Source organism: Lactuca sativa, chromosome 3 (genome assembly GCF_002870075.4).
Source record: "Lactuca sativa cultivar Salinas chromosome 3, Lsat_Salinas_v11, whole genome shotgun sequence".
NCBI lineage: Eukaryota > Viridiplantae > Streptophyta > Magnoliopsida > Asterales > Asteraceae > Lactuca > Lactuca sativa.
This window is the reverse complement of record NC_056625.2, coordinates 320847536-320991714: the sequence shown is the minus strand read 5'-3', so window position 1 is coordinate 320991714 and position 144179 is coordinate 320847536.

The window sequence follows — 144179 nt, the reverse complement described above, 5'->3', positions numbered from 1 at the left end:
AAAATCTTGAATATGCACCCACGGATCACCTCCGTGGCATATATCACCCTCTCGTCAGCTATGGAAACTCTTAGAGACTGACTCAACGCCTCACGACAAATGCTGATATGCTGACTAAAAGCCAAAGATACAAAAGACCAACTCGCACCCGAGTCAAATAACACCAAGGCAGGTACAGAATTCACAAGAAAACTACCTACGCATAACATAATATAAGCATAATATATCAACATCAAAATAAATACATGAAAGAATACATACCAACCACGACATCGGGCGCTGCGCAGACCTTCTCCGCGGTCAATTGAAAGACTCTCCCTTGTGCCCTCGGCACCTCGGCCTTCACTGGCCGACTCTTGGTAGCTCTGATGGCGGAAGGGGTAGATCCCTGAGGTGCTCCCTGAGTTGATCCCTGCAATTGCGGACACTCTACCTTCCGGTGTCCGGTCTGGTTGCAGTGAAAACATACTACAAACTCCTTGGGGCAGTCCTTGGCCATATGCCCCTCCTTGCCACACTTGTAGCAAGATCCTGCTCTACAAAGTCCATCATGACCCTTGCCGCACTTTCCACAAGTGCGGCCCTTCTGGCTCCCTGATTTGGGATCAGCGAGCTTCGCCCGCTTGGCTGCCGGCTGGGATTGTGCCGGTCGCCGATCCCTCCCCTGAGACTCCGCCTCCTCCTTAGCCTGAGTCTCTAGCTCGATCTCCCTCTTCCAGGCATTTGCCTGAAGCTCGGCAAATGTCCGGTACGAGGAGTTCGCCACGAACTCCCGAATATCTCTCCTCAAAATACTCAAATATCGGCTCATACGTGCCTGCTCAATAGACACGTGCTCAGGGCAGAACATTGCCCTCTCATGAAACATCCTGGTAATCACCGTAACAGACTCAGTACCCTGCTTGAGGGTCAGAAACTCCTGGGACAAACACTCCCTCTCCACCTGGGGAACGTACCCATCTCGGAACATGGTAGTGAACCTCTCCCAGGTCACTGCCGCAAGCTCAGTAGGCATATAGTGCGTCGTCACAAACTTCCACCAGTCCTTCGCTCCCAAGCGAAGCTGGTTCAGCACGAACCGGACTCTCAAATGCTCAGGAGATGAGAAAGTAAAGAAACACCCCTCTATGTCTAAAATCCATCTCATAGCCACAAACGGGTCCTGGGTCCCGTCAAACTCCGGCGGTTTTGTGTTGCTAAACTTTCGAAACAACAACGCATCACCACCTTGTGGCCTCGCAGCAGCAACAGCTGCGGTAGCCGCTGCAACAGCAGCCTCAGAAAGAGCAGCATAACGCTCGTCAACGGTCTCAATCAACGTGGTCTTAATAGACCCGAACATCTCTGGTATCTCTGCCCTGATGGCCGCAGCCACCTCCTCATGGATGATCCGGCGGATCTCCTCATCACTAGCCCCACTGCTCTCTGGCATTAGACGTGTCCTCACCATAATCTACCTCTGAAATACAACATACGATAAATTAGAACCCATTCGAGCATACTCACACTCGACAACTCATCCCTCCTTGATCCTTGGCATCCCGAAGATTCTTACTTGGACTGTACACTGCCCCGGTGCTTTTAGTAGTACGAGCCCAATACTACTGTCTGCACCGTATCAGTATACACCCCAAGTCGTCCTCTTCAGATCCCAAGTTCCAAGTACTCTATTATGCATAATCCACTCTCTAATAGATCTGTCATAAGCTCCTCGTTGCTACCTACTCACTCTCAAGCATCTCATAGCAGCTCACCCCTCCCTAGGCTAAGGCATCACAAATCCGGCCACTTTAGTCCTAATAGGAGTACCTAGCCCACTCTAGCATAAGAATACATCATATCAATATCATAACATATAATATAAAGGTATCTTGGGAAATCACCGTTCGGGCGCTGACTGATCGTACACACGACTCTGCTCTGCGTTTCCAAAAATCTTTTACACTTTTTGAAAATATTTCTCAAATCCTCAGTTTGAGTTCAAATACGCCCGAAGATGTACTCGAATCCCTCAAACCAAGGCTCTGATACCAACTTGTAACACCATAAGTTTCAAAACAATTTTTCGCATTTTATACAAAACACAATTCATTCAATATCCATAAAAACATCATTGTTTGAATCTAAAATTAGTAGCATATAAAAATCCCAAGATCTCATAACATAAAAATCCCGTGTGTGTACTGATCAGGCCAGCGCCTTCCCGCGATCCTCACTAGTACCTGAAATAAATAACACCAAACACTGTAAGCACAAAGCTTAGTGAGTTCCCCAAAATACCACACATAGCACATATTAGGCACTCGAGGCTATAACTTTGTGGACCCTACTCTGTGAACCCTCTGGTTCTACCTCTATGAACCTTCCAGTTCCAACTCTATAAACATGCACAACATAAATCACAAAGAAATAATGCAGTACAACACATAACATACATATAGCATACAAATACTCTGTCACATAACTCTGATTACCTACTCAAGGTAAAGTATAGTGAGAAGACTCACCTCGCGTATCTCGGTAACTCGTAAATCCCTGAAATCACTAGTGCTCGATCTCCCAAGATATAGTCCCCCTATAACACAATACATCTCTAATTAACACTTTCCTAACTAAGGTTGAGTAACCCTATCAAGTCAACATCGGTCAACTCTGGTCAACGGTCAACGGTCAACTCAACTCGCCGAGTCTGGCGTGGACTTGCCGAGTCTCTACGGGGACCCGATTCCTCTGAGTCCCTTCCGACTCACCGAGTCACTCACCCGACTTGGTTACTCAACCCCTGGTTCGAAATCACTGAACAACCCGCACCAACTCATCGAGTCTGGCAATGGACTCGGCGAGTGCATTCCATGCACAACCCCAAACGACCTTTTGAGGTCAGATCTGTTCCACTAACTCATAGATCCAGTCCATCCAAGCTTATTTATCACTTAAAGTTCATGTCTTGGCGCTCAAAACACACCTAATGACTCATAAATGGTGTTTTGACCTCAAGCACAAAGATCCCAAACCAAAACCTCCATGGATTCATAAAAAGCTTGGACAAAGGGACACTCTGGACCTCTAAGGGTCCAGATCCAGAACCTAACTCGCTTAAAGGACCAAGGGAGCACTAGATGTAGCTACAAAAGGGCTCAATAAGCCCTAAATCAACATGAACATCACCTTAACAGAAAATGGATCGAAAATAGTACCTCAAACGTGATGTTTAGGACCTCAGATCTTCAGGAAGTTGATCCTCTTGCTTCCTCTTGGCTAAAGCTTCCTTTCCCTTGCTAGACAACACCTCCAAGGTCAACAATGGCTCCTTCTCTCACTCCAAACGCTCAAGCTCACTAGGGTTTTGCTCTGGGGACTGGTGAGCACAAATGACGGCCATAAGGCCTTTTAAATAGGCCCCAAACCCGAGAAATTAGGGTTTCATTAAACAGCGCAGACTCGTCGAGTCCGTCATTAATCCGGGTGAGAAATCCTGTCTCTACTCGGCGAGTCTATGCACCAACTCGCCGAGTTCTTCCACAAAACTCAAAATAAAAGAATAAATATAATACCTGAAATTCCGGATGTTACACAATGTAAAAGATCTATATTTTTAGGCAATTTATCTATAATAATCCGAAAACGACCCAAAACCAAACTAACCGATAAAATCAAACCATAATAGCTTAATCGATTTTAAAACCAATGGTTTGGTTTCAATTTTTTTTTAACCTATTGAAAGTGGTTCGGTTTCGAGTTGATGGGTAACTAACTCAATAACAAAATTTTTATTTTTAAATGACAACATTCCATTAGAACATTCATTTATTCATAACAAAAATCACTGTCTTGTGATAAAAAATCAACTATTCAAATCATAGTATAAATGGTAGTGGTGGAATTGGTATAGTATCGATACTTTTTTTTCTAAACCATGTATTGTACCAACTATACTTTATATAAAACATTTGCTATCAGTATTGTACCAAGTATACTTAACACCAATATATTTAACTACTAACAATTTTGGTTGGTACAAATTGGTAATGGTATATACTAACTTATTTTAATTTTCTATTATAAGATTTAAAAATAAGCAAACACATTCGGTAATTTTGACATTTAATAAAGAAATTAGATACATAATTCTTTTAATTTACAAACGAGTTCTATTAAAGTAACGCTAAAGTAAAGTTTTAATTTTTTTTTCTTTAACGAGGTAATAACTATTGACTAATACGACCAAATGAGTTACATCATATTTTTAAAAGTATAAACACTAAACACAATTAACAATTGAAATATATGATTTTGTTTATATATATATATGTATGTATATATATATATATATATATATATATATATATATATATATATATATATATATATAAAACTGTAAAAAGTAAACACAATTGACAATTGAAATAGACGATTTCATTTATATATATATATATATATATATATATATATATATATATATATATAATGAACTGGTTAGTGCAGTATTACAATGGAATTTAAACTTTTTTTGCCAATATCGTAGCAAGATTGCTCAATTGGTATGGTACTACCAACCAAACATGTTGGCTACAAAATATATTGGCTACTAATTTTCTTTGTTTGGTTGGCAACATGTTGGATGTTGGTTGGTTTTTCGTGGTACAATATTGACAACCTTAATAAATAGAAGATGCGAAAAACTATAACATGATGCCAATGCGTATGTAAAATCCAACCTTGCCCTTCTCCTGATCTAAAGAAGTGCATGAAATCATTTGTAATCAATTGGCTAAGCATGAAGGTTAGTGAGTTCTCCAAAATATCATATACCACAACACATATACATGCATACAAATAATGATTACGACCTCACGGCCTGTCGTCGTTCCGTCGTCAACATGAGTCTATAAACTAACAACTATTCGTATAATAGGGTGTGCATCTTAACTCCTGACATGTTATCGTTCTATCGTCAACATGAGTGTAGAGGCTCATGACATGTCGTCATTCTGCCTTCAAGTTGTCATACATACATATGAATGAATCATATAACCAAATAACTGATCATACATAGAAGAACAACGATGCTCAACAAAGAAGAACAATGAGGTTCCATTTTTTAAAACAAATTGGTGATAGAAGGGATTACCCTTTGCCTTGTTTGCATCCCAACAATCCACCCCTCAAACCCAATTTCCGCCCTTAGCCTCCCATTCAACGACTGTTCATCAGATTCAATCCTTTTTCATACAACTAATACTCTCAGGACACGATCACCTATCCTAGGGCCATCAGGAGGACTCTCGATACAAGGCTTCAGGATCAACTTCGTTGGACTGGGAATTATTGGGGATTGCGCCACTTGCGCCAACCATATTATTTAGGCTACGACCATAGCTTTGATTCCATTTATTAGGGCTACTACTAGGCCAACCATGCTCAACATAGAAGAACAATAAGGTTCCATTTTTTAAAACCATTTGGTAATATAAGGGATTACCAAGCTAGTATATAGTTTCTTTTTTTTACCGATATGGGATTGGGTTTGTATCCTAAGAATATCCTATCATACATTGATAATAATTGTGCTACATAGTATAGTGACATAACTCACATGGATAATTACTCAATTGACTATCATATATCTAACTAGCAAACATACATGTTAAACACATAATAACTTATAATATTATAACTGGTCAATATCTAAGGAAATTAGATGAAAAAATATAGATCCTTCATCAATTCCAAATAATACTGAATTCTATCAAATAGGTAATGATCAGTTAAGAACATATTAGAGGTAGGATATGTTTGCTAGAAATATGTACCGTTTGGAAAATCCACTTTAAACACCTCACAAATCTAGCGTAAACATCGCCCCTATAATTAGATCGATCAATGTTTCGACTACAATTACTCATAAATCTTATTTATAGTTTCAAAATAACGATTATTAATTTAAATATAAGTTATAATTAAAGTGTAGTAAGTATAACTCAAGTTATAGGTTTTTTAGCGAAAAACCAAAAATTAATTTGGCAAAACCTCGATACCGAAAACTCTATTCCACCAAGCCTTCCATTGATCTCGAGCTTCAATACTAACACTTTAGAACTCCTAAAGTCGGGCCTCGGGTTGTAGGAAGAGTTTTGGCAGAGTTAGGATAGAAATTGTGGAGAAATGAACAAGAAAAACGAAGTATATATAGCCAAATCTAAAGGGCGCACCTAGTGACATGGCAGCCCCATGTTACACCATGTGTCACTTGTGTAGGGAGGAAGGCTGGAGTTCTACTTGTGCCACATGTCGCCTTATGGGTAGGTAGAGTTTCGCTTTCCTCAAAAAATCATGACTTTCGTATATACGCTCAACTTTCCCTTAGACTTCATTAGTTGATTCACATTCTATTTTCATTTTACAGTCTGTAAGGATTACATTGTAAAAGACTTTGTGACATTCATAACTTCTTTATACCAACTTTGTTTTCGACGCTCTTTATATCGACATATTCGTATTTACCAGGACATTAATTTTTTCTTAGATTGTTTAGGCTAATAAACAACCTATTTTCATTTTATATTTTATGACACACATCGGTGTATTGTATCGAATGTGAAACTTCGAAAAATCATAACTTCCTCATATGAAGTCGGATTGTAATATCCGAAAAATACTAAGTAAAACTTTTTGTTTTAAATCAACCAAAACCATCAAAGTTTTCCTTTCAATCCATCAAAGTATGTCAATGTAAAATAGTTATCATGCTATATTCCAAAATAATAAAATATAGAACACGGGTGGATGTTATGACATCATGTCAAGAACATCCCCTTCGAACCAAAAGTACCTGAAAACATTTCAAACATAAATGGTAAGCACAAAGTTTAGGAGTTCCCCAAAATACCACATACCATACATACAATAGGCCCCGCCCGGTACAGATCTATCATTAACAATGGATGGGCCCCGCACAAAACATTTATCAGACCCTACCTAGCATTGGGCCTGCCCAGTATACATGCAAACACATACAATACATGCAAGAGCCACACAGATAATTAGCATCCTATAAACATACATCAATAGGGTGGCATTGGTGCCTTCGACCCGCAAATACTGTAAGGAGACTCACCTCCATCTGAAGATAACTAAAATCTCACACATGAAACTGCTACAAAGCACCTAACACTAAACACATCCAAGCCAACCCTAATTAATAATTAGGGTAATAACCAATAACTAAAGGTCCAAATCGTATTCTCTCTTACTAAGCGTAAAAGACCATTTTACATTTCACATACTAGACCCAAATAATCATTGCCTAAAACCAAAAATGGCCCAAGCTGGGAGTATGCCATGTGTACTCCCTCATTACGCCCTGCGTACTTGGTGCCCACCAAAAAGTGTTGGAATAGTGTCTAAGGCTGCAAATATATTAGGCAAATATTTGATCCGGTTGTGCATGATCCTTTTGTGTTGCCTTCACCATAGCAACTTAAAGGGATGATTTATAATGAGAGAAGAAATATTATTAATATATTATGAGAATAATATAAGGAATAATAATATTATTATTTGATTAATATAAGTCATAAATTAATTAGGAATTAATTTGGTGACTTAAAGAGATTAATTGAATAAAGGGGCATAAACTGTCAATTGTATGATAGTTGTACTTTGGGCTATAATCCTTTATGGATAAGGGGTGGACGGTTTTGGGACTTAAGATAGGCCTAGAATTCGTCCAAGGCTTATCATTAGGGTATTGGATTGCTTAGGGCCTAAGTTATCCAATTAGGGTTTAAGGGTGAAACCCAAGGAGCCTCACTAGTATAAATAGACCCTAGGGGTCAAGGAAAATCGGCACCTATGCTTGAGAAGAAACCCTGGCCGATTTCCTCCTCCATCTCCTGTCTCTATAATCATCCTCTTGCTAGTTGGTGTTTGTAAGCCATTAGAGGAGTGACACTTGTGACTCTAAAGCTCCAAGGACAAGAAGATTCAAGCAAGTGATTAAAAGTAATCTTCTAAATCTGATTTCTTATTGTTTTATACTAGAATTACCATTAGAAGTCTTGGATACAATGCATGTTCAATTAGAGAAACCTAGATACAAGCGTTAGGGTTTGTATGTGCACATAGGAATGTTCTTATGGCTCAAACCCATCAGTGGTATCAGAGCCTTGATTGGTTTCTATTGAATTGATGCATTAGTTGCTTGATTGTTATTTTAAAAATTCGATTTTTATAGTTCTGCCTGATGAACTCGGCGAGTCCCATGGTGGTACTCGGCGAGTAGGCCTCAACTCGGCGATTCCATTGTGGTACTCGGCGAGTTCGAGCGTCAGAAGGAGCTAAATTCGGGATTTCTTGTTGTTTATCTTATGGAAACTTACCTTTATCTTTATGGGTCAATATAAATCTGAATTTTATATATATATGAGCATATCCTTGACCTAATTAAAGATATTTACCAATAAATTGAATTATAATTTCCTTATGTGATAATTGATTAATTATTTTAATTAAATTGGTAAATTGTTGTGCAAGAAATAATTAAATAAATCAAATATGGATAATTTTGTGATTAAATGTTAATTTGGATTATTTGTTATTTGATCCCTTATATTTTAAAAATTTAAAACTTGTCCTCAAGTTTTGAAATTTATGTTTTGTGATTAAAAGTTTAATTTAGACAATTTAAATTTCAAACCCTAGAGTTTTACAAGTTTAAAATTCAACCCTATACTAATATAATATTACAAGATTAATATATATATATATATATATATATATATATATATATATATATATATATATATGTGTATGTATAATTAAAATGCTAGTCTTACTGTTAGTAGGCCTCATTCACGAAGCCGGTCTATAAGGTGGGTATAAGGTTGTTGCCTATAAAATGGCGCTTAATGGGTGTACACTCTCACCCACCGCTTGCTTGATCGGTGGAGGGTCGTTAGCCGAACGGGTAGGATAGGGCAACTCTCTGTCCTCATTAATAAGTATAATGAACCTATAAAGTAACTACATGTTTTTCAAATTTCCCAATCCTAGTTACTTTAGGAAAACTGAATTGATGCAATCCCATGAAATTACACTTTGTGCCCTTGCTAAGAAGTTAGTGGAGCGTGTGTGGTTTACCGAAACACTAATTGGTTCTAAGCATAGGTGGCAAAGGGTGATTCATTATTTATCATAGTTCGATGGAGCGTGTGTGGTTTACCGACACATCGAATAGGTGATTGTTACAATGAAGGCACCACGTAGATTTGCATGGTTATTCACACCAACTTTGTGATCCTCGGTATCCCAGTCACAAACGAGAGGGGCATATTGAGATTTAAACATGCCATTGAAAAGTTCAATGAATCTCATCGAAAAAGCTAGGAATTCTCAATACATTTAGAACTTAAAGTTAGGTTGTCATGGTGGAGAATTAGTGAATCGTCATTCACTTACCTTCAAATTGTTTGCATGTTGGATTACGACATCCCTTTTCTAATATGTAAATAATGTTGTTGGATCCTAGCCCTAATTTTTCTTATTGGGTGATTATTAAGGTTTCAATTCTAATCAATCTTTGTCCTTTCTATTTGTAGATGCCAAACGCGAACAACGCTGCTGCTAGTTTATTCACATTGATGAGCCTTTGCCAAAAGGTGACTTTTGATGGGACAAACTTTAGCGAATGGATAAGATACATTTGCACGATTGCTCGCTACGAGGACAAGGAGTATGTCCTCGACGAAAAACTCGAGAAGATCAATCTAGAAATCACTACTCTGGCTGAAATGGCTGCTTTTGAAACTCATGAGCGTGATGCAACGAAGGTTCATTGCATCATGATAGCCACGATGAAAGCCGAATTCCGAAAGTCCTATGAGGACATGTACCCGTACGAGATGCATCAAGACTTATTGGAGAGATACCATCAAAACGCGAGGCAGGAGCGTTACGAGATTTTCACTAACATGATCTCTGCTAAAATAAGACATGGAGAATCTCTAACCGTACACTTGCAAAAGATGCAAAGGTATGTCGATCGTCTTTGCAAGTTGAATGTTGACTATGGGGAAGACTTGGCTATCGACATGGTCCTTCACTCCTTGCCTCCGTGTTATAACCAATTTAGGATGACCTACCACATGAACAAGGAAGGGGTCACCCTAAGTAAGCTCCAAGGTCTCCTTAGGGTTGCTGAGAGTAACCTCAAGGACAAGTCTGTTGCACCAACTCCCAATCCACCAGCTGCTCCTGTTTTGGCTATTGGGCAGGGAAGGGGCAAGAAGAGGAAGGCTCTGTCTAAGAGCCACCGCAAGGGAAAATCCCGAGATGGTTTCTCTTCTAGTGGGACCAAAGTAGATCCTGCTAAGCCCAACCCAAACCCAAAGGAGGCAGAGTGCCACCATTGCCACAAAATAGGGCATTGGAAGAGAAGCTGCCCAGAGTACCTGCAAGCTATCAGGGAAGGAAAGATCAAGCCATCTTTCACAAGTATTTATACAATTAAATCTAATGATTCATCTCATGCTATTTCTTGGGTCCTCGATACCGGTTGTGGTTACAACATTTCTTCTGAATTGCAGGGACTAAGAAGAAACATGGATGTGGAGCATGGAAGAATAAATCTAATCATGCGGAACAGAAGATCGTCGCTTGTGACCAAGATTGGAGTGTATTCTCTGGTGCTTAGGAATGGTTTATGTTTAGATTTGAACAATTGTTGCTATTCGCCAGAAATGGCAAGAAACATCATTGCATTTCATGGTTTGTTTAGACAAGGATTTAGATTTTCTTTTAATAATGAGAATGGTTCTGTTTATGCTTATCTAAAGGGTGTCTTATATTTTGAAGCAATACCATGTAATGGAATCTATGAAACTGTTATGATTGTAGATAACCTAGGAAATGATGCTTTATGCATGGATTCTTCCAATAGTATGGATAAAGCAACCTTGTGGCATTGTCGTCTTGGACATGTCAACAAGAAGCGCATAGCCCAACTCCAAAAGGATGGAGTATTGGAGCCATTCGACCTTAGGGAAGATGACACATGCGAATCTTGTTTACTTGGAAAGATGACCAAGTCACCCTTCACTAGCACATGTGAAAGGGGTGAGGGTTTATTGGACCTAATACATACCGATGTATGTGGACCCTTTAGATCTACCACAAAGGATGGGAACCGCTTCTATGTGACTTTTACCGATGACTATAGTAGATATGGGTATATCTACTTAATCAAGCAAAAGTCAGAAACGTTTGAAAAGTTCAAAGAGTTCAAGAATGAAGTGGAGAATCAATTGGGCATGAAAATCAAGATGCTTGGATCCGATCGAGGAGGAGAGTACCTAAGTCTTGAATTCCACGACTATCTAAAGGAGTGTGGAATAGTTTCACAATTGCCGCCACCTAGGACACCGCAGTTGAATGGTGTGGCAGAAAGGCGTAATCGAACCTTGTTAGACATGGTCCGCTCTATGATGATTCTTGCTTCACTATCTATCTCATTCTGGGGGTATGCCTTAGAGACTGCCGCCCATATCCTTAACCGATTCCCTACTAAGAAGGTTGCCAAAACACCTCACGAGATGTGGACAGGGAAAGCTCCCTTGTTAGCACATATCAAGGTTTGGGGTTGCGATGTATTTTCATCGGCTACCCACAGAAATCCTTTGGATATCTCTTCTATAGACCGAAGGAAAATGTTGTCTTCGTTGCGAGGAGAGGAGTTTTCCGAGAGCGATAACTCATAAGCCAAGGAGACAGTGGGAGGCAAATCGAGCTTGAAGAGATTCAAGAGTCGTTAGATGAAGGAACCTCTACCGCTGGCGCTCAACCCGAGGAGGAAACTCCGGTTGAACCTATTGACCAGTGCTTACCTCTTAGACGTTCCGAAAGAGTTAGAGTTCAACCCCAGTTTTATGGTTTTCATATTACTACCAAAGGGGACACGTATATTAGTGATGGTACACTAATAAATCTAGATGAACCTAATAGCTTTAAGGAAGCCATGGCAGGCCCGGAGTCTTCAAAATGGAAAGAGGCAATGGACAACGAGATCCAGTCCATGTATGAAAACCAAGTTTGGAATTTGATTGATAATGTGCCCGGACGTAAGACCATTGGGTGCAAATTGATCTTCAAGTAGAAGACCAACGTGGATGGAAATGTACACACATATAAGGCGCGATTGGTTGCGAAGGGCTTTACTCAAATTCCCGGAGTTGACTATGATGAGACCTTCTCACCAGTCGCAAAGCTAAAATCTATTAGAGTGATGCTAGCTATTGCCACATTTCATGATTATGAGATTTGGCAAATGGATGTCAAGACTTCTTTCCTTAACAGGAAATTGGCTGAGGATGTTTACATGGCTTAGCCAGAGGGTTTTGTTGATCCAAAGCATCCAAATAGAGTGTGTAAGCTTGAGAAGTCCATTTATGGACTTAAGCAAGCGTCTCGCAGATGGAATCTTTGCTTCGATGAGAAAGTCAAAGAGTTTGGATTTGTACGAAGCGAAGATGAATCATGTGTATATGTCAAAGCCAGTGGGAGCATAGTTAGCTTTCTCGTTTTGTATGTCGATGACATATTGCTCATAGGAAACGACATCCCTGATGGGTTTTAGCCATAAGAACTTTCCTATGTGCGCATGCAAAACCCTAATGCTTGGATCTAGGCTTTCTAATTAAACATGCTTTGAATCCAAGACTTCTAATAACTAATTAGGAATAAGAACAATACTAAATCAGATCTAGAATCATAACTTTGAATCTCTTGTTTGACCTTGTTGTCTTGGAGCTCTAGAGTCACAATTATCACTCCTCTAATGGCTTACAAACACCAAATAGCAAGGAGGATGATTTGGGAGAGAGGATAGGGGAGGAAATCGGCTAGGGTTTTCTTACTTTTGATCAAGTGTTGATGTCCCTTTGCCATAGGGTCTATTTATACTTGTAGACTCCTTAAGGGTTACAGCTTAAACCCTAATTGGATAATCTTGTCTTAAAGCAATCCAAATCCATTCCTTAGATAGCCTTGGAAGATTTTAAGCTGTCCTTTAGCTTCTAGAATCCGTCCACTCCTATCCAATATGGATTTACAGTCTAAAGTTTAACTAGCAAACAATTGACAGTTTATACCCTCTTATTTAATTAATCTCTTTAAGTCACCAAATTAATTCTAATTAATTCTATGACTTATATTAATCAAATAACAATATTATTACTCTTTATATTATTCCCATAATATATTAATAATATTTATTCTCTCTTAATAAATCATCCTATCAAGTTGCTATAGTGAAGGCAACCCAAAAGGACTATGCACAACCGGGTCAAATACTTGCCTAATATAGTTGCAGCCTTAGACACTATTCCAACAATCCCAACTCTGCAGGAGGTTAAGTCCTGGCTCGGGAAGTGCTTCGCTATGAAGGACCTCGGAGAAGCTTCCTATATCTTGGGAATAAGGATAGTGAGAGAACGAAGTAAGAGACTAATAGGACTTTTTCAGAACACTTACTTAGATAAAGTACTAAAACGTTTTAGTATGGAAAATTCAAAGAAGGGAGAATTACCGATACAAAGTAATGCCAAGTTGAGTAAGACTCAAAGTCCGAGTACCGAAGTCGAGATAGCAGAAATGAGCCGAGTACCATACGCTTCTGAAGTTGGCTCAATCATGTATGCTATGACTTGTACTCCCCCTGATGTAGCCTTTTCTTTGAACTTGGTTAGTAGATATCAAGGGAACCCTGGCAGAGCCCGTTGGATTGAGGTTAAGAATATCCTTAAGTACCTTCGGAGGACCTAGGAGTGGTTTTTAGTCCTCGGATGGAGTGATGACTTGAAGGTGTGAGGGTACAGTGACACCAGTTTTAAAAACCGACAGGGACAACTACCGTTCGCATTCAGGTTGGGTCTTTACCCTTAATGGAGGAGCGGTAACTTGGAAGAGTTCCAAGCAGGAAACCGTAGCTGATTCAACGTGCGAATCAGAGTACATTGCTGCAAGCGAAGCGTCGAAGGAGGCAATATGGTTGAAGAACTTCATTGGTGATCTTGGTGTTGTACCTGCCATAAAGGAGTCGATGGAGATTTTCTGTGATAATGAAGGAGCGGTTGCCTTGACCAAGGAACCGAGGGATCATGGTAGATCTCGTCATATCGACAGAAAATATCATTTCATTAGACATCGAGTAGAAGAAGGACAAATCGTGGTGAAGAGGATATCATCAGAAGATAACCCAGCAGATCCGCTTACGAAGGGACTGAGTAGGGTTAAGCATTTGCAGCATGCTAGGAATATTGGGCTGAGAGATGATATTAGATTCGATTAGATGGTTTTAGAAACTTATAATAGATAATTGTAATTTAACATTTGATGAATAAATAAAGGAGTATTATTTATAAGTAAAGTTACTGTATTGTGTTAAATATTTAACTATTGTTTCACATTGCATGTTTTGACTTCCCAAATAATTGAATTTATTTAGAATAAACGAATTATTCAAACAATTCACAATCGTTCATATTTTGGAAGTAGGTATGAATGAAGATTGTCATGAATTGGTATGTAGATTGTCTAAATGGTATTAGCCATAGCAAAAGTTTGCTGCAACGTTCATGAGTGCTTATGAACTAGTTTTGAGCATTGGAATAAACCTGCGCTTGCTGGAATCACTTTATGGAATGAGACACAAGTGATCGCAAGACGATAATATCATATGGTCTTAAAACCAAGATATATGGTTTATTGTTTATTAATTGGTTGTGCATTGATAATGCGAATCTGCATCAGTAAATTGATGTTATAAAACGCATTGTTGTGCATAATTGATTGATGAATAAGTAAATGCATATAAGTCGAAGTTTATCTGTTACAAACTCACAGAAGGGTAAAACAACATTTTACCCCTCAATGGCCTTAATAGTCCACAAATTGACCAAACCCTAAAAGTCGACCAAAAGTCAATGCCAGCGAGTACGTTGTGCGTACAAGATCTCTATGTTGGGCGTACTCCGATGCCACACATGCGTCGGGGATTCTGAAACCTACACTGCATCTACTGGGATTACGCTCGGCATACACCCCAGTTTTGCGCTTTCTACTCTTTTGTTCTGAATCAGTTATGATCTTGGCTCATATCATAGATCTGGACTCCCTAAAGGCTCTTACTCCATAAAGTCAGTGACTTTAAGCCTTTGCATGGCTGATAAAGTCACAAATACCCAAAACTCTCATTCTCTTACCTCAAAATGCTCATATCTCATGCATGGGTTGATTTAAACGTCCAAGTCTCGATTTTTTTGACATTATACCCCTAAAGACACTCAAAGGAGCTGCTCATAATCTCTGGAACTCATTTTCTCAAAATGCATGTAACTTTGGGACGAAAACCCTAAAATGGTCTAACATGATGCACAAAACAGGAGAGTGAGAAAGCTTTGAGCTTTATACCTCCAAATGAAGCTCCCAACACAGATATGCTCAGATCTGTAGCTTGGACTCCCACTCCTTCTTCTTCAAAGCTCCTTCTTCACTTCATGAACACACAAAATCACTTAAATGCTCACAAATGGACACACACAAGCTCAAGAACGAGGATTAGGGTTTGAGAGGGTTGCTTGTCTGAGAATGGTGGCCGGGAATGAGGCCATCGTATCCTTTATATAGGGACATATCCCAAATTAGGGTTTCCACTCTGGGCCTAGTATGCCCAGCATACTAGGTGGCTTCTGCGTCACAAACATGCATATAAGTATGTTGAGTGTACACTCGTGTATGCCCCGCATACTCATTAACCACCTTTGATCAATAAGGGCTAAACTTAACAATTTACCAAAAGAACAAGGGCATATAAGGTATACCTGGACTTGGGATGTTACAATTCTCCCCCACTAGAATCAGACTTCGCCCTCAAAGTCACGCTCCAAAAATAATTCTGGATACTGCTCATGCATCTCGGACTCCGGCTCCCAAGTGCACTCGGACCCCTCCTTGTTTGTCAAAACCTTCACCGTTCGATCCAAAATCGTAACTGGTCTCTCAATATAATTCAGTCTCGCATCAACCTTAATGTCCTCTAATCTACCGCTGTCATCTCATCGGCTTCACATTTCCTCAGCTGGGACACGTGGAAGGTGTTATGAATCTGGCTCAACTCTACTGGTAGCTCTAATAGGTAGGCCACCTTACCTACTCTATTGATCACTCTAAAAGGACCAATGTATCGAGGCCCCAGCTTGCCCCGTTTCCTAAATCTGATCACCACTTTCCATGGGGATACCTTAAGGAGGAAAAAATCTCCAACTTGGACCTCTAGGTTGGATTGTCGTTGATCTGTGTAACTCTTTTGGCGGCTCTGGGCCATCAGTAACCTTTTCCTGACCTGCTTAATCTGCTCATTCGTCTTCAACACTATCTCAGTGCTACCCATCACTCGCTTCCCTACCTCTCCCCAACAAATGAGATTTTGACACCTCCTCCCATATAGAAGCTCAAAGGGAGGCATACCAATACTTGAATGATGGCTGTTGTTGTAAGAAAACTCAGCCAAGGGCAAATAAGTGTCCTAACTTCCTCCGAAGTCCATAACACATGCGTGCAGCATGTCCTCAAGCTTCTGAATCGTATGCTCGCCATGTCCGTCTGTCTGCAGATGGTATGCGGTACTGAACTGTAACTGTGTACCTAACTCCTCATGAAATTTCTTCCAGAACCTGGAAGTAAAACTCACATCTCGATCTAACACTATCGAGGTCGACACTCCATGCCGATGTACTACCTCTCTCACATGAATCTCGACCAGTCTCTCTGCAGAAGAGCTCTTACTGATAGTGGGGAAGTGACCACTCTTCGTCAGCCGGTCCACAATCACCCATATCGCGTCGACCCCATGCGCAGTTCTCGGTAACTTGGTGATAAAGTCCATAGCAATCTGTTCCCACTTCCACTGGGGAATCTCTAAAGGTTGCAAAGGACCATGCAGATGCTGGTGCTCCGCCTTAAGCCGGCGACAAGTCCAGCATCTCTCTACCACCCATGCCATGTCCCTCTTCATATAGAGCCACCAATAGTCTCTCTTTAGATCCAAATACATCTTAGTGGCCCCTGGGTGGATCAAGAATCTCGATCTATGTGCCTCCTCCAACAATACACGACGAGCTCCACCAGTATAGGGCACCCAAATCCACCCATGGAATGTCATAAGCCCACAACTGTCTGGCACAAACTTGGAAACCTGCTCAATCACACGCTCTCTCTTGTGGTTCTTCGGTCTCACAACCTCCACCTGAGCATCTCGGATGGTATCTAAGACTGTAGTCATCACCATTATCCTCAGACACACATCCCGGGTCGGAGCGCTCTCGACTCTACGAATCAAGGCATCGGCTACCACATTAGCCTTGCATGGGTGATATAAGATCTCACAGTCGTAGTCCTTCATTACATCCAACCATCTCATCTGTCTCATATTCATGTTGGGCTGATCCATTAGGTACTTCAGGATCTTATGCTTCGTGTATATGGTACACCAGACACCATAAAGATAGCGGCACCAAATTTTGAGGGCGAACACCACTGCCCCTAACTCCAAATCATGGGTGGGATACCTCATCTCATGAGGCTTCAGCTGCCTCGACGCATATGCTATCACGTGAACCCTTTGCATCAACACTGCACCCATTCCTGACATAGACACATCACAATAGACTACGAAGTCCTGCACCCCCTCCAGAAGGGCCAACACCGGAGCTTCGCACAATCTCTGGTAAAGAGTCTCGAATAATGCCTGCTGCTCAGGGCCCCACATAAAAGTAATGCCTTTTCGGGTCAATCTGGTGAGAGGAACCGCAATCTTAGAGAAATCCTTGATAAATCTCCGATAGTAGCTGGCCAATCCCAGAAAACTCCTGATCTCAGATGGGGATCTCTGCACCTCCCATCGCATAACTGCCTCAATCTTGGCCGGATCGACCAATATCCCATTCTGATTAACAAGATGCCCTAGGAACTGGACCTCTCATAAACAAAAATCTCACTTAGAGAATTTGGCATACAACCTCTCTGACCTCAATACCCCAAGAACCTCTCGCAGATGCTCCTCATGCTGCTCTATGGAACTCGAATACACCAAGATGTCATCGATGAACACGATCACCGGTCGGTCCGACATAGGCTTGCACAGCCGATTCATGAGATCCATGAACGTTGTTGGTGCGTTGGTGAACCCGAAAGGCATCACCACAAACTTGTAACGCCCATAACGAGTTCTAAAGGCCATCTTCTGAATATCCTCCTTGCATACTCTCACCTGGTGATATCCATATCTCAAATCAATATTAGAAAACTAAGATGCCCCCTACAAATGATCGAATAAATCGTCGATCCACAGAAGTGGATAACGGTTCTTGACCGTCAGCTTGATCAACTCCCGATAATCAATAGACATCCGGTGTGAACCATCCTCTTTCTTGATAAAAAGGATCGGTGCTCCCTATGACAAGCTACTCGGTCTGATAAAACCCTTCCCCAACAGCTCCTGGAGTTGTGAGGATAAATGCTGCATCTCTGGTGGCGCAACGCGATAAGGTGCCTTGGCAATAAGCGTTGCGCCCGTAACTAAATAAATCCAGAACTCCACCTACCTCTCAGGAGGCACACCCAGCAACTCCTCGGGAAAAACATCAGGAAACTCACACACTATCGGAACCTCGGCGATAGAAATCGGCCTCTCCGTGGCAACCCTCGTATCCATCACATACGCCAAAAATCCCATACAAACCTACTGTAGACTCTGCCTCGCCCTGGCAGCAGAGCAGAAGCTGACCCGGATCTGGTACCCTCGCCATACATTGTAAGCACTCCCCCACTAGGGTCTTGTATAGTCACCAACTGACGATCGCAGTTGATCACTGCTCCAAAGCGGCTCAACCAATCCATGGCCATGATGACACAGACATCACCTATCGCTATCGGCTCTAAATCTATCGGGAACTCGACACCAAAAATCTCCAGAACACATCCTCAGAATACATCATTAGCAAAAATAGGAGGCTCGTCAGCTATGGAAACCCTCAGAGGTTGACTCAACTCCTCACGTCGGATACTGATGTGATGACTAAAAGCTAAAGACACGAACGATCGACACACACCCGAGTCACATAACACCAAAGTAGGTACATAACTCACAAGAAATATACCTAAATACAGCACAGAATAAGAACAATAAATCTCAAAATAAATAAATAAGGAAATGCGTACTAGCCATGACATCTGGTGCTATGCGAACCTCCTCCGTTGTCAGCTGAAAAGCTCTCCTACGAGCCCTCAGAGCCTCGGCCTTCAACGGCATACTATCAATAGCATGCAAAGCAGCATGATTGGATCCCTGGGTTGATCTTTGAACAAGTGGAGGGCACTCGGCCATTCGATGGCCGGTCTGATTGCAATGAAAGTAGACTACAAATCCCTTGGGGAAATCCTTCGCCATATGCCCCTCTTTGCCACATTTGTAGAAAATCACCGGCCAGCAAATGTGGCCGTTTTGGCCTCCTGATCTCGAATCAGCGGGCTTAGCCCGCTTCACTGTCGGCCTACGATCTCTCCCCTAAGACTCTGCCTCCTCCCTGGCCTGAGTCTCCAGCTCGATCTCCCTCCTCTTGGAATTTGCCTGATGCTCAATAAATGTTTGATAAGACGAGTTCGCCACGAACTCTCAAATATCCCTCCTTAAAATGCTCAAATATCAGCTCATGTGTTCCAGCTCAGTCGACACATGCTCAGGGCAGAACAACGCCCTCTCGTGAAACATCCATGTAATCTTAGTCACCGACTCTATTTTCTTCTTGATAGACAGAAACTCCTGGGCCAACCGTTCCCTCTCCACCAGGGGAACATACTCATCTCGGAAGATCAATGTAAACCTCTCCGAAGTCACTGCAATATGCTCTACAAGAGTAAAACTGGCTGTCACAAACTTCCACCAGTCCTTCGCTCCCAAGTGAAGCTGGTTCAACGCGAACGGAACCCTCAAATGCTCTGGCCAAGAACATGTGTAAAAACATCCCTTAATATCAGAGATCCACCTCATAGAAGCAATCGAATCCTGTGTCCCATCAAACTCAGGTGGCTTCATGTTTCTGAACTCCAGAAACAGCAACTAGTCACCTCCCTGTGGCCTGGCAGCAGCGACAACTACGGTGACTGCAACAATAGATGCCTTAGTAACAGCAGCATATCGCTAATCAAATGTCTCGATCAGGGTGGTCTTAATTGATCCAAACATCTCAGGAATTGCCTCTCGAATGGTTGTGGCCACCTCATCATGAATCATCGTGCGAATCTCATCATCGCTAGCCCCACTGCTCTCGGGGTTATGGCGTGTACCTACCATGATGTCTCTGAAACACAACACAAAAATCATCATAGAGTCGCTCGAGCATACATACACTCGACCACTTATCCATACTTATTCCTTAGCATCCTAAGGATGCTTACTTGGATTGCATGAAGATCTTGTGCTTTTAGTAGTACGGGCCCAATACTACCTTCCACACCTAACCTGTAGTCACCCCAAGTCCTCTTCCTTGGATTCTAATTCACAAGTACTCTACCTCTCACAAATATTAGACTACTCTCTCAGTAGGCTACTCGCATGATGTCACACCCCAAAACCAAGAATGGCGGAAACGTTCTGGGGCGGAGGACGTCATGTATAGTATCACAACACAGTAAATGTAAATAAGCAAACAACATCATCCATTGCATTAAATATATAATTTTAATACAAGTGTGTTCTGTACAGTTATAGACACTAAAAATAATGTAACACAAAATAATAGGAGATGAGTCTTGAACGCACTCCATCTTCTCAAAAGTTGACCTCGGTACCTGTCTACTGATGACCTGAGAATACAAGTTATTTTGAAAGAGTTTATCAGCATTAAGCTGGTGAGTTCATAAGTATTTTAGTGTCAATGTTTCTTGTAAAAACGTTTAAACCTGTCTCAATGTATAAGTTTGTAAAAATGTAAGTAAATGTTTGAATCTCTCAGAAAATCCTATATTTTCTATAAAAGTAACCTTCTACCAAGGCTATACTGTTTTGTACACTTGTCTGTTGTATAAGTGTGTAATTTCCCAAGTAGAACTATCATTTGTTAAAATATAGTTTGTACATTAATGCTTAAGTGATGTTATCACTAAAATATGTAATGGGTAAATCATTGTAGTACTGTAGCTTTGTATATTAAGACTACTGCTGTACTAATTATTACTACCTTAAACCGGATTTATATTAAGGTATATTGTGATAAATTGCACCATGCTATCGACTGGTAACAACGACATAATGAATGGTCGTAATAAAGTAATGACGTTTGGCACCCGCAGACCTGCAGGTCCGGCTGTATCTAGCAGCAAGGTGTAGGATAGTCAATCCAGTATAGATCTATACGCAAACTCACGCCCTCCCTCCAAGAGAATCTGGCTACAACTCGGGACATGACATTTAAGGCATGCACCGATACAGTGGATCACAATTATTTCGTATTTATGTATATGTATTGTTTCTCATTCTAGTATGACTGTATATGTACTTGTTTCTAGTATAGCTGTATATGTACTTGTTTCTAGTATAGCTATATATGTACTTGTTTCTAGTATAGCTGTATATGTACTTGTTTCTAGTATATCTGTATATGTATTGTTTCTAGTATATCTGTATATGTATTGTTTCTAGTATATCTGTATATGTATTGTTTCTAGTATATCCGTATATGTATTGTTTCTAGTATATCCGTATATGTATTGTTTCTAGTATATCCGTATATGTATTGTCCTGTGTTACCCCGATGGTAACTAACTAATGATGTACTGATAAGTATGAATATGGAAGTACTTTTATGTCTATACATGTATATATGATATATAAGTAATATGGAAACGACCTTTGGATGGTCACCCGAAATCCCACCAGACCACATCCAAATCGAGAAAAAGGAAATAGGGCGGACGGCCTTCCTAAGCCCTTTAAACATTATTTATATATCTATACATATATGGGCATGCAATTGAATATATAAAAGCATAAATAAGTTTTCATAAAACATTTGAAGCATAAATATAATTTCAGGAGGAGTTCGACTTGATGTCGATCTATAAAACAATTTGAAGGTATAAGTCGATAAAACAGTTTAAGTATAAGAAGCATTTGTTTGAATCACAGTCTATAAGTAAATTTGGATAGTAAAACAGTTGTAAAACATTTCAAAGTAAGGCAGTTTGATAAACAGTTTGAACAGTGGTAAAAATCGTTGTTTTCCTAGTTATTAATCACACGTGATTAAATGCAATCACATGTGATTGAAACAATAACTATAAGTATTTGACTTGGATCCCCCCCCCCCCCCATAAAGTGTTTAAAACATTTAAAATCATTTCAAAGGTTGATTCAAGGGGAAGTTTTAGGGCACTTAAGCCCTTGAAAAGGGGTTTACGGCCCAAGGAAGTTCCTTGGCCGTAAACTCCTAGAACTTGTGTTTCTTGGAAGCTTTTTGGCCTATAAAGATCATACTCTAACTCCTAAACAATTTGTCTAACATGGGGATGGGTCTAGAAAGCATTAAAGTTCCATTTTGGAGTTTACTCCCCAAGAACGTTCTTGGGCGGTAAACTCCCGGATCTTGGAATCTAAACATGTAATTTGTGTTAATAAGCATCTAACAAGTATTGAAACACATTTAGAAAAGTAGACTCACAATATGGGATGAAAACCCGAAGATCCGTCAGAGAGAATATGGCTTTTCTCTATTTGGATTTGTAAATAATGAATTTATTTCATTCAGAAACTATTTATAGTCTTGGAATATTTTGGCAGAAAATATTTTTATTCTTGATGTTGGGCTGTAACATTGTGAAACTTGAAATGCCCAAATTTCACAAAACCAGGAGCATCCACTCTCTTGATATCACCTAAAACATAGACCCTAATGAACACAAACTTGTTCGGAAAAACTTGAAAATCACTGAAACTGAACTAGCTTCTATTGAATAGATGATGTTCGTAGATCACCCTCAACTTAGAACTCAGCACATACGTAGGGAAAATAACATATAGCATTGATCAATAGCATCTCCTAGGCTAAGGCATCACAAATCAGGCAACTCTAGCCCTAGAATATGAAATACCTAGCCTATTCTCTACAATGCATTTTCTAATATCTCATAAATATCTCATAACACAAATAAGTGAGGGTGTTTAGGAAATCACTGTTCGGGCTCTGGCTAATTGTACACACTGCTCCAACTCGTTTTCTCATAAAACTCATTCTCGTTTTAGAAAAATCACTTCTTTTGAAATTTTTTCTCAAATTCTCAGTTTAAGTCCAAACACACCCGGGGGTGCATCTGAATCCCTCAAACCAAGGCTCTGATACCAACTGGTAACACCGTAAATTTTCAAACAAAAATTTTCATTTAAAAACCCAATTATCTCATTTCAAAATCACAAAATTCCACAAACATGAAGTTATCAAAACACATGTCCCAAAACTATTTATAACAGAAATCCAGGATCCTCTAAAAACATATCTCCAACTCGGGTGTGTGTACAATCATGCCGGTGCCTTCCCGTGATCCTGAGAGGTACCTGAAACACATAACACATAACACATAACACGGTAAGAACGAAGCTTAGCGAGTTCCCCAAAATACCACACACATCACATTGGCCACTCGAGGCCAACTCAATACGACCCTCCGATCAATGTGTCTTAGTGGAGACCCTCCGGTCCCACAACTCGGGTGGACCCTCCGGTCCTAACTCAATAAGCTCATAATAATAATACTCAGCATAAATCACAAAGACTTAATGCAGAATATCACAATACATAGGTAAGCACATAAGACAACTCGGTCACACAAAGATACCACTCATGATAAGTATAGTGAGAAGACTCACATCACAAGAAATTGGATAATCTCAAACTCAACTCACCGGTCTAGCCTACGCCTAACACATACGCCAATTATCCTTAATTAATCGCTGCTCTCAAGAAGCTAAACTAACCCTTCTACAAACTCACAGAAGGGTAAAAGACCATTTTACCCCTCAATGGTCTTAATAGTCCACAAATTGACCAAACCCTAAAAGTCAACGCCAGCGAATATGCTATACGTACAAGATCTCTACGTTGAGCGTACTCCGATGCCACACATGCATCGGGAATTCTCAACCCTACGTTGCGCATACTGGGATTACGCTCGGTGTACGCCCCAATTTTGCTCTTTCTACTCTTTTGGTCTTAATCAGTTAAGACCCTGACTCATATCATAGATCTGGACTCCCTAAAGGCTCTTACTCCATAAAGTCAGTGACTTTAAGCCTTTGCATGGCTGATAAATTCACAAACACCCAAAACTCGCATTCTCTTACCTCAAAATGCTCATATCTCATGCATGGGTTTATTCAAACGTCCAAGTCTCGATTTTTATGACACTATAGCCCTAAAGACACTCAAAGGTGATGCTCATAATCTCTCGAGCTCATTTTCTCATAAAGCATGCAACTTTGGGACAAAAAGCCTAAAATGGTCTAACATGATGCACAAAACAATAGATTGAGAAAGCTTTGAGCTTTATACCTCCAAATGAAGCTCCCAACACAGATATGCTCATGTCTATAGCCTGGATTCCTTCTCCTTCTTCTTCAAAGCTCCATCTTTACTTCAAGAGCACATAAAATCACTTAAATGCTCTCAAATGGACACACACAAGCTCAAGAACAAGGATTAGGGTTTGCAAGGGTTGCTTGTCTGAGAATGGTGGCCGGGAATGAGGCCATCATATCCTTTATATAAGGATACACCCCAAATTAGGGTTTCCACTATGGGCCTAGTACGCACAACGTACTAGGTGGCTACCGCGTCACTAACACGCATATGAGTACACTGAGCGTACACTCGCGTACATCCAGCGTACTCATTTACCACCTTTTCTCAATAAGGGATAAAATTGACAAACTACCAAAAGAACAAGGGCTTATAAGGTATACCTGGACTTGGGATGTTACACTCCAACCCGAAAAATCCTTAATGGTGAACTTCTTCTTCTTCCACAATGCACCAAGAACACTCTAATGCTCCAAAACAAGCTTTCACTGGTTAGGGTTTCGAAATGATAGAATGATGGAGTAGAGGCTGATGATCGGGGATGCATTAAGGGTTATAAGTCTTTTAAATATGGTCTTAACCCTAAAAATTTAGGGTTTAAGCTGAGCGGCTCTATGCCTAACGTACAAAAGGTACGTCCTGCATACTACATGGAATGCCCACGTTCTAATTTCTTAGCTACACCTTGCATAGCTGAAATCTACGCCCTATGTGAGGACCGAATTCGAAATTTTTTAACACAACAAGCCATAAATGGAAATACCTAGGAACACGGGTGTTACAGTCCTCCCCTATTTGAATCATACTTCATTCTAAAAGTCTGCTAATGCAAACAATACTAGATAATGCTCCCTCCTTTCATGCTCAGGCTCCTACATCCACTTAGAGCCCTTCCAAGGATGCCATTACACCTTCAACAGGTTCACCACCTTGTTCCTTAGGGTGTTGGTCATCCTATCGAAAATCACAACTAGTCTCTTTATGTAGCTCAAACACTTGTCCACTTGAATATCCTAAAATGGCACCACTGCGTAATCATCGAGCAAACACTTCTACAGCTAAGGGACGTGAAAAGTGTTGTGAATCTGACTGAGCTCCTCGAGTAGCTCCAAATGGTTTGCAACCCGGCCCACCTAGGCAATAACCCTGAAAGGACCAATATAATTGCGACCCAAATTGCACCGTTACCTGAATCAGATGATACCTTTCTGAGGTGACACCTTCAGAAGCACCATATCCCCAACCTGGAACTTCAAATATGATCGACGTCTATTGGCATAACTCTTCTATCGACTTTGCGCGGTCTGTAATCTCCTACGTACATACTGAATCAATTCACTAGTTCGGATCACCGCCTTCATGCTACCCATGACTAGCTGACCGAACTCGACCCAACAAATCAGGGTCCGACACTTCCTCCTGTAGAGCGTCTAGAAAGGAGGTCGATCTATACTAGCGTGGTAGCTGTTTTTGTAAGAAAACTCAACCAACGCGAGGTACGTATCCCAACTACCACCAAAATCCATTTCACATTCCCAAATCATATCCTAAGACGTCTAAATAATCCGCTCACTTAGCCCATCAGTTTATGGATGAAAATTTGTGCTAAAAGGCAGTCTAGTACCCAACTCCTTATGAAATCTCTTCCAAAACCTGGAAGTGAACTGAACATCCCGATCAGAAACCACTAAGATTAGTACCCTGTGACGTGCCACAACCTCCCACATATAAACATATGCCAACTTCTCTGTAGAGTTTCTCTCCTGAATAGGAATGAAATGCGCACTCTTGGTCAACCGATCCACAATGACCCAAATAGAATCCGTTCCCTGCGCTGTCTGTGGTATCCTCATGATAAAATCCATTGTGATCTCTTCTGATTTCCAGACGGGAACCCCCAACAACTCCATCTTTTCATGAGGTCGCTGATGCTTGACCTTGACTTTCCTACAAGTCAAGCACCTCTCTACATAACACGCCACATCCTGCTTTATACAAGGCCACCAATAATCAAGTCGGAGGTCTCTATACATCTTAGTCGCCCCCAGATGGATAGAAAATTTCAAATTATGTACTTCCTCTATAAAAATATGTCGTGTACTCCAAAAATATGGAACCCAAACTCTCTGATGAAGGGTCAACAATCCCTAACTATCATAATCAAAAGACGACACCTAACCAAATATATGCTCACTCTTCTATTTCTCCTCTTTCATAGTCTTAACTTAAGCCCCACAAATATGATCCAAGAGTGGGGTAATCATTATCGTCCTCAAACATACATCACTGATAGGAATACCAGCCGCCTTACGGCTAAGAGCATTGGTCACCGCATTGTCGTTTCCAATTTGATAAAGGATCTTACAATCATAATCATTCACCACGTCGAGCCAACTGTGTTTCCTCGTATTCAGAATTGGCTGATCCATCAAGTACCTCAAGATCTTATGGTCCGTGTAAATGATACAGCGAACCCCATACAAGTAATGACGCCAAACTATTAAGGATAAAAGCCACAACCCCTATCTCCAAATCATGAGTGGGATAATTCACCTCATGAGGCTTCAGCTACCTTGAAGCATAAACTACCACATGACCCCTTTACATCAATACTGCACCTAATACCGAAATCGACTCATCGCAATACACCACGAAATCATCTACACCCTCTAGTAGTGTCAAAATCAGAGCCTCACATAACCTTTGTCTCAAAGTCTCAAAGGCCGCCTGTTGCGCAAGCCGCCAACGGAAAGTAACTGACTTCTTCATCAACCTAGTCAATAGAATTGTGATCCTTGAGAAATTCTCAATAAACCTCTGATAATACACGGCTAAACCAAGTAAAGTTCGAATCTCAGATGTAGACGTCAGAACCTCCCACTGCATCATGGCCTCGATCTTGGCTGGATCAACCAATACACCCATCTGATTGACAAGGTGCCCCAAGAACTACAACACACACAACCATAACTCACACTTGGAGAATTTGGCATACAACATAACCTTTCTCAGAGTCTCCATAACCTCTCGCAGATGATCCACATGTTATTCTTTGATATTAGAATAGATAAAGATATCCCCAATGAAAATAATCACTGACCGATCCAACATTGGCCTGCAAACCATGTTCATGATATCCATGACGAGTCCTAAAAGAGGTCTTCTTAACATCCTCATCTAGAACCCTTATCTGATGGTAGCCTAAACGTAGATCAATCTTGGAGAATCAATGTGCACTCTGTAACCAGTCGAACAAATCATCAATCCTTAGAACTGGATAATGGTTGTTCACAGTTAACTTTTTTAGCTTCAAAAACAGTATCAGAGCTCCCTAGAGTGAACTACTCATTCTGATAAACCCCTTGTCTAACAGCTCCTGCAACTGTGTAGACAACTCCTGCATCTCCGGTGGTGCTAACTGATGGGTTTTAGCCATAAGAACTTTCCTTTGTGCGCACGCAAAACCCTAATGCTTGGATCTAGGCTTTCTAATTAAACATGCTTTGAATCCAAGACTTCTAATGACTATTTAGGTGTAATAACAATATTGAAACAGATCTAGAATCATACCTTTGAATTCGTTGTTGATCTTGTTCTCTTGGAGCTTCTAGAGTCACAATTGTCACTCCTCTAATGGCTTACAAACACCAAATATCAAGGAGGATGATTTGAGAGAGAGGAGAGGGGAGGAAATCAGCCAGGGTTTCTATACTTTAGATGAAGTGCTGATTTCCTTATGCCATAGGGTCTATTTATACTTGTAGACTCCTTAAGGGTTACAACCTAAACCCTAATTGGATAATCTTCTCTTAAGGCTATCCAAATCCATTCCTTAGATAACTCTTGGACGATTTGAAGCAATCCTTAGCTTCTAGAATCCGTCCAATACATATCTATATGTATTTACAGTCTAACGTTTAACTATCAAACAATTGACAGTTTATACCCTCTTATTTAATTAATCTCTTTAAGTCACCAAATTAATTCCAATTAATTCTATGACTTATATTAATCAAATAACCATATTATTATTCTTTATATTATTCCCATAATATATTAATAATATTTATTCTCTCTTAATAAATCATCATATCAAGTTGCTATGGTGAAGGCAACCCAAAAGGACCATGCACAACCGGGTCAAATACTTGCCTAATATAGTTGCAGCCTTAGACACTATTCCGACAGTCTCCCACTTGGATAAGTCTAGTAACTATATGCACAAGTACAACTCGATTTGCAATCGTAGCTCTCAAAGACGCTGTCAAACTCTGATCTAATCAATCTTGTCCTTTAGATAAGGGATCGTACAGTCCTCTATTAGATATCATGCTGGCAATCCTATGGAATGGTTAGTCAAGCATTTAGGTTTCTCGATCTCTGATTTATTCGACATAGAACTTAATCGAACACATCAATTCAGTTCTGACCGGGCCCGACACATAAGTCAAATCAAATCATCGAGCGGCCGAGATATCTCTTCTACCCTCTTAGGATAAAATTTACAGATAAACTTCGACTTATATGCATTTACTTATTCATTAACCAACTATACACAACAATGCGTTTTATAACACCGAGTTACTGATGCGTTTTGACATTATCAATGTACAATCAATTAACAAATAATAAACCATATATCTAGGTTTTAAGACTATATGATATTATCGTCTTGAGATCACCTCTTATATATCATATTCTATACGGTGATTCCAGCAAGCGCGGGTTTATTCCAATGCTCAAAACTAGTTCATAAGCACTCATGAACGTCGCAGCAACCCTTTGCTATGTCTAATACCATTTAGACAATCTACGCACCAATTCATGACAATCTTCATTCATATCTACTTCCAACACATGAACGATTGTGGACAATTTGAATAATTTGATTATTCATAATAAGCTCAATTATTCTGGAGGTCAAAACATGCAAAGTGAAACAATAGTTAAATAATTAACATAAGATAGTAACATTACTCATAAATAAAACTCCTTTATTTAATCATCAAATGTTAATTACATTTATCTATTACACATTTCTAATACTATCTAATCTATGCTAATATCATCCTTCAGCCCAATACTCCTAGCATGCTGCAAGTGCTTAACCCTACTCAGTCCCTTCGTAAGCGGATCTGCTGTGTTATCTTCCGATGTTATCCTCTTCACTACGAGTTGTCCTTCTTTTACACGATGTCTAATAAAGTGATATTTTCTGTCGATATGTCTAGATCTACCATGATCCCTCGGTTCCTTGGTCAAGGCAACCGCTCCTTCGTTATCATAGAAAATCTCCATGGGCTCCTTTATGGCAGGTACAACTCCAAGATCACCGATGAAGTTCTTTAGCCATATTGCCTCCTTCGATGCTTCGCTCGCTGCAATGTACTCTGATTCGCACGTTGAATCAGCTACGGTTTCCTGCTTGGAACTTTTCCATGTCACTGCTCCTCCATTCAGGGTAAATACCCAGCCCGACTGCGAACGGTAGTTGTCCCTGTCGATCTGAAAGCTGGCGTCACTATACCCTCACACATTCAAGTCATCACTCCCTCCGAGGACTAAGAACCATTCCTTCGTCCTCCGAAGGTACTTAAGGATATTCTTCACCACAATCCAATGTGCTCTGCCAGGATTCCCTTGATATCTGCTAACCATGCTCAAAGCGAAGGCTACATCAGGGTGAGTACAAGTCATAACGTACATGATTGAGCCAACTGCGGAAGCGTATGGTACTCGGCTCATTTCTGCTATTTCAGCTTCGATACTCGGACTTTGAGTCTTACTCAACTTGGCATTACTTTGTATCGGTAATTCTCCCTTCTTTGAGTTTTCCATACTAAAACGTTATAGTACCTTCTCTAAGTAAGTGTTCTGACTAAGTCCAATTAGTCTCTTACTTCTTTCTCTTACTATCCTTATTCCCAAAATGTAAGAAGCCTCTCCGAGGTCCTTCATAGCGAAGCACTTCCCGAGCCAGGACTTAACCTCCTGCAGAGTCGGGATGTCGTTTCTTATGAGTAATATGTCATCGACATATAGAACGAGGAAGCTTACTGTACTCCCACTGGCTTTGACATATACACATGATTCATCTGCGCTTCGTACAAATCCAAACTCTTTGACTTTCTCATCGAAGCAAAGATTCCATCTGTGATACGCTTGCTTAAGTCCATAAACGGACTTCTCAAGCTTACACACTCTATTCGGATGCTTCGGATCCACAAACCCCTCTGGCTGAGCCATGTAAACATCCTCAGCCAACTTTCCTTTAAGGAAAGAGGTCTTGACATCCATTTGCCAAATCTCATAATCATGAAATGAGGCAATCGCAAGCATCACTCTAATAGATTTTATCTTCGCAACTGGTGAGAAGGTCTCATCATAGTCAACTCCGGGAGTTTGAGTAAAGCCCTTCGCAACCAATCGCGCTTTATATGTGTGTACGTTCCCATCCACGTCGGTCTTCTTCTTGAAGATCCATTTGCACCCAACAGTCTTAAGTCCGGGCACATTATCAACCAAATTCCAAACTTGGTTATCATAGATGGATTGGATCTCGCTATCCATTGCTTCTTTCCATTTCGCAGACTCCGGGCCTGCCATGGCTTCCTTATAGCTATTAGGTTCATCTAGATTTATTAGTGTACCATCACTAATATACGTGTCCCCTTCGGTAGTGATATTAAAACCATAAAACTGGGGTAGAACTCTAACTCTATCGGAACCTCTAAGAGGTAAGGATTCGTCAATCGGTTCAACCAGAGTTTCCTCCTCGGGTTGAGTGCCAGCGGTAGAGGTTCCTTCATCTATCGACTCTTGAATCTCTTCAAGCTCGATTTGCCTCCCACTATCTCCTTGGCCTATGAGTTCTCGCTCTCGGAAAACTCCTCTCATCGCAATGAAGACAACAATGTCCTTCGGTCTATAGAAGAGATATCCAAAGGATGTCTGCGGGTAGCCGATGAAAATACATCGCTCACTTCGAGGTTCGAGCTTGTTGTGAGTATCTTGTCTTACGAAAGCCTCGCAACCCTAAACCTTGATATGTGCCAACGAGGGAGCTTTCCCTGTCCACATTTCGTGAGGTGTTTTAGCAACCTTCTTAGTAGGGACTCGGTTAAGGATATGGGCGGCAGTGTCTAAGGCATACCCCCAAAAAGAGATAGGTAGTGAAGCACGACTCATCATAGAGCGAACCATATCCAATAAGGTTCAATTACGCCTTTCTGCCACACCATTCAACTGCGGTGTCCTAGGTGGCGTCAATTGTGAAACTACTCTACACTCCTTTAGATAGTCGTGGAATTCAAGACTTAGGTACTCTCCTCCTCGATCGGATCGAGGCATCTTGATTCTCTTGCCCAATTGATTCTCCACTTTATTCTTGAACTCTTTGAACTTTTCAAAAGTTTCTGACTTTTGCTTGATTAAATAGATATACCCATATCTACTATAATCATCGGTAAAAGTCACGTAGAGCGGTTCCCATCCTTCGTGGTTGATCTAAACGGTCCACATACATCGGTATGTATTAAGTCCAATAGACCCTCACCCCTTCCACACGTACTCGTGAAGGGTGACTTAGTCATCTTTCCTAGTAAACAAGACTCGCACGTGTCATCTTCCCTAAGGTCGAATGACTCCAACACTCCATCCTTTTAGAGTTGGGCTACGCGTTTCTTGTTGACATGTCCAAGATGACAATGCCACAAGGATGCTTTATCCATACTAGTGGAAGAATCTATATTCAAAACATCATTTCCTAAGTTATCAACAATCATAACAGTTTCATAAATTCCATTACATGGTATACCTTCAAAGTAGAAGACACCATTTAGATAAGCCAAAATAGAACCATTCTCATTATTAAAAGAAAATCTAAAACCTTGTCTATATAAACCATGAAATGAAATGATGTTTCTAGCCATTTCTGACAAATAGCAACAATTGTTCTAATCTAAACATAAATTATTCCTAAGCACTAAAGAATACACTCCAATCTTGGTCACAGGCGACGATCTTCTGTTCCCCATGATTAGATTGATTCTTCCTTGCTCCACATCCCTACTTCTTCTTAGTCCTTGCACATTAGAACAAATGTGGTAACCACAACCGATATCAGGAACCCAAGAAATAGCATGATTAGAATCGTTATATTTAATTGTATATATACCTGCGAAAGATGGCTTGATCTTTCCTTCCTTGATGGCTTGCAGGTATTCTGGGCAGCTTCTCTTCCAATGTCCTATCTTGTGGTAGTGGTGGCACTCTGCCTCCTTAGGGTTAGGGCAGGGCTTAGCAGGATCAACTTTGGTCCCACTAGAAGAGGCACCATCTCAGGCTTTCACCTTACGATAGTTCTTATACGAAGCCTTCCTCTTCTTTCCCTTTCCTTGACCAATAGCCAAGACAGGAGCAGCGGGTGGATTGGGAGTTGGTGCAACAGACTTGTCTTTGAAGTTGCTCTTAGCGACCCTCAAGAGACCTTGGAGTTTGCTTAGGGTGACCTCCTCTTTGTTCATGTGGTAGGTCATCCTAAATTGATTGTACATCGGAGGCAAAGAGTGAAGCACCATGTCGATTGCCAAGTCTTCCCCAAAGTCAACATTTAACTTGTGAAGGCGGTCAACATACCTTTGCATCTTTTGCAGGTGCACGGTAAGAGACTCTCCATGACCCATCTTAGCGGAAATCATGTTAGTGAAAATCTCATAACCCTATTGTCTCGCGTTTTGGTGGTATCTCTCCAATAAGTCTTGATGCATCTCGTACGGGTACATGTCCTCATAGGACTTTTGGAATTCGGAGTTCATGGTGGCTATCATGATGCAATGTACCTTCGTTGCATCTCGCTCATGAGTTTCAAAAGCGGTAATTTCAGCCGGAGTAGCGATTTCAGGGTTAATCTTCTCGAGCTTCTCATCGAGGACATACTCCTTATCCTCATAGCAAGCAATGGTGCGAATGTATCTTATCCATTCGCTAAAGTTCGTTCCATCGAAGGTTACCTTTTGGCGAAGGCTCATCAACGTGAAAGAACTAGCAGCAGCATTGTTTGCGTTCGACATCTGCAATTAGAAAAAGGACAAAGATAGATTAGAATATGAATCCCTAATTATCACCCAATAAGAAAAATTAGGGCTAGGATCCAACAACAATATTTACATATTAGAAAAGGGATGCCGTAATCTAACATGCAAATAATATGAAGGTAAGTGAATGACAATTCACTAATTCTCCACCATATAAACATAACTTTAAGTCCTAATTGTATTGAGAATTCCTAGGTTCGGATGAGATTCATTGAAAACTATTCAATGGCATGTTTAAATCTCGATATGCCCCTCTAGTTTGTGATTGGGATACCGAGGATCACAAAGCGGGTGTGAATTACCATGCAAATTCACATGATGCCTTCATTGTAACGATCACCTATTCGATGTGCCGGTAAACCACACACGCTCCATCGAACTATGATAAACAATGAATCATCCTTTGCCACCTTATAGATCGACTTCGTGAATGAGGCCTGCTAACGGTAAGACTAGCATTTTAGTTATACATATATACATATTATTCTTGTAATATTATATTAGTATAGGGTTGTATTTTAAACCTTTTAAAATCTAGGGTTTGAAATTTAAATTGTCTAAATTAAAACTTTTAATCACAAAATATAAATTTCAAAACTTGAGGACAAGTTTTAAACATTTTAAAACATGGAGGATCAAATAATTTTAATTAACAATTAATTTCCTAATTATCTATATTTGATTTATTCAAGATTTCTTTCAAGATAATTACCAAAATAATCAAAATAATTAATTAATTATCATATAAGGAAATTAAATATTTTATTAGTTGATAAATATCTTTAATTAGATCAAGATAATAGTCATATATATCAAAAAATCGGATTAGGGTTGATCTAATATGATTAAGGTAAGTTTCCATAAGATAATCATGAAGAAATCCCGAATCTGGCCATTCCAGACGCTTGGACTCGCCGAATGCACCAAGTGACTCGCTGAGTCTGGCCAACTCGCCGAGTCCACTATGGAACTCGCCGATTCCATGAATCAGAAACACAAAAATCGAATTTTGCAGTTAAGTTTCAAACAAATAAGCATGAATTTAATGAAAACCAAGCTAGGCTCTGATACCACTGATGGGTTTTAGCCATAAGAACTTTCCTATGTGCGCATGCAAAACCCTAATGCTTGGATCTAGGCTTTCTAATTAAACATGCTTTGAATCCAAGACTTCTAATGACTATTTAGGTGTAATAACAATATTGAAACAAATCTAGAATCATACTTTGAATTCCTTGTTGATCTTGTTGCTTTGGAGCTTCTAGAGTCACAATTGTCACTCCTCTAATGGCTTACAAACACCAAATAGCAAGGAGGATGATTTGAGAGATAGGAGAGGGGAGGAAATCGGCCAGGGTTTCTATACTTTAGATGAAGTGCCAATTTCCTTATGCCATAGGGTCTATTTATACTTGTAGACTCCTTAAGGGTTACAACCTAAAACCTAATTGGATAATCTTCTCTTAAGGCTATCCAAATCCATTCCTTAGATAACCCCTTGGACGATTTGAAGCTATCCTTAGCTTCTAGAATCCGTCCAATCCATATCTATATGGATTTACAGTCTAAAGTTTAACTATCAAACAATTGACAGTTTATACCCTCTTATTTAATTAATCTCTTTAAGTCACCAAATTAATTCCAATTAATTCTATGACTTATATTAATCAAATAACAATATATTATTCTTTATATTATTCTCATAATATACTAATAATATTTACTCTCTCTTAATAAATCATCCTATCAAGTTTCTATGGTGAAGGCAACCCAAAAGGACCATGCACAACCGGGTCAATTACTTGCCTAATATAGTTGCAGCCTTAGACACTATTCCAATAGTTATGTAGTAATAACAATCTCAAATCCTCCTTGTAATGACTTTAGAAAGCTTAGAGTCACAAGTGTCACTCCTCTAATGGTTCACAAACACCAAGATCAAGAGGATGAAGAATAAGGAGAGATGAGGCTGCCCAAGAACGTCCAAAACCCTAGAGGAACTCTTATCCACGTTTTTAGGGCTTAAGGGTACTATATATACATGTAGGCTATTAGGGTTTTCAACTAGGAAACCCTAATCTGACTGCTTAAGCCCTAAGCAGCCTGTGGACCCTTTTAGAATATCCCTTGGACGATTTCTAATGGGTTTCCCATAGAATCCTCATGTTTCAAGGGGTGGTTACAGACTACTTACGCGCTCTCGAGGAGGCAGTTATCAGCCTGAAGCTTCAACTCATCATGGCCAAGGCAAGGGCTACGCGAGCGAGCGAAAAGTGGAGGTAATCACCCAAGAGGCGGATGAACTGGCTGAACTTCTAGTGCATCACCTCGGCGATTGAGCGTCGTCGTCTTCCTTACTAATAGGACCTGCTCTACTACCTGCTATATAGAACCCACCGCGACTAGGGTTAGCTGTATCAGTCTTTAGTACTATGTCCTTAGGATCTATGCTATGTGTTACAAATCCATGATTGTGTGCCAAATTGTGAAAGTACCTAAGTTCTTGCCACACACCTAGCTCATAGGATCACACTCTCACAAAAAGCACAGATACTCAACTTGTTTCTGTTCCATGGCAGAAAGATGCCTCGACAAGCAACCCGCGGAAACCCTGAGCCAAACCCTCCCGAGTTCAACTCTGTTGCTTTTCAGGCAGCGGTGTCGGATGCGGTGACCGCGGCGATGGCCCAAATTCACCAAGGGAACAATGGAGGAGTCAACGGACCAGGCGCTAGAAGTTCAAACAACGGGGTGAATCAAGGACCTACCACAACATGCTCCTACAAAGACTTCACCAACGCCAAACCATGAACCTTTAACGGCACTGGAGGAATGATCACCCTGAAACGATGGATCGAGAAGGTGGAATCGGTATTTGAGATATATGAATGCCCTGAGGAGATGAATGTCAAATTTGCCGCATGCACTCTTGTTGATCAAGTGCTTACTTGGTGGAACGGGCACGTGGAAGCCATGACACTCTCCGTAGCCAATTCCATGCCATGGGAAGAAATGAAAGAAATGTTGATGGCCGAATACTGCCCTCTTGGCGAAATTCAGAAAATGGAACAAGAGCTGTGGAACCTCACCGTCCGAAATGCGGATATAGATGCATACATATCAAGGTTTAGTGAACTATCTCTGCTATGCCCTGGCATGATCACCTCAGAAGGAAAGAAGATCGAGCGATTCATCTGGGGACTAACCTCCCCGATCCAAGGAAACATGATAGCTTCAAATCCCGAAACTTTCGACAGTGCCAAGAGATTAGCCAAGAAGCTGTATGACCACAACAACAAGAAGGGTGAGAAGCCAGTGGAGATTGAAGTTAAGAAGGAAAATGATAGCAAGAAGGGGAAGAACAACAAGAGGAAGGGACGTCAAGGCTCCGAATCGTCCAAGAAGCACCAAACAGTGGCAGTTAATGTTGCGACGACTCAAGTTCCATCCAAACCACATGCTCCAGCCTCAGCTGCTCCAAGTGCTCCTAGACCTTATTCCGATAATCTTCCCAAGTGCAACAAGTGTGGTCTCCATCACAATGGAGAATGCAGAGAGATGCAGTGCACCAGTTGCAATCGGAAGGGACACACGACAAGGTATTGCAGGACCTACCCTCCTCAGAACCAACAACAGGGAAACAACAACAACAATAACCGCAACAACAACAGCACCAATGCTGACAGCAACAATGCAGAACCCAGCCACACCTGCTATGGATGTGGAAGGACTGGGCATTTCCGTCGAAACTGCCCCAACCACAACAATCCCGGAAATTGAGGAACAGAAAGGGTGCTGACCATGGGTCAGGGAGAAGCGATTTTGGATCCCGCTGTTGTTACTGGTACGTTCCTCCTAAACCACACTTATGCATGTATCATATTTGATACCGGAGCAGAGCGAAGTTTTGTGAGCAATAAGTTTAAACATTTGTTAAAACAACAACCCTAGAAGCTCAATGAAACCTTTACGGTGGAAATGGCCAATGGGAAAACCGAATCCACTGGGGAAGTCAACATCGGATGTACCCTAACCCTAAATCAACACGTCTTCCGAATAGACTTAATGCCTGTTTCCATTAGGAGTTTTGATGTGATTATTGGCATGGGCTGGTTAAGCCCCCACCATGCTGAAATTATGTGTCACGAGAAGGTCGTTCACCTTCACCTTCCCGATCACGAAACCCTAGGTATTTACGGAGACAAACCTAGCACAAACCTTCGTCTCATCTCGTGCGTCCAGGCACAGAAGTATCTGCGAAAGAACGATTTGACGTTCCTAGCGCATATAGTGGATAAAACCAAGTGACTACACTACTCATAGAGCCGTTATGCTGTCAAACTAGTGCCACTCATGTATGCTCTTACGAGCAAATTTTTCATATATCAAATGCGGATAATATTAGTAAACTTTTACATGCTTTGTTATGATATTACAAATTGCTATGTGTTGAGAATCTATGATTGTATGTTGAATGATAGGAGTGTTTAAGTACGTACATTGCACCTAGTCAGTAGGGTCACAACCTTCCAGAAACCCTAAACACTCAACATCTTTCCGTTTCATGACAGAAAGATGCCTCGCCGACCTACTCGCGGAAACCCTGGACCAACCCCACCCGAAGTTGACTCCACTGCATTCCAGGCAGCCGTGTCTGCTGCGGTCACCGCAGCTATGGCACAACTCCATCAGGGGAATAACGGAGGAGTCAACGGGCAAGGGGCAGGGAGTTCGAACAACGGGATGAATCAAGGACCTACTAAAATATGTACCTACAAGGACTTTACAAATGCCAAACCATGAACTTTTAACGGCACTGGAGGAGTGATCCCTCTGAAGCGATGGATCGAGAAGGTGGAATCGGTATTCGAGATATGCGATTGTCCTGAGCAGATGAAAGTGAAGTTCGCGGCCTGCACTTTTGTCGATCAAGCGCTCACCTGGTGGAACGGACATGTGGAAGCCATGACACTTCCAGTAGCCAACTCTATGCCGTGGGCGGAGATGAAAGAAATGCTGATGGCTGAATACTGCCCACGAGGTGAGATTCAGAAAATGGAGCAAGAGCTGTGGAACCTCACTGTGCAGAATGCGAATATTGATGCCTACACATCAAGATTTAGTGAACTGTCTCTGTTGTGCACGGGTATGATCACCTCGGAAGGAAAGAAGATTGAGCGATTCATCTGGGGACTAAAATCACCAATTCAAGGAAATGTGATAGCTGCAAACCCCGAAACATATGACAGTGCCAAAAGATTGGCAAAGAAGCTGTATGATCATAACAAAAAGAAGGGTGAGAAGCCAGCGGAGGCTGAAGGAAATAAGGAAGGTGATGGCAAAAAGGGGAAGAACAATAAGAGGAAAGGGCGTCAGGGCCCCGAGACCTATAAAAAGCAGCAGACAGTGGCGGTTAACGTTGTCACCGCACCGGTTCCATCCACACCACATGCTCCAGCCTCAGCTGCTTCAAATGCTCCCAGACCTTATTCCGGTAATCTTCCCAAGTGCAACAAATGCGGTTTCCATCACAATGGAGAATGCAAGGAGTTACAGTGCACCAGTTGTAACCGAAGGGGACACACGGCGAAGTACTGCAGGACTTACCCTCCCCAGAACCAACAACAGGGAAACAGCAATCACAACAACAATCGCAACAACAACAACGTCACCACCGGCGGCAACAATGCAGGGCCTAGCCACACCTGCTATTGGTGTGGGAGGACTGGGCATTTCTGCCGAGACTGCCCTAACAACAACAATCCAGGAAACAGAGGAACAGGAAGGATGCTGACCATGGGTCAGGGAGAGGCGATTCAGGACGTTGCTGTTGTTACCGATACGTTTCCCCTAAACCACACTTATGCATGCATCCTATTTGACACCGGAGCGGAGCGAAGTTTCGTAAGCAATAAGTTTAAACATTTATTAAAACAACAGCCCCAGAAGCTAAATGAAACCTTTACGATGGAAATGGCCAATGGGAAAACCGAATCCACCGGGGAAATCTACATCGGATGTACCCTAATCCTCAATCAACACGTCTTTCGAATAGACTTGATGCCTGTATCAATTAGGAGTTTCGATGTGATTATTGGCATGGAGTGGTTAAGCCCCCACCATGCTGAAATTATGTGTCACGAGAAGGCCATTCGACTTCGCCTTCCCAATCACGAAACCCTAGTAATTTACGGAGACAAACCTAGCATGAACCTTCGCCTCATCTCGTGCATCAAGGCACAAAAACATCTACGAAAGAACAACTTGGCGTTCCTGGCTCACATAGTGGACAAAATCAAGGAAGAGGTTAACGTTCAAGACATTCCCGTAGCATGTGAGTTCCCAGACGTGTTTCCTGAAGATCTTCCAGGAGTACCCCCGGAGAGACAAGTGGAATTTCGAATCGACCTCGTTCTAGGAGCAACTCCTCTCGCTAAATCACCCTATCGGTTAGCTCCTGCTGAGATGTAGGAATTATCCAGCCAACTCAGCAAACTCTTGGACAAGGGATTCATCCGCCCTAGTTACTCGCCATGGGGAGCTCCAGTCCTCTTTGTCAAAAAGAAGGACGGATCTTTTAGGATGTGCATCGATTACAGAGAGTTAAATAAACTCACTGTTAAAAATCGCTACCCACTCCCACGAATCGATGATCTATTTGACCAGCTCCAAGGAGCTAGTTATTTTTCTAAGATAGATCTACGGTCCGGATACCACCAACTCAAAGTCCGGGAAGAGGATATTCCAAAAACCGCTTTCCGAACTCGCTACGGACATTATGAATTTGTCGTAATGCCCTTCGGTCTAACAAATGCCCCTGCCGCATTTATGGATCTAATGAACCGAATCTGTCGACCATTCCTCGACAACTTTGTCATCGTCTTCATTGACGATATTCTCGTCTATTCCCGAAGCGAAGAAGAGCATGGCCAACATCTCCGACAAATCCTAGAAACTTTGCGATCGGAAAAGCTATACGCAAAACTTTCCAAGTGTGAGTTCTAGCTCCGGAGTGTGAACTTCCTAGGTCATGTAGTTAGCCAAGATGGAATTCATGTAGATCCCTCAAAAGTCAAAGCTGTTGATGGATGGGCAATCCCGACAACACCTACGGAAATCCGTCAGTTCTTGGGTCTAGCAGGCTACTATAGGAGATTCATTCAAAACTTCTCTAAGATCGCCAAGCCACTTACCTCGCTTACACAAAAGGGCGTACCATTCAAATGGACGGACAAACAAGAAGCCGCATTCCGAACCCTGAAACAAGCTCTCTGTAGCGCCCCGGTACTATCACTACCGGAGGGAACGGAAGATTTCGTGGTCTACTGTGACGCGTCAAATCAGGGCTTAGGTTGCATTCTCATGCAGCGTGGAAGGGTGATAGCTTACGCTTCTCGCCAACTAAAGACGCATGAAGTAAATTATACGACCCATGACCTGGAATTGGGAGTCGTGGTCTTCGCTCTGAAAATTTGGAGGCACTACCTGTATGGTACGAAGTGCACCATCTTCACGGACCACAAAAGTCTCCAGCACATCTTGAACCAGAAGCAGTTGAACATGAGGCAACAAAGATGGGTTGAAATACTAAACGATTACGAGTGTGAGATCAAGTACCACCCAGGCAAGGCCAACGTGGTAGCCGACGCATTAAGTCGGAAGGAGTACTCAAATCGTCGTACGAAAACACTCTCTATAACCGTCCAATATCACCTAGCCACTCAAATTGCGGTAGCCCAGTCGGAGGCCATAAAAGCGGAAAACAGGGCAAGCGAAGCACTGCGCGGGATGGAGAAGAACCTAGTGGCAAAGGAGAATGGAGTATACTACTTCATGAACCGTATTTGGGTCCCTAAAATCAGAGGATATAGGGAGGTAGTTATGAAGGAATCCCACAAGACGCGATACTCCATTCATCCTGGTTCAGACAAGATGTATACCAGAAGCCCTCAGGGTTATTACAGCAACCGGTAATTCCTGAGTGGAAATAGGAGGGGATTTCTATGGACTTCGTGACCAAGCTACCCAAAACGTCGGATGGACTAGACACCATATGGGTAATAATCGACTGACTGACGAAATATGCCCATTTCCTGCCAGTCAAAGAATCCTACAAGATGGAGAGATTGATGCGTTTATACGTTCGAGAAATTGTGAGACACCATGGAGTGCCAAAATTTATTATCTCGGATAGGGACAGTAGGTTCACTTCACGTTATTGGCAATCACTCCATAAGGCAATGGGAACTCATCTCGACATGAGCACCGCTTATCATCCGCAAACGGATGGTCAAAGCGAACGAACCATCCAAACACTCGAAGACATGCTCCGCGCATGTGTGATAGACTTTGGGAAGTCTTGGGATACCCACTTACCTTTAATCAAATTCTCGTATAACAATAGTTATCATTCGAGCATCAAGGTGGCTCCTTTCGAAGCACTATACGAGCGTAAGTGTATATCACCGTTATCTTGGGCTGAGGTAGGTGATACTCAACTAGCAAAAACACATACGTCGGACAAGTCGCTAACAGGACCAGAGATCATTCGTGAAACCACGGAAAAGATCGTCCAAATCAGAGCTCGATTACAAGCATCGTGTGACCGATAAAAGAGCTACGCCGATAAACGACGAAAGCCCTTAGAATTTCAGGTCGGGGATCGAGTACTGTTGAAAGTCTCACCCTAGAAAGGGGTTATTCGTTTCACAAAACGGGGAAAACTGAACCCACGATACATCGGGCCTTTCGAGATCGTCGCCCGAATAGGTCCCATGGCATATAAACTGCAGTTACTCGCAGAGCTAAACAGTGTACACCCAATGTTCCATGTGTCTAATCTAAAGAAGTGCCTATCAGATGAAACACTCGTCATTCCCCTTGACGAGATCGAAATCAATGAGAATCTCCTGTTCGTTGAAGAGCCGGTTGAAATCATGGACAGGGAGGTGAAGCGTACTAAGCAAAGTCGCATCCCGATCGTGAAAGTACGGTGGAACACGAAGCGTGGGCCAGAATTCACGTGGGAACGCGAGGATCAAATGAAGCAAAAGTACCCTCACCTATTTTAGCATTCTCAAATCTAGCTTTCAAACAGAATTTCGTGACGAAATTCCCTCTAACGGGGGGGATGATGTCACAACTAGAAATTTTGTGTCTTGTAAGCACTACATTCAAGTAAAATGTAGAATCCAAAAACTTAAAAGCATGTATGATACTTACTCTATGACAACAGAATTTCAATCAAATACACCATACAAGTGCTACAAATAGTCAATAAGCAATTGGAAACCCTAGAGGTTCTTGTTAACTCCACTTTGGGCTAGGACTTCCTTATTGGACCCATTAGGCCAATAAGCCTCCAATTTGACTATCATGAGATTAGAACCTTTAAATGGGCTCTAATTGGACCCACATTTATTTATTTCAACAATTTGGGCCATATTGGGCCTAGAATGAAATAAATTAAATATTATGAATCATAATTAACTCAAACTAGCCCAACAAAGTGTAAAAATCATATTATATTTTTGTTTGGGCGAAAAATCATCCAAACTAACTATACTATAGGCTTAAGGGCATTAAAGCCCAATGATCTCCTTCCCTTCCAAATTCTCGGCCCAAAGCCCAAATCTAAGAAGAAAGGAGTCGACCTAATCTTTGCCACCTCACTTAAGGAAACTGTTTTTCAAATAACTTTGGGCTGAAAAATAACTTTTCTACAAGTTTTGATACTAAAGTGTCAAGAAAAATAGTTTGAGGACTAAAATAGAAATTATTTTATATAAAGGATTAAATGTGTAAATTATCCAAAATAAAAGGGGCTGCAATAATGAAACATCCTAAAGTTGTAAATAATAAATCCGTCATGATGAAATTCTAACATCTCGACTATCGGCAAATTATAATACACCTTCAACACCAAAATCGTTATCAAATGAATTGATTCGGTCTCGAATCAATAACAAATCCGAAACTACTAACGCGACGACACTTCAATACACACATGAAACTCTCGGGAACTCAATACACATGCGGGAATACACCAGACGTCGATACACCGTCTTTGGGCCCAAAAGTTTCAAATCATGTTTGTTGGGCCTAGCTAGCCCAATGGCATGATCTTTAGGCCCGAAGGAAACTCGCTTACATGTAGTTGGGTCTTATATCACCTAATTTCGTGTAAAAGGACTTTTACAGGCTTTGTGCTGTTGGACCCTAAGGGCCTTCTGGTGCTGCTAGTAAAGTCGAGAATTCACCAAATGTGAGTCGGACTAAGGGTCCTTCGCATTCACGATAGCCTTGAACGACGTAGGGAAATACCGGGGTTTCGCACCCTCTTCTTTTTCCCTCGGTTGTGGGGCTACATGAGTCTGGGTGGTTGGGTTAAGTGAATAGTGAAAACGATGCCTAAGGGATCGTTTGTACGGTTATCAACTGGTCGTTTTCATTAATGTATGTTTACAACAATTCACAATCCGCAATTAATCCAACGTCTCCGGAGCTCAACGAATACACCTGTCGTAACGAAGAAACAAAACATAAATTATTTAATGCAAAGTAATAGGGAAACGTTGGGTTTTCCTAGGGTTTTCAATTAATACACCTCCGAATTACATACCTAGTCTTACAAATCGTATTCTTACATTTATAGAAACAAGCAAGCATACTTACGGATCTTCACACTTTTTATACTAAGTTCTTTTCAGAAAATATCGGATTTTTTGGTGATTTTCAAACAATACAAACCACTATATTTCAAACATTACTTATGAACTCATCAACATTTCATATGTTGACGTTTTTCAAAATACTTGTATTCTTAGGTAACCGGTAAACCGAAGGGAAAAATGCACTCAGTGATGTCTTGTTGTTGTTTAACTAGTATTGAACAATTTACTTTTGAGAATGTAATGTTTTGAGACTATGTACTGATTGTAAACGCTACCAGTTGTAATATTCCAATGCTTGGTATTGTATGATGTTATGTTTCATGTATATTCATTGTGATGGTATTCAATTGAGTCACAACAGCCCCCGGACGTTTCCGCCGTCTGGTTCGGGGGTGTGACATATATATATATATATATATATATATATATATATATATATATATATATATATATATATATATATATATAATATAACCATAAATGTCACACCCCAAAACCACGAACGGCGGAAACGTTCAAGGGTGGAGGACGTCATGTACAGTATCACAACAGTGTAATATAATAAACAAGCAACAACATCATCCATTGCATTATATGTAGAGTTTTAATACATGTGTGTTATTTCATAATGTACAACAGTAAAATGAATAATCTAAATAAGGCGAGTCTTGTCTGTGCTCCATCTTCTCAAAAACCTGGCCATCGCACCTGTCTAACTGATGACCTGAGAATACAAGTTATTTTGAAAGCGAGTATCAGCTTTAAAGCTGGTGAATTCATAAGAAATTAAGTGTCGTTGTCTTGCTTATGAAAATCTGTTATGAAGGCCATGTAAACTTTTAACTGAAAATGTTGATGTAAGTATGAAATCCCTAGAAAAACCCTTATTTTCTATAAGTATGAACTGTAGTCTTCTACAAAGACTCGAATGTTTTGTAAGTAAAATGATAGTTTTTTCTTTCTATTGACTAGTACTAGAAGTGCTTAGTCTAACTCATCATTTATGTGAAAGTATCGCAAATTAAAGTAAACAGGAAAATGTACTACTGCAAGTGTTGTCACTGGGTACTAGGACTAACACAACATCGCCGTAAGCGAAATATGTAACCTAATGAACATCCGAACATAGTCCAGAACAAGTATTATTGTAAGTTGTACTACTTTAAGTGTTGTCACTGGGTACTAGGACTAACACAACATCGCATTAAGCGAAATATGTAACCTAATGAACATCCGAAGATTGTCCAGAACAAGTATTAATCTAAGTTGTACTACTGTAAGTGTTGTCACTGGGTGCTAGGTCTAACACAACATCGCATTAAGAGAAATATGTAACCTAATGAACTTCCGAAGATTATCCAGAACAAGTATTAATGTAAGTGTCATCGCTGGGTACTAGGAGTAACACAACATCGCAATATAAGTAGTAACCTTAGACCTCCGTAGATGGTCATCGACCACTGGTGCTAATCAGTGGGGTTCGGAATGGTAAGTCCCGCCTAGCTATCCCATTGAACTGAGATAGGAAAGACAATTTACACAGTAAGTACTAATAAATCATCCTCTTAATTCTAAGTACAAGTATCCAAGGTAAGTAAATACGGGATAATGCACCTATGTAGAAGTGTTCCTGTATGGTATTCATGTAAGTGTGTTCATGTAACAGGTAAGTATATGTAAACATATTCATGTATCATGTAATCCTAAGTACGTGTACTCATGTGTCATGTAAGGTATTGGTATAGACTCATGAATGAACTGAGTCTTGTGTGATTCCTTGTAGTAGTAATAATGTTTGATATCTTCTAACTATCCCTATGATAATTAACAGGAAGGTAAGTAGTTGTTCAATTAGATTTATGCACCCTTGATACACCAGGGTGTGGGAAACTGAACGAAGGATGAAAACTATAATCTCTATCATATAATGAACATGTGTGCATAAGTATAGTTTGATTCAAGAAGGTAAAATAATGGTTTTGCAAGATATCTAGGAGTTTTGAACAATAATTATGAATGACTTGATGTCATTTTAATAAACATTTCAAAACTAATACTTTTGTTATCAAGGTATTTTAAGATAGAAAACCCCTTCATGTGTCACCTTTTGAAATATGTGAAATGTACTGAGTGAAAACACAGTTACAAAATACATAAGATTGATTTAATAACATACTGTTTTCTACTTGTATTCCCCCCCCCCCCCCATTAAAACGTTTAAAATCATTTAAAACATAGATTAAGGGGTTTGAACTCACCTGTAGTTGGTGATTGGGATGAACTGAACGGTATAGGATTGCTATGTGTCAAGTGAGGACTTGTACACACATACGATCCTAATGAACATATAATCACACATATGTGCATTCAATTAGTCTTAAATCACTAAATGATAAAGTTAAGACATCCTAGACATAATAAACACTTTATATAAGTGTTTTAAGCCCTAAGGATTGCATCTAAGCTATTGTGGGACAAGGTACTTGTGTTTAGGGTTCCAAAGGACCCCATATATGAGTTTACTCCTCATATACTAACACACATGGAGTTTACGGTTGTAAACTCTTGAGTTTACGGTCGTAAACTCCCAACCATGGGGTATTTGTGTGTTTTGAAGTCCCAAATGCTTTCTAGAATTATTCTAAATTGGTGGTTCCATCCTTGAAGGGGTTTAAGGTTTAGAAATACTCCAATTAGGAGTTTATGGCCCCAAGGCCATTCCCCTTGGAGTTTATGGCCGTAAACTCCCTTGGGGTGTTGTTTTTGTTGTTTTCAAGGCTCATGCATTTGAAGGATAGGTTCTAGTCAATTGTTTAAAGCTAATGAGGACCCTAGGCACACTTTGGTGCCTTTGTGTGGTGTTTATGGCCTAGGAGCATTACCAAGGCCGTAAACTCACTTCAAGAGGTGATTTTGATGCTTTCCAGTCCCTTTCACATGTGGTATAGGTTCTAGGCTTTTATTCCAAGCATATGAAGGCATTAGGCACACTTTGGTGCCCCTTTAGTGAGTTTACGGCCCATGAACCATGTCATGGCCGTAAACTCTCTTTGAAATGTGATTCTTATGTGTTTAAAGCCTTAGATTAAATGGGAAACAATTCTATGTAAAGGTCTACGACTTTAGGTGTATTAATAACACCCTTTGGTCCATTTCCATGGAGTTTACGGCCTAAGATTTCCCTTGGGCCGTGAACTCCCATGTGTTTTTGTTCTTTGATTGTTTTCTTGTCCTTAATACACCTACAATTGAGTCTATGGCAGTAGCATAACATAAGGAACAAGCTAGGCTCGGTTTCGGGAGTTTACCGCCCAAGAACACCTTGGGGAGTAAACTCCTAGATCTAATGATTTAGCCATCTAAATCATGCTATAAGGACCTAATAAGCATACTAACATTACTAGAAAGAGTTACTCACGTTTTGGTATGAAAACCCGAAGATCCGTGAGAGAGAAAATGGCTTTTCTCTAGTTGGAAATGTGAATGATGAATAAATTTGGTTCAGAAATCTATTTATAGTCCTGAGATATTTTTGGCAGAAAATATTTTTATTCCTGAAATGATCTCTAATATAACAGAGTGTTGGAATAACTGTGTTGCACAAAGCCCTAGTGCACCCACTCTCCTGATATTTCCTGAAGTGTAAACCTTGAGTTACTCAAACTTACGCGAAAAGTCTAAAAATTAACTGTGACTGCTATAACTTCTATTGAAGTGATATAGTTTGTACAGAATGGGAATTTCAGATTGTCACATCATCCCCCTGTTAAAGGGAATTTCATCCCGAAATTAGAATTTAGTCAAGGGAGTATGTACGAATGATCGAGTCGTGAGGAGGAAAAACTTCCAAACCGATTGGTTCTAGCGCTCCTAAGTGAAATCGGGTTCTCGGTTGGCATTCCAACAAACCTTCACTAACTCGAGACCACGTTGCTTCATCCGCTTGACCTCTTGGTCGAGGGTCACTACGGTTCTAATACGAAGGCAAGGATCTCGTAAATCTCGATCTCGTCGAGAGGAATTACGAAAGTACTAATGGAAGGATATTGTTTCAAGTTCGAGACGCGAAGGGGAAAATGTATGTTACTGAGTTCGTGGAGTAGGTCTAGTTTGTGAAACGCAGGACCGATTCTGGTAAGAATCTTGGAGGTCCTGACTATATTGGATTTTAGCTTTCCACGCTTTACGAAGCGTATTAATCCGTTCCCAGAGTGAGGTTTCCTAAAGAATTTGGTCTCTCACTTGGAATTCCAAAGGTCCTTTCTCTCACTTACTTCCCAGTCAAGGGCCATCCCTTGCTGAGTCAAAGTCGAAAGGGTTCTTGAAGTTTACGGGGAGTTCCGAATGGACTATGATAGTAGGTCTGTAAGACCTAGAATTTGGCGAATTTTTCCGTCGGTGACTACGGTGCCGACAAATTCCCAACGGTTTTGGATAATTTGACAGAGTACTCAAGAATTCCCACAATACTAAAAGTGTGTCTCAGGAATTTTGACTCTAAATTCCAAAACTCTTGTTCAGAGAACTTTGTGGAAAGTATCTCCGAGGGTAATGTTTCTATGGGTTCTTTCTTACTATGAGGGTGGATAAGTAGTCATTATATGGAGAAATGACGAACTAATCCCAGTAAGAAAGGCGTCCTCTACTTATTCAACTCATGAATACTACGGGCATATTGGTCCTATCCGAGGGGTATCACTACAGACTCGAAGTGTCCGCATCGATTTCGGAGGGTAGTCTTTAGGACATCCTTCCCTAACACTCGAACTGGTGATATTCGGAACTCAATACACATGCGGGAATACACCAGACGTCGATACACCGTCTTTGGGCCCAAAAGTTTCAAATCATGTTTGTTGGGCCTAGCTAGCCCAATGGCATGATCTTTAGGCCCGAAGGAAACTCGCTTACATGTAGTTGGGTCTTATATCACCTAATTTCGTGTAAAAGGACTTTTACAGGCTTTGTGCTGTTGGACCCCAAGGGCCTTCTGGTGCTGCTAGTAAAGTCGAGAATTCACCAAATATGAGTCGGACTAAGGGTCCTTCGCATTCACGATAGCCTTGAACGACGTAGGGAAATACCGGGGTTTCGCACCCTCTTCTTTTTCCCTCGGTTGTGGGGCTACATGAGTCCGGGTGGTTGGGTTAAGTGAATAGTGAAAACGATGCCTAAGGGATCGTTTGTACGGTTGTCAACTGGTCGTTTTCATTAATGTATGTTTACAACAATTCACAATCCGCAATTAATCCAACGTCTCCGGAGCTCAACGAATACACCTGTCGTAACGAAGAAACAAAACATAAACTATTTAATGCAAAGTAATAGGGAAACGTCGGGTTTTCCTAGGGTTTTCAATTAATACACCTCCGAATCACATACCTAGTCTTACAAATCGTATTCTTACATTTATAGAAACAAGCAAGCATACTTACGGATCTTCACACTTTTTATACTAAGTTCTTTTCAGAAAATATCGGATTTTCTGGTGATTTTCAAACAATACAAACCATTATATTTCAAACATTACTTATGAACTCATCAACATTTCATATGTTGACATTTTTCAAAATACTTGTATTCTCAGGTAACCGGTAAACCGAAGGGAAAAATGCACTCAGTGATGTCTTGTTGTTGTTTAACTAGTATTGAACAATCTACTTTTGAAAATGTAATGTTTTGAGACTATGTACTGATTGTAAACGCTACCAGTTGTAATATTCCAATGCTTGGTATTGTATGATGTTATGTTTCATGTATATTCATTGTGATGGTATTCAATTGAGTCACAACAGCCCCCGGACGTTTCCGCCGTCTGGTTCGGGGGTGTGACATATATATATATATATATATATATATATATATATATATATATATATATATATATATATATATATATATATATATATATATATATATATATATATATACGTATATATATATATAATATAACCATAAATGTCACACCCCAAAACCACGAACGGCGGAAACGTTCAGGGGTGGAGGACGTCATGTACAGTATCACAACAGTGTAATATAATAAACAAGCAACAACATCATCCATTGCATTATATGTAGAGTTTTAATACATGTGTGTTATTTCATAATGTACAACAGTAAAATGAATAATCAAAATAAGGCGAGTCTTGTCTGTGCTCCATCTTCTCAAAAACCTGGCCATCGCACCTGTCTAACTGATGACCTGAGAATACAAGTTATTTTGAAAGCGAGTATCAACTTTAAAGCTGGTGAATTCATAAGAAATTAAGTGTCGTTGTCTTGCTTATGAAAATTTGTTATGAAGGCCATGTAAACATTTAACTGAAAATGTTGATGTAAGTATGAAATCCCTAGAAAAACCCTTATTTTCTATAAGTATGAACTGTAGTCTTCTACAAAGACTCGAATGTTTTGTAAGTAAAATGATAGTTTTTTCTTTTTATTGACTAGTACTAGAAATGCTTAGTCTAACTCATCATTTATGTGAAAGTATCGCAAATTAAAGTAAACAGGAAAATGTACTACTGCAAGTGTTGTCACTGGGTACTAGGACTAACACAACATCGCCTTAAGCGAAATATGTAACCTAATGAACATCCGAACATAGTCCAGAACAAGTATTATTGTAAGTTGTACTACTTTAAGTGTTGTCACTGGGTACTAGGACTAACACAACATCGCATTAAGCGAAATATGTAACCTAATGAACATCCGAAGATTGTCCAGAACAAGTATTAATCTAAGTTGTACTACTGTAAGTGTTGTCACTGGGTACTAGGTCTAACACAACATCGCATTAAGAGAAATATGTAACCTAATGAACTTCCGAAGATTATCCAGAACAAGTATTAATGTAAGTGTCATCGCTGGGTACTAGGAGTAACACAACATCGCAATAAGCGAAACGTATAACCTAATGAACATCCGTAGATTGTCCAATTGTCCTCTGTAGCAGCAGCAGGTGGGTGGAAGGGTTAGTCCCAAATCGATCTACCTAATATAAGTAGTAACCTTAGACCTCCGTAGATGGTCATTGACCACTGGTGCTAATCAGTGGGGTTCGGAATGGTAAGTCCCGCCTAGCTATCCCATTGAACTGAGATAGGAAAGACAATTTACACAGTAAGTACTAATAAATCATCCTCTTAATTTTAAGTACAAGTATCCAAGGTAAGTAAATACGGGATAATGCACCTATGTAGAAGTGTTCCTGTATGGTATTCATGTAAGTGTGTTCATGTAACAGGTAAGTATATGTAAACATATTCATGTATCATTAATCCTAAGTACGTGTACTCATGTGTCATGTAAGGTATTGGTATAGACTCATGAATGAACTGAGTCTTGTGTGATTCCTTGTAGTAGTAATAATGTTTGATATCTTCTAACTATCCCTATGATAATTAACAGGAAGGTAAGTGGTTGTTCAATTAGATTTATGCACCCTCGATACACCAGGGTGTGGGAAACTGAACGAAGGATGAAAACTATAATCTCTATCATATAATGAACATGTGTGCATAAGTATAGTTTGATTCAAGAAGGTAAAATAAATGGTTTTGCAAGATATCTAGGAGTTTTGAACAATAATTATGAATGACTTGATGTCATTTTAATAAACTTTTCAAAACTAATACTTTTGTTATCAAGGTATTTTAAGATAGAAAACCCCTTCACGTGTCACCTTTTGAAATATGTGAAATCTACTGAGTGAAAACGCAGTTACAAAATACATAAGATTGATTTAATAACATACTGTTTTCTACTTGTATTCCCCCCCCCCCCCCCCATTAAAACGTTTAAAATCATTTAAAACATATATTAAGGGGTTTGAACTCACCTGTAGTTGGTGATTGGGATGAACTGAACGGTATAGGATTGCTAGGTGTCAAGTGAGGACTTGTACACACATACGATCCTAATGAACATATAATCACACATATATGCATTCAATTAGTCTTATATCACTAAATGATAAAGTTAAGACATCCTAGACATAATAAACACTTTATATAAGTGTTTTAAGCCCTAAGGATTGCATCTAAGCTATTGTGGGACAAGGTACTTGTGTTTAGGGTTCCAAAGGACCCCATATATGAGTTTACTCCTCATATACTAACACACATGGAGTTTACGGTTGTAAACTCTTGAGTTTACGGTCGTAAACTCCCAACCATGGGGTATTTGTGTGTTTTGAAGTCCCAAATGCTTTCTAGAATTATTCTAAATTGGTGGTTCCATCCTTGAAGGGGTTTAAGGTTTAGAAATACTCCAATTAGGAGTTTATGGCCCCAAGGCCATTCCCCTTGGAGTTTATGGCCGTAAACTCCCTTGGGGTGTTGTTTTTGTTGTTTTCAAGGCTCATGCATTTGAAGGATAGGTTCTAGTCAATTGTTTAAAGCTAATGAGGACCCTAGGCACACTTTGGTGCCTTTGTGTGGTGTTTATGGCCTAGGAGCATTACCAAGGCCGTAAACTCACTTCAAGAGGTGATTTTGATGCTTTCCAGTCCCTTTCACATGTGGTATAGGTTCTACGCTTTTATTCCAAGCATATGAAGGCATTAGGCACACTTTGGTGCCCCTTTAGTGAGTTTACGGCCCATGAACCATGTCATGGCCGTAAACTCTCTTTGAAATGTGATTCTTATGTGTTTAAAGCCTTAGGTTAAATGGGAAACAATTCTATGTAAAGGTCTACGGCTTTAGGTGTATTAATAACACCCTTTGGTCCATTTCCATGGAGTTTACGGCCTAAGATTTCTCTTGGGCCGTGAATTCCCATGTGTTTTTGTTCTTTGATTGTTTTCTTGTCCTTAATACACCTACAATTGGGTCTATGGCAGTAGCATAACATAAGGAACAAGCTAGGCTCGGTTTTGGGAGTTTACCGCCCAAGAACACCTTGGGGAGTAAACTCCTAGATCTAATGATTTAGCCATCTAAATCATGCTATAAGGACCTAATAAGCATTCTAACATTACTAGAAAGAGTTACTCACGTTTTGGTATGAAAACCCGAAGATCCGTGAGAGAGAAAATGGCTTTTCTCTAGTTGGAAATGTGAATGATGAATAAATTTGGTTCAGAAATCTATTTATAGTCCTGAGATATTTTTGGCAGAAAATATTTTTATTCCTGAAATGATCTCTAATATAACAGAGTGTTGGAATAACTGTGTTGCACAAAGCCCTAGTGCACCCACTCTCCTGATATTTCCTGAAGTGTAAACCTTGAGTTACTCAAACTTACGCGAAAAGTCTAAAAATTAACTGTGACTACTATAACTTCTATTGAAGTGATATAGTTTGTACAGAATGGGAATTTCAGATTGTCACATCATCCCCCTGTTAAAGGGAATTTCGTCCCGAAATTAGAATTTAGTCACGGGAGTATGTACGAATGATCGAGTCGTGAGGAGGAAAAACTTCCAAACCGATTGGTTCTAGCGCTCCTAAGTGAAATCGGGTTCTCGGTTGGCATTCCAACAAACCTTCACTAACTCGAGACCACGTTGCTTCATCCGCTTGAACTCTTGGTCGAGGGTCACTACGGTTCTAATACGAAGGCAAGGATCTCGTAAATCTCGATCTCGTCGAGAGGAATTACGAAAGTACTAATGGAAGGATATTGTTTCAAGTTCGAGACGCGAAGGGGAAAATGTATGTTACTGAGTTCGTGGAGTAGGTCTAGTTTGTGAAACGCAGGACCGATTCTGGTAAGAATCTTGGAGGTCCTGACTATATTGGATTTTAGCTTTCCACGCTTTACGAAGCGTATTAATCCGTTCCCAGAGTGAGGTTTCCTAAAGAATTTGGTCTCTCACTTGGAATTCCAAAGGTCCTTTCTCTCACTTACTTCCCAGTCAAGGGCCATCCCTTGCTGAGTCAAAGTCGAAAGGGTTCTTGAAGTTTACGGGGAGTTCCGAATGGACTATGATAGTAGGTCTGTAAGACCTAGAATTTGGCGAATTTTTCCGTCGGTGACTACGGTGCCGACAAATTCCCAACGGTTTTGGATAATTTGACAGAGTACTCAAGAATTCCCACAATACTAAAAGTGTGTCTCAGGAATTTTGACTCTAAATTCCAAAACTCTTGTTTAGAGAACTTTGTGGAAAGTATCTCCGAGGGTAATGTTTCAATGGGTTCTTTCTTACTATGAGGGTGGATAAGTAGTCATTATACGGAGAAATGACGAACTAATCCCAGTAAGAAAGGCGTCCTCTACTTATTCAACTCATGAATACTACGGGCATATTGGTCCTATCCGAGGGGTATCACTACAGACTCGAAGTGTCCGCATCGATTTCGGAGGGTAGTCTTTAGGACATCCTTCCCTAACACTCGAACTGGTGATATTCGGATCTCAGGTCCATTTCTGAAAGTAACACTTTCCCTGTGGTTGCTCAATCGGTTCTTCTAAGCGAGGCAGAGATAACGATTCCTAACGGAAATCTAAACGAAGTCTCTGGTCGTCGAGGTACATATGATGCACTCCGTTGACTTATGGTAAGAATAAGACCGGAGCTCTCAAGGGTGAGAAGCCTGGTCTTCTAATTCGATTGTTGAGTAGTTTGTGGTGTTGTCTGGGTTGTTCTTGTATCTTCCGTAGGTGTTTACACTGATGGCGATCTGGTTATAAGAGTCATACTGGGTTCTAAGTTTGTTCCTATGTCAAATGCAATTACTCGTACTGCTGGACAGTCTCCGTCCTGAAGTTCATATTAGAATTCATATGTGAATCAGGGATCACAATTTCGTGTATACGAGTTGTATATAATTAAGACTGAACAGGTAGTCGAATAACTGATTCTTCCTTAATCTCACATCCCATCGAGGGAAAAGAAATTAAAGTGGAATCATCAATTCTTAACCTGTAGAACATTAATTATATATCATTCTCAGGCATACATTCTTCAGTGATAGATCAACCGTATGAATCCTGGAATTGAACTTGACGTATTGCACGAGCGATAATGTGGGGATTCCTTCGGAAAGGAAAAGAACTATAAGGTACTCCTGTTATGAGTACTTCGGTGTTCTGATATGACGGCTTCGCTAAAAGTCGTTTACTGAGAAAGAGATGTACTTATGAAGCTGGTATTGCGAGGATCGAATTGAATCGAGTCGTATGATAATGTCGGAATCATAAAGAACTTAAAGACATTAGATTTGAGCATAAAACGTTTACAGACAAAAACAACCGTGCAACCATGATTAGAGTTACAGTACTTTAGATTTGTTACAAGACTATTGCTGCGAATCAGATATACTACGAAAGACAAGTATATGCAGCACGAGCATCCCTATACTGACAGGATACCACAAAAGATAAGATTCTAGTTGCACTAGTTTTGGGATGGTTCATAAGTCTGTTACAACGAAACGTCTAAATTACATTAACGTGAGTCCGGATTAGACTCTCCTGCGGCGGTGGTTGGTAGTAGACTTTCGTCTGTGCCAGCAATTTCTGCCCCTGGGCAGTTCCTTTTGTAGTGACCTACTTTGCCACTGTTGGATAAGGTGTCTAAGTCCATAACTATTTTGGGTCAGTACTTGACCCGACCCGGCATGGTATATTTGGGTTGCATGGCACCATGCAATTAGATAGACTAAATGAGAGTAATAACACTTGGAGATTATTAATATATTATAAGTTCTAATATATTAATAATATTATTTGATTAGTTTGATCAAGAATTAATTTAGAATTAATTAAGTGATCAAATGATAACTAATTAAATATATGGGTTGATTATGTAAATCATTCATATCTTGTATAGTGGGCTAAGAGGCTCCATGGATTATCAAGTTGGGTTCCACCCATAGGATGCTCCATGGATGCTCCATGGGAGTTACAAACCCATGGGTCAAGTCTTCTATCCCTTCGGGAAGGGATAGTATCGGGGCGGTGCACAAGGCTGGTTTGAGCGTTTGGAACGCTCTTTCTAGTTTCTCTTCCCAGTCAAAGGCCACGCCTTTCTAGGTCAGGATTGTAAGAGGTTTTGCTATGCTGGAGAAGTTCTGAATGAACCTGCGATAGTAGCCAGCTAGAACTAGAAATTGACCAATTTCAGTAGGTGTCTTTGGTGCTGACCAGTTCTCGATGGCCTTAATTTTGGAAGGGTCCACGTGTATTCCCTCTTCGCTAACAACATGGCCCAAGAATTCAACTCGCCGAATCCAAAATTCGCACTTTGAGAACTTCGCGTAGAGCTTCTCCGATCGCAATGTTTCTAAGATTTTATGGAGATGTTGACTATGCTCCTCCTTACTTCGAGAGTAGATGAGTATGTCATCAATGAAGACGATGACGAACTGATCCAAGTAAGGACGACACACCCTATTCATCAGATCCATGAATATTGCGGGTGCGTTAGTTAATCCGAACGGCATCACTACAAACTCGTAGTGCCCATAACAAGTTCGGAAGGCTGTCTTGGGAAGATCCTCCTCTAACACTCGTAGTTGGTGATATCCGGATTGTAGATCTATCTTCGAGAAGTAATTGGCTCCTTGAAGTTGATCAAATAAATCGTCAATGCGGGGCAAGGGATAATGATTTTTAATGGTGAGTTTGTTGAGTTCTCTATAGTCGATGCACATGCGAAACGATCCATCTTTCTTCTTAATGAACAAGACCGGTGCTCCCCATGGTGAGAAGCTTGGTCATATGAATCTCTTCTTGAGAAGTTTGTTAAGTTGACTGGAAAGTTCCTGCATTTCAGCCGTAGCCAGACGATAAGGAGATTTGGCTACGGGGGTAGCCCCTAGAACTAAGTCGATTTTGAACTCAACTTGGCGTTGTGGTGATAATTCAGGAAGTTCTTCTGGGAATATGTCAGGAAAGTCGCGTACTTCTGGGATTTTCTGGATGTCTTTCAGTTCTTGACTGGTATCGACGACGTGTGCGAGAAATGCATGGTACTCCTTCCGCAAGCACTTCTGGGCTTGAATGCACGAAATGATGCGAAGGCTCGTACTAGGTTTGTCGCCATAGATAACTAAGTTTTCGTTGTTAGGAAGGTTAAGACGAACTGCTTTTTCGAAGCACATAATGTCGGCGTGAAGGAGACTCAACCAATCCATACCGATGATAACGTCGAAACATTTAATTGGGACTGGTATGAGATCTATCATGAAAGTATGGCCATCTAAAGTTAAGGTACAACCTACGTATATGCAGTTTGTACTCTCTGTTTTCCCGTTAGCCATTTCTACCGTGAATGAATTATCTAATGCACATGGTTTTTGTTTAAGCAGGTGTGCAAATTTGTGACATACAAAACTTTTCTCGGCTCCACTATCGAAAAGTATGCAAGCATATGAGTTATCGAGGAGGAACGTACCAGTAACTATCGTAGGATCAGCTACTGCTTCCTCGTGGCCTAGGGCCATAACTCTTCCTACTCCGTCAGCCATCCCCTCTTTAGGGCAGTTCCTCTTGTAGTGGCCCACCTCGCCACAACCGTAGCAAGTTTGGCCCATACCGGCATTAGGAACCTGGGCGGCTTGAGCTGTTGGAGCCTGGCAGAAACGGGTTGTGTGCCCCTTCCAGATGCAGTTGGTGCATTGCATCTCCCTCCAAGGCCCGCGGTGGTGGAAGCTGCATTTGTTGCACTTCGGGAGAGACCCAGCATAAGTTTTTGCTGGTAAGGGGTTCGCAGGGACAACAGGAGTCACTGTGGCAGCATTGATCGCCACAAGTTGTTGTTTATTGGAGGATCCTTGCGAAGCCCCTCTTTTCCTCTTATTCCACCCCTTCTTGTTGTTGTCGGGGTTGGACTTTTGGGGTACGGGTGTAGGGATTGTTGGGTTCTGAGGTTTCCGGTGATCGATGAGGGATTGTGCCAGTTCCTTGGCGCTATCAAAGGTAATAGGCCTGGAAGCGATCACACTTGACTGGATCTGGGGCGATAGTCCTCAGATATATCTCTCTATCTTTTTCCTCTGGAGAGCAACCATATCAGGGCATAAGTTTGCCAGATCACATAACCTATTTGTGTAGGTCGTGATGTCGGATCCAACCATTTGAAGACCCCAAAATTCTTGCTCGAGTTTTTGTATTTCACCTCGAGGACAGTATTCTTTCATCAACATGTCTTTCAACTTTTCCCAGCCGATGGAATATGCCACCACCAAAGTTAGATAGTTAACATGGTTGTTCCACCATGTTAGTGCTCGGTCAGAGAAGGTACAAGCTGCGAACTTGACCTTGTTGCCTTCTTGGCATCCGCAGATCTCGAAGACAGATTCCATCTTCTCAATCCACTGTCTTAACACCATAACCCCACCAGTACCATTGAAGTTGCGAGGTTTGGAGTTTGTGAAGTCCTTGTAGGTGCATTCCCGAGGGTGTCCATGGCTTTCGCCGTGGTTCGAGGGAGGTGCACCTGTTCCTAATCCACTAGGGGCAGGAGGGTTGATTGCTGACACAGCAGCTGCAACTGCTACTATGAAAGCTTCCTGGAACATGTTGGCATCGAAAGGATTAGGTGGTTGAAGAGGTTCAGGTGGTGGTATCGGTGATTCGTTGTTTGGGTTACGTCTTGTACTTCTGTGTGGCGGCATCTTTAACTGTACGTTTAAAAGATGACGACATGGATAAGAATAAATGATTAATGAATGTGTCTCATGGACTAACTCCCCATAGTCCAACAACAGAATGAATAGAATGATTAAATGAAGATAACAACATTTAGATAATGATTTACATAAGATTAGATATCTGTCAATAATACTAGAATTACAGATGTAACAAGTTCGGGAAGAATGGCCTAGAAGTAGGCCTTACATCAACCAAGATGGAAAATTTTGACAGAATTAAGACTAGATCAAAACCTAACAGGTCTAAGACTTATAAAGACAGGAAATTAGACCATAGTTTTACATAAACTAGGTTATATCCAAAAGATGAGTTGATGATATTCTATCGGCGATGAGAACTGCTAGCATGAGTCCTTGATCCCGACAGTAGACGTTCAATGTCCCTTATACGCCTGTCCGACCTTTCTTGCTGAGCTTGAAGTTCTCTAACTTCAGCTTGGGTTTCAGCAAGTTCCCTCTGCAGATTTGCATTGCGGACCAGAGTCCTTTAATGAGCAGACTCTAGTTGGTGAATGTGGACAGTGTTAACACCAGAGTTGGCGTCAACTTCCAAGACTTGATTGATAGTCGCCTGAGCCATTATCGAGTTCCGAGAAATCCTACGCACCATGATTGGTAGGACTCTATCAGCAGAACCTCCTTCGGTGAGGTTGTAGAAACTTCAGTCTCCGTCGTAAGGAATGGGCTGACCCTGTTCATGACTCCATGTAGTCAAGTCAGTGGCCCACAGAGTTGTGGGTCCTTGAAAGACAGGGCGGGGGTTCAGGTTTGGGTTTTGAGCATTAGGGGGTAGGTTGTTGACTTATGGCTCCGAGTCAGAACTATCAGAAAAACCCTCAGCATGGTGATCATCCAAAGGGATTGGGTGATCATCATCTGGTTCTGCCTCTAGCCAACCAGCATTGCCTTGGTTTGGGAAGTACGGATCGCCATGGTGAAATCTAGCCATTTGAATCTACGCGAGAAAAGGGATGTAAGAAATAGCTAAATAGACGAACTGACTAAGATAATTACAGTAAGACCAATACCCCTATGGTATTTCTTTATGGTTGTGTTGGTAAGTTTTTATACTTGTTGCCATATCACAACCATTCTTGGGCATATTCTAATCACTCCTCGGACCATCATAGTTGATCAGGCTATGCCATTCCCAAGACTGACCATATATCCCCAGGCTTACTTGTGATATTCAACAATCGTAATACTTTTTTTCTTGTCGTTGTGACACTGATTTTAGTATGAATGCAGGCATGTATACTTTGTTAAATATTTTATTGTTTAAAAGTATAACTCTTAGACAGAGTGTTTTAATCCCGATGTATTTATAGTTAGTATATCTTTTATGGGTTGATATACTTTATTCACTATAAACAATGCTCTGATACCAATCTGTCACACCCCAAAACCACGAATGGCGGAAACATTCAGGGGTGGAGGACGTAATGTACAGTATCACAATAGTGTAATATAATAAACAAGCAACAACATCATCCATTGCATTATAAGTAAAGTTTAATACATGTGTGTTCTTTATGTTATAATAAGACACCAAAAATATACAATCAAAATAAAAGACGAGACTTGTCTACTCCGTGTTCTCAAAACCTGGCCAGCGTACCTGTCTACTGTTGACCTGAGAATACAATTTATTTTGAAAGAGAGTATCAGCTTTAAAGTTGGTGAATTCATAAGTATGTAAGTGTCATTGTCTTGCTTATGAAAATCTATTATGAAGGCCATGTAAACCTTTAAATGAAAATGTTGATGTAAGTATGAAACCCTAGAAAATCCCTTATTTTCTATCAGTTTGAGATGTAGTCTTCTACCAAGACCCGAATGTTTTGTAAGTAAAATGATAGTTTTTCCTTTCTATTAACTAGTACTAAAATACTTAGTCCAACTCTGTCACACCCCGAAAACCGAAGGCGGAAACATTTCTGGGGTTGACTCCACGTTGAGTATCAAATCCAATGCACATAGTAAGTAAAGTAGAACAACCATTACATTACATAATAAAGTTTTACAGTTGTTACAAAAGTAAAGTTTGTACAGTTGTGATACATAGTATATATAGACAAAAGAAACGGATGTTCATGTACTCCATCTTCTGATCAAGAGAAATCTCCGGGTACCTGTTCTAACATTGACCTGAGAACACAAGCGGTTTGAAAATCAACATAAAGCTGGTGAGTTCATAAGCGGTTTTGTTTATGAATATGATTCGAGTTTCCTTTCTGTTTCTGTAATATCGAATGAACCAAGAAAATCCCATATTTTCTTAATAGTTAGTTATTGATTCACAAATGAAAGGTATGATAAGTTTATACTTTGAAAATATGTTTATTCATGTAAAAATGTATAGTTGGTTATATGACTGATTAAACTGATCTGTTTGCTTATCATGTGTTACCAGGAAAGTCCCATACTTTCCTTATTGTGTATTACAAATTGTAAAAGATGTAATGTTATCCAGTTCGTTATTCTTTCTAGTTAGGTAAGTGTTACCCAGAAAAGCCCCATGCTTTCCTGCATGTTGGTTTCAAATGTAAACGATGTAAAGATGTAAAAGATGCAATTGTGATTGGTTTCCATGTTTTCCCCAGGAAAGTCCCGTACTTTCCTGAATGTTAGTTACAGTGTTACGAAAGATGTGAAGGATGTAAAAGATGTATAAAGTGATTCATTATTACTATATGTAAATCTCTGTTATCCTAATTGCGAGTTCTATAACCATACAATAGACTAAAATCTGTGGCAATAAGTAGTCCACATGTGGCAATAAGTCATCCACATACTTATGACTTTCGTCACCCTTGAACCATTTCGGTTCGGCTGTAGCTAGCAGCCAGGTGTGGGGTAGTCAGCCCCGTATAGATCTATACACTCAAGTCACACTCTCTAAATACCAGAGATTCTGGTTATGGGTGTAGTCCTCCACTCGCGTACCCTGGTGGAGTGTTCTCCAAGGACGTGTCTCCAATTATACAGGATTAACAAATTTACTAGTAATAATATGATAGTCCTCCACTCGCGTATATGTGTGGAGTGTTACCGAGGACAAAACAGTGTACAGGTATTATATTCAAATGTCTTATGTAATGCTTTTAACTGATAAATTGTGGAAAATCATTTGTGAAATATATGTAAAACATAACAATTTAAAGACCTAATTCACAAATATATGTTACGTGATCTGCATGTTCAAATGGTTATCAGTTGTGGTAATCAGTAACAAAAGCATATGAATTAATAAACACACATCTGAAAACATGTTTTGAGTACAAGAATTTCCTTGTACTTTGCTTGTGTTCCCCCCTAAAAACAGTGAAAACAGTGAAAAAGGGTAGAGGTATGAACTCACCGAACTCGGAAACGTATCGGTTTCGAATGCTAGACGTTGGTTCGGGGTTTGATTACTCGCGATGACCCTATGTAAAATGAAATAAGGTCCATATATATACAATTAGGGATATATTCACTAATCATATGGAACATTACACTCCAATGAGGTCAAACACCTTAAAATGAGCGTTTGGAGTGACCCGGGTGGCGTTTAAGGACTTGTAAAGGCACTAGGGACTTGGGACTTGAGTTTACTCTCCATAAGTAAACATTTAGATGAGTTTACAACCACAAAACACACACATACATGAGTTTACGGCCGTAAACTCATGTGGGTGTGGTTTTGGGTGATTAAATGGCTTAAATGGCTTACATGGACGTGGGAAATGATTCTAGGCTTTGTTCTAAATACATGGAATGGATTGAAATCACTAAAATGATAAATTTTATGGGAGTTTACGGCCTAGCATAGGCTCCTGGCCGTAAACTCCTTAATCCTTATGAAAATGATGTTAAATGTTGTTAAAACAAATCACATGTGATTCTAAAAATTCCCATAAGCCTAGAAATGAGTTTGCAAGTGACATATAAGGGATTTATGGAGTTTACGGCCCATGAAACCCCCTTCATGGCCGTAAACTCTAATATAACAAGCTACAAAGTGTTTCAAGGCCTGAAACTAGCATAGAATGGCTTCTAAAATTCATCTAAAGGCTGTAGGGGTGTTTAGTTTGCATTCTAACACCAAAGATTTTGGAGTTTACGGCCCAAGAACATGTCTTGGCCGTAAACTCTTAAAAACCCCATAAAAGATGTGTTTAAGGCCTTTAAAGTATTTTTTTGGTTGGTCCCTTTATTTATTCCAAAGCTTTTGGTGGTGTTGGATGGCTTTCTAACACCTTAGAAATGGTTTTATGTCAAGTTTTGGGGAGTTTACGGCCGAAGCACTATCCTTGGCCGTAAACTCATCTAAGTCCCCCAAAAATCATGTTTCAAGTGTCCAAATGCTAATACCAAGGTCCTATAATTCATATCTAAGCCATAGATGTGATTTGGAAGGGTTTAAGGGCATGAAAAACCCCATTAACATGAGTTTACGGCCTAAGATTATGCCTTGGCCGTAAACTCCTTCAAAGTCTTCAAAATCAAAGATTTACATGCTCTAAGTCCATAACTTGAAGTCCCTTAGCCATATCTAAAGTCCAATTGAGTTTTGGAAGGAGTTTAAGAGCTTAAAACCCCATAAAATGGAGTTTACGGCCCAAGCTTGCTCCTTGGCCGTAAACTCATGTTCTTGACCCCAAAACTCAATTAATTCATCAATTTGAAGGCTAAAGATGATGAATAACATGCTAGAGAGGTTACCTTAAAGATTTGAAGCCTTAAACTTGTGATTTGGACCTTAATTCTAGCTTGGAGGAGAGAGGTTGTAAGAGTTTAGTATGAATTTGGCCAAAGGCTTCAAATGGAGTCTAAATCATGTTTATATAGTGTTCGGGAATTTGACACGATAGAATTCTACCCGATACCGACGTTAAATGAGGTTTTTGGTCGTACCCGATTGAGTTATCGTAACCCGATATGTTAATTTCTAGAAATATTCCTATCACTAAAGTTGGGTGTTAAAATGATTTCTAAATGTATTAAGACACCCATTAAGTCATTTTAAATCAATATAAATTAATGACTTAATAAAATGGCGAATATTGGAAACGAAATTGAAAATGACATTTGGTTGATCGGATCGAATTACAAGTTGTGGTACAAGAATTGACATGAAATTTCGGGTTGTTACAAACTCATCGTTTATGTGAAAGTATCACAAAATAAAGTAAACAGGAAAATGTACTACTGTAAGTGTTGTCACTGGGTAATAGGACTAACACGACATCGCATTAAGCGAAAGATGTAACCTAATGAACATCCGAAGATTGTCCAGAAAAAGTATTAATGTAAGTGTCATCGCTGGGTACTAGGAGTAACACAACATCGCAATAAGCGAAATGTATAACCTAATGAACAATCAAAGATTGTCCACTTGTCCTCTATAGCAGCAGTAGGTGAGTGGAGGGGTTAGCCCCGGTTATCGATCTACCTAGTATAAGTAGTAACCTTAGACCTCCGTAGATGGTCATCGACCACTGGTGCTAATCAGTGGGGTGCAGAATGGTGAGTCCTGCCAAGCTATCCCATTGAACCGGGATAGGAAAGATAATTTACACAGTAAGTACTAATAAATCATCCACGTAGTTCTAAGTACAAGTATCCAGGTAAGTGAATACAGGATAATGCACCTATGTAAAAGTGTTCCTGTATGGTATTCATGTATGTGTGTCCATGTAACAGGTAAGTATATGTAAACATATTCATGCATCAGGTAAACATCTGTAAGTACGCATTTATCAGGTAATGTACTAGTATAGACTCATGAATGAACTGACTCTTGTGTGATTCCTTGTAATAGAAGTAATGTTTGATATCCTCAAATTATCCCTATGATAATTTACTGTAATATAACTGGTTGATCATGTAGGTTTATACACTCTTACTACTCAAGGGTGTGGGAAACTAAATGAAAGATGTAAACCATAACATCAATACATATATAAGAATATAAGTGTATATGCATAGTTTTGTTCAAGAATGTAAAATGGTTTTGTAAGACATCTTATGGGTTTTGAACAATAATTAACAATGACTTGATGTCATTTTAATAAACATTTCAAAGGTAAAACATTTGATAACAATGTATTTTTAAGATTTAAAACCATTTCATGCATCACATTTTGTAGCATGTGAAACCTGTTAAATGACAAACACAGTTATAAAATACATATTAATGATTTAATAACATGTTTGTTTCTACTTGTATTCCCCCCCCCCCCCCTTTAAAGCATTTAAAATCATTTAAAACATTGATTAGGGGTATGAACTCACCTGAAGTTGGTGATTGGGATGAACCGAACGGTATAGGATTGTTAGGTGTCAAGCGAGGACTTGTACACACACTATGATCCTAATGAACATATAATCACACATATATGCACTCAATTAGTCTCAAATCACTAATTGATAATGTTAAGACATCCTACACATAATAAACACTTTATATAAGTGTTTTAAGCCCTAAGGATTGCATCTAAGCTATTATGGGACAAGGTACTTGTGTTTAGGGTTCCAAAGGACCCCATATATGAGTTTACTCCCCATATACCATCACACATGGAGATTACGGTTGTAAAATCTTGAGTTTATGGCTGTAAACTCCCAACCATGGGGGTATTGTTTGTTTTGAAGTCCCAAATGATTCCTAGAATTATTCCAACTTGGTGGTTCAATTCTTGAAAGGGTTTAAGGTCTAGAAACACTCCAATTAGGAGTTTACGGCCCTAAGGCCATTTCCTTTGGAGTTTACGGCCGTAAACTCCATTGGAATGGTGTTCTTGTTGTTTTCAAGTCTCAAGCATAGGTGGTATAAGTTCTAGGCTTTTATTCCAAGCATATGAAGACATTAGGCACACTTTGGTGCCATCCATTCATGTTTACGGCCCAAGAACAAAGTCTTGGCCGTAAACTCACTTTGATAAATGATTTTGATGTGCTTAAGGCCTTAGATTAAATGGGAACTAGTCTTGATAAAATTCTTAAAGCTTTAGGTGCCTTAAAACACCATTTTGAGTTTGAAAAGGGAGTTTACGGCCTAAGAACGTCTTGGGTCGTGAACTCCCAAACTTGGGTGATTCTAGGTTGTTTTTGTAACAACCTGGAATTCATATCCCTAATTGAAACCCTTTTTCGCGACTCGTTCCGATCATCCAATCGCCGTTTCCGATTTCGTTTGCGTTTTCGACGTTTTATTAAGTCGTTAATGTGAATTTTATTTTATATCATGACTTAATAAGTGTCTTAATACCCTTAGAACTCATTCTAATGTCTCGAATTAATGATCGGAACATTTCTAGAATCAGCCATATCGGGTTACGGCAAAGTGACCGGGTGCGACCAAAAGCCTCGTCTAACGCCGATATCGGGTAGATTTCTAACGTGTCCCGAACTTGGACACTATTTAAAGTGATCCAAGTCTCCATTTTGAAGCTTTTGCTCCATTTTACAAATATCACTCCAACCTCTCTCCTCAAACTAGATTTAAGGGTCAAAATCTCAAGTTTAAGACTTCAAATCACCAAGGTACCTTCCCTAATTAGTTATGCAACCTCTTTAGCCTTCAAATTCGAGTTCAAATCATGGAATAGGACCATTACCATGAGTTTACGGCCCTAGAACTATCCTCGGCCGTAAACTCATATAAAGGGGGTTTTTGGAGCAACAAAACCCTTCCAAACCTCAAATGGACCTTAGTTATGGCTAGATGACCTTATGAAATGAGCTTAGGATGCCTTGATACATGATTTAGAGTCTTATATATGAGTTTACGGCCCAGAATGGTGCTTAGGCCGTAAACCCATATTTAAAGGAGTTTTATGCCATGTAACCCTTCCATGACTCAACCAAGCCTTAGATATGATTTTTAGAAATTGGACAATGGATTTAGAACACATAAAACATGAATTTTGTGGGACAAAAGAGAGTTTACGGCCAAGGTTCCTTCTTGGGCCGTAAACTCCTCAAAAATGGGGATTAAACACCTTAAACCATGTCAAAATGCCTTGAAACTTAACCTATAGCTTTGTAGTAAATCCTAGAACACCTTAAAAATACATTTTGATGAGTTTGTGTGAGTTTACGGCCAAGGCTTGTGCTTGGGCCGTAAACTCCTTAATCAAGGGTGTAAACTCACTTCTAAGGTGTTAGAATGCAAACCAACACCACCAAAAGCCTTGGAATAAATCATAGGGTCTACCAAAAATAGTTTAAGGACTTTAAACACAACAAAACCCCACATTTGAGAGTTTACGGCCATAGAACATGCCCCATGGCCGTAAACTCCTAAAAGGATGTCCAATGGTGCCCAAAATTCATTTCTAGGCTTGTTAGAATTTTTAGAATCACATGTGATTAGATTTGGGACCTTAACAACACCTATTCTAAGAGATATGAGACTTTACGGCCATAGATCCCATGCCTAGGCCGTAAACTCCCTTAAGGATGTTATTTGGTGTTTTAAGTTAAGTACAAGCTTTAGGAAAAATTAATCCAAGCATTTGCAAGTGGTATTGACCCATTTATACCCATTAATCACCATAAACTACACCCACCATGTGTTTACGGCCGTAAACTCATGGGGAATTGGTGTTTAGGCCATAAACTCAATTAGGAAGTTTACTTTTGGGGAGTAAACTCAAATCCCAAGTCCCTCGCTTCATTTCCCGTCCGTAGATGTCACCCGGGTCACTCCAAACACCCGTTTTGAGGTGTTTTCGTTCGTTGGAGTGTAATTTCATATCTAATTAGAATTTGTAAATCTAATTAGATATATTTGTATGCCATTTCACTTTACATAGGAACCTCGCGTGTTATCAGGCCTCGATTCGACGTTTAGCATCCGAAATCGTCACATTTCTCGTCCGGTGAGTTCACACCCCTACCCTTTTTCAATGGTTTTTCAATGTTTTCAGGGGGGGAGAATACAAGCAAAAGTACAAGGATAGCTTGTACTTAAACTTATGATTTCAATCAAATGATTTCGTAATTGTACATTTCATGAATTGAAAACCTTTTAACAAACTGTTTTAACTTGCAGGGTTGTTTGTTTTAATTCGATTTTCAATTCTTAATATATATTGATATGTTGTATTCTTTATACTGATTGTTCACATTTAAATCGATAAAGCACATAAACCATCGTAATGTCTGTAATAAAACACTAAGGTTCGAGTGTAAAAGTCAGACACCATTAGAAAACATAAAATATCTGTATCTCCTTAACAAAACACCTAGGTTCGAGTGTGAAAGATAAATACCATCACAGCGCACAAATCAATTGTAACGTCCTTAATAATACACCAAGGATCGAGTGTTAAGGACAGTCATCATTAAATAACACCTAGGCTCGAGTGTAATGTCTTTAATAAAACACCTAGGATCGAGTGTAAAGGACAGGTACGTTAGAACCTAGTTAGTCATAGATACCACTTCCCTAGGCGAGAAGTGATGAGTAATCTTAAAGATTGGAGACACGTCCTTGGTAACACGTCCCTTGGCACAAGATAGTGGAGGACTAACCCTGTAACCAGAATCTCCATTCGCGGGAGAGCGTGGCTTGAGTGTATAGATCTATACGGGACTGAGAATCCCGCACCTGGCTGCTAGCTACAGCCGAACCGAAAGGTTAAAGGGTGACGAAAGTCATAAAAAGGATATTGGCCCCGACGCGAGTCATATCTAGTCTGAGTATGGTTAAGCACTCGCAATCTAGATTATTAACACTTTAGACTCTTTTACTAGCTTTATATTCGTAGTAAAGCTAATGTACATTTAGTAATATCAGGTACTCACACATTCAGGAAAACATGGGGTTTTCCTGGGTAGAACACCAAACATAATCAGAACCAGTAAAGACACACACACATAGTCAGGGAAACATGGGGTTTTCCTGGGAAGGACACCGAACATAATCAGAACTGGTAATAACTCACACACACACAGTCAGGAGAACATGGGGTTCTTCCTGAGTATCAGTAGTATGTAGCTAGAAAAGTGTAACAAGTTAAACCACTGAACTTCAACTCACAAGAACAATCATGTTTTCATTATATATCGTTTACTTTACTTTTGGATTTGGAAACTAACTTTACATAAGAAAATATGGGATTTTCTTGGATAACCACTTTTACAGGAAAACAAAGGAACTTGTACATTTTCAGAAAAACTAACCACTTATGAACTCACCAGCTTTATGCTGATTTTCAAACCGCTTGTATTCTTAGGTCCATGTTAGACAGGTACCCGAAGATCCCTTTTGTACGAAGACGGAGTTCTCAGAAGACTCGTTTCATGTTGTTTATATATACTATGTATCACATGTATAACTTTTGCTTTTGAAACAAATGTAAAACTTTCATATATGTAATGTAATGGTTGTGTTACTTTACTTACTATGTACATTGGATTTGATACTCAACATGGAGTCAACCCCGGAAATGTTTTCGCCTTCGGTTTTCGGGGTGTGACAGTTTTCTTGTCCCTAACACACATACATATGAGTCTAAGGAAGTTGCATAACACAAGGATTGGTCTCGGCTTTGTTTCGGGAGTTTACCGCCTAAGAACACCTTGGGGAGTAAACTCCTAGATATAGTGATTTATCCTTCTAAATCATGTTATAAACACATATAAAGCTTGCTAACATTACTAGAAAGAGGTGATCACGATTTGGGATAAAAACCCAAAGATCCGTGAGAGAGAAAATGGCTTTTCTCTAGTTGGAAATGCGAATAATGAATGAATTTGGTTCAGAATTCTATTTATAGTCCTGAGATATTTTTGGCAGAAAATATTTTTATTCCTGAACTGATCTCTAATATAATAGAGTGTTGGAATAACAGTGTTGCACAAAACCCTAGTGCAGCCACTCTCCTGATATTTCCTGAAGCGTAAACCCTGAATTACTCAAACTTATGCGAAAAGTTTGAAAATTAACTGTGACTGCAACTACTTCTATTGAAGTGATATAGTTTGTACAAAATGGAAATTCCAGGTTGTCACATTATCACTCCCAGAAAGATGTGTATCGAAACCCTAGTCGTTTTTGTGTGTTCTAAGGCCATTTTGGTACATTTGGTGGTTTGTGAAGCCTAAGAAGAATAAAGAAGCTTGCGAGTTCGAGTTGGGGCTTAGAGATTTAGAGATCTATTTCCATTTTCAGCACAATCAAGGTAAAATGCCCCTGTCTTGGTCTTCTTTGTGTTTATTCATCTTTGGACTTGGGTTTTGGGCACATTTAGGGCTTTCCAAGCCATATTCAGAATTGTGGAGTGTGATATGGAGTCTTGACTTCAGATTTGAGTCATTGGAAGGGTCTCATGGCATAAAGGTGCCAACTTTATGGCCATGATGTGACAACCAAAAATTTCCATTTTGTACGAACATTAACAATTCAATAGAAGCTAGACCAGTTACAGTGAATTTCAGACTTTTTCGAATAAGTTTGAGTATATTAGGGTTTACGTTTATGGAGATATCAGGAGAGTGGATGCACTTGGGTTAGTGAAACTCGATTATTTCAAAACTTAATAATATTAGAGTTCATTTCAGGAATAAAAATATTTTCTGCCAAAAATATCTCAGGACTATAAATAGATTTCTAAACCAAATTCATTCATTATTCATATTTCCAACTAGAGAAAAGTCATTTTCTCTCTCACGGATCTTCGGGTTTTCGCCCCAAATCGTGAGTACACTTCTCTAGTTGTCTTATAATGCTTATTATATGCTTAATAACATAGATTACATGACAAATCAGTGCAATTCGGGAGTTTACCGCCCAAGAACGTTCTTGGAGAGTAAACTCCAAAATGAGGCTTAAATGCTACCTAGTCCCATTTCCTCGATAAGTAACTAGCTTAGGCTTGTATGTATGTATATTTGAGGCTAGAAAACAATCAAAAACACCAAGCTTTGGGTGTTCATGGCCCAAGAACTTCTTGGACCGTGAACTCCAAATTCAAGGGCCAAAAGGTGCCCTAATTACTCCTAAAGCCTTGGACATTAACCCCCATTTAATCCTAGCTATTTGTGGACTTTAAAACATCAAAGACACCTTCAAAAGGGAGTTTATGGCCCTATTATTGTGCTTGGGCCATGAACATGAAGCAAGGGCACCAAAGTGTGCCTAGGACCTTCATTAGCTTAAAACAAATGCCTAGAAACTATCCTACTTGTGCTTGGAGCTTGAAAACATAAAAACACCCACCCCATGAGAGTTTACGGCCATAAACTCTAAGGAAATTGGCCTTGGGGCCGTAAACTCCTCAAGGGAGTGTTTCTATGCCCTAAACTACCCAAAGAACTAAGCCACCAAGGAAGACTTATTCTAGAATCAAATAACACTTCAAAACACCAAGTACCACCAAGTTGGGAGTTCACGGCCGTAAACTCAAGGGTTTACGACCGTAAACTCCTTGTGTTTAGTTTATTGAGTGGTAAACACATGTATAAGGCCCTTGGAAACTTTAAACCCCCTTTAGCCTTGTCCCACAACAAGCTAGAAGCAACCCTTAGGACTTATAACACTTATACAAAGTGTTTACATGTTCTAGAGTGTCCCAACTTATTTCATTAGTTATTATTTGCCTAATTAGTTATATATATTCTCATTATACGATAACTAGGCTCGTGCGTGTGAACAAGTCTCTATTTGCCACCTAGCATAGTATCCGACACTTCAATCCAATCCACTCACCACAAGTGAGTTCATACCCCTTTAACTAACCTTTGAAATACTTTTAAATATTTTAAATGCTTTTATAGGGGGGATACAAGTCAAATACTTATAGTTATTAAATCAATCACATGTGATTAATAACTATAAAACCAATGATTTTATTACTGTTCAAACTATTTATCAAATTGTTTTACTTCAAAATGTTTTACAAACTCTTTTCGTACCAAATACTTTTATTTAAACTTTGTTATACTTCTTATAAATTGCATGCCCATATATGTATAGATATATAAGAAATGTTTAAAGGGCTTAGGAAGGCCATCCGCCCTATTTCCTTTTCCTCGATTTGGATGTGGTCTGGTGGGATGTCGGGTAGTCGTCCGAGGGTCGTTTCAATATTAATTATTTATAATATATGCATATATAGACATAAAAGTACTTCCATATTCATGCGTATTAGTTACATCATTAGTAAGTTACCATCGGGGTAACATAGGATCATACTACTACAATTTCTAGATTAATGAGTCAGTTCATTCATGAGTCAATACTTATTACTATGAAAACATATACATTACATTACTATGAGTACATATACAACTATAGTAGAAAGAGAACATATACAACTATACTAGAAAGAGAACATATACAACTATACTAGGACGAGAACATATACAACGATACTAGAACAAGTAACATTACATTACATATACATTAATACGTTAACAATTGTGATCCGCTGTATCGGAGCATGCCTTAAATGTCATGGCCCGAGTTGTAGCCAGAATTCTCTTGGAGGGAGAGCGTGAGTTTGCGTATAGATCTATACTGGATTGACTAGCCTACACCTTGCTGCTAGCTACAGCTGGACCTGCAGGTCTGTGGGTGCCAAACGTCATTCCGTTTTTACGACCATTCGTATGTCACTGTTACCAGTCGATAGTATGGTGCAATTAATCACATGATACCTTAATATAAATCCGGTTTAAGGTAGTTAGTACAGCAGTAGTTCCTATAATACAACACTACAGTACTACAATAATTTACCTATTACATATATTTAGTGATTATTTCACTTAAACTTTAATGTACAAACTATATTTTGTTAAATGATAGTTACACTTGCGAAATTACACACTTTTACAACAAACGAGCATACAAAACAGTTAAGCCGTGGTAGAAGGCTACTTTAATAGAAAATATAGGTTTTTTTTGAGAGATTCAAACTTTTACAAACACTTACAAACATTTACATACATTTTACAAACTTACACTTGAGACATGTTCAAACATTTTGATAACAAACACCGACACTATAATACTTATGAACTCACCAGCTGAATGCTGATAAATTCTTTCAAAATAACTTGTATTCTCAGGTCATCAGTAGACAGGTACCGATGCCAGCTTTTGAGAAGATGGAGCGCATCCAAGACTCATCTTATTATTTTGATTTACATTATTTTTGGTGTCTATAACTGTACAGAACACGCTTGTATTAAAATTATATATTTAATGCAATGGATGATGTTGCTTGCTTATTTACTTTTACTGTGTTGTGATACTTTACATGACGTCCTCCGCCCTAGAACGTTTCCGCCGTTCTTGGTTTTGGGGTGTGACAGATTGGTATCAGAGCATTATTTATAGTGAATCAAGTATATCAACCCATAAAAGATATACTAAACTATAAACCCATTAGGGATTAAAGCACTCTGACCAAAAGTCTATACTTTAAATATTAAAATATTTAATTAAGTATACTAGTCTGCATTCATACTAAAATCAGTGTCACAATGACAAAAACAAAAGTATTACGATTGTTAAATATCACAAGTGAGCTCGGGGATGTATGGTCAGTCCTAGGAATGGCATAGCCTGATCAACTATGCTGGTCTGAGGAGTGATTAGCATATGCCCTAGAATGGTTGTGATATGTTAACAAGTCTAGAAACTTACCAACAATACCACAAGAAGATCAGTAGAATCTAAACTTAAAATACTATAGGTGTATTTTGTACTGCTAGCTACATATATACTATATTCTTATACCTATCTTCTCGCGTAGATTTAAATGGCTGGATTCCATCACGGCGACCCGTACTTTCCAAATGAAGGCAATGCAGGGTGGATCGAAGAAGAGCCCGAAGATGAGCATCCAATCCCTTTGGATGATCACCTTGCAGAAGGCTTTTCTGATGGATCCGACTCCGAGCCTGAAGTCAACAACCTACCGCTAGTAAGCCAAGCCCCGAACAACAACCCCCGACTAGCTTTTCCAGGTCCTACACCCCTGTGGGCAACCAACTTAAATCGCTGGAGTGACGAACAGGGTCAACCCTTACCATACTTTGGGGACCAAAGCTTTTACAACTCCAGCGCAGGTGGTTCTGCTGACCGAGCTCTGCCTGTCATTATCCGCAGAATAGCTCGTAATGTTGAGCAAGGTGGAGCAGCCATCGACCGGGTCATGGAGATTGATGCCAACTCTGGTGTCAACACAGTCCGCATCCGCCGTCTTGAAGAAGACATCGAACGGACCCGGAGAATCAATGAAACCCTGCAGCAACAGCTGGCTTCCTCCCGAGCTGAAGTCTTGGAACTTCGAGCCCGTCAGAGGGCTCAAGAGCGACACCTTCAAGAGGTGTTTCGTCAAGTGTCAGACCTCAGGGCTCGCCCGAGGAATTCCCATCGCCGTTAGATGATGTCTAGTACATCTCTGTCTTTTTGTTAAGGAATAGCCTTTAACATCTGTGCTCTAAGTAGCACTTGCCTGTAAATATTCCTAACTTTCAGTACTCTATTTAGGAATCTAAGAACTGTCAAAATTTTCCGTATGGTATGATGTAAGACCTACTGTTAGGTCGATTTTCCCTGAACTTATTACATCGGTAATACCAGTATTATTGACGTCTATCTAATCTGTGGGAAAAATCTGTACACTTGTGTTTTCCTACTAATATTCTTTGTTGTGATCTCAAACACTCATTCAAACTGTGGGGCTATGGCTAGTTAGTCCATGTGTCACTCTCACCTTACTTACCAATTGATTCTTACCACTTTGCTTATCTTTATAAACTTATAGCTGAAAGATGCCTCCTCGCAAATCTCCCTGGAATAAACCTGCACCTCCACTGCCTCCTCCGCCTCCGGTCATCGATACTGCAGCCCTGAATGCTGCCGTAGCTGCAGTAGTGGCAACTGCCATGGCTCAGTATCACTCTTCTGATGCCAGCAGAGGTGGAACCCCTGTTGAATCAATTCCGGTTGAAACCCCTGTGCGCTCGAGAGAGTGCTCCTACAAGGATTTCACCAACTGCAAGCCGAAGTCTTTCCATGGGACCGGCGGAGTCATTGCCATCTCACAATGGTTCAAGAAGACTGAATCAGTCTTTGAAATCTGTTCATGCCCTGCTGCGAGCAAAGTAAAATATGCCGCATGCACCTTTGAAGGAAAGGCCCTGACATGGTGGAACGGCCACGTTAAAGCTCTAACCCTCGTCGTAGCCAACGACATGGGCTGGGAAACGATGAAAGACCTGATGATTGAGGAATACTGCCCGAGGGGCGAAATCCAGAAATTGGAGCAGGAACTTTGGAACCTGACTATGAAGGGCACCAACGTGGTCGCTTATACTGCCAGATTCAGCGAACTGGTGGCCCTCTGCCCCAATATGGTTCCCACTGAGGGAAAAAAGATCGAAAGGTACATATGGGGGCTAGTGCCTCCATATCAGGGGAATGTCCTATCATCAAACCCTGCTACCTTCAACAGTGCCAAGTGACTGGCACAGCGACTCATTGACCATGGAGTCAAAACCCCTGCAACAACAAGCCTAGCCATCCCGGAACCCTCTAAACCCGCTAACACTAAGCGGAAGTTCTGGGAAGAAAAGAAGAAACAGCGAGCTGCTAAAAAGCAGCAAGTTGTGGTCGTGCATGCCGCGATAACCCCTGCTGCTGATACTGCCCCGGTGAGGCAGTATGCTGGAAGTTTGCCTAAGTGCAACAAATGCAACTTCCACCACAATGGCCCCTTCCGTGAAATGCAGTGCTCTAACTGCAATAGGAAAGGACACACCGTCCGTTTCTGTAAATCCCCGGCGAGGCCGATCACCCAAGTCCCCGGCTCTGGCGCGAGCCCGACCTGCTATGGATGTGGTGAAGCAGGCCACTATAAGAGGGACTGCCCCGAAGCGAAGAATGCTGGAGGAGCAGGGATGGTACTAGCAATAGGCCATGGGGAAGCAGTTCTTGACCCGACGGTGGTGACTGGTACGTTCCTCCTCGATAACTCTTACGCATGCATTCTATTCGATAGTGGAGCGGAGCGAAGCTTCGTGAACCATAAATTTGCTCGCATGCTTAAACAACAACCACGCACACTTAAGGAACAATTCACAGTAGAAATGGTTAATGGAAAAACTGAAAGTACGAATAGCATATACTTAGGTTGTACCCTTACTCTAGATAACCATTCATTCCCAATCGACCTTATGCCGGTCTCAATAAAAAGCTTCGACGTTATCATCGGCATGGATTGGTTAAGTCTTCATCGCGCCGACATCATGTGCTACGAGAAAGCAGTCCGTCTAAACCGTCCATCTAACGAAACTCTTATCGTCTACGACGACAAACCCGGTGCGAGTCTTCGTATTATATCATGCATTCCTTGCTTATGTCGTCGATACGAGCCTCGAGATGAAGGAACTAAAGAGCATTCCAGTAGTGAGCGACTTCCCCGACATTTTCCCAGAAGAGCTACCAGGATTACCTCCGCAACGACAGGTCGAGTTCAGAATCGACTTAGTCCCAGGAGCTACCCCAGTAGCCAAGTCGCTCTACCGATTAGCACCAATAGAGAGGCAGGAACTATCTGGTCAACTTAACGAACTGCTCAGCAAGGGCTTTATAAGACCAAGTTTCTCACCTTAGGGAGCACCGGTCTGGTTTGTTAAGAAGAAAGACGGATCATTCCGTATGTGTATCTACTACAGAGAACTCAACAAACTGACGGTCAAGAATCGTTACCCTCTACCTCGCATAGACGATCTATTTGACCAACTGCAAGGGGCGAACTACTTTTCCAAAATTGATATGAGATCCGGATATCACCAGTTATGAGTACTAGAGGAGGATGTACCGAAGACAGCCTTCCGAACTCGTTACAGACACTACAAGTTCGTGGTGATGCCATTCGGATTGACCAATGCGCCCGCAGTCTTCATGGATCTGATGAATAGAGTATGCCGACGATACTTGGATCAGTTCGTCATTGTATTCATTGATGACATCCTGATCTACTCCAGAAGTAAGGAAGAGCATGGCGATCATCTATGACAGGTTCTAGGAACTTTACGAGTGGAGAAGCTCTATGCAAAGTTCTCTAAATGTGAATTTTGGATCCGAAGATTCAAATTCTTAGGACACGTGGTAAGTGAAGAGGGAATCCATGTGGACCCATCCAAAATTAAGGCCATTGAGAACTGGTCAGCACCGAAGACGCCTACAGAAATTCGACAATTTTTAGGTCTTGCTGGCTACTACCGCAGGTTCATACAGAACTTCTCCCGGATTGTGAAACCTCTTACAACACCAACCCAGAAAGGCATGGCCTTCAACTGGGAAGAGAAACAGGAGAGAGCGTTCCAAACGCTCAAACGAGCCTTATGCACCGCACCAATACTATCCCTCCCCGACGGAATAGAAGACTTCGTAGTCTATTGCGATGCATCGAATCAAGGGCTCGGGTGTGGTCTGTTGCAGCGAGGTAAGGTCATCGCCTACACCTCCAGACAGTTGAAGACACACGAAGTTAACTACATGACCCACGATCTTGAACTAGGAGCAGTGGTGTTTGCTCTGAAGATCTGGAGACATTACTTGTACGGAACGAAAAGCACTATTTTTACCGACCACAAAAGTTTGCAACACATTTTCGATCAGAAGGAGCTCAACATTAGACAACGACAGTGGGTCAAGCTACTCAGTGACTATGAATGCGATATTCGTTATCATCCGGGTAAAGCCAACGTAGTAGCAGACGCCCTAAGTCGGAAGGAATATTCTGGTCACAGAGTCAAGTCATTGTCAATAACCATCCATTCACACTTGTCTAAGCAAATTCAGGCGGCCCAACTGGAAGCCATGAAACCTGAAAATGTGACGAGTGAATCCCTTAGAGGAATGGACAAGAATTTAGAAGCCAAGGGTGACGAAGCCTTATTTTTCATGAACCGAATCTGGACACTGAAACATGGTGGTTTCCGAGACTTGGTCATGACCGAGGCGCACAAAACTCGGTATTCCGTCCACCCAGGTTCAGATAAGATGTATCTGGATCTTAAAAAGCTATACTGGTGGCCTAATATGAAAGCAGAGATTGCCACCTTCGTAAGTAAATGCCTTATTTGCGCAAAGGTTAAGATCGAGTACCAGGAGCCCTCCGGTTTACTGCAACAACCATAGATTCCAAAATGGAAGTGGGAGCGGATCACTATGGATTTCATAACCAAGTTGCCCAAGACAACGGGTGGACTTGATACCATATGGGTCATCGTCGATAGATTGACCAAGTCTGCACACTTCCTGCCTATCAAAGAAACGGACAAGATGGAGAAACTTACGAGAACATACATTAGGGAAATCGTACGGCTACATGGTGTACGTATATCCATTATCTCCGATAGAGATAGTAGGTTCACCTCAAGGTTTTGGCAATCACTACAACATTCCCTAGGAACAAGGCTGGGCATGAGCACAGCCTACCATCCACAGACCGACGGACAAAGTGAGAGGACCATCCAAACACTAGAAGATATGTTGAGAGCCTGTGTGATTGACTTTGGAAAGGCATGGGATACTCATTTACCCCTTGTCGAGTTTTCCTATAATAACAGTTATCACATTATCATCAAGGCTGCTCCATTTGAAGCCCTCTACAGCCGAAAGTGCAGATCCCCTCTGTGCTGGGCTGAGGTGGGTGATACCCAATTAGCTAGGGGGCAAGCTTCTGACAGTACACTCACCGGTCCGGAGATCATTCGGGAAACGACAGAGAAAATTGTTCAGATCCGTGAACGATTGAAAGCCTCTAGAGACCGACAGAAGAGCTATGCTGATAAACGAAGAAAACCTTTTGGAATTTCAGGTGGGAGACCGAGTCCTTCTCAAAGTCTCACCCTGGAAAGGCTTAATACGTTTCGGTAAGCGTGGGAAGCTTAATCCGAGGTACATAGGGCCTTTCGAGATTCTCGCAAGAGTCGACCCTATGGCTTACAAACTCGACCTACCCGACTCACTTCGTAACATACACTCTACATTCCACGTATCTAACTTGAAAAAGTGTCTGTCCGACGAGACTCTTGTAATCCCACTTGACGAGATCGAGAACAACGAGAGCCTCAACTTCTTGGAAGAACCGTTAGAGATCATGGACCGTGAGGTCAAACATACGAAGCAAAGCCGTATCCCGATCGTGAAGGTTCGCTGAAACGCCAAGCGAGGACCGGAATTCACTTGGGAACGCGAGGATCAGATGAAACTGAAATACCCTCATCTTTTCGCTTAGTTATTTGTAACTTCTTATTTGCTTAAATTCTAATTTCGGGACGAAATTCCTTCTAACGGGGGGATGATGTAACAACCCGAAAGTTCCATTTTGTACGAATATTAACAATTCAATAGAAGCTAGACCAGTTACAGTGAATTTCAGACTTTTCCGAATAAGTTTGAGTATATTAGGGTTTACGTTTAAGGAGATATCAAGAGAGTGGATGCACTTGGGTTAGTGAAACTTGAGTTTTTCATAACGTAATAATATTAGAGTTCATTTCCGGATTAAAAATATTTTCTGCCAAAAATATCTCAGGACTATAAATAGATTCCTGAACCAAATTCATTCATTATTCAAATTTCCAACTAGAGAAAAGCCATTTTCTCTCTCACGGATCTTCGGGTTTTCGCCCCAAATCGTGACTACACTTCTCTAGTTGTCTTATAATGCTTATTATATGCTTAATAACATAGATTACATGACAAATCTATGAGATTCGGGAGTTTACCGCCTAAGAACGTTTTTGGAGAGTAAACTCGAAAATGAGGCTTAAATGCTACCTAGTCCCATTTCCTAGATAAGTAACTAGCTTAGGCTTGTATGTATGTATATTTGAGGCTAGAAAACAATCAAAAACACCAAGCTTTGGGTGTTCACGGCCCAAGAACTTCTTGGACCGTGAACTCCAAATTCAAGGGCCAAAAGGTGGCCTAATTACTCCTAAAGCCTTGGACATTAACCCCCATTTAATCCTAGCTAATTTGTGGACATTCAAACATCAAAGACACCTTCAAAAAGGAGTTTACGGCCCTATTATTGTGCTTCGGCCGTGAACATCAAGAAAGGGCACCAAAGTGTGCCTAAGACCTACATTAGCTTAAAACAAATGCCTAGAAACTATCCTACTTGTGCTTGGAGCTTGAAAACATAAAAACACCCACCCCATGAGAGTTTACGGCCATAAACTCTAAGGGAATTGGCCTTGGGGCCATAAACTCCTCAAGGGAGTTTTTCTATGCCCTAAACTACCCAAAGAACTAAGCCACCAAGTAAGACTTATTCTAGAAATGAAATAACACTTCAAAACACCAAGTACCACCAAGTTGGGAGTTCACAGCCATAAACTCAAGGGTTTACGACCGTAAACTCCTTGTGTGGAGCTTATTGAGTGGTTAACACATGTATAAGGCCCTTGGAAACTTTAAACCCCCTTTAGCCTTGTCCCACAACAACCTAGAAGCAACCCTTAGGACTTAAAACACTTATACAAAGTGTTTACATGTTCTAGAGTGTCCTAACTTATTTCATTAGTTATTATTTGGCTAATTAGTTATATATATGCACATTATATGATAACTAGGCTCGTGCATGTGAACAACTCTCCGTTTGCCACCTAGCACAGTATCCGTCACTTCAATCCAATCCACTCACCACGAGTGAGTTCATACCCCTTTAATTAACCTTTGAAATACTTTTAAATGTTTTAAATGCTTTTATGGGGGGGATACAAGTTAAATACTTATAGTTATTACATCAATCACATATGATTAATAACCATAAAACCAATGATTTTATTACTGTTCAAATTGTTTATCAAACTGTTCTACTTCAAAATATTTTACAAACTCTTTTCGTACCAAATACTTTTATTTAAACATTGTTGTACTTCTTATAAATTGCATGCCCATATATGTATAGATTTATAAGAAATGTTTAAAGGGCTTAGGAAGGCCATCCGCCCTATTTCCTTTTCCTTGATTTGGATGCGGTCTGGTGGGATGTCGGGTAGCCGTCCGAGGGTCGTTTCAATATTAATTATTTATCATATATGCATATATAGACATAAAAGTACTTCCATATTCATGAGTATTATTTACATCATTAGTAAGTTACCATCGGGGTAACACAGGATCATACTACTACAATTTCTAAATCAATGAGTCAATTCATTCATGAGTCAATACTTATTACTATGAAAACATATACATTACATTACTATGAGTACATATACTGTTGGATTAATGTCTAAGTCCATAACTATATTTGGTATGTACTTGACCCAACCCGGCATGGTCCATTTGGGTTGCACTTCACCGACACAATTTATATGGATAATCTTTTGAGAATAGTATGTTTATGATTAATATTAATATATTATAAGTTCTAATATATTAATATGGAATCATATTATTTAATTACTATTGATCAAGAATTAATTTATAATTAATTAAGTGATCAAAAGGAACTAATTAAATATGGACTCTTATATATATGGAATGGGCCAAGTTCATTTAGGTTGGGCTAAGCTTTCATGGATAGTCCATGGAGTGTTTAACCCATGGGTCCTAGGAAATGAAAGGTCATGGGTATTAGGGTTTAACCCTAATCCACCATACTATATAAAGATGTCTTTGGTTGGTGAAATTGGGACTAGTGTGGATACACTAAAGAAGGGCTAGCCAATTTCACTAGAGAGAACCAAGTAATCATATTCTCTAAAGTATTCCAAGGTGTCTTGGTGATTTGTGATTCCACTTGAGGCTTCCACACTATTGGGGCTAAGCTCTTAAAGCTTGAAGACATCAAGCTACATCAAGAGGTATGTATTCTATCTTGTTACATTCATAGTTTTTGTATGCGAGATTAGGATAATACCTTGGATGTTCTTATTTGCATGTATAATAGAGAAAACATAGATCCAAGGTATTTAGGGTTGCATGTACACTTAGGAAGTGTCAGAATGCTCAAAACCCAACAGTGGTATCAGAGCCACGGGTTGTTTTCTGTTATATTGATGCAAATATTTTATTTTCAAAGTTGAAAAAAAAGAAAAAAAACATGAAGTTCGTCAAATTTTAAGATAATTAAATGTTCTTGTGAAAAACTAATTATTTGTAAAATTTGAATAATTTGCTTTATGAGTTGAATTAGGTCAAATTTAATAAAAGATAAAATAATATGATTATTTTATTAGTTTTAAAAGTTTGATCTAAAGAGTTTTATTTTTTTTTAAACCTCCATAAGTTATGGATATGAAAAGGTTTTAAAAAAAAAAATTGATTCAAAGTTTTTTTTTGGAGTTACAAAATTTGGTGTTAATGTTTTAAAGGATTCCATAACTTAAGAATAAGTTATGGATCATCAAAAGTTTTTTGTGTTACCTTGTTTTATGAGTGAATTTAGATTAATGAATATATTATGTGATAGTTGGTTTTAATCCAAATTAATCTAAGAATTGATTCTAAAATGTGTTTTTGTAACTTGTCCTCAAGTTATATGAAAAGTCACATTTAAGAATCATAAAACTCATAAAAAATTGGCAAAGGTTACAAAAATGAAGAGTCTAGTTCTAATTAAATGGTTTTATGACTCCATAACTTGTCCTCAAGTTATGGAGGACCAAGAGTCTCTTCATTTAATAAAATAAAATAAAATAAAAAAAGGTGTAACCTTAATTAATTCCATAAGTTATAAAATAAAGAAAAGTTAATTCTTTTATTAGTTTAAAGTCTTCCATAACTTGTCCTCAAGTTATGGAACTTGAAGAGTTTTTGGATTAAAACTACTTTAAACACATAAGTTATGGAATTAATTAGTTTTGAATAGTTTCAAAACTTGCCCTCAAGTTTTGGAATTTGTAAAGTTTTCTCTTATGAATACTTTAATTCCAAGTTAGCCCTTAGAATTTTAAAAGTTAAAATTCAACCCTTATACTTTATAATATTATAAGTTAATAATATATATATGTATAAGAGTAAAGTCAGTCTTACCGCTAGTACGCCTCATTCACGAAGCCGGTCTATAAAGTGGGTATAAGGTTGTTGCCTATAAAATGGCAACTTAATGGGTGTCCACTCTCACCCACCGCTTGCTTGACCGGTGGAGGGTCGTTAGCCGAACGGGTTTGACAAGACTATAATTCTCATTCATTAAAAGTATTAATGATAATACTAAGTAACTAAACTCTTAATAATACCCAATCTTAGTTACTTAGGAAAAATGTGAATAAGGTGCTAACCCATGAAATTACACTTTACACTTTGTCTAAGTCGTTAGTGGAGCGTGTGTGGTTAACCGGCACACTAACTTGGACTTAACAAGGTAGGTAAAGGGTGACTTAATATTTATCATAGTATCGATGGAGCGTGTGTGGTTAACCGGCACATCGATTGAGGGGTAATTTATTAAGGGTACCAAGTGATTTGCATGGTTACTTCACACCTTGTTTTGTGATCCTCGGCATCCCAGTCACAAAACCTGAAGGGCACACTCGAGATTGAAACATGCCTTTGAACAGTTCAATGAATCTCAAAGATCTAGGAGTTTCAAAACCAATTAAAACCTAATAATACATTTCGTTTATCTTGGTGGAAATTGGTGAATCGTCATTCACCTACCTTCAAATATTTTATAGCTTGGATTACGGCATCCCTCTTCTGAGTTATAAAATAGTTTGTTGGGTACTAGCCTTAATATTTCATATTGGGTGTCATATTAAGGACTTTAAAATCAACTATCTTGAATATCTCCCAAAAGATGTCTGGTTTAGACATATATGATCTTCCCAAATCTTTTGCAACAAGGTTTCCTAATGAAGATGATGCCCCATGGATATCATATTTCTTTCTCCTCCTCCAACTATTCTCCCTAACCCACAAGTTCTTGAAAAGTTTAAGGTCACTCAAGCCCTATTGGCAAGGCAAGGTCTAGGTGTGATCACATCTTGGAGATGTAGTCACATATTGACAAGCCGGGAGAGTTGGGTGTCAAAGTCTTGAGAAAGTTGGTGGTTCAATCACTTTCTAAGTCACATAGTGAGTTCCTTTGGGACACCTATGAAACAGACTATGACAAGACCCTTAATGATCTTATCTATTTGCTAAGATCAACTTCCTAAATCTTTATGGACATTGACAATGATGACATTGGATATCTAGTAAAGCTCTCTCTTCCCAGTGGAAAGGGATCGGCCATAGTCAACTCGGTTGACCAAATGGTAAAGAGAAAAGCTAAGTCTGTGATAGTCCCGTGTACCTTTATCAAAGGGTCCATATGTTTATATTGCCAAAGGAAGGGGCATTGGTTGCGAAGCTGCCAGATTTACCTAAGGATGTTAAAGTCAATAAGTTTGACTCTACTTCAGGTAAAGTCCATTATCTAACTCTGTTAAGTTTCTATTCTGAAATTCTTGATACATTATGTGACTGGGTCACATGGTGATGTTTTAAGAATCAAAGAAAAGTGAAGAAACCTAAAGAAAGAATATGCTGAATCTGATCGCATAGATGGATTTCTATCGCATAGTTTGAAAAATCGGATTCTTCAGCTACTTCTTAGGAGTTATGATATTTTTCCTTAGGAATAGATAACAACAAGTTTTCATATGGATTGTAAGGATTAGTTTTTCCGCAAAGTTTTAAAATAATAGAAAATTTTTGATTTTATTTATTTTAAAATATCCTTACAATGGCATTTGAGGAAAATTGTTGCTTATATGATTCCATTAAGAGCAAGAGTGGAAATATGAAATTGATTCTTTCATTTGTGGTAATGTCTAAATTTACCAAATAAGGAAAGATTCTCATCACACAAGTTTCAATTGGACCGGAACTTGGAATCATGCAAGTTGTATAGCATGATGAATGAGAACTTTCATGTTTTGGAAAATTAAGACTAATTACTCGGCCACATGGATGTGTGAGTCAAGTAAAGGACTAAGGGATCGAGTACACATTCTTGTGCACTGATTAAGTCCACCACAAAAGATTGATAAGACTATTTGTCATAGTTTACTAAAGCTCAGTAAATATGATTATACTTACAAGCTTAAGTGTAACTCTGAGACATTGGAAAAGGTTCCAATGTATGGCAGGGCGAATAAGAAGAATCAAATTAGGCAGAAGGATAAAAGTTTCTCATATCTGAAAAGATGGGAGAGTACTTTAGTATCAGTTTTGTGATCATCTTAATGATTAAGAAACCATATCAAAATTAGTTCTCTAAGGAAATCTTAGTGCATTCTTATGACTAAGAAGAGGAACTTGAATTGTTGAAATGGTTAAATCAAGAAGATGAGTCATACTTCGTTCCAATACAAGTCTTAGAGTCATACTACAAGATTGTCATTTGAGTGACATGTCTTAAAGAAGGTTTAAAACACTTGTCAAATGTAAGAGTAAAAGTTTTCTACTCTTGTACATTTGAAATTGGTAAGTTGTGATGTTTTGGATAAAACAAAGACCAACTTAGGCCAATTGGGTAAAGTGTTTTTCTTGATTAGAATCCGCACTATCTCTTGGATGTTTGACAAGGGAGTCTTATATGTCAAGAGGACAGTGGGAGACTTAAAGGTCTTGAAAGTCTCAAGAAATAATCAAGAATAAAACCTGAAGTTCTTCACTAGCACACGACTTGAGGTTTATAACCTATCGTGTTGACATATCTGTGCCCATTCCAGTTAAAGTTGGCTTTGCATATGAGTTCTTAGAGTTCTCAGTTTGTTGCATAACAACTTGGAAGCAATGGCAGGCCCTTGAGCTGCCAGGTGGCAAGAAGTTAAGATTGAGTTCAATCCATATGGTTTTGGATTTGTCATTATCTTTGTCTTGTGATTATGGTTTGACAAATTCATATGGGTAGGAACTCATACACCATATAAATCTAAGTGTCATAAGGTTTCTCTCCGATTCATGAAAATGATGGTGAGGAAACGCTTTCACTAAGTAGATTTTACGAAGATATCAATTGTGTTATTTGCATTTTCAAAAGTCGTTAGTGGAGCGCGTGTGGTTAACCGGCACACTAACATGGACTTGTGAGAAATGGCAAATGCCTAAGCAATTGAGACCATGATTACGGTATCCCTTTTCATGGTTCTTGAAATTGCTTAGACACACAGGTGAGCTATCTACGGAAAGGGTGTATGAATCTAAATTTCAGACTGTCCAGCTGATTTCTGAGTACATGTCAAAGCTAGTGGGAGCATAAGTGTTATGCTAATAATCATCATGTTAGTGGGAGCATGATAATTATGATAAGTATTGCAAGTTAGCAATGTTAATTATAGAAAACAAAAGTTTCAATTGGGAAAAAGTTGTTTTGCTATAATTAAGGGAGAGGAAATTATGCTTCATCTCAAATCTATAAGCTTAGATCGTGAGGTTTTAATCATTTAGTCAAAGATATATATAAATTTCATGTTGGAATGGCTCAACATAAGGAAATTCTGTATATGGGTCCATTATTTGCGTTCTAAAATTCGATTATGATTACGGCATCCCTTTTCATAATCTGAATTATGAGAACTTGGCAAATTGAAATGGAAATATTATAGCAAAAGACTGGTTTAGTCTTTATGTAAGACATCATGAATCGTGTCCCATATGCTTCGGATATAGGATCGATTACATGTGCTATATTCATCCGTTCTAAAATTTTCCAAATGCCTGGGGCATTAAGAAGGGAAAAGGTTTAGAACTGGATATGACTAAAAGGATTAAACAATTGTCGAGGACAATCTAAGGTTTACCAAAGATTGGTTACTCAAGGACAATTGGAAGTATAGTGATAATTCTGGAAGGACCATATTGACATAATCTGTAAGGAGGCAACTCTTGTTCAGAAGTGATAGTCAAAATGGAATCTGGAAATGTTTCAAAGTTAGAATTTTCAATCTGTGTAAGATTAAGGAAACTTAATGCAAGAAGGATATTTCCAAGGAGTTGATCTCCTTTGGAATACTCTGTAATGATTGTTGCCAAGTCTTTATGACTTTGTGCATAATCATTACGAGAGGATCAATGCATATAAGTTTAGAATCTAAAAGATTTCAGTAAATGGCATGAATTTGGAATTCTTGCATTTGCGGTAAGGATTTGGGAGTGTGAAAAGAGAATCATTGAAGTTATGTTCATTTGATCTAGTTCACAAAGTAAGGATCATAGACAAACATAGTATGCATACTTGGTGTGTGGCATGACTAGTGTTTAAGAAAACATAGTGTACATGCTTGGAGCATGGGACAACTATTGTTTTAAATTCAAGAATAAAGTTGATAGCTGAAACAGTATACAATGAATAATGTGTAATCATATGGTGATAAATAAAAGGTGTTTTATTTATGTTCAAAGATTTGATACCATATTGGATTCAATTATTATTGTGTTTCACTTTGCATGTTTTGACTTCCCGAATAAACTAGGTTATTCTTCCGGAATGACTAAGTTATTCAAACCATCCACAGTCGGTCATATGTTGGAAGTAGATATGAATTAAGACTGTCATGGGTTGGCTTGTAGAGGTCTAAGGTGTTGGACAAAGGGCTACAACACTCATGAGTGCTCATAAGTTCTGAGTATTGGATTCAACCCGCGCTCATTGGAATCACTTCATGGATTGTATCACGAGTGATCATGAGACGATAATATCTTATATTCTTCAAACCTAGAGATATGAGTTGTTACTATGAGTTGGTTGTACATTGATTGCACGAAAACGCATTTGGTAACTCGGTGCTATAAAACGTGCCTTTGTGTATGATTCAACAAGTAGTAGAACAAGCCATATGAGTCGAAGTTTATCCATTCCTTTTACCTTCGGGATAAAAGCGATATCTGTGGGCCCCTCAATGATTTGATGATGACAAATGGAAGTGCTCGGCCGGGCCAGGACTGATTTGATTCGTTCAATTAGTCAGTCGTCATAAATCGGAAATCGGGAAACAACAAATGGACAGAGAGAATGATTATAATCCATGTCTCAGTCCATATGATATCTAGAATGGAGGAATATATGATCCCTTATCTAATGGACAAGTTCGTTGACAAGATCAGAGTTCGACAGCAGCTTTAAGAGCTACGATTGCCAGTTAGGTTTGAAGTCATACGCAATAATAGTTTTAGACTTATCCAAGTGGGAGACTGTTGGATTAATGTCTAAGTCCATAACTATATTTGGTATGTACTTGACCCAACCCGGCATGGTCCATTTGGGTTGCACTTCACCGACACAATTTATATGGATAATCTTTTGAGAATAGTATGTTTATGATTAATATTAATATATTATAAGTTCTAATATATTAATATGGAATCATATTATTTAACTAGTATTGATCAAGAATTAATTTATAATTAATTAAGTGATCAAAAGGAACTAATTAAATATGGACTCTTATATATATGGAATGGGCCAAGTTCATTTAGGTTGGGCTAAGCTTTCATGGATAGTCCATGGAGTGTTTAACCCATGGGTCCTAGGAAATGAAAGGTCATGGGTATTAGGGTTTAACCCTAATCCTCCATACTATATAAAGATGTCTTTGGTTGGTGAAATTGGGACTAGTGTGGATACACTAAAGAAGGGCTAGCCAATTTCACTAGAGAGAACCAAGTAATCATATTCTCTAAAGTATTCCAAGGTGTCTTGGTGATTTGTGATTCCACTTGAGGCTTCCACACTATTGGGGCTAAGCTCTTAAAGCTTGAAGACATCAAGCTACATCAAGAGGTATGTATTCTATCTTGTTACATTCATAGTTTTTGTATGCGAGATTAGGATAATACCTTGGATGTTCTTATTTGCATGTATAATAGAGAAAACATAGATCCAAGGTATTTAGGGTTGCATGTACACTTAGGAAGTGTTAGAATGCTCAAAACCCAACATATACAACTATACTAGAAAGAGAACATATACAACTATACTAGAAAGAGAACATATACAACTATACTAGGACGAGAACATATACAATGATGCTAGAACAAGTAACATTACATTACATATACATGAATACGTTAACAATTGTGATCCACTGTATCGGACCATGCCTTAAATGTCATGGCCCGAGTTGTAGCCAGAATTCTCTTGGAGGGAAAGCATGAGTTTGCGTATAGATCTATACTGGATTGACTATCCTACACCTTGTTGCTAGCTACAGCTGGATCTGCAGGTCTGCGGGTGCCAAACGACTTTCCGTTTTTACGACCATTCGTATGTCGTTGTTACCAGTCGATAGTATGGTGCAATTAGTCACATGATACCTTAATATAAATCCGGTTTAAGGTAGTTAGTACAGCAGTAGTTCCTATAATACAACACTAAAGTACTACAATAATTTACCCATTATATATATTTAGTGATTATTTCACTTAAACTTTAATGTACAAACTATATTTTGTTAAATGATAGTTACACTTGGGAAATTACACACTTTTACAACAAACGAGCATACAAAACAGTTAATCCTTGGTAGAAGGCTACTTTAATAGAAAATATAGGTTTTTTCTGAGAGATTCAAACTTTTACAAACACTTACAAACATTTACATACATTTTACAAACTTACACTTGAGACATGTTCAAACGTTTTGATAACAAACATCGACACTAAAATACTTATGAACTCACCAGCTTAATGCTGATAAATTCTTTCAAAATAACTTGTATTCTCAAGTCATCAGTAGACAGGTACCGAGGCCAGCTTTTGAGAAGATGGAGCGCATCCAAGACTCATCTTATTATTTTGAATTACATTATTTTTGGTGTCTATAACTGTACAGAACACGCTTGTATTAAAATTATATATTTAATGCAATGGATGATGTTGTTTGCTTATTTACTTTTACTGTGTTGTGATACTTTACATGACGTCCTCCGCCCTAGAACGTTTCCGCCGTTCTTGGTTTTGGGGTGTGACACATGAGAGCCCCATGCGTCTTGTAGAGCACCATTTATAGCTTTTTGAGCCAAAACCCCCGTGCATGTGCACCAATTTTGGAGCTTTACATATGAAATGGACATTAGGGGGCCAGATCTATGATTTTGAGGTGTTAAGGCTCATCTAAATCGCCTGTATAGTGTTGGTCAAGGATGGACTCGACGAGTTGTTCTTGGGACTCGGCGAGTCGCGGTGTAGTAACCACCAAATCCTTTTTGTGGATGGACCAGTTGTTAGGGAGGAAACTCCCATAGATGTTTGGATGTTAAAGAGGGACGTGGGAATCATGGTACTCGACGAGTGTATGAGAAGACTCGGCGAGTCCATGGCAATCTCCCAATCTTTGAAGATGGACTCGACGAGTTGTTCATACAACTCGGCAAGTCATAGACCGAACACATTCTTATGAGGGAGATGAACTCGCCGAGTTCAAGGAAGAACTCAGCAAGTCAGATGAAGATAGTCCCGATAGTTTGAATGAACGAGAACCCGTTGAGTTCTTGCTAGACTCGACGAGTGGAGTCGGGGTTGGATCGGGTTAGTAGAGTATGGACTCGACGAGTTGGTAGACCAATTCGGCGAGTAAGGTCAACTAGGTGTTGACTTTGACCAATGTTGACTTTGCCTGGTTTTTGTATTGACCCTGGTTAGGGTTGTATGTACTGTTTGATGACATGAGGGTTGTTACGTAGGGATTGAGGAGTCGAGGAGAGCCGACCTTCACGCCGAGGATAGTTCAGACACTACACGACATTGAGGTGAGTTATCTTCCAGTAGAAGTAGGTCTAAGGCACCAAGGCCGGCTCACTAGTAATTGTTAGTTGGTATGGTTATCTTTGTGATAATTGTCTGGTCTGTTATTGTTGGATATGTGTGTTGGATATAGTGTCTAAGTCCATAACTATATTTGGTATGTACTTGACCCGACCCGGCATGGTCCATTTGGGTTGCACTTTACCCGAACAATTTATAGATAACCTTTGAGAATAGTATAAGTTATGATTTATTAATATATTATAAGTTCTAATATATTAATTTAAAATCATATAATTTAATTAGTATTGATCTATAATTAATCTAGGATTAATTTAGAGATCAAAAGTATTACAAATTAAATATGGGCTCCTATATTTATATAGTGTGGGCTAATGCTTATTTGGAATGCGATAGGCTTGCTTGGAAAGTCCATGGATACTCCATGGAGCTTTAACCCATGGATCTCATGGAAATGAAGAGACATGGGTATTAGGGTTTACATGGATGTAACCCTAATCCACCACACTATATAAAGGAGGCTTTTGTTCTTGAAATCACACTAGTTGTGGTGAGTAAAGTAAGTGGGCCGATTTCAAGATAGTTGTGACTATTCTCTCAAGGTTCCAAAGTTTGTGGTGATTTGTGATTTCCATTTGAGGCATCCACACTATTGGTGCAAGGCTCTAAAACTCCAAGCAATCAACTACAACTACAAGGTAAGTAATTCTACTAGCTTTATTTGATTCAAGTTCCCCATGCCATGCAAGATAGGATAAGAACCTTGGAAAAATAATTATTTGCATGTATCTTAATCAAACATAGATCCAAGGTTTCTAGGGTTGCATGTACACCATAGGAGTGTTAGAATTCTCAAAACCCATCAATGTGAGTATGCTAGACTGCTAGATATGTGAGTATGCTAGTTTGCTAGTTGCCATGTTATATGAGATAGTATCAGTAGAGGGGGACTAGTCCCCGATTCGGTCATTTGGACCAACGGGTAGGTCGGACACCCCAGATATGTCTGACAGCATGATTATGATATGATATTATGTGTTACTAGTAAGGGGTGAAATAGTCCTGGGGTTCAGTTGAGATAGACCGGAGGGTAGGTCACCACCCTAGAATAGCTTGACATGGGTAGGTCATCATCCCAGAATAGCTTGACATGGGTAGGACAGCACCCCAGAATAACTTGAAATGGGTAGGTCAGCACCCCATAATGGCTTGACATGGGTAGGTCAGCACCCCATAATGGCTTGACATGGGCAGGATGGGCGCCCCAGAATTGCCCGATAGTATGTATGCAATGTGATTGTATGATATGTGGTATGATGGGGGAAAATCACTAAGCTTTGTGCTTATAGTTTCAGTGTTGGTTTCAGGTACCTCTTCGTCCAAGGGAAAGGAGTCGGCAGTATAGCAGCGCATCACACACGTACACATATGATTTCCGCTTAGAGTTTTTGGGTTTGTACTCTGATATTTTTTTATTTCAGATGATTTGGTTTTGAGACTTGATATTATGGTTTTATGTATTGACATGATCTTGGCAATGTTTTGATGAACCATTTTATATATCACCTAATCAAAAGTGAAATTTTTGGCGTCGAATTTTGGGATGTTACAAGTTGGTATCAGAGCCCTGGTTTAAGGGATTCGGACACACCCTCAGGGGTGTCTGGACTCAAACCAAGGGACTAAAATATTTTTCATAAAGAAAACAGTTTCTAAAATTTTAATTTAAAGAATTTTGAGAAAGGACAAGCTGTGTGATGCGTGCGACCGGTCGAGCTCAAGTAAGTTTTCCCCAAGATACCCATACTTGTTATGTTATGTGTATCAATTATGATTTTGAGAACTACATGCTAGATTAGGGCTAAGGATCTAGGAGGATGCCTTGTATGCCTAATATATTATTCTGCGAACTGCATGCTAGATTATGGCTAAGGATCAAGGAGGATGCCTTGTATGCCTGATATATGATTCTAAGAACTGCATTCTAGATTAGGGCTAAGGATCTAGGAGGATGCCTTGAATGCCTATTGTAGGAGATGTATGCTAGGACTGTCTAGCCAGCGGTAGGATAGCCTGATTAGGTTATGGCTGATGTGGTTACTCAATGCACAAATGCTACTTGCTTTATGCTAAAGGGGTCCTGGCTAACTTTAACTAACTAGTTAGGGAAGGGAAGTAGGGACTCCTAGTGCAGCTGATGGTAGAGAGTAGGTCAGAGGGTGCCCTAGGAGAGCCTAGGACGAGATTAGTGGGAAAGGGTATCGGTAAAGGGACTTTGTGAAGTTGAAGCAATCCATGAGGAAAGTATGGATAGATGCGGAATGTAGTATGGACCCGTACTACTGGAAGCATAGGATCCGAACACGAGTCAAGGAGGGCCGAGATGGAAACAGGGAACTTGGAGAGTGTGTGAGACCTCTCGAGACCATGTATGATCTACACATTTATGTGTTCATTTTCAGTATGGTGACCACACGACATGGAATGGGAGGTTCAGGATCAGGATCAACATCAGGCTTGGGTGTAGGATCCGAGCAGGTCGATGATGGGCTGCACGAGTTCATCACGTTTGAGACCACGAGAGGTAAACTTGAGTCGACCCCGGTTACTTTCGGGTCGATCAAGGAAGGGATTATCGAGCTGATGGAGGATCGCCTTCGATCATTAAGGAGTGATTTTCCGTCTAGCCAGGCGGGTGCGTGCACACTTTCCTTCAAGGACTTTAGAGGGAGTGGTGCGTTGGATTTTCATGGAGTGAAGGATCCCATTGCTGCCAGGAGATGGATCGTAGATATTGAGTCAGCATAGTTGAAGAGCTTCTGCCCGGAAGGGTTGAAGGTCCGCTTTGTTACGGGATGTCCGAGGGATAGAGCTAGAGACTGGTAGGAGTCGGTTGGTGAATCGTTGGGAGCCCCAGTCGTCGAGGCTATGATGTGGTCAGATTTCGTGACCAGATCCGGGGCTGAGTTTGCGCTGGCTGTGGAGCTTCAGCAGGTGGCCAGGGAGTTTTTGGATATGAGGTAGACGACTGAAACAGTGGCAGAGATCTCCGCCAAGTTCAGGGAGAGGGCCCTGTTGTTACCCCTGTATGCGGGGAATGAGGAGTTGTGGAAGACCTGCTACCATGATATGTTGAGGGCTGATATTCGGGTGCATGTCAGCTATTCAGCATGCCCGACCCTAGAGTCCATGATTGCCAAGGCACAGGAGAGGGAGCTCGATTTGGAGCACGTCGGGAAGTGGAAAGTAGAGACTGAGCAGGTGACTGGGGTTTCGGGAAGAAACCCAAGGGATCTAACGTTAGGTCGAAGGGCCAGTCGGGCCAGAGCCCCTGCAGGTGATGTGGCAGGCCACATGAGGGAGCTTGTAGATCGGGATTGTCGGGCTGCTACAAGTGCAGTAAGACGGGGCACTTTGGAAGGGATTGTACTGCCCCCGCCCCCACAGTGCAGATATCAGACCTGATTTACTTCCAATGCAATCAGAGGAGCCATAAGAAGGCCAACTTCCCTAGATTGATAGCAATGACACTGACCCAAGCGTCAGCACGGGTTACAGATGGCCGGAAGGCCAAGGTAGAGTCTCCAGTGGTGCAAAGCCGAGCATTTCAGTTGACAGATGAAGAGGCACGCACTGCACCCGATGTGGTGACGGGTACGATTTCTTTCTTATGCTTTTATGTTATGTCGCTATGATTTTGATATGTTATGTATGTGCTATGTTTAGGATCGTTCCATGTGAACGGTATCCAAGTTCAGGTATTGTTTGATTCGGGTGCTACCCGATCGTTTGTCTCTCTTGCGCTTAGCAAGAAGTTTCCTGAGTCTTCGGACATGTTGGATTCCCCTCTAGAGGTCGAGATTGTGGATGACCGGTCAGTGCGAGCATCAAAGGTCTATCGAGATTGTGTTTTGAGCCTGTTCGAGAAGCATTACCTGGTAGATTCGGCTCCCATACCTTTGCGGGGGAACAAGGTTATTATTGGTATGAATTGGCTAAGCCCCAATGGGGCAGTGATTGACTGCGCGCAACAGTTGGTGCGGATCAGGACCTCAAGTGAGGGAGAGCTGGTGATTCAGGGTGAGAGGCCACATCAAGGACCATATTTATGTTCATCAGCGAGAGCTAGGCGCTACCTTCAACAAGGTTGTGTAGGATTTGTCGCCTATGTTATGTATACCCGGTAGGCTGGTAAGGCGACGATGGGTGATGTGCCTGTGGTACGAGAGTTTGCGGATGTATTCCCCGAGGAGTTGTCTGGGATACCTCTGAAGAGGCAAGTAGAGTTCAGGATCAACCTAGTCCCTGGTGCGGCGTCGATAGCCAAGGCACCGTATCGGTTGGCTCCTCCTGAGATGTAGGAGTTGTCTACATAACTGCAGGAGCTGTTAGACAAGGGATTCATTAGACCGAGCAATTCACCCTGGGGAGCCCCGATTCTGTTTATAAAGAAGAAGGACGGGTCACATCGGATGTGTATAGAATATCGGGAGCTGAATAAGGTAACGGTGAAGAATCGTTACCCACTTACAAGGATCGATGACCTCCTTGACCAGCTACAGGGAGCATCTTGGTTCTCCAATATCAATTTGCATTCAGGGTATCATTAGATGAGGTTCAGAGAGGAGAATGTGCAAAAGACTGCTTTTTGGGCGCGTCATGGCCATTATGAGTTTGTGGTGATGCCTTTCGGGCTCACCAATGCTCCTGCCACATTCATGGATCTCATGAACCGCATGTGCAGACCGATGTTGGATCGGTCTGTGATAGTTTTCATCGATGACATCTTGGTTTATTTCAAGTCACGAGAGCAGCATGAGGAGCACTTGCAAGAGGTTTTGGATACTTTGAGAAGGGAGAGCTTGTATGCTAAGTTCTCCAAGTGTGAGTTCTGGTTGCGCGAGGTGCAATTTCCAAAGCACCTTGTCAACCAGGATGGGATTTCGGTTGATCCGGCCAAGGCGGAGGTCGTGATGAGGTGGGAGGTTCTGAGGTCTTCATCTGAGATTCGGAGCTTCCAGGGACTGGAAGGCTACTATCGGAGATTCATTCAGGTCTTCTCCAAGATAGTCGTGCCCTTGACCCAGTTGACGAGGAAAGTCGTGGTCTTTCGCTAGGGGCATGAGCAGCAGGCTGCGTTTGAGACATTAAGACAGAGATTGTGTGAGGCGCCAATCTTATCCCTGAAGGAGGGTATAGAGGATTTTGTTGTATACTGCGATGCGTCCATCTCGGGTTTGGGCGTGGTATTGATGCAGACAGGGAATGTTATAGCTTACGCTTCGAGACAGCTGAAGCCTCACGAGGAAAATAATCTGACACGTGATTTGGAGCTGGGGGTTGTTGTTTATGCCCTCAAGATTTGGTGCCATTACCTCTATGGGGTTCGTTGTACCATTTACACGGACCAGGAGAGCCTGAGATATCTCATGGACCAGCCAAATCTAAATATGAGGCAGCATCGGTGGCTTGATGTGGTGAAGGATTATGATTGCGAGATCCTCTACCACCCGGGGAAGGCTAATGTCGTGGTCGATGCGCTAAGCCGCAAGGCAGCATCGATCAAGGACTTATGTCTGAGGATGACAGTTGTGACTCCGCTGTTGGAGCAGATTCGGGAGGCCCAGCAGGAGGCCATGAAGGATGAACATCGGAAGAGTTTCCTCCTTCGATTATGATAGCCAGGGATTGTTGACTCTTCACCGTAGGGTGTGGATCCCTTATCATGGGGGTGTGCGCCAGGTATTGATGGAAGAGGCGCACAAACCCAGGTTCTCTATCCATCCTGGGGCGAAGAAGATGTACAGGGATCTTCGTTTCGATTATTGGTGGCTCTGTATAAAGAGGGACATAACTTGATTTTTGAAAAGGTGCTTGCCCTACAGGAAGGTCAAGGCTGAGCACTAGAGACCTCATGACAAATCTATGAGATTCGGGTACCTCTTCGCCCCAAATCGTGACTACACTTCTCTAGTTGTCTTATAATGCTTATTATATGCTTAATAACATAGATTACATGACAAATCTATGAGATTCGGGAGTTTACCGCCTAAGAACGTTTTTGGAGAGTAAACTCCAAAATGAGGCTTAAATGCTACCTAGTCCCATTTCCTAGATAAGTAACTAGCTTAGGCTTGTATGTATGTATATTTGAGGCTAGAAAACAATCAAAAACACCAAGCTTTGGGTGTTCACGGCCCAAGAACTTCTTGGACCGTGAACTCCAAATTCAAGGGCCAAAAGGTGGCCTAATTACTCCTAAAGCCTTGGACATTAACCCCCATTTAATCCTAGCTAATTTGTGGACATTCAAACATCAAAGACACCTTCAAAAAGGAGTTTACGGCCCTATTATTGTGCTTCGGCCGTGAACATCAAGAAAGGGCACCAAAGTGTGCCTAAGACCTACATTAGCTTAAAACAAATGCCTAGAAACTATCCTACTTGTGCTTGGAGCTTGAAAACATAAAAACACCCACCCCATGAGAGTTTACGGCCATAAACTCTAAGGGAATTGGCCTTGGGGCCATAAACTCCTCAAGGGAGTTTTTCTATGCCCTAAACTACCCAAAGAACTAAGCCACCAAGTAAGACTTATTCTAGAAATGAAATAACACTTCAAAACACCAAGTACCACCAAGTTGGGAGTTCACAGCCATAAACTCAAGGGTTTACGACCGTAAACTCCTTGTGTGGAGCTTATTGAGTGGTTAACACATGTATAAGGCCCTTGGAAACTTTAAACCCCCTTTAGCCTTGTCCCACAACAACCTAGAAGCAACCCTTAGGACTTAAAACACTTATACAAAGTGTTTACATGTTCTAGAGTGTCCTAACTTATTTCATTAGTTATTATTTGGCTAATTAGTTATATATATGCACATTATATGATAACTAGGCTCGTGCATGTGAACAACTCTCCGTTTGCCACCTAGCACAGTATCCGTCACTTCAATCCAATCCACTCACCACGAGTGAGTTCATACCCCTTTAATTAACCTTTGAAATACTTTTAAATGTTTTAAATGCTTTTATGGGGGGGATACAAGTTAAATACTTATAGTTATTACATCAATCACATATGATTAATAACCATAAAACCAATGATTTTATTACTGTTCAAATTGTTTATCAAACTGTTCTACTTCAAAATATTTTACAAACTCTTTTCGTACCAAATACTTTTATTTAAACATTGTTATACTTCTTATAAATTGCATGCCCATATATGTATAGATTTATAAGAAATGTTTAAAGGGCTTAGGAAGGCCATCCGCCCTATTTCCTTTTCCTTGATTTGGATGCGGTCTGGTGGGATGTCGGGTAGCCGTCCGAGGGTCGTTTCAATATTAATTATTTATCATATATGCATATATAGACATAAAAGTACTTCCATATTCATGAGTATTATTTACATCATTAGTAAGTTACCATCGGGGTAACACAGGATCATACTACTACAATTTCTAAATCAATGAGTCAATTCATTCATGAGTCAATACTTATTACTATGAAAACATATACATTACATTACTATGAGTACATATACTGTTGGATTAATGTCTAAGTCCATAACTATATTTGGTATGTACTTGACCCAACCCGGCATGGTCCATTTGGGTTGCACTTCACCGACACAATTTATATGGATAATCTTTTGAGAATAGTATGTTTATGATTAATATTAATATATTATAAGTTCTAATATATTAATATGGAATCATATTATTTAATTACTATTGATCAAGAATTAATTTATAATTAATTAAGTGATCAAAAGGAACTAATTAAATATGGACTCTTATATATATGGAATGGGCCAAGTTCATTTAGGTTGGGCTAAGCTTTCATGGATAGTCCATGGAGTGTTTAACCCATGGGTCCTAGGAAATGAAAGGTCATGGGTATTAGGGTTTAACCCTAATCCACCATACTATATAAAGATGTCTTTGGTTGGTGAAATTGGGACTAGTGTGGATACACTAAAGAAGGGCTAGCCAATTTCACTAGAGAGAACCAAGTAATCATATTCTCTAAAGTATTCCAAGGTGTCTTGGTGATTTGTGATTCCACTTGAGGCTTCCACACTATTGGGGCTAAGCTCTTAAAGCTTGAAGACATCAAGCTACATCAAGAGGTATGTATTCTATCTTGTTACATTCATAGTTTTTGTATGCGAGATTAGGATAATACCTTGGATGTTCTTATTTGCATGTATAATAGAGAAAACATAGATCCAAGGTATTTAGGGTTGCATGTACACTTAGGAAGTGTCAGAATGCTCAAAACCCAACAGTGGTATCAGAGCCACGGGTTGTTTTCTGTTATATTGATGCAAATATTTTATTTTCAAAGTTGAAAAAAAAGAAAAAAAACATGAAGTTCGTCAAATTTTAAGATAATTAAATGTTCTTGTGAAAAACTAATTATTTGTAAAATTTGAATAATTTGCTTTATGAGTTGAATTAGGTCAAATTTAATAAAAGATAAAATAATATGATTATTTTATTAGTTTTAAAAGTTTGATCTAAAGAGTTTTATTTTTTTTTAAACCTCCATAAGTTATGGATATGAAAAGGTTTTAAAAAAAAAAATTGATTCAAAGTTTTTTTTTGGAGTTACAAAATTTGGTGTTAATGTTTTAAAGGATTCCATAACTTAAGAATAAGTTATGGATCATCAAAAGTTTTTTGTGTTACCTTGTTTTATGAGTGAATTTAGATTAATGAATATATTATGTGATAGTTGGTTTTAATCCAAATTAATCTAAGAATTGATTCTAAAATGTGTTTTTGTAACTTGTCCTCAAGTTATATGAAAAGTCACATTTAAGAATCATAAAACTCATAAAAAATTGGCAAAGGTTACAAAAATGAAGAGTCTAGTTCTAATTAAATGGTTTTATGACTCCATAACTTGTCCTCAAGTTATGGAGGACCAAGAGTCTCTTCATTTAATAAAATAAAATAAAATAAAAAAAGGTGTAACCTTAATTAATTCCATAAGTTATAAAATAAAGAAAAGTTAATTCTTTTATTAGTTTAAAGTCTTCCATAACTTGTCCTCAAGTTATGGAACTTGAAGAGTTTTTGGATTAAAACTACTTTAAACACATAAGTTATGGAATTAATTAGTTTTGAATAGTTTCAAAACTTGCCCTCAAGTTTTGGAATTTGTAAAGTTTTCTCTTATGAATACTTTAATTCCAAGTTAGCCCTTAGAATTTTAAAAGTTAAAATTCAACCCTTATACTTTATAATATTATAAGTTAATAATATATATATGTATAAGAGTAAAGTCAGTCTTACCGCTAGTACGCCTCATTCACGAAGCCGGTCTATAAAGTGGGTATAAGGTTGTTGCCTATAAAATGGCAACTTAATGGGTGTCCACTCTCACCCACCGCTTGCTTGACCGGTGGAGGGTCGTTAGCCGAACGGGTTTGACAAGACTATAATTCTCATTCATTAAAAGTATTAATGATAATACTAAGTAACTAAACTCTTAATAATACCCAATCTTAGTTACTTAGGAAAAATGTGAATAAGGTGCTAACCCATGAAATTACACTTTACACTTTGTCTAAGTCGTTAGTGGAGCGTGTGTGGTTAACCGGCACACTAACTTGGACTTAACAAGGTAGGTAAAGGGTGACTTAATATTTATCATAGTATCGATGGAGCGTGTGTGGTTAACCGGCACATCGATTGAGGGGTAATTTATTAAGGGTACCAAGTGATTTGCATGGTTACTTCACACCTTGTTTTGTGATCCTCGGCATCCCAGTCACAAAACCTGAAGGGCACACTCGAGATTGAAACATGCCTTTGAACAGTTCAATGAATCTCAAAGATCTAGGAGTTTCAAAACCAATTAAAACCTAATAATACATTTCGTTTATCTTGGTGGAAATTGGTGAATCGTCATTCACCTACCTTCAAATATTTTATAGCTTGGATTACGGCATCCCTCTTCTGAGTTATAAAATAGTTTGTTGGGTCCTAGCCTTAATATTTCATATTGGGTGTCATATTAAGGACTTTAAAATCAACTATCTTGAATATCTCCCAAAAGATGTCTGGTTTAGACATATATGATCTTCCCAAATCTTTTGAAACAAGGTTTCCTAATGAAGATGATGCCCCATGGATATCATATTTCTTTCTCCTCCTCCAACTATTCTCCCTAACCCACAAGTTCTTGAAAAGTTTAAGGTCACTCAAGCCCTATTGGCAAGGCAAGGTCTAGGTGTGATCACATCTTGGAGATGTAGTCACATATTGACAAGCCGGGAGAGTTGGGTGTCAAAGTCTTGAGAAAGTTGGTGGTTCAATCACTTTCTAAGTCACATAGTGAGTTCCTTTGGGACACCTATGAAACAGACTATGACAAGACCCTTAATGATCTTATCTATTTGCTAAGATCAACTTCCTAAATCTTTATGGACATTGACAATGATGACATTGGATATCTAGTAAAGCTCTCTCTTCCCAGTGGAAAGGGATCGGCCATAGTCAACTCGGTTGACCAAATGGTAAAGAGAAAAGCTAAGTCTGTGATAGTCCCGTGTACCTTTATCAAAGGGTCCATATGTTTATATTGCCAAAGGAAGGGGCATTGGTTGCGAAGCTGCCAGATTTACCTAAGGATGTTAAAGTCAATAAGTTTGACTCTACTTCAGGTAAAGTCCACTATCTAACTCTGTTAAGTTTCTATTCTGAAATTCTTGATACATTATGTGACTGGGTCACATGGTGATGTTTTAAGAATCAAAGAAAAGTGAAGAAACCTAAAGAAAGAATATGCTGAATCTGATCGCATAGATGGATTTCTATCGCATAGTTTGAAAAATCGGATTCTTCAGCTACTTCTTAGGAGTTATGATATTTTTCCTTAGGAATAGATAACAACAAGTTTTCATATGGATTGTAAGGATTAGTTTTTCCGCAAAGTTTTAAAATAATAGAAAATTTTTGATTTTATTTATTTTAAAATATCCTTACAATGGCATTTGAGGAAAATTGTTGCTTATATGATTCCATTAAGAGCAAGAGTGGAAATATGAAATTGATTCTTTCATTTGTGGTAATGTCTAAATTTACCAAATAAGGAAAGATTCTCATCACACAAGTTTCAATTGGACCGGAACTTGGAATCATGCAAGTTGTATAGCATGATGAATGAGAACTTTCAAGTTTTGGAAAATTAAGACTAATTACTCGGCCACATGGATGTGTGAGTCAAGTAAAGGACTAAGGGATCGAGTACACATTCTTGTGCACTGATTAAGTCCACCACAAAAGATTGATAAGACTATTCGTCATAGTTTACTAAAGCTCAGTAAATATGATTATACTTACAAGCTTAAGTGTAACTCTGAGACATTGGAAAAGGTTCCAATGTATGGCAGGGCGAATAAGAAGAATCAAATTAGGCAGAAGGATAAAAGTTTCTCATATCTGAAAAGATGGGAGAGTACTTTAGTATCAGTTTTGTGATCATCTTAATGATTAAGAAACCATATAAAAATTAGTTCTCTAAGGAAATCTTAGTGCATTCTTATGACTAAGAAGAGGAACTTGAATTGTTGAAATGGTTAAATCAAGAAGATGAGTCATACTTCGTTCCAATACAAGTCTTAGAGTCATACTACAAGATTGTCATTTGAGTGACATGTCTTAAAGAAGGTTTAAAACACTTGTCAAATGTAAGAGTAAAAGTTTTCTACTCTTGTACATTTGAAATTGGTAAGTTGTGATGTTTTGGATAAAACAAAGACCAACTTAGGCCAATTGGGTAAAGTGTTTTTCTTGATTAGAATCCGCACTATCTCTTGGATGTTTGACAAGGGAGTCTTATATGTCAAGAGGACAGTGGGAGACTTAAAGGTCTTGAAAGTCTCAAGAAATAATCAAGAATAAAACCTGAAGTTCTTCACTAGCACACGACTTGAGGTTTATAACCTATCGTGTTGACATATCTGTGCCCATTCCAGTTAAAGTTGGCTTTGCATATGAGTTCTTAGAGTTCTCAGTTTGTTGCATAACAACTTGGAAGCAATGGCAGGCCCTTGAGCTGCCAGGTGGCAAGAAGTTAAGATTGAGTTCAATCCATATGGTTTTGGATTTGTCATTATCTTTGTCTTGTGATTATGGTTTGACAAATTCATATGGGTAGGAACTCATACACCATATAAATCTAAGTGTCATAAGGTTTCTCTCCGATTCATGAAAATGATGGTGAGGAAACGCTTTCACTAAGTAGATTTTACGAAGATATCAATTGTGTTATTTGCATTTTCAAAAGTCGTTAGTGGAGCGCGTGTGGTTAACCGGCACACTAACATGGACTTGTGAGAAATGGCAAATGCCTAAGCAATTGAGACCATGATTACGGTATCCCTTTTCATGGTTCTTGAAATTGCTTAGACACACAGGTGAGCTATCTACGGAAAGGGTGTATGAATCTAAATTTCAGACTGTCCAGCTGATTTCTGAGTACATGTCAAAGCTAGTGGGAGCATAAGTGTTATGCTAATAATCATCATGTTAGTGGGAGCATGATAATTATGATAAGTATTGCAAGTTAGCAATGTTAATTATAGAAAACAAAAGTTTCAATTGGGAAAAAGTTGTTTTGCTATAATTAAGGGAGAGGAAATTATGCTTCATCTCAAATCTATAAGCTTAGATCGTGAGGTTTTAATCATTTAGTCAAAGATATATATAAATTTCATGTTGGAATGGCTCAACATAAGGAAATTCTGTATATGGGTCCATTATTTGCGTTCTAAAATTCGATTATGATTACGGCATCCCTTTTCATAATCTGAATTATGAGAACTTGGCAAATTGAAATGGAAATATTATAGCAAAAGACTGGTTTAGTCTTTATGTAAGACATCATGAATCGTGTCCCATATGCTTCGGATATAGGATCGATTACATGTGCTATATTCATCCGTTCTAAAATTTTCCAAATGCCTGGGGCATTAAGAAGGGAAAAGGTTTAGAACTGGATATGACTAAAAGGATTAAACAATTGTCGAGGACAATCTAAGGTTTACCAAAGATTGGTTACTCAAGGACAATTGGAAGTATAGTGATAATTCTGGAAGGACCATATTGACATAATCTGTAAGGAGGCAACTCTTGTTCAGAAGTGATAGTCAAAATGGAATCTGGAAATGTTTCAAAGTTAGAATTTTCAATCTGTGTAAGATTAAGGAAACTTAATGCAAGAAGGATATTTCCAAGGAGTTGATCTCCTTTGGAATACTCTGTAATGATTGTTGCCAAGTCTTTATGACTTTGTGCATAATCATTACGAGAGGATCAATGCATATAAGTTTAGAATCTAAAAGATTTCAGTAAATGGCATGAATTTGGAATTCTTGCATTTGTGGTAAGGATTTGGGAGTGTGAAAAGAGAATCATTGAAGTTATGTTCAATTAATCTAGTTCACAAAGTAAGGATCATAGACAAACATAGTATGCATACTTGGTGTGTGGCATGACTAGTGTTTAAGAAAACATAGTGTACATGCTTGGAGCATGGGACAACTATTGTTTTAAATTCAAGAATAAAGTTGATAGCTGAAACAGTATACAATGAATAATGTGTAATCATATGGTGATAAATAAAAGGTGTTTTATTTATGTTCAAAGATTTGATACCATATTGGATTCAATTATTATTGTGTTTCACTTTGCATGTTTTGACTTCCCGAATAAACTAGGTTATTCTTCCGGAATGACTAAGTTATTCAAACCATCCACAGTCGGTCATATGTTGGAAGTAGATATGAATTAAGACTGTCATGGGTTGGCTTGTAGAGGTCTAAGGTGTTGGACAAAGGGCTACAACACTCATGAGTGCTCATAAGTTCTGAGTATTGGATTCAACCCGCGCTCATTGGAATCACTTCATGGATTGTATCACGAGTGATCATGAGACGATAATATCTTATATTCTTCAAACCTAGAGATATGAGTTGTTACTATGAGTTGGTTGTACATTGATTGCACGAAAACGCATTTGGTAACTCGGTGCTATAAAACGTGCCTTTGTGTATGATTCAACAAGTAGTAGAACAAGCCATATGAGTCGAAGTTTATCCATTCCTTTTACCTTCGGGATAAAAGCGATATCTGTGGGCCCCTCAATGATTTGATGATGACAAATGGAAGTGCTCGGCCGGGCCAGGACTGATTTGATTCGTTCAATTAGTCAGTCGTCATAAATCGGAAATCGGGAAACAACAAATGGACAGAGAGAATGATTATAATCCATGTCTCAGTCCATATGATATCTAGAATGGAGGAATATATGATCCCTTATCTAATGGACAAGTTCGTTGACAAGATCAGAGTTCGACAGCAGCTTTAAGAGCTACGATTGCCAGTTAGGTTTGAAGTCATACGCAATAATAGTTTTAGACTTATCCAAGTGGGAGACTGTTGGATTAATGTCTAAGTCCATAACTATATTTGGTATGTACTTGACCCAACCCGGCATGGTCCATTTGGGTTGCACTTCACCGACACAATTTATATGGATAATCTTTTGAGAATAGTATGTTTATGATTAATATTAATATATTATAAGTTCTAATATATTAATATGGAATCATATTATTTAACTAGTATTGATCAAGAATTAATTTATAATTAATTAAGTGATCAAAAGGAACTAATTAAATATGGACTCTTATATATATGGAATGGGCCAAGTTCATTTAGGTTGGGCTAAGCTTTCATGGATAGTCCATGGAGTGTTTAACCCATGGGTCCTAGGAAATGAAAGGTCATGGGTATTAGGGTTTAACCCTAATCCTCCATACTATATAAAGATGTCTTTGGTTGGTGAAATTGGGACTAGTGTGGATACACTAAAGAAGGGCTAGCCAATTTCACTAGAGAGAACCAAGTAATCATATTCTCTAAAGTATTCCAAGGTGTCTTGGTGATTTGTGATTCCACTTGAGGCTTCCACACTATTGGGGCTAAGCTCTTAAAGCTTGAAGACATCAAGCTACATCAAGAGGTATGTATTCTATCTTGTTACATTCATAGTTTTTGTATGCGAGATTAGGATAATACCTTGGATGTTCTTATTTGCATGTATAATAGAGAAAACATAGATCCAAGGTATTTAGGGTTGCATGTACACTTAGGAAGTGTTAGAATGCTCAAAACCCAACATATACAACTATACTAGAAAGAGAACATATACAACTATACTAGAAAGAGAACATATACAACTATACTAGGACGAGAACATATACAATGATGCTAGAACAAGTAACATTACATTACATATACATGAATACGTTAACAATTGTGATCCACTGTATCGGACCATGCCTTAAATGTCATGGCCCGAGTTGTAGCCAGAATTCTCTTGGAGGGAAAGCATGAGTTTGCGTATAGATCTATACTGGATTGACTATCCTACACCTTGTTGCTAGCTACAGCTGGATCTGCAGGTCTGCGGGTGCCAAACGACTTTCCGTTTTTACGACCATTCGTATGTCGTTGTTACCAGTCGATAGTATGGTGCAATTAGTCACATGATACCTTAATATAAATCCGGTTTAAGGTAGTTAGTACAGCAGTAGTTCCTATAATACAACACTAAAGTACTACAATAATTTACCCATTATATATATTTAGTGATTATTTCACTTAAACTTTAATGTACAAACTATATTTTGTTAAATGATAGTTACACTTGGGAAATTACACACTTTTACAACAAACGAGCATACAAAACAGTTAATCCTTGGTAGAAGGCTACTTTAATAGAAAATATAGGTTTTTTCTGAGAGATTCAAACTTTTACAAACACTTACAAACATTTACATACATTTTACAAACTTACACTTGAGACATGTTCAAACGTTTTGATAACAAACATCGACACTAAAATACTTATGAACTCACCAGCTTAATGCTGATAAATTCTTTCAAAATAACTTGTATTCTCAAGTCATCAGTAGACAGGTACCGAGGCCAGCTTTTGAGAAGATGGAGCGCATCCAAGACTCATCTTATTATTTTGAATTACATTATTTTTGGTGTCTATAACTGTACAGAACACGCTTGTATTAAAATTATATATTTAATGCAATGGATGATGTTGTTTGCTTATTTACTTTTACTGTGTTGTGATACTTTACATGACGTCCTCCGCCCTAGAACGTTTCCGCCGTTCTTGGTTTTGGGGTGTGACACATGAGAGCCCCATGCGTCTTGTAGAGCACCATTTATAGCTTTTTGAGCCAAAACCCCCGTGCATGTGCACCAATTTTGGAGCTTTACATATGAAATGGACATTAGGGGGCCAGATCTATGATTTTGAGGTGTTAAGGCTCATCTAAATCGCCTGTATAGTGTTGGTCAAGGATGGACTCGACGAGTTGTTCTTGGGACTCGGCGAGTCGCGGTGTAGTAACCACCAAATCCTTTTTGTGGATGGACCAGTTGTTAGGGAGGAAACTCCCATAGATGTTTGGATGTTAAAGAGGGACGTGGGAATCATGGTACTCGACGAGTGTATGAGAAGACTCGGCGAGTCCATGGCAATCTCCCAATCTTTGAAGATGGACTCGACGAGTTGTTCATACAACTCGGCAAGTCATAGACCGAACACATTCTTATGAGGGAGATGAACTCGCCGAGTTCAAGGAAGAACTCAGCAAGTCAGATGAAGATAGTCCCGATAGTTTGAATGAACGAGAACCCGTTGAGTTCTTGCTAGACTCGACGAGTGGAGTCGGGGTTGGATCGGGTTAGTAGAGTATGGACTCGACGAGTTGGTAGACCAATTCGGCGAGTAAGGTCAACTAGGTGTTGACTTTGACCAATGTTGACTTTGCCTGGTTTTTGTATTGACCCTGGTTAGGGTTGTATGTACTGTTTGATGACATGAGGGTTGTTACGTAGGGATTGAGGAGTCGAGGAGAGCCGACCTTCACGCCGAGGATAGTTCAGACACTACACGACATTGAGGTGAGTTATCTTCCAGTAGAAGTAGGTCTAAGGCACCAAGGCCGGCTCACTAGTAATTGTTAGTTGGTATGGTTATCTTTGTGATAATTGTCTGGTCTGTTATTGTTGGATATGTGTGTTGGATATAGTGTCTAAGTCCATAACTATATTTGGTATGTACTTGACCCGACCCGGCATGGTCCATTTGGGTTGCACTTTACCCGAACAATTTATAGATAACCTTTGAGAATAGTATAAGTTATGATTTATTAATATATTATAAGTTCTAATATATTAATTTAAAATCATATAATTTAATTAGTATTGATCTATAATTAATCTAGGATTAATTTAGAGATCAAAAGTATTACAAATTAAATATGGGCTCCTATATTTATATAGTGTGGGCTAATGCTTATTTGGAATGCGATAGGCTTGCTTGGAAAGTCCATGGATACTCCATGGAGCTTTAACCCATGGATCTCATGGAAATGAAGAGACATGGGTATTAGGGTTTACATGGATGTAACCCTAATCCACCACACTATATAAAGGAGGCTTTTGTTCTTGAAATCACACTAGTTGTGGTGAGTAAAGTAAGTGGGCCGATTTCAAGATAGTTGTGACTATTCTCTCAAGGTTCCAAAGTTTGTGGTGATTTGTGATTTCCATTTGAGGCATCCACACTATTGGTGCAAGGCTCTAAAACTCCAAGCAATCAACTACAACTACAAGGTAAGTAATTCTACTAGCTTTATTTGATTCAAGTTCCCCATGCCATGCAAGATAGGATAAGAACCTTGGAAAAATAATTATTTGCATGTATCTTAATCAAACATAGATCCAAGGTTTCTAGGGTTGCATGTACACCATAGGAGTGTTAGAATTCTCAAAACCCATCAATGTGAGTATGCTAGACTGCTAGATATGTGAGTATGCTAGTTTGCTAGTTGCCATGTTATATGAGATAGTATCAGTAGAGGGGGACTAGTCCCCGATTCGGTCATTTGGACCAACGGGTAGGTCGGACACCCCAGATATGTCTGACAGCATGATTATGATATGATATTATGTGTTACTAGTAAGGGGTGAAATAGTCCTGGGGTTCAGTTGAGATAGACCGGAGGGTAGGTCACCACCCTAGAATAGCTTGACATGGGTAGGTCATCATCCCAGAATAGCTTGACATGGGTAGGACAGCACCCCAGAATAACTTGAAATGGGTAGGTCAGCACCCCATAATGGCTTGACATGGGTAGGTCAGCACCCCATAATGGCTTGACATGGGCAGGATGGGCGCCCCAGAATTGCCCGATAGTATGTATGCAATGTGATTGTATGATATGTGGTATGATGGGGGAAAATCACTAAGCTTTGTGCTTATAGTTTCAGTGTTGGTTTCAGGTACCTCTTCGTCCAAGGGAAAGGAGTCGGCAGTATAGCAGCGCATCACACACGTACACATATGATTTCCGCTTAGAGTTTTTGGGTTTGTACTCTGATATTTTTTTATTTCAGATGATTTGGTTTTGAGACTTGATATTATGGTTTTATGTATTGACATGATCTTGGCAATGTTTTGATGAACCATTTTATATATCACCTAATCAAAAGTGAAATTTTTGGCGTCGAATTTTGGGATGTTACAAGTTGGTATCAGAGCCCTGGTTTAAGGGATTCGGACACACCCTCAGGGGTGTCTGGACTCAAACCAAGGGACTAAAATATTTTTCATAAAGAAAACAGTTTCTAAAATTTTAATTTAAAGAATTTTGAGAAAGGACAAGCTGTGTGATGCGTGCGACCGGTCGAGCTCAAGTAAGTTTTCCCCAAGATACCCATACTTGTTATGTTATGTGTATCAATTATGATTTTGAGAACTACATGCTAGATTAGGGCTAAGGATCTAGGAGGATGCCTTGTATGCCTAATATATTATTCTGCGAACTGCATGCTAGATTATGGCTAAGGATCAAGGAGGATGCCTTGTATGCCTGATATATGATTCTAAGAACTGCATTCTAGATTAGGGCTAAGGATCTAGGAGGATGCCTTGAATGCCTATTGTAGGAGATGTATGCTAGGACTGTCTAGCCAGCGGTAGGATAGCCTGATTAGGTTATGGCTGATGTGGTTACTCAATGCACAAATGCTACTTGCTTTATGCTAAAGGGGTCCTGGCTAACTTTAACTAACTAGTTAGGGAAGGGAAGTAGGGACTCCTAGTGCAGCTGATGGTAGAGAGTAGGTCAGAGGGTGCCCTAGGAGAGCCTAGGACGAGATTAGTGGGAAAGGGTATCGGTAAAGGGACTTTGTGAAGTTGAAGCAATCCATGAGGAAAGTATGGATAGATGCGGAATGTAGTATGGACCCGTACTACTGGAAGCATAGGATCCGAACACGAGTCAAGGAGGGCCGAGATGGAAACAGGGAACTTGGAGAGTGTGTGAGACCTCTCGAGACCATGTATGATCTACACATTTATGTGTTCATTTTCAGTATGGTGACCACACGACATGGAATGGGAGGTTCAGGATCAGGATCAACATCAGGCTTGGGTGTAGGATCCGAGCAGGTCGATGATGGGCTGCACGAGTTCATCACGTTTGAGACCACGAGAGGTAAACTTGAGTCGACCCCGGTTACTTTCGGGTCGATCAAGGAAGGGATTATCGAGCTGATGGAGGATCGCCTTCGATCATTAAGGAGTGATTTTCCGTCTAGCCAGGCGGGTGCATGCACACTTTCCTTCAAGGACTTTAGAGGGAGTGGTGCGTTGGATTTTCATGGAGTGAAGGATCCCATTGCTGCCAGGAGATGGATCGTAGATATTGAGTCAGCATAGTTGAAGAGCTTCTGCCCGGAAGGGTTGAAGGTCCGCTTTGTTACGGGATGTCCGAGGGATAGAGCTAGAGACTGGTAGGAGTCGGTTGGTGAATCGTTGGGAGCCCCAGTCGTCGAGGCTATGATGTGGTCAGATTTCGTGACCAGATCCGGGGCTGAGTTTGCGCTGGCTGTGGAGCTTCAGCAGGTGGCCAGGGAGTTTTTGGATATGAGGTAGACGACTGAAACAGTGGCAGAGATCTCCGCCAAGTTCAGGGAGAGGGCCCTGTTGTTACCCCTGTATGCGGGGAATGAGGAGTTGTGGAAGACCTGCTACCATGATATGTTGAGGGCTGATATTCGGGTGCATGTCAGCTATTCAGCATGCCCGACCCTAGAGTCCATGATTGCCAAGGCACAGGAGAGGGAGCTCGATTTGGAGCACGTCGGGAAGTGGAAAGTAGAGACTGAGCAGGTGACTGGGGTTTCGGGAAGAAACCCAAGGGATCTAACGTTAGGTCGAAGGGCCAGTCGGGCCAGAGCCCCTGCAGGTGATGTGGCAGGCCACATGAGGGAGCTTGTAGATCGGGATTGTCGGGCTGCTACAAGTGCAGTAAGACGGGGCACTTTGGAAGGGATTGTACTGCCCCCGCCCCCACAGTGCAGATATCAGACCTGATTTACTTCCAATGCAATCAGAGGAGCCATAAGAAGGCCAACTTCCCTAGATTGATAGCAATGGCACTGACCCAAGCGTCAGCACGGGTTACAGATGGCCGGAAGGCCAAGGTAGAGTCTCCAGTGGTGCAAAGCCGAGCATTTCAGTTGACAGATGAAGAGGCACGCACTGCACCCGATGTGGTGACGGGTACGATTTCTTTCTTATGCTTTTATGTTATGTCGCTATGATTTTGATATGTTATGTATGTGCTATGTTTAGGATCGTTCCATGTGAACGGTATCCAAGTTCAGGTATTGTTTGATTCGGGTGCTACCCGATCGTTTGTCTCTCTTGCGCTTAGCAAGAAGTTTCCTGAGTCTTCGGACATGTTGGATTCCCCTCTAGAGGTCGAGATTGTGGATGACCGGTCAGTGCGAGCATCAAAGGTCTATCGAGATTGTGTTTTGAGGCTGTTCGAGAAGCATTACCTGGTAGATTCGGCTCCCATACCTTTGCGGGGGAACAAGGTTATTATTGGTATGAATTGGCTAAGCCCCAATGGGGCAGTGATTGACTGCGCGCAACAGTTGGTGCGGATCAGGACCTCAAGTGAGGGAGAGCTGGTGATTCAGGGTGAGAGGCCACATCAAGGACCATATTTATGTTCATCAGCGAGAGCTAGGCGCTACCTTCAACAAGGTTGTGTAGGATTTGTCGCCTATGTTATGTATACCCGGTAGGCTGGTAAGGCGACGATGGGTGATGTGCCTGTGGTACGAGAGTTTGCGGATGTATTCCCCGAGGAGTTGTCTGGGATACCTCTGAAGAGGCAAGTAGAGTTCAGGATCAACCTAGTCCCTGGTGCGGCGTCGATAGCCAAGGCACCGTATCGGTTGGCTCCTCCTGAGATGTAGGAGTTGTCTACATAACTGCAGGAGCTGTTAGACAAGGGATTCATTAGACCGAGCAATTCACCCTGGGGAGCCCCGATTCTGTTTATAAAGAAGAAGGACGGGTCACATCGGATGTGTATAGAATATCGGGAGCTGAATAAGGTAACGGTGAAGAATCGTTACCCACTTACAAGGATCGATGACCTCCTTGACCAGCTACAGGGAGCATCTTGGTTCTCCAATATCAATTTGCATTCAGGGTATCATTAGATGAGGTTCAGAGAGGAGAATGTGCAAAAGACTGCTTTTTGGGCGCGTCATGGCCATTATGAGTTTGTGGTGATGCCTTTCGGGCTCACCAATGCTCCTGCCACATTCATGGATCTCATGAACCGCATGTGCAGACCGATGTTGGATCGGTCTGTGATAGTTTTCATCGATGACATCTTGGTTTATTTCAAGTCACGAGAGCAGCATGAGGAGCACTTGCAAGAGGTTTTGGATACTTTGAGAAGGGAGAGCTTGTATGCTAAGTTCTCCAAGTGTGAGTTCTGGTTGCGCGAGGTGCAATTTCCAAAGCACCTTGTCAACCAGGATGGGATTTCGGTTGATCCGGCCAAGGCGGAGGTCGTGATGAGGTGGGAGGTTCTGAGGTCTTCATCTGAGATTCGGAGCTTCCAGGGACTGGAAGGCTACTATCGGAGATTCATTCAGGTCTTCTCCAAGATAGTCGTGCCCTTGACCCAGTTGACGAGGAAAGTCGTGGTCTTTCGCTAGGGGCATGAGCAGCAGGCTGCGTTTGAGACATTAAGACAGAGATTGTGTGAGGCGCCAATCTTATCCCTGAAGGAGGGTATAGAGGATTTTGTTGTATACTGCGATGCGTCCATCTCGGGTTTGGGCGTGGTATTGATGCAGACAGGGAATGTTATAGCTTACGCTTCGAGACAGCTGAAGCCTCACGAGGAAAATAATCTGACACGTGATTTGGAGCTGGGGGTTGTTGTTTATGCCCTCAAGATTTGGTGCCATTACCTCTATGGGGTTCGTTGTACCATTTACACGGACCAGGAGAGCCTGAGATATCTCATGGACCAGCCAAATCTAAATATGAGGCAGCATCGGTGGCTTGATGTGGTGAAGGATTATGATTGCGAGATCCTCTACCACCCGGGGAAGGCTAATGTCGTGGTCGATGCGCTAAGCCGCAAGGCAGCATCGATCAAGGACTTATGTCTGAGGATGACAGTTGTGACTCCGCTGTTGGAGCAGATTCGGGAGGCCCAGCAGGAGGCCATGAAGGATGAACATCGGAAGAGTTTCCTCCTTCGATTATGATAGCCAGGGATTGTTGACTCTTCACCGTAGGGTGTGGATCCCTTATCATGGGGGTGTGCGCCAGGTATTGATGGAAGAGGCGCACAAACCCAGGTTCTCTATCCATCCTGGGGCGAAGAAGATGTACAGGGATCTTCGTTTCGATTATTGGTGGCTCTGTATAAAGAGGGACATAACTTGATTTTTGAAAAGGTGCTTGCCCTACAGGAAGGTCAAGGCTGAGCACTAGAGACCTCATGGCAAGGTCCAGCCATTGGTTTCCCTGTTGTGGAAGTGGGAGGATATTACTATGGACTTCATTACGAAGCTTCCCAAGACCGCACGAGGAGTGGATTCGATTTGGGTCATCGTGGATCGATTGACCAAGAGTGCCCATTTTATTCCGATTCAGGAGAGTATTTCGGCCGAAAACTTGGCCGATATTTATATCAGGGAGGTAGTGGCGTGGCATGGGGCCAGTTTTAGTGATTTCAGACAGGGACATGCGGTTCACTTCTAGCTTTTGGAAGAAGTTTCTTGACGAGCTGGGTACTCGACTGCATTTTAGCACCGCCTTTCACCCGCAGACGGATGGTCAGAGTGAGCGGACAATCCAGACTCTGGAGGATATGCTGCGGGTGTGTGATTTAGACTACGAAGGTAGTTGGGATACTTACCTTCCGTTGGTTGAGTTCTCCTATAACAATATCTATCATGCGAGTATCGACCGTCCTCCTTTCGAGATGTTGTATGGGAGGAAGTGTAGGACCCCGATATGCTGGGGAGAGGTTGGGAAGAGGGTCATGGGGAGTACCGAAGTGGTACTTAAGACTACAGAGAAGATCCAGCAGGTTCGGAGCAGGCTTCAGACTGCTCAGAGTTGGCAGAAAAGTTATGCCGACAAGCGGCGGTCAGACCTGGAGTTTCAGGTCAGGGATATGGTGCTCCTGAAGGTCTCGCCATGGAAGGGCATCATTCGGTTTAGGAAGCGAGGCAAGTTGGGCCCCAAGTATATTGGACCCTTTAGGGTTATGGCCCGGGTGGGCACGGTAGCATATAGGCTGGATTTGCCAACCGAACTCAGTCAGATTCATAACACTTTTTACGTCTCCGATTTGCGGAAATGTCTGGTGGACGATTCGGCAATGGTGCCTCCAGAGGATATTCAGGTTGATGACAGCCTGAACTACATCGAGCGGCCAGGAAATCCTTGATAGGAAGTGAAGGGATCTGAGGAACAATAGGGTGGAGCTGGTAAAAGTGCAGTGGCAGCACCGCATGGGCTCGCAATGGACCTGGGAGCCAGAGGACGAGATGAGGGAGCATTACGCCGAGCTTTTTCAAGATCGAGCAGCAGACTTCGAGGACAAAGTCTAACATAAGTTGGGGAGACTTGTAATACCTGATTCCTGGTATGCCAATTATTAAAGTATTTTGTGTTTTTCTTTGGGACTCGACGAGTTGGAGGCCCAACTCATCGAGTAGAGTCATAACCCGCGGACAGTTTAAGTAACCTACTCGATGAGTCGGGGGACTGACTCGGCGAGTAGGTGCTGGTTGAGTGAAACCCAAAATCTAAGGGTTTACACCCTATTTAAATACCTTATCTCAGCCTCCATCGCCCTTATCACTCCCATACATATGTGTATCGAAACCCTAGCCGTTTTTGAGTGTTCTAAGGCCATTTTGGTACATTTGGTGGTTTGTGAAGCTTGAGAAGAAGAAAGAAGCTTGATAGTTCGAGTTGGGGATTAGAGATTCAGAGATCTAGTTCCAATTTCTGCACAATCAAGGTAAAATGCCCCTTTCTTGGTCTTGTATGTGTTTATTCATCTTTAGACTTGGGTTTTGGGCACATTTAGGGCTTTCCAAGCCATATTCGGAGTTGTGGAGTGTTATATCGCCTTGACTTCAGATCTGAGTCATTGGAAGGGTCTCATGGCATAAAGGTGCCAACTTTATGGCCATGAGAGCCCCATGCATCTTGTAGAGCACCTTTTATAGCTTTTTGAGCCAAAGCCCCTATGCATGTGCACCAAGATTGGAGCTTTACATATGAAGTGGACATTAGTGGGCTAGATCTATGGTTTTGAGGTGTTAAGGCTCATCTAAATCGACTGTATAGTGTTGGTCAAGGATAGACTCGACGATTTGTTCTTGGGATTCGGCGAGTCATGGTGTAAAGACCACCAAATCCTTTCTGTGGATGGACCAGTTTTTAGGGAGGAAAGTCACGTATATGTTTAGACGCAAAAAGGGACTTGGGAATCATGTGACTAGACGAGTGTATGAGCAGACTCGACAAGTTCAAGGCAATCTCCCAATCTTTGAAGATGGACTCGACAAGTTGTTTATACAACTCGGCGAGTCGTAGACCGGACACATTCTTATGAGGGAGATGAACTCGCCGAGTTTAAGGAAGACCTCGGCGAGTCGGATGAAGATGGTCTCGATGGTTTGAATGAAGGAGAACCCATTGATTTCTTGCTAGAATCGATGAGTGGAGTCGGGGTTGGATCGGGTTAGTGGAGTATGGACTTGACATTTTGGTAGACCAAGTCGTTGAGTCAGGTCTACTGGATGTTGAATTTGACCCATGTTGACAATGCCTAGTTTTTGTATTGACCCTTGTTAGGATTGTATGTTCTGTTTGATGACATGAGGGTTGTCGTGTAGGGATTGAGGAGTCGAGGAGAGCTGACCTTCATGTCGAGGACATTTCAGACACTACACGACATAGAGATGATTTACCTTCCAGTAGTAGTGGGTCTAAGGCACCAAGGTCAACCCACTAGTAATTCTTAGTCGGGATGGTTATCTTTGTGATAAATGTCTTGTCTGCTATTGTTGGATATGTGAGTATGCTAAACTGCTAGATATGTGAGTATGCTAGTTTGCTAGTTGCCATGTTATATGAGATAGTATCATTAGAGGGGGACTAGTCCCCGATTCGGTCGTTAGGACCAATGGGTAGGTGGGACACCGCAGTCATGTCTGACAGCATGATTATGATATGATATTATGTGTTAGTAGTAAGGGGTGAAATAGTCCCCGGGTTCAGTTGAGATAGACCGGAGGGTAGGTCAGCACCCCATAATAGCTTGACATGGGTAGTTTAGCACCCCAGAATAGCTTGACATGGGTAGGTTAACACCCCAAAATAACTTGACATGGGTAGGTCAGCACCCAAGAATTTCTTGACATGGGTAGGTCAGCACCCTAGAATGGCTTGACATGGGCAGGACGGGTGCCCAAAAATTGCCCGGTAGTATGTATGCTATATGATTGTATGGTATGTGCTATGATGGGGGAAACTCACTAAGATTTATGCTTATAGTTTCAGTGTTTGTTTCAGGTACCTCTTCGTCAAAGGGGAAGGAGCCGGCGGTGTAGCAGCGCGTCACACATGCACACATATGATTTCCACTTAGAGTTTTCTGGGATTGTACTATGATATTTTCTTATTTCATATGTTTTGGTTTTGAGACTTGATATTATGCGTTTATGTATTGAAATGATCTTGGCAATATTTTGATGAACCATTTTATAAATCACCTAATGAAAAGTGAAATTTTTGGCCTCGAATTTTGGGATGGTACATCATCACTCCCACCGATGGTAAGGACCTAGTCCCTAGTCCTTCGTAAGTACTTAAGAATGTTCTAGACTGCAGTCCAGTGAGCTCTACCAGGGTTCCCTTGATATAGACTAACCATGTTCAAAGCATAAGCCACATCAGGGCGAGTACACGTCATAACGTACATGATTGAACCGACATTAGAGGCATATGAACTTGACTCATATCTGCTATCTTTTCATCAGTTCTCGGACTCTGAGCCTTGCTCAGTTTGGTATTGCTCTGGATAGGTAAGTCACCTTTCTTGGAATTCTCCATGTTGAAACGCTTCCACACCTTGTCCAAGTAGGAACTTTAACTAAGTCCTATTAGTCTTTTACTCCTGTTTCATAATATCCTTATCCCTAGAATGTAAGCAGCTTCCCCAAGGTCCTTCATAGCGAAATACTTCCTAAGCCAAGACTTCACCTCCTGCAAGGTTAGGATGTCGTTTCCTATGAGTAGTATGTCATCTACATACAATAATAGAAAGCTAACTATACTCCCACTAGCGTTGACATATACACTGGACTCATCCTCACTTCTCGAAAATCCAAACTCTTTGACTTTCTCATCAAAACAAATATTACATCTACGAGATGCTTATTTCAGTCCATAGATTGATTTATCAAGCTTACACACTCTATTAGGGTACTTTGCATTGACAAAACCCTCTACCTGATACATGTAAACATCTTCAGCCAAATTTCCATGAAGGAAAGCGGTTTTGACATCCATTTGTCATATTTCATAATCATGAAATGCATCTACGACTAACATAACCCTTATAGATTTAGTATTCGCTACTGGTGAGAAGGTCTCATCATAGTCAACTCCATGAGTTTGAGTATAGCCCTTCGCAACCAGTTGCGCCTTATATGTGTGTACTTTCCCATCAATATCAGTCTTCTTCTAGAAGATCCATTTGCACCAGACTATCTTGCGACCTGCCACATTCTCAACCAAGTTCCAAACTTGATTGTCATACATGGACTGAATCTCGCTGTCCATAGCCTTTTTCCATTTTGCAGACTCGGGGCCTGCCATGGCTTCCTTGTAGTTATTAGGTTCATCCATATTTATCAATGTACTATCACTAATAAATGTATCACCTTTAGCTGTTATACGAAAACCATATAACACAGGTGGAACACTAACTCTACTCGAACGTCTCAGAGGTACGAATTTGTCAATCGGTTCAACAGGAGTTTCCTCTTCGGGTTGAGCGCTAGTGTTTGAGGTTTCGTAATCACTTAAATCTTGAAGCTCTTCAAGGTTAATTTGCCTCCCACTGTCCTCTTGGCATATGAGTTCTCTATCGCAAAAGACTCCTCTCCTTCCAATGAAGACAACACTGTCACTCGATCTATAGAAGAGATACCCAAAGGACTTTTGTTAGTAGCCGATGAAAATACATCGCTCACTGCATGGTTCGAGCTTTTCGTGAGTCTCTCGTCTTACCAAAGCCTTGCAACCCCAAACCTTGATGTGTGCTAACGAGGAACCTTCCCTGTCCACATCTCGTGAGGTGTTTTGGCAACCTTCTTAGTTGGGACTAGATTAAGGATATGGGCGGCAGTCTCTAACGCATATCCCCAAAATGAGATCGGTACCAGAGCTCAACTCATCATGAAACGAACCATGTCTAACAATGTTCGATTGCGCCTCTCAGCCACACCATTAAGTTGTGGTGTCCTAGGTGGCGTCAATTGTGAAAAAATTCCACATTCCTTAAGATAGTCGTGGAACTCGATACTAAGATACTCACCACCTCCATCGGATCGGAGCATCTTTATCTTCCTGCCCAATTGATTCTCCAGTTCTTGCTTAAACTCTTTGAAGTTTTCAAAGGTTTCTGACTTATGCTTGATTAAGTAAATATAGCGATATCTGTTGTAATCATCAGTAAAAGTCACATAGAAGCGGTTAGCATCCCTTATGGTAGTTTTGAAGGTTCCACACACATCGGTGTGTATGAGATCCAACAGACCTTCACCCCTTTTACAAGTACCAGTGAAGGGTGACTTGGTCATCTTTCCAAGCAAACAAGATTCGCAATTTTTATCTGACTTCAATTCGAATGACTCCAAGAATCCATCCTTTTGGAGTTGGGCTATGCGCTTCTTGTTGACATGTCCAAGAAGACAATGCCACCAGCATGCCTTGTCCAAACCATTGGATGAATCAATATTCAACACACTATTTCCTAGGTTACCTACAACCATCACAATTTCATATATACCATTACAAGGCAATGCTTTAAAATAAAATACACCATTAAAGAAAACATTAGTATAACCAATTTCATTATCAAATGAAAATCTAAAACCTTGTTTATATAAACCATGAAAATAAATAATATTTCTCGCTCTATTCGACGAATAACAACAATTATTCAACTCTAAACTTAACTCACTACTAAGCAATAAAGAATAAACTCCAATCTTGGTGACAAGCGACACTTTCATATTTCCCATGCTTAAGTTTATCTTCCCGTGCTCCACATCCCTACTTCCTTTTAGTCCCTGCAAATCAGAACAAATGTGAAATCCACAACCTGTATCAAGGACCCAAGAATTAGCATGTGATGAGTTATTAGAAAGAACAGTGTAAATACATGCGAAGGTGGGCTTTATCTTCCCATCCTTAATGTCCTGTAAGTATTTGGGGCAGCTTCGTTTCCAGTGCCCCTTTTTCATGACAATAGAAGCACTCTGCTTCCTTTGGATTAGTAGAGGGTTTAGCAGGACAACCTTTGGTTCCACTAGAAGAGGATCCATCATGGGACTTTCCCTTGTGGCTCTTGGAAGGATCCTTCCTTTTCTTTCCCTTCCCATGTCCAATCGCCAGAACAGGGGCAACAGCAGTAGAATTGGATACAACAGACTTGCCTTTCAAGTTGCTTTCTGCAATTCATAGAAGGCCTTGAAGCTTGCTACGAGTGACCTCCTCCTTGTTCATGTGATAGTTCATACAAAACTGATTATAACAAGAAGACAAAGAGTGTAGAATGATATCTATGGCCAGCTCTTCATCGAAATTGACATTCAATTTCAACAAGCGATCCACATATAAATGCATATTTTGAAGGTGGGATGTGATGGACTCTCCATCCTTCATTTTGGTTGTGATCATGGAGGCAATGATCTCATACCTCTCCTGTCGAGCACTTTGATGGTAGCTTTCCATCAAATCTTGGTGCATCTCGAAGGGCTAGAACTCCTCATAGGACTTTTGAAGCTCAGCAGTCATGGTAGAAATCATAATGCATGACACCTTTGTCGCGTCCCTCTCATGAACCCTATATTCCTCTATTTGCTCAGGAGTAGCAGTTTGTTCATCAATCTCCTCCAACTCTTTATCGAGGACATATTCTTTGTCCTCAAAGCGAAGGGCCATACGAATGTTTTGAATCTAATCGTTAAAGTTTAACCCATCGTAGATAGTTCTCCCAACCAAATTCATGAGGGAGAATGAGCTAGAAGGGTTGGAGCCTGAAGCATTGTTTGGGATAGCCATCTAAAAACGAAAAAGAACAAAGTTTAGATTAGATGAGAATCCTTAATATAACACCCAAATGAAATATTAAGGCTAGGACACAACATAATATTCCACAATTCAGAAGAGGGATGTCGTAATCCAATTGCAAAATATTTGAAGGTAGGTAAATGATGATTTACCAATTTCCACCATAAAACGAAATTAATTATTAAACTTTAAATGAATTGACATTCCTATATTCTTTGAGATTCATTGAACTTTTCAATGGCATGTTTAAATCTCGATTATGCCCTTCAAGTTTGTGACTGGAATACCGAGGATCACAAACAATGTGTGAATAACCATGCAAATTGCTTGGTACTCTTGATGTCACTTATCACCTAATCAATGTGTCGGTTAACCACACACGCTCCATTGATCTATGACAAACATCAAGCTACCCTTTTCCACCCTTTTCAGTGCCAATTTAGTGTGCCAGTTAACCACACACGCTCCACTAACGACTTGGCAAGGTGCAAAGTGAAATTTCATGGAATAGCACCAATTTCACATTTTTCCTAAAGTAACTAAGAGGGAATTTATAAAAGTTTAGTTACTTTATAATTTCATTATACTTATTAATCAGGAATAATGTCCTATCCTACCCGTTCGGCTAACGACCCTCCACCAATCAAGGAAGTGGTGGGTGAGAGTGGACACACATTAAACCACCATTTTATAGGCAGTAACCTTATACCCCCTTATAGACCAGCTTTGTGAATGAGGACTACTAACGGTAAGACTGACTTGTCTTATACATACATACATATATATATATATATATATATATATATATATATATATATATATATATATATAAGTATTAACTTTTAATATTATTATATTATAAGGGTTGGATTTTATGTTTTAAAATTCTAGGGTTTGGAATTAAATGTTTCATTAGTGAACTTGTGAGTTTAATGTTATTTTAATGGGTGAGAGTTTTCATGTTCCATAACTTGAGGACAAGTTATGGAACTCATTAAAACCATCTAGAAAAATTTTAACAAATAAAATTATCATATAATTCATGATTGATCTAACTGAACTCATAAAGCAAGATAATATCAAATCAACAATTTACAAGTAACTTTGTTTACCATATAAACCAACAATTATCTTTTGATTGGATGAGTACAATCACTACCATAATAGAAAAAACTGATTTATGATGCAAAACAGTTTGTGGTAGTGATCCCAATCTAATCCAAAAAAAACTTGAAAATCTGCTAACAGACTGTCCGACTCGTCGAGTCAGTTAATGGACTTGTCGAGTTCATCCTTGGACTCAATGAGTCCAGTCTGTCAGAATGCAATTTTCAGTTCGCTTCAACTTTAAAGAATGAACAATGCAACAATATAATAGAAAACTACCCCAGGCTCTGATACCACTGTTGGGTTTTGAGCACTATAACACTCCTATGGTGAACATGCAACCCTAGATGCTTTGGATTTAAGTTTTCTCTATTATACATGAAATATTGTTTCCAAAGCATGAAGCCTAAACTAGCATACAAAATTTTGAGATACACAACATAAAACCAAAATAGATGAATACCTCTTAGTGTAGCTTAGAGTTCTTGGGCTTCAAAAGCTTTAAAACCTCAAATGTGATGCCTCTAATGTGTCACAGACACCAAGTGCAAAAGGAGGCATATGAGAAGTGGCTAGGTAGCTCAAAATCGGTTATAATTCTTCTTAGAATGCATGGGGGCAATTTTGGTGACTATGGGGTTGCTTTTATAATGTGGCAAAGCCTAGGGTTACATCCATGCAAACCCTAATTAACATGACCCTTCATATTTCATATGTTACATAGGTTAAACCTTTATGGACTGTCACATATGTTTAGTGCACCCTAATCAACCATGGATCTATAGCCCAACTATAAGTATTACTGATTTACATAATCAGTCCCCATATATTTAATCGGTCTCATTTGATCATTAAATTAATTCTAAATTAATTATTGATCAATACTAATTAAATAATATGATTTCTCAATTAATATATTATACTTATAATATATTAATAAACCACAAATAACCTCTTCTCAAAGAGTCCATCCTATCAAATTGCTCTGGTGAAGGCAACCCAAAAGGACCATGCTGCAACCGGGTCAAGTACATACGAGTTATAGTTATAGGCTTAGACACCTCATCCAACCATCATATCTAATCCTTCATCATATCATGGTACCTGGACTTATTCATCTCCTCGTCCACCACATACCGCAGCACCAGTAAATTCCTCTCATGGAACATGGCGGTGATCGCCGCCACTAACTTAGTAGTCTGACGAAGGTCCTGAAACTCCCTAGCCACTGGTTGAACCTCGATCACTGGTGCAAACTCTGTTGGATAAGGTGTCTAAGTCCATAACTATTTCTGGTATGTATTTGACCCGACCCGGCATGGTCCATTTGGGTTGCATGGCACCATGCAATTGGATAAACTAAATGAGAGAAATAACACATATGGTTTATTAATATATTATAAGTTCTAATATATTAATAATATTATTTAATTAGTTTGATCAAGAATTAATTTAGAATTAATCAAGTGATCAAAAGATAACTAATTAAATATATGGGTTGATTATGTAAATCATCCATAACTTATATAGTGGGCTAAGAGGCTCCATGGATAATCAAGTTGGGTTGGACCCATTGGATGGTCCATGGAGGCTACATGGGAATTACAAACCCATGGGTCATGGAAATGAAGAGTCATGACACATTAGGGTTTACATGGTGTAACCCTAGATGTGTCAACACTATATAAAGGTCATGTATTCTCCCAAAATCTGTACTACTAGAGAAACAAGAGGGCTTGGCCGATTTTAGTGTGTTATACATTCTCTCCAAGTTTACTCATGTGTATCTTCATCCTACTCGCCGAGTAGGTTCGTGCACTCGGCGAGTAGAAGCCTCAGAATGCAGTTTTTCGACTTTAGTTGCTAGAAATGGACTAGAAACATTACCCTAAACTGTTTTCGTACTTGAAAACTCATTTTAGATGGTGTAATGTGTTTGCTAATCCATTTACAACAACAAGTTATCAAAATTACAAAGTTTTAAATCTAAGTATTGATTCATGAAAGTGTTCATGTTCATATTCTTGATCTTATGATGTTTAGATGATCATAGGAATTGTTTGTAACTTATGTGGAAGATTAATTCATGATCATAATGTGTTTTAATGGAGTCCATAACTTGTCCTCAATTTATGGAAAACCAAAAGTCACTTTGTTTTAAGAACCATTAAAAGAACACATGAGTTATAAAATGAAGAGTCTTCTTTTTAATACCCTAATCAACTCATAAGTTACAAGAAATGAAAAGTTTACAAAACTTGCCCTCAAGTTTTGGAACAAGTAAAGTCTTGATTAAAACTTTAGTTCCAAACCTTAGAATTTTAAAAGTTAGAATTCAACCCTTATACTTATAGTATTATGATTTAATAATTACATATATGTATAAGAACAAAGTCGTCTTACCGCTAGTACGCCTCATTCACGAAGCCGGTCTATAAGGTGGGTATAAGGTTGTTGCCTATAAAATGGCGACTTAATGGGTGTCCACTCTCACCCACCGCTTGCTTGACTGGTGGAGGGTCGTTAGCCGAACGGGTAAGACAAGGACTTATAAATTCTCATTAAAAGTATAATGATTATTATAAAGTAACTAAATGTTTTATAAATTCCCAATCTTAGTTACTTTAGGAAAAATGTGAATAAGTTGCTAATCCATGAAATTACACTTTGCACCTTGTTAAAGTCGTTGGTGGAGCGTGTGTGGTTTACCGGCACACTAACTTGGACTTAAAAAGGAAGGTAAAGGGTGACTTAAGGTTTTTCATGAGGTCGGAAGGAGCGCGTGTGGTTTACCGGCACAACGATTAAGTGAAAAACATTAAGGGTACCAAGTAATTTGCATGGTTACTTCACACCTTGTTTTGTGATCCTCGGTATCCCAGTCACAAAACATGAAGGGCACACTCGAGATTGAAACATGCCATTGAAAAGTTCAATGAATCTCAAAGAATCTAGGAATTTCTAAAAGCCAGATAAAACTTAATAATTCATATTTCGTTTTCATGGTGAAAATTGGTGAATCGTCATTCACCAACCTTTCAAATATGTTATAACTTGGATTATGGCATCCCTCTTCTAGGTTATAATATATTGTGATTGGATCCTAGCCTTAATATTACATTTAGGTGTTTTATTAAGGACTATCCCTATATCTAAACTAAACTTACTTTCTTCTTTTCAGATGTCTTCCAACAATGTTAATCCTAGCTCAAACCCTACTGGCTCCTTCTCTTTCATGAACCTTTGTGGGAGAGTCATCTTTGATGGATCCAACTTTAGTGACTGGATCAGAAACATCAGGATGGTCACTCGTTACGAGAACAAGGAATATGTTCTCGACAATGAGCTCAAGGTGCCTGAGCCAAATGCAACTCCTGAGGAGTTTGTTGAATATGAGGCACATGAAAGAGATGCAACCAAAGTGGCATGCATCATGATGGCCACCATGATAGACGAGCTCCAAAAGTCCTATGAGGACTACTATCCTTTTGAGATGCACTAGGATTTGATGGACCGCTACCATCAGAGTGCTCGTCAAGAGCGATATGAAATCATATCCTCTATGATCACAACCCGGATGAAAGATGGCGAACCCATCACAAGCCACATGCAGAAAATGCAAAGGTATGTGGATCGATTGATGAAGTTGAATGTGAAATTCCTTGAGGAGTTAGCAATAGATATTATTTTGCACTCCTTACCTTTGTTTTATGATCAATTCCGCATGACATACCACATGAATAAGGAGGAAGTTACACTTAGCAAACTTCAGGGACTCCTAAAGACCGCAAAATCAGGTCTTAAAGGTAAGTCGGTTGTGACCACTCCTGCTACTAGTCCAAACTCAGCACCTATCCTGGAAATCAGGAAAGGTAGAGGGAAGAAGAGAAAGAACCCTTCGAAGGGTACCAAGGGTAAGACTCTTGATGGCTCCTCTTCTAGCGGAACCAAGAAAGGTTTCGTTACACCTTATTCTGATCCAAAAGAGGCGGAATGCTTCTACTGCCACGAAAAGGCGCATTGGAAGCGTAATTGCCCAAAGTACTAGCAAGACTTGAAGGATGGGAAGGTTAAACCCAACCATGCAGGTATTTGCACTATTTCATCTAATAATTCACTCTATTCTAACTCTTGGGTCCTTGATACCGGTTGCGGTATTCATATTTGTTCTGAATTGTAGGGACTAAGAAGAAGTGAGAATGTGGAGCATGGAAAGATAAACTTGATCATGGCGAATAGGAAAGTTTCACCTGTCACCAAGATTGGAGTTTATACTTTGTTGCTTAGTAGTGGATTTACTTTAGATTTGAATAAATGTTGTTATTCGCTGGAAATGGCAAGAAATGTTATTTCCTTTTATGCTTTGTATAAACAAGGTTTTACCTTTTCTTTTGATAATGAAACTGGTGGAATAAATGCTTTCTTTAATAATGTGTTTTATTTTAAAGCATTATCTTGTGATGGTGTATATGAAGTTGTGTCTGTTGTAGATAACCTAGGAAATAATGTATTGTGTATTGATTCTACTAATGATAATAACTTGGATAAAGCATCATTATGGCATTGTCGACTTGGACATATAAGCAAGAAACACATAGGCCAACTCCAAAAGGATGGAGTTTTGGAGTCATTTGACCTAAAGTCAGATGATAGTTGCGAATCATGCTTACTTGGAAAAATGACAAGGTCACCCTTCACAGGTTCTTGTAAGAGAGGTGAAGGTTTGTTGTACCTTATACACACGGATGTGTGTGGACCCTTCAAACATGTCACAAGGGATGCTACTCGTTATTATGTGACTTTTACGGATGATTATAGTAGATATGGATATGTCTACTTAATCAAGCATAAGTTAGATACTTTTGAAAGGATTAAAGAGTTTAAGCAGGAAGTCGAGAATCAATTGGGCAGGAACATTAAGATGCTTCGATTCGATCGTGGTGGTGAGTATCTTAGTACTGAGTTCCTCGACTATATAACGGAATGTGGGATTGTCTCACAATTGACACCTCCCAGGACACGACAGTTGAATGGTGTAGCTGAGAGGCGTAATCGAACCTTGTTGGATATGGTTCGTTCCATGATGAGTCGAGCTACGCTACCAATCTCATTTTGGGGGTATGCCTTAGAGACTGCCACCCATATCCTTAATCTGGTCCCTACAAAGAAGGTTGCCAAAACACCTCACGAGATGTGGACTGGAAAAGTTCCTAGTCTAGCCCACATCAAGGTTTGGGGTTGCGAGGCTTTCGTGAGACGCGAGACTCATGACAAGCTCGAACCTCGAAGTGAGAAGTGTATTTTCATCGGCTACCCACAAAAATCCTTTGGTTACCTCTTCTACAGACCTAGTGAGAATGTGATCTTTGTAGCAAGGAGGGCTGTCTTTTGAGAGAGAGAATTTATAAGCCAAGGAGACAGTGGGAGGCAAATTGACCTTGAAGAACTTCAAGAGTCAAGTGGTTAAGGAACCTCAAACACTAGCAGTCAACTTGAGGAGGAACAGCCTGTTGATCCAATTATACCTCCAGTTGTACCTCTGAGGCGTTCCACAAGGGTTAGGAATGTACCTTAGCATTACTATGGTTTCCATATTACTACGGAAGGTGAGACACTTATTAGTGATGAGACACTAGTAGGTCTAGATGAACCTAACAGCTATGCAGAAGCCATGGCAGGCCCTGAGTCTGCTAACTGGAAAGAGGCAATGGATAGCGAGATATAATCCATGTATGACAATCAAGTTTGGAACTTGGTTGAGAATGTACCAGGTCGCAAGACAGTTGGGTGCAAATGGATCTTCAAGAAGAAGACCGACATGGATGGTAATGTACACACTTATAAGGCTCGACTGGTAGCAAAGGGCTTCTCTCAAACTACTGGAGTGGATTATGATGAAACTTTTTCTCTAGTAGCCAAGATTAAGTCTATTATGGTATTGTTAGCCATAGCTGCAATTCATGACTATGAAATATGGCAAATGGATGTGAAAACCGCTTTCCTTAATGGAAAGTTGGCTGAGGATGTTTACACGAATCAGCCAAAGGATTTTGTCAGCACAGAGTACCCTAATAGAGTGTGTAAGCTTGAGAAATCCATCTATGGATTAAAGCAAGCACCTCGCAGATGGAATCTTTGCTTTGATGAGAAGGTCAAAGAGTTTGGCTTCTCTAGGAGTGAAGATGAATCTTGTGTATATGTGAAGGCTAGTGGGAGTATAGTTAGCTTTTTGGTACTGTATGTGGATGACATACTACTCATAGGAAATGATATCCCAACTCTACAGGAAGTTAAGTCCTGGCTTCGGAAGTGTTTTGCTATGAAGGACCTAGGTGAAGTTGCCTATATTGTAGGGATAAGGATCTTGAGAAATTGGAGTAAAAGACTAATTGGACTTAGTCAAAGTACCTACTTGGACAAGGTGTTGAAGAGATTCAGCATGCAAGTTTCCAAGAAAGGAGAGTTACCCATCCAGAGTAACACTAGACTGAGTAAAACTCAGAGCCCGAGTACTGAAGATGAGATAGTAGAAATAAGTCGGGTACCTTATGCTTCGGCAGTAGGCTCGATCATGGATGCTATGACCTGTACTCGTCCTGATGTAGCCTTTGCTTTAAGCATGGTTAGCAGGTATCAGGGGAATCCTGGTAAGGCTCACTGGATAGCGGTAAAGAACATTCTCAAGTACCTACGGAGGACTAAGGATTGGGTCCTTACCCTTGGTGGGAGTGATGACTTGAGAGTTGTAGGGTATAGTGATGCTAGCTTCCAGACTGATAGGGATAATTTCCGCTCTCAGTCGGGCTGGGTCTTTACCTTAAATGGAGGAGTAATCTCTTGGAAAAGTTCCAAGCAGGAGACAGTGGCTGATTCAACTTGTGAATCAGAGTATATAGCGGCAAGCGAAGCGGCAAAGAGGCTATATGGCTAAAGAACTTCATTGGAGACCTTGGAGTTGTACCAGCTATATCGAAGCCCATAGAGATTTTCTGTGATAGTCAAAGTGCAGTTGCCTTAGCAAAGGAACCAAGGGATCATGGGAGATCCAGACACATCGACAAAAAATATCATTTCATCAGACATCGCATAGAAGAAAGACTTCTCGTTCTAACACCGTAAATTTCAAACAATTTTTCGCATTTTATAAAAACCATAATTCATTCAATATTCATAAAAACATCAAAGTTTGAAACTCAATTCATGCCATATAAAAATCTCAAGATCTCATAACATAAAAATCACGTGTGTGTACTGATCAAGCCGGCGCCCTCCCACGGTCATCACTAGTACCTGAAACAAATAACACCATACACTGTAAGCACAAAGCTTAGTGAGTTCCCCAAAATACCACATATAACACATATTAGCCACTCGAGGCTATAACTCTGTGGGTCCGTGCATCCAAACTCTGTGAACCCTCAGGTTCTAACTATGTAAACAAGCACAACATAAATCACATAGAATAATGCAATGCAACATATAACACATATATAGCAAACAAACACTGCATCACATAACTCTGGTTACCTACTCAAGGTAAAGTATAGTGAGAAGACTCACGTCGCGTATCTCGATAACTCGCAAATCCCTGAAATCACTCGTGCTCGATTCCCCGAGCAATAATCCTCCTATAATACAATATATCTCTAATCAACACTTTTACAACTAAGGTTGACTGACCCTATCAAATCAACACTGGTCAACTCTGGTCAACGGTCAATGGTCAACTTTGACCGGACTCGGCGAGTGCACCAAAGCGACTCGGCGAGTCTATACGCGTTCACTGACTCCCTCGGATCCTCTCTTGACATGTCGAGTACTTCCCTAACTCGACGAGTTCCACCTGGCACGAATCGCGGGGCAACCAAGACTCAACTCGCCGAGTCTCAAGAACAACTCGGCGAGTTCCGGCTTGACTCTGCCCCAAATTGACTCTCCCTGACTCACTAGGTCATCCCCCAACCCGGCAAGTCTACTCGCTGAACACTTTATGTGAAACCCCAACCCTACTTGCCGAGTCTCAAGAACAACTGGCGAGTTCATGCCATGCACAAACTCTATTGACCTTCTGAGGTCAGATCTGCTTTACCAAACCATAGATCTGGCCTTCCCAAGCATGAATGTCACGTAAAGTTTGAAACTTGATGCTTGTATAACCCCCACAAGGCATCAAAAGGAGATTTGGTCCCAAAAATAACCACCTAGGTCCAATGATTTTATAATAACCCAAAAAGCTCCAAGGGTTAGGGTCTCTGGACCTCTTTGAGTCCAGATCCAAGGCACAAGCTCGAAGAGGGGCCATTTGCTTCACATAATCACTTTCCAAAGGGGTTATAAAACCCTAACTCCAAAGATCAACCCTAAAACTGAAGGAGATTCGAACCATTACCTCAAATTGAAGCCTCTGGATTCTGGATCTGCTGGAATCCCACCTCCTCCTTGCTCTTGCCACCTTCTTCTTGCTAAACAAGGAATATAAAGGCCCAAAAGTGGCTTCTTCTCTCCCAAAACGAATTAGCTCTCTTAGGGTTCTCTCAAGGGACTGGTAGCCGTAATGGGAGGCTATAAGTCCCCTTAAATAGGCTCCAAACCCGGGGAAATAGGGTTTCATTAAACAGCATGGACTCACCGAGTCTAGACGCGAACCCGCGTCCAAAACCGCGATCCTACTCGGCGAGTTTGAGCTCCAACTCGCCGAGTCTCATCACAAAATACCGAAAATATAAGAATGAATAATACCTGGGAATCCGGGCTGTTACACTCGTGGCAAAGAGAGTATCATCGGATGAGAACCCGGCAGATCCCCTCACGAAGGGACTGGGTAGGGTTAAGCATCTCCAACATGCTAGGAGCATAGGGCTGAAGGATGATATTAGTTTTAGTAGTTAGATAATTTTGAAATTTGTAAAAAGTAATTGACATTTGATGATGAATAAAAGTTGTGTTTATTTATGAGTAAAGTGTTACTATCTTTTGTCAATCGTTTACTATTATTTCTTTTGCATGTTTTGACTTCCAGAATAATTATGTTGTTTTACATATTATTCAAATTATCCACAGTCAGTCATATGTTGGAAGTAGGTATGAAGTAAGACTGTCATGAGTTGGTTGTAGAGGTCTAAGATGTTGGACATGGCCTCAACACTCATAAGTGCTCATAAGTTTTAAGTATTGGATTCAACCCATGCTCGCTGGTATCACTTCATGGAATTTATCTCGAGTGATCGCGAGACGGTAATATCATATAAGTCTTCAAACCTAGAGCTATGACTTGTTAACTATGAGTTAGTTATATATTGATCGTGTGTAAATGCATTGGTAACTCGATGTTATAAAACGTGTGTTTGTGTGTAATTTAACAAGTAGTAGAACAAGCATATGAGTCGAAGTTTATATGTTCCTTCTTGGATTAGAAGTTGATATCTGGGCCCCTCGATGATTTTGTTTTGACCCATGTATCGGGCCCGGTCAGAACTAAGTTGATGTGTTCAATTAAGTTCTTTGTCAAACAAATCGGAAATCGGGAAACAAACTGCTGGACAGTAAGCTAGACTATGTTCCATGTGTTTGTTTGGCTGATATCTAGAACAGAGGATTATATGATCCCTTATCTGAAATGGCGTACCTTCATCTTCTCAGTTCCGAGAAACCCTGAAAAGCGGTACGATTGTCGATCGGTTCCTGAAGTCATACTTGCAGTTATAGTTATTAGACTTATCCAAGTTGGAGACTGTTGGATAAGGTGTCTAAGTCCATAACTATTTCTAGTATGTACCTGACCCGACCCGGCATGGTCCATTTGGGTTGCATGGCACCATGCAATTGGATAAACTAAATGAGAGAAATAACACATATGGTTTATTAATATATTATAAGTTATAATATATTAATAATATTATTTAATTAGTTTGATCAAGAATTAATTTAGAATTAATCAAGTGATCAAAAGATAACTAACTAAATATATGGGTTGATTATGTAAATCATCCATAACTTATATAGTGGGCTAAGAGGCTCCATGGATAATCAAGTTGGGTTGGAGCCATTGGATGCTCCATGGAGGCTCCATGGAAGTTAGAAACCCATGGGTCATGGAAATGAAGAGTCATGTCACATTAGGGTTTACATGGTGTAACCCTAGATGTGTCAACACTATATAAAGGTCATGTATTCTCCCAAAATCGGTACTACAAGAAAAACAAGAGGGCTTGGCCGATTTTAGTGTGTTATACATTCTCTCCAAGTTTACTCCATAGCATTTGGTGTTGTGTGAACCATTTGAGGCATCACACTTGGGGTGCTAGGCTCACAAGGTTTCAAGGAACATTTACAACAACAAGGTATGTAATTTTATCTATTATTTATGTTAAAAATTGTTCCCCATGTATGCTAGATAGGTTCATAGCCTTGGAAATCAACTTTGCATGATAATTAGACAAACATAGATCCAAGGTTATTAGGGTTGCATGTACACTTAGGAAGTGTTAGAAGGCTCAAAACCCATCAAACTGATCCCTGAATTTTGTAACAAAGTCATCCCAAGACATAGTCTCAACAGCCTAGCCTCCCAAGGCAAGGACCACTTCTTGCCACCAATCACTGGCTTTATCTTTCCGAAGACACGATGCAAGTCTAACATTCACCTCCTTGAGACATGATCTAGTCCGGAAAGCATTCGCAATGTCTACCAACCATCTCCTGCTAACAATGGGGTCCTTCTTCCCAAAGAAATTAGAAGCCCCACATGCACGAAACTCTCGAAAAGTCAGAGAGCGTGCACCGAGCATAGCCACAATCTCAGTACAAAACGCGCCCAGATGCTCATCCAAAATCTCCATAATTCCCTCATTGATCATACTAAAGAGCATAGGGTTCTGCACCAAAATGGACTCTCGCATCCGATCATCCAAGAGTCCGGCTCTAGGAACCAAATCTAATTCCTCACTAGGACCTGAACCACCTTGAGTGACCACAATACTGAAAACAAAAAATGCAAATCATTAGAAAAAACTCGAAGAAACTTACACCATGCAATTTCCTTAGTATCATCATTACTCCCCTTGATCGAGTGCAGATCTTAGGCTTCCAGTAGTACAGGGCCAATGCTACCTTCCACACCTATCCATATTTTCTTCGAGAGTCATCATTATTCCCCTAAGTGACTCCGTTACTACCAAACATTATTTATTCCCATTAAACAACACATATGCCAAGATAACATGCTTCCTAGGTTCTCCTAGGAATCCCTTCCCACCACTCTCCGCCATCAGCTGCAGAAGAAACCCCCACTAACACCTCCTAACTACCTTACGAATATAATTACATGTAACAGACACTAAATATTGTTGGGCTTTGAGCATAACATCATTCCTTTGGTGTACATGCAACCCTAATTGCTTTGGATCCAAGTTTTGCTAAATTGAACATACAACTATGAATACCAAAGCAATAACCTTATGACTAGCATACATGTATCGAAAACCACATATGATTAGGGTTACAATATTTACCTCTCTTATTATGTAGCAATAACAAGTTTAATCCTTCTTGATCTTGACTTCTGAAAGCCTAGTGCCCCAAGTGTTGCACCTTTAATGGAGTCACAAACACCCAATGCAAGGAGAATGCCTTAGGAGAGAAGGACTTTGGCTAGGGTTTCTTTCTTGAATGCTTTTCTGAAAATCCCCTTCTATGGGATCCTATATATAGTTGTGGCTGTTAGGGTTTTCAGGTGGAAACCCTAATACCTAACTTAGGAAACAAGTAGCCCATGAACTCCTTCCTTAGAGCCCATTGACGAAATCTATAGGGCTTCCCTATAGGATTATGTCCACTCCACTCTATGGAGTCCATCAACCCAATTATGCAACTATCAATGATTTGCATAATAGTCCCCCAATTATTTGATCAGTTCCTTTTGACCACTAAATTAATTCCAAATTAATTTCTGATCAATACTAATTAAATAATATGATTTCCAAATAATATATTAATCTTGTAATATATTAAAAAACACCATTTTAAGTACTAATTTATTATTCATATAATAAATTCTACCTTCTCTCCTCTTGTCATCATATCAAGTTGCATGAGTGAAGGCAACCGAAAAGGACTATGCTCATAATCAAATCAAGTACATACCAAAAATATTTATGGGCTTAGACACCTAATCCAACAGTCTCCCACTTGGATAAGTCTAATAACTATTATTGCGTACGACTTCAGAATCTAATTAGCAATCGTAGCTTTCAAAAGCCGTTGTCGAACTATAATCTTATCAGCAATGCGTCCTTTAGATAAAGGATCATATATTCCTCCATTCTTAAGATATCCTATAAACATGAGACATGGATTATAATCATTCTCTCTGTCTATGTGTTGTTTCCCGATTTCCGATTTAAGATGGCTGACAATAGACTTCAGTTGAACACATCAACTTAGTCCAGGATTGGCCAAGCGCTTAGGGCATCATCACCAAATCATCGAGGGACCCACATATATAAATTTTTGTCCTACTTTGTGAAAAAGGAACAGATAAACGCTAACTCATATGCTTGAACTATTTACTCATGAAATTATGCACAACAATGCATTTTAAAACATCAAGTTACTGATTCATTTACATATTATCAATGTGCAACCGAATTGTAAATAACAATTCATATCTCTCCGTTTCAAGAATATAAAAGATCATCGTCTCACAATCACCCATGATAAAATCCATGAAGTTATTCACGTGACTGTGGGTTTAATCCAATACTCAAATCTTATTTCAGGAGCACTCATGAACGTTGCAGCAAACTTTTGCTATGTTTAAATGCTTTAGACAATCTACAAGCCAATTCATAACAGTCTTGCCTCAATACTTACTTCCAACGTATGATTTACTGTGGATGTTTGAAAAACCTAATTATCTGGGAAGTCAAAACATGCGAAGTGAAACACAAGAATAATCGAATCCAATATGGTCTCAAACTCTTGAGTATAAATAAAACAGTTATTGTTTAATCACCATATTGAATACACATTATTCATTTTATAATGTTTCGGATAATCAACTTAATACTTGAATTGAAACAATAGTTATCCCATGCTCCAAGAATGCACACTATGTTTACCTATGGTCCTTACTTTGTAAAATAGATCAATTGAACACACTTCCAATGAAACTCATTTCACAATTCCTAATCCATATTGTAAGTGTAAGAATACCAAATTCTTTCCACTATTAGAATATGTTAGATTTTAACATTTTTTGCAATGATCCTTTCGTAATGTCATAGCACCAAAGTCAGCAAGACTTTGCCAGTGATATTACTGATGGGTTTTAGCCATAAGAACATCCTATGTGCTCATGCAAACCCTAATGCTTAGATCTAGGTTTCTCTATTGTACATGCAATGTATCCAAGACTTACAATCTTAGATCTAACATATTATAAACTGAAATTAGGGTTTAGAGAATTACCTTTGATTGTTATGTAGCAATAACAATCTCAAATCCTCCTTGTAGTGACTTTAGAAAGCTTAGAGTCACAAGTGTCACTCCTCTAATGGCTCACAAACACCAAAAGCAAGAGGATGAAGAATAAGGAGAGAGGAGGCTGCCCAAAACGTGTGGAAACCGTAGTGGAACTCTTAGCCACGTTTTTGGGGTTTAAGGGCACTATATATACATGTAGGGTATTAGCTTTTTCAACTAGGAAACCCTAATTTGACAGCTTAAGCCCTAAGCGGCCCATGGACCCTTTTATAATATCCCTTGGATGATTTCTAATGGGTTTCCCCATAGAATTCGTCCCTCCTATTATTCCAAGGTGATCCATAGCCCAAATCTAATTATCTTATAATTACAGTTCCAATCCCTTAAGTTTAATTAATCTCTTTTAGTCACAAAATTAATTATCAATTAATTCTTGACCAATATTAATTAAACAATATGATTTCTTCTTTAATATATTATTCTTATAATATATTAATAAATCATAAATAATCTTCTCTCTCCATAATTCATCCTATCAAGTTGCTTTGGTGAAGGCAACCGAAAAGGACCATGCGCCATCGGGTCAAGTACATACCAAAATAGTTATGGACTTAGACACTAATCCAACAGTCTCCCACTTGGATAAGTCTAATAACTATTCTGCGTATGACTTGAGATCCCGATCTACAATTGTACCTTTTAAAAGCCGTTGTCAACTCTGATCTTATTAGATATGCGTCATTTAGATAAGGGATCATATATTCCTCCATTCTAGATATCGTATAGACTGAGACATGGATTTAAATCATTCTCTCTGTCTATGTGTTGTTTCTCAATTTCTGATTTATGACAACTGAAAACAGACTACAATTGAACACATCAAATTAGTCCCGGCTTGGCCAAGCACTTAGTGTCATCACTAAATCATCGAGGGGCCCAAAGATATCGCTTTCATCCTATTTTGGATCTTAGGAACGGATAAACTTTGATTAAATGCTTGCTTGTACTCACTCACCGAGTCACACACAACAATATGTTTTATAACACCAAGTTACTAGTGTGTTTACATATTATCAATGTGTAACCGACTCGCAAGATACAACTCACACATCTCGGTTTCAAGAATATAAGATATTATCATCTCACCAATCACTCGTGATAAAATCCATGAAGTGATCCAAGTGAGCGTGGGTTTAATCTAATGCTGAAATCATATTCATAAGCACTCGTGAACGTTGCAGCAAACATTTGCTTATGTCTAATGCACTTTAGACAATCCACACACCAATTCACGACAACCTTCATTCATACCTACTTCCAACATATGAACGACTGTGGTCCGTTTGAATAATTTGATTGTTCTGAACCAATTTAATTATTCAGGAAGTCAAAACATGCAAAGTGAAACATAAATAATAATACTAATCCCATATGGCCCCAAACTCTGGATATAAATAAAACATTTTATTTAATCACCATATTGATTACTCATTAATTTTGTTTCAGGTAATCAATTTCTTACTTGAATTATTACTACACTTGTCCAATGCTCTCAGCATGCACACAATGTTTACCTATGGTCCTTACTTTGTGAAATAGATCAAATGAACACATTTCCAATCATACTCATTTCACAACTCCCAATCCTTATCATAAGTATAAGAATATCAAATTCTTGTTACTTATGCTAGATTCTAACATTTTATGCAATGATTCTTTCGTAAAGTCATAGCTCAAAATTATCAAGACTTGGCTAATCTCTATCAGAAACAATTCTATAGATATGATGTCTCTCACTCAAAGAATATTCCATTGAACATCCTTTTTGCATAATAGTTTCTAATCTAGATATAGATTCTCAATATCCAACTCCCAATATGGAAACATTTCCATATTTTCCATATGACAATTCATTCTTAATAGAATATTATCTATTCATAATAATTTCGATATGGTCCATCCAATACCATACTTCCAACTACTCACAAGCAACCAATCCTCAGCGAGCTTTGGATCGTCCTTTGATAGTTGTTTAATTATCTTAGTCAAAAACTGATTCTTTTCCTTTTTCCCTCTTAATGTGGTAAACATTTGGAAAATTTTAGAATGGTCAAATATAATAGCACTGGCAATCAATCCTATACCCGAAGCGTATGGGACACGATGCATAATGTCTTACACAAAGCTATGATACTTTATCAATCTTCTGCCATAATATTTTATGTGTCTCGTTCTTACAATTCGAACTATGAAGAGGGATACCGTAATCATAATCGAAATTTAAGAACACACTATGTATCCTTTGACTAAATTTATTAATAGTTCTCAATCTAAGCTTTAGATTTTGAAACGAAGTACAACATTCTCTCCCTTAATTATAGCAAAACAACTATTCAACCCTTACGACTTTGCAAAGTATAACTCTTGTTTTCTATAATTAATATTGCTAACTTGGAATACTTGCCTTAAAAATCATACAAGCACAACATTTATGCTCCCACTATCATGATGATTATTATCACATAAGTATAACACTTATGCTCCCACTAGCTTTGACATGTATTCAGAAAACAGCTTAACTTCCAGAAAAACAATACCTATTGAATTTCTTAAGTTCATATTTCTAATACTTAATGCTTTGATAATCTTTTATCTAAGCTTCTTAATCTCATACAAATTTGCCTAAGATAGCTCGTATGTGTGTCTTAAACAATTCAGACTAATTGCCAAATCTCACAATTCTAATTATGGAAAGGGATACCATAACCATAATCAAATTCGAGGATACAATTTTTACAATCACTATCTTCTTAAAATCTCTCTTGGTGAAAGCATTTCCTCACAGTCATCTTCCTGAAGGAGGGAATCTTATGAAACTTAGATTTTAATGGTGTATGTGTTCCTATCCATGCAAATTTGTCAAAACCAAAGTTTGCGACAAATCCAAATTCATAAGGACCGAACCTTCTTAATCTTGATCTCTTGCCTTATAGTAACACGGTTGCCCACCATGTCTTCCAAGTAGTTAAGCAACTCACCCTTTCCTATCAATGTACTTTTCTTTGATCAATGTGCTTAGAACTCACATGCATAATTAACTCAATTGGAATGGCACAGAAACAAGATAGTGTCAACACGATAGGTTGTAAACCTCAAGTCGTGTGCTAGTGATGATCGATAAGGTTTATTCTTGATTTGTTCTTGAAACTTTTCAAGACCTTTGACACTCCCACTGACTCCTTGACATCTAAGATTCTCTTGTCGAGAAACATTTCTTGACAAACAAATATTCAAGAGTTAATGTAGTTCTTATCAAAACACTTCACATAATTGGTCCTAGTTGGTCTTTGTCTTATCCAAGACATCACAACTTTCCATATTTGATGAATGTTAAAAACCTTCTTAAAACTTGTCACTCAATGTCACAATCTTAACTCTAAGACTTGTTTTTGGAACGAAGTATGATTGACTTCTTGATTTAACCATTTCTTCAATTCTTGATTCCTCTTCTCAGACATACAAAATTACTAAGACTCATTTAGAGGATCAATTGAGATACGGTTCTTAATCATTAAGACCTATCATAAAACATAATAAAGGTACTCTCCCTTCTTCTTAGAATAGAGAAACTTTTATCTTTCTGCTTACTTGATTCTTCTTATTCGTTCTGCTGTTGATTTAAACTCTTTCAAATCAACTCGGAATTACACTTATTCTTATAAGTATAATCATATCCACTAAACCTTTAGTAAATCATGAAGAATATCTTTCTCACTCTTGTGGTGGACTTGATCAACATACAACCTTGTGTACTTGATCTCCTAGTCCTTCACTTGACACTTTGTCAACAAATTAGTCTAATTTCCAAATATAAAACTTCTCATTCATCATGCAATACTTGTTGTATGATTCCAAGTTTCTATCTAATTGAAACTTGGGCGATGAGAAACTTTCCCTATTTGGTAAATTCTTGACTTTTCCACAAATAACATAATTAAGAATCAAATCCATTATTGCTAATTATAGAAACTTTCAAACATCAATTTTTCATACACGCCATTACAAGGATAAATAAATAATATAAAAAATCAAAAATTATTTTATTGCGGAAAAAAATTGTCCTTACAATGCAATTTAATTGAAAAACTATGTTAATACATATTTCTTAGCAATCTTATTCTAACTCTAAGTAGTAGCTCAAGATTCTAATCTTCAAGTAATGCGATCGAAATCCATTTCTTCACGATTAGATTCCGCTCACTTCTTCCCTTAAGCTTCCTTTCTTTTCTTTGATCCTACAAAACATCGAAATGCAATCTTATCACATCATCTATTAAGAATATAGAATATGAACTTAAAAGAGTTAGTTAATGGAATTTACCTAAAGTAGAGCCATACGTTTTGACTCTCCCATCTCTTAGATCTCTTAGGTAAATAGGACAGCTTCGTCTCCAATGCCCCTTCTCTTGGCAATAGAAGCAAATTGACTCTTTTGGAACAGCACACGGAACTACTTCTGACTTTTCCTTTCTCTTATGATCAAACTTTTCGATCATGGCATGCCTTTCGTTGCCATTGCCTATATCCATAGAGGTCTGAAAGGCCGATCCACCAATCAACTTTGCTTTTCCAGTTTGCCAAATCATTGGTGATTCAGCAGCAATAAGCATATAGGTGAGATCTGTTGGGTTTTGAGCAATCTAACACTTCCTAAGTGTGCATGCAACCCTAATAAACCTTGGATCTATGTTTGTCTAAATACATGCAAAATAATAATTTTTCCAAGGTTCATAACCTATCTAACATGGCATGGGGTACTTTTAAACATAAAAGAATTAGATGAGATTACATACCTTTTGATGATGAGTTCGATTCCTAAGGAGTTTGAGGGCCAAGCACCAATAGTGTGAATGCCTCAAATGGAATCACAAATCACCACAAACTCTTGGAAAACTTTAGAGAGAGTGTATACACACTTGTAATTTTCGGCCACACACAAGCACACACACTAGTGCCACTAGTGGCTATTTCATGCAACATAAGCATGTTTATATAGTGTACATGGTTAGGGTGAAACCCTAATAACCCATGTCTTTTCCTTTCCAAGGATCCATGGGTTAAAAGCTCCATGGATCATCCATGGACTTCCATATAAGCCTAGCCCATTAACAAATGAGTGTTAGCCCACACTATATAAAACCAATAGCCCACAATCTAATTAGTCTTCCTTTTAATCTCTAAATTAATTCATAATTAATTTAAGACTAAGACTAATTAAATAACATGAATTCATATTAATATATTATAACTTATAATATATTAATAAACATATGTGTATAACTCTCATAAAATTATCCATAAATAGTTTGGATGAAATGCAACCCAAATGGACCATGTCGGGCCGGGTCAAGTATATACCAAATAAGTTATGGACTTAGACACCTTATCCAACAAGATCAATGAGGGTTACGTCGTGGTTCATCATATAGTACTCTCTTACGAACTCACTATATGAGTTAGGAAGTGACTTAAGAACCCAGTCAACAGCCAACTCCTCACAGACAACAAATCCCAACATTCTTAATCTATCAATGTGTGACTTCATCTCTAGGATGTGTGCACACACTGACTTTCCTTCTTCATGTTTACTTGCCAAAAGGGCTTGAGTGAGTTTGAACTTTTCAATCTTTTGAACTTGTGGTTTAGGGAGAATAATAGGAGGAGGTGGAGGAAGTGAAGCATGATCTCGTGTTCCTCGATCGAATCGTGAAATATCATCTTCACGTGAAAAGCTTGTTCCACGGGATTTGGGAAGACCATAGTTTTCATACTTTGACATCTACAAAACGGGAGAAAAATTAAATTCAAGTTAATTGATTGATTGAGTCCTTAATATATCACCCAAATGAGATATTAAGGCTAGGACCCAACACAATACTCTACAACCTAGAAAAGGGATGTCGTAATCTAGTTGCAGAATATTTGAAGGTAAGTGAATGACGATTCACTAATTTCCACCATGAAAAACGAAAAAGAAATTTAAGTTTTAAATCTATTGAAAATTCCTAGATCTTTTGAGATTCATTGAACTTTTCAATGACATGTTTAAATCTCGATATGCCCCTCTAGTTTGTGACTGGGATACCGAGGATCACAAAGCGGGGGTGCATAACCATGCAAACTTACATGGTTCCCCCACATGTTACAGTCACCTATTCGATGTGCCGGTTAACCACACACGCTCCACCGAACTATGACAAACATTGAGTCACCCTTTTCTACCTTTGCTTAGAACCGTTTAGTGTGCCAATTAACCACACACGCTCCACTAACGTCTTCGCAAGGGCACAAACTGTAATTTCATGGAATTACGTCAATTCACTTTTGCCTAAAGTAACTGAGATTGGGAACTTTATGAAAGCATTTAGTTACTTTTGTACTTCATTATACTTATAATGGAAGGTTTCTGTCCTATCCTACCTGTTTGGCTAACGACCCTCCACTAGTCAAGAGTGCGGTGGGTAAGAGTGGATACCCATTCAATCGCCATTTTATAGGCAATTTCCTTAAACACCCCTTATAGACCAGCTTCATGAATTAGGCCTACTAACGGTAAGACTTGACACTTTACTCATACATATATAATATTAGACTTTTAATGATATATATAGTATAGGGTGTATTTTACACTTTTAAAATACTAGGTGGTCTAATTTAATAATTATACACTTTAATTAATTAATAAAACTATAAGGGTGTGATATGAACTTTTCAAAACAATACTAGGGTTTTAGAATTTAACATTTCTACATTAAACTTTTAACCAACTTTTAAATTCCAAAACTTGAGGGCAAGTTTTGAAATATTTCAAAACATTAGGGTTTTAACTATTTAAATTTCAAAACAAAACCTTTAAGTTCAAATTTAAACCATAAAACTTACATGGGCACAATTGAAACTTTTTCATAATACAAGGATCAAATAACAAATAATAGAAATTAAACAATTAATTTTGTCATTATCTATATTTGACCTAATTTCAATTTCTTGCAAGATAAGTTACCCAATTAATACAAATAATCAATCTTTAATCATATAAGGAAGTTATTATCTAATCAATTGGTAATTATCTTGTGTTTTGGCAAGGATAATCTTTTAGAAACATTAAAAATCGTATTTTATAAGTTTAAAACAAATATGGTAATTATCCTTAATCAAAACAGCAATAAAAACCGAAATTCCCTCTGTCTGACGCTCCGACTCGCCGAGTCACACATTGGAACTTGCCGAGTAGCGCAGACTCGCCGAGTCCATGTAGTGACTCGCTGAGTCAGTTCGCACAGAAGGCCAGAATTCGATTTTCAGTCAATAATTCAACATAGCATCACATACAACAGAAACCAATCAAGGCTCTAATACCACTGATGGGTTTTAGCCTAAGAACATCCTATGTGCTCATGCAAACCCTAATGATTGGATCTAGCTCATACACTTACCAATTCGTGTTAAGGGATTGAAAACATGGCTATACCCTCCCTCATGAGGGTTTACGGTAGTAAACCCAAAGGGAAAAGTCCATGAGACCGTAAACTCCTCCAAGGAGTGTTTTTGAGGTCCTAGTCCCTTCCAAAGGCCAAACCACTTAGTAGAATTGCTCCAAGAGGCTTGCTAAACCACCAAACAACACCTAGTCATTAGGACTAGAGTTTACGACCGTAAACTCTAGAGTTTACGACCGTAAACTCTAGAGTTTACTTCCGTAAACTCTTTGTGTCATGACCATCAAAACCGTAAACTCCAAGGGAGTTTACCCTTGGACTCCAAACACACTAGCCTTTCCCTACAACACTTAGATGCAACCCTTGAGACATATAACACTTGTATAAAGTGTTTAGCATGTCCTAGAGTGTCTTAACTTTGTTTATTAGTTGTTTAATGACTAATTGTGTATATACATATATCCTTATATGTTATTAGGATCTTTGTGCGTGTCTAAGGCTTCACTTGACACCAAGCACTTATCCGACACTTCCTTCCGATCCACTTCTACAGGTGAGTTCATACCCCTTAATCAATGTTTTAACTATTTTTAAATGTTTTATGGGGGGATACAAGTAGAATAATGCTAGTTATTATATTAATCACAGGTGATTAATAAGCAGCAATCAAATGGTTGGCTACTCATTAGCCGTTTTACCAAACAGTTTACTTCAAATGTTTTCACAAACACTTTATGTGTTTAAAACTCCTTATTACAATGAACATTTTACTTAGTATGTTTTATTTCAAACTTATTTACAATTGTGATTCAAACAAATGTTTCCTTATGCTAAAGTTGTTTTATATAACCCATGCCTTTAAACCGTTTTATAGATTGACATCAAGTCGATCTAATCTTAGATAATAATTATCTTCAAAGGTTTTACAAAACTTATTTTATGCTTTTATATTATAAATTGCATGCCTCTATATGTATAGTTACATAATTAAGGTTTAAAAGACTTAGGAAGGCTATCTACCTTGTCTCCTTTTCCTCGATTTGGATGTGGTCTGATAGGATATCGGGTACTCGTCCGAAGGTCGTTTAAATATTAGTTATATATCATGTGTACATATATAGTCATAAAAGGTCCTTCCAGTTCATCCAATGCCCTTGGGTAGCAAGGGTATACATCCATGTTCATACGTCCCAGTTAGATTACTAGTAAACTACCATATGGGTAGTTTAGGAAGATACTAGAACTATTAACTAGAACGCGATACCATACAATGAATCAGTTCATTCATGAGTCAATACTTTCTAGAACATTACTATACTTGCTAGATAGAGAGCACGTACACTACAGCTAGAACATTATAGTACATTACTATACTTGCTAGATGGAGAGCACGTACACTACAGCTAGAACATTACATTACATTACTATACTTGCTAGATGGAGAGCACGTACACTACAGCTAGAACATTACAGTACA